General features: G+C 37.6%; 8 protein-coding genes, 9 long non-coding RNA genes and 2 pseudogenes across 18 annotated transcripts; 10 read left to right on the top strand and 9 right to left on the bottom strand.

Moving 5' to 3' along the window:
* The first annotated feature begins 4,270 nt into the window (after nt 1-4,270).
* LOC131017095 (uncharacterized) lies at nt 4,271-6,027 on the top strand. The gene is made up of 2 exons (XR_009099413.1): nt 4,271-5,163; nt 5,796-6,027. It is a non-coding gene; the product is annotated as an uncharacterized LOC131017095 (long non-coding RNA).
* A 1,961-nt stretch (nt 6,028-7,988) lies between these two features.
* LOC131018168 (F-box/kelch-repeat protein At3g23880-like) lies at nt 7,989-8,762 on the top strand. Its single transcript, XM_057946886.1, has one exon. It carries the CDS (start codon nt 7,989-7,991, stop codon nt 8,760-8,762), a length of 774 nt encoding a protein of 257 aa, XP_057802869.1.
* A 5,917-nt stretch (nt 8,763-14,679) lies between these two features.
* On the top strand, nt 14,680-16,526 carry LOC131017064 (uncharacterized). Its single transcript, XR_009099380.1, has 2 exons — nt 14,680-15,717; nt 16,214-16,526. It is a non-coding gene; the product is annotated as an uncharacterized LOC131017064 (long non-coding RNA).
* Nucleotides 16,527-19,538: 3,012 nt separating this feature from the next.
* Nucleotides 19,539-21,056, top strand: LOC131016893 (F-box/kelch-repeat protein At3g23880-like). The gene is made up of 2 exons (XM_057945680.1): nt 19,539-19,707; nt 19,792-21,056. Exon 2 carries the CDS (start codon nt 19,792-19,794, stop codon nt 21,019-21,021), a length of 1,230 nt encoding a protein of 409 aa, XP_057801663.1. The 5' UTR covers nt 19,539-19,707; the 3' UTR covers nt 21,022-21,056.
* A 1,632-nt stretch (nt 21,057-22,688) lies between these two features.
* Nucleotides 22,689-23,539, top strand: LOC131018167 (F-box/kelch-repeat protein At3g23880-like). Its single transcript, XM_057946885.1, has 2 exons — nt 22,689-22,708; nt 22,897-23,539. Exons 1-2 carry the CDS (start codon nt 22,689-22,691, stop codon nt 23,537-23,539), a joined length of 663 nt encoding a protein of 220 aa, XP_057802868.1.
* Nucleotides 23,540-28,537: 4,998 nt separating this feature from the next.
* On the top strand, nt 28,538-30,246 carry LOC131016994 (uncharacterized). Of its 2 annotated transcripts, XR_009099295.1 has the most exons (4): nt 28,538-28,753; nt 28,936-29,040; nt 29,635-29,697; nt 29,930-30,246. It is a non-coding gene; the product is annotated as an uncharacterized LOC131016994 (long non-coding RNA). The 2 variants fall into 2 exon arrangements; XR_009099296.1 differs by lacking the exon at nt 29,635-29,697.
* Nucleotides 30,247-33,916: 3,670 nt separating this feature from the next.
* Nucleotides 33,917-36,469, bottom strand: LOC131018166 (replication protein A 70 kDa DNA-binding subunit D-like). Its single transcript, XM_057946884.1, has 7 exons — nt 36,433-36,469; nt 36,012-36,191; nt 35,803-35,911; nt 35,581-35,705; nt 35,386-35,467; nt 35,158-35,275; nt 33,917-34,995 (listed from the first exon to the last, which is right to left on the bottom strand). Exons 1-6 carry the CDS (start codon nt 36,467-36,469, stop codon nt 35,236-35,238), a joined length of 573 nt encoding a protein of 190 aa, XP_057802867.1. The 3' UTR covers nt 33,917-34,995; nt 35,158-35,235.
* A 4,643-nt stretch (nt 36,470-41,112) lies between these two features.
* On the bottom strand, nt 41,113-42,051 carry LOC131017004 (uncharacterized). The gene is made up of 2 exons (XR_009099312.1): nt 41,695-42,051; nt 41,113-41,410 (listed from the first exon to the last, which is right to left on the bottom strand). It is a non-coding gene; the product is annotated as an uncharacterized LOC131017004 (long non-coding RNA).
* A 7,106-nt stretch (nt 42,052-49,157) lies between these two features.
* Nucleotides 49,158-50,595, bottom strand: LOC131016888 (uncharacterized mitochondrial protein AtMg00810-like; annotated as a pseudogene).
* Nucleotides 50,596-54,861: 4,266 nt separating this feature from the next.
* On the bottom strand, nt 54,862-60,908 carry LOC131016903 (uncharacterized). Its single transcript, XM_057945704.1, has 7 exons — nt 60,884-60,908; nt 60,739-60,796; nt 56,131-56,365; nt 55,927-56,056; nt 55,522-55,845; nt 55,307-55,414; nt 54,862-55,218 (listed from the first exon to the last, which is right to left on the bottom strand). Exons 3-7 carry the CDS (start codon nt 56,358-56,360, stop codon nt 54,877-54,879), a joined length of 1,134 nt encoding a protein of 377 aa, XP_057801687.1. The 5' UTR covers nt 56,361-56,365; nt 60,739-60,796; nt 60,884-60,908; the 3' UTR covers nt 54,862-54,876.
* Nucleotides 60,909-63,231: 2,323 nt separating this feature from the next.
* Nucleotides 63,232-65,515, bottom strand: LOC131016859 (laccase-15-like). Its single transcript, XM_057945638.1, has 6 exons — nt 65,418-65,515; nt 65,177-65,328; nt 64,847-65,091; nt 64,644-64,772; nt 63,622-64,563; nt 63,232-63,541 (listed from the first exon to the last, which is right to left on the bottom strand). Exons 1-6 carry the CDS (start codon nt 65,499-65,501, stop codon nt 63,378-63,380), a joined length of 1,716 nt encoding a protein of 571 aa, XP_057801621.1. The 5' UTR covers nt 65,502-65,515; the 3' UTR covers nt 63,232-63,377.
* Nucleotides 65,516-78,754: 13,239 nt separating this feature from the next.
* On the top strand, nt 78,755-79,339 carry LOC131018165 (putative disease resistance RPP13-like protein 3). The gene has a single exon (XM_057946882.1). It carries the CDS (start codon nt 78,755-78,757, stop codon nt 79,337-79,339), a length of 585 nt encoding a protein of 194 aa, XP_057802865.1.
* A 329-nt stretch (nt 79,340-79,668) lies between these two features.
* On the top strand, nt 79,669-81,354 carry LOC131017067 (uncharacterized). Its single transcript, XR_009099383.1, has 3 exons — nt 79,669-80,117; nt 80,565-80,694; nt 81,134-81,354. It is a non-coding gene; the product is annotated as an uncharacterized LOC131017067 (long non-coding RNA).
* A 2,225-nt stretch (nt 81,355-83,579) lies between these two features.
* LOC131017119 (uncharacterized) lies at nt 83,580-90,797 on the top strand. The gene is made up of 2 exons (XR_009099436.1): nt 83,580-84,113; nt 90,484-90,797. It is a non-coding gene; the product is annotated as an uncharacterized LOC131017119 (long non-coding RNA).
* Nucleotides 84,118-85,297, bottom strand: LOC131017008 (uncharacterized). The gene is made up of 2 exons (XR_009099316.1): nt 84,734-85,297; nt 84,118-84,337 (listed from the first exon to the last, which is right to left on the bottom strand). It is a non-coding gene; the product is annotated as an uncharacterized LOC131017008 (long non-coding RNA).
* A 3,508-nt stretch (nt 90,798-94,305) lies between the features above and the next one.
* On the bottom strand, nt 94,306-95,316 carry LOC131017037 (uncharacterized). Its single transcript, XR_009099354.1, has 2 exons — nt 94,713-95,316; nt 94,306-94,637 (listed from the first exon to the last, which is right to left on the bottom strand). It is a non-coding gene; the product is annotated as an uncharacterized LOC131017037 (long non-coding RNA).
* A 4,334-nt stretch (nt 95,317-99,650) lies between these two features.
* Nucleotides 99,651-101,265, top strand: LOC131017035 (uncharacterized). The gene is made up of 2 exons (XR_009099352.1): nt 99,651-100,142; nt 101,051-101,265. It is a non-coding gene; the product is annotated as an uncharacterized LOC131017035 (long non-coding RNA).
* Nucleotides 101,266-102,026: 761 nt separating this feature from the next.
* On the bottom strand, nt 102,027-105,666 carry LOC131016862 (laccase-14-like; annotated as a pseudogene).
* A 10,199-nt stretch (nt 105,667-115,865) lies between these two features.
* On the bottom strand, nt 115,866-117,915 carry LOC131018164 (uncharacterized). Its single transcript, XM_057946881.1, has 4 exons — nt 117,731-117,915; nt 117,451-117,607; nt 116,810-117,278; nt 115,866-116,458 (listed from the first exon to the last, which is right to left on the bottom strand). The coding sequence occupies exons 1-4, from the start codon at nt 117,913-117,915 to the stop codon at nt 115,866-115,868; spliced, it is 1,404 nt and encodes a 467-aa protein (XP_057802864.1).
* Between the last annotated feature and the right edge of the window lie 11,056 nt (nt 117,916-128,971).

Raw genomic sequence — 128,971 nt, 5'->3', positions numbered from 1 at the left:
TCACACTCAACGAAGCAGAATGGTAAGCTATTCCAAGTTTTGAGTTAATGTTTACAAAAAGTGAGAATTATCGTAATAGCAAAGTGAGTAACTGTTAATAGCTATGTTATGTTGTTATTGAATGAAATGATTTACGCAAGCGCGATTAAGTATGCCTATGGAATGAATCTCTATGAACATAGAGCTATTAAGATATGAGATCACCACTACTACAGAACATAGAAGAAAACATAGAAGAAATTAGATTGTATCTTTTGGTGGCTATAGTGAAGGCAGCAAGATAAGTGATACGTATAGAATAATTCTTAAGCTCATGATTTTATAGCCGCTATAAATCTCCATGACTTATGCTTAAGTATCCAATTTAGATAATGAGATATTATATGCTTAAGAATTGATATGACTCATGGATATGAGATGCTAAGAACCCTTAGAGCTTACTACATCAATGTTGTCATTGGAGTTATGACTTGTTTACAAGTTAGAATAAGTTGACCTTTACAAGAATTCTTTAGAGGTTTGTATTAGATTATACTAGAGTGTACTAATTGACACATCCCTGCTATCAGAATGCCGCCTAAGAGAGGACGCCATGCGAGAAACAATAACAATCGCAGAAACCATAACGTTGTACCAGAAGAACCACAAGATGATCAAGGACATAACCTACCCCCTCCGCCCCCAACTAGGAGAGTCGAAGAACTCTTTTTAAGGCAAAACCCACCTACGTTTGACGGAACGAGTGAACTGGATGAAGCTGAGATTTGGGTGCGTGCAATGGAATGCATTTTCAACTTTCTACGTTGTACTGATGAGGAGCACCTATCTTGCGCCTCATTCCAGCTAACAGGATCAGCGGATTTCTGGTGGGAAGCACGTCGAAAAATTCTGACACCTGAACAATGGGCAAGTTATACTTGGGAAGATTTTAAGACAGGATTATATGATAAATATATTCCGAAAAGCTATAGGAAGAAGAAAGAAGCTGAGTTCTACGAGTTGAAGCAAGGAAAGAAATCTGTGGTGGAATACGACAAGGAATTCTGCAACCTATCGAGGTTTGCTCCACAACAAGTGGACACAGAGGAGAAGATGGCAGAGAAATTTTGTGCCGGTCTACGGTACGAAATTAGGATGGCTCTAGCAAGCCACGGAGGACTCTCATACACGGAGTCTCTGAACAGGGCACTTGACGTTGAAGCTGCAATGCCGTCAGACAAGTCAGCCCCACCATTTATCTCAACGCCAAATGATCCACCAACAGTCTCACATACCCTCAAAGGGAAGCGCAAGTGGGATAACAACGAAGACAATATCAATCAGACTAGTAAGAAAGTGTGGCAAGAAAAGGAACGAGCCGAACAGTTTATTCAACCAAGGTACGAGGCACAAACTAACCTCGAGCCAACTGGAGGTAACCAAGGTCAGAGAGGAATTTCACCTTGCACAAATTGCGGTAAGATGCATAGGAGTGTTTGTCGAGCTGGGACTAACGGTTGTTACAATTGTGGTCAAAAGGGTCACTACTCCACGCAATGCCCCAACAGATAACGAGGTTCAGCAATTGAGAACACCCGCACCCTCTTGCCAGCAATACGTGGACACTTGCGAAATCAGCCTCAATCACATCAGTGAAAATCTTATGGAGACACCGCAGACAAGAGAAGCTACGTGGAAATTTGAATACAAGATGAAGGAAAAATACCCCGAACTGTTTTAGCAGAGATATGCAAATTTCGGGACGAAATTTTTGTTAAGAGGGGTAGTATGTAATGACCCGCATTTTTATTTTTATTTAATATGGTATCGCGATAATTAATATCGCATCTTTCAGTAAATGAAACCCAGCTGCCAGTTATATAATAAATCCAGTTTATGGTCCTGATTTTTTTTTATCAGAAACGGAGTTATTATTTTAGCTTATACTTTTATAACGTATGAGAAAAACGCTACGAGGATTATTGAGCCATTCAATAATTATTATTTCCAAGTTATAACTGACTTAGCAAAGTCATGTTATTTATTAATCGAAAAACAGAAGCATTTATATTTTATTAGTGCTACTAGAAGTCGAGGAATTATTCCGACTGCAACGCAGATTAAATCTACGGATTTAATTTAAGTTATATTACAGTTTATCAAGTTAGCAGGCAAGGAAAAAGATATCAAGCAAGATACAGAAATGCGATGATTAAAAATCGAAGCCAGTATTTATTTACAGTTCACAGATTACAAGCTAGTTCCCAGCTTGGGGAAAATCGTCTAGTATATTACAAAAGCTGTAGACTCTACGTGGCCTACTCAGCCACCAACTCCACTCAACATATATCTATGAGACCTACGCACTAGCCAAGTGCGCCACCATCTTTTGCTTTCCTCCCTCAGCCAACCACCACCACTATCTCCAATCTTTTAAACTTTACAGCCAACCACCACCTTCATGGCTTTTAAATTCAGCCAACAAAACTAATCATTCATTTCCTTAGACACCAGATTTAGATTTCAGAGGGAGTAAGTTGATTCCTGCTGCCAAGCTTCAATAGGTAAGCTTCGACTTATGTTTTCTCCATTTCATTCTTGTTTCTCCTACATTTGTAAAGAAAAACATTTGCAATTTCAGCTATCTTTCTCATTGAATACAATAGCAACAGGCAGCCAAACACCAAACTTCACGAGGTAATTCACAATCTCAAATATCCATTCCAGTACGCATTCATACCAAGCATGATCATGAGTAGTTTCACAAGGATAGGCAATCTCATAAGCATCTTGAACTTAGTAAGCACGCCAACTACGCTTTCATGAACAAGTAGCAGTTAATATGTAGTCTAAACAAGCACATGAGTTTATGCAAAGCAAATAGAGATTTCACCAGCTAGATCTCATGTGAATGACAGTAGGTATGAGCACTCAATAGTGCTTAAAACAACTCTTATGCAAGGCAAGAACAGGCTGCACTTTTGCACCCTAAGAATATAAGATTGTAGAGGATGAATTCCTAGACTACCTCTATTTGAGTGACTAAGACAAATCAGTGAAATCCCAAACTTCAAACCACACGCCATTTTCATAGTAAAGAAAAGACTACGATAAGGATGAAGGTAGAAGAAGGAGAGCTTAGCTTTATACAGGAGTGGGCGACTGCCCTGCTCTGACTCGGAAGACGAAGCGACGACGGAGCCTCTGTCGACGTCGGGACGAGGGAATCGTCGGAGGCAGCAAGCTTCTCCCCACCACTCGCCGGTTTTGAAAAAGCAACGGCAGGGACCAGCTGATTTCCAGAACAGGATAGTTAAGGCTTCTCTCTCGGCCATGACGAAAGGCGAGACAAGACGGAAAGAAAGAGGAGGCCGACCGACTCTAGGCCGGAGCAACGCCGCTCCCAGACGGCGACCGGCCGCCCAATTTCGATAGGGCGCGACAACGATGATATTTCAGATCCATGGCTCGATAAAGAGGACAGCGCCGCTCCCAGACGACAGCAACCCGTCGGATTTCAGACGGGGAGAGAGAGACGGCCACGACCGGCGCCGACCGCTCGCCGGATTCCAGACGGAGGTGCGACAGCGGCGACTTACCAGATGAGACTAAGGCTCGATTTTGGGTCTGCGATGAAGAGAGAGAACAACGCCGGTGGTTGATGCGTCGCCGATCGAAACTGATCGGAGCAGATAACGGCGGCGACAGCAGATCGAAGCACAGGAGAGATTAGGGCTTTCGATCCCCTTCACGATAGGGACGAAGAGAGAGAGGGAGATGAACGGCGCCGCTCCCAGACGCCGACTGAGTCGTCGGATTCCAGACAGAGGTGCGGCCACGACGAGAATTTCCGATGTTAGGGCTTGATCTTGAACTCTGCGTGTAGATTGAGGGATAGAAGGCTGACGCCGGTGATAGCAGACGACGGCGGGACGGCCGGAGAAGGTGGAACCGAACAGATTTTGGAGAGCGCCGAGCGAACAGACCGGAGACGATGGTGGCTGAACGGCTGAGGAAGAGGAGAGTGAGACGGCAAGGTGTGCCGCCCTCGGCCAGGCACGGCCGCGCCGGCAGCGGCGGCGGCGCCCGCCTCGGCTGGAGACGGATCGAGAGAGAGAGAGAACTGAAGCGTGCGTCTGATTTGAGAGATTAGAGAGAGAGAGGCCGATTGCCTTGAGAGAGAAAAGAGAGATGACCGACAGTTTTTGAGAAGAGAGAGAGAGTGGGCTTGATCTATTTTTAATCTTTGGGCTTGATTTATTTTAATTGAGTTTGGGCTTGTCCACTTTTAATTTGTGTGGGCCGAATTATTTAAGAAAAGTTTGGGCTCGATTTAATTAAGGAGTTTGGCTAATGCATATTTTATGATGGGCTATTATTCTAGTCCCATTTATATTTCGTTGGGCCAGTTTAATTCATCAATTGGGCCGATTAAATTGCCTTTTTGGGCTAAGATTAATTCTTTTCAGTCCACATTAATTATTATTTGGACCCCTATTTTAATTGTTTTGGGTCGAAGACTTTTTAAGTTGGGCTTTAATTCTTTTAAAGCTTGAGCTGAAGTTACTCCTTTGAGCTAAGCCTAGCAGTATCAATTTATGATGGAGCCCAATTATTTATCAGTGGGTGAGCCGATTCGTATTCAGTAAATGAGCCGCCCAGTTTATTAATTATTGTTTTGGACTTCAGACTTTAAAGCAAGCTATCATGGTTTATTTCATTAAAGCCACTGGTTTATTTAATTAATTGGCTACTCTCTTTTGAGCCTATTAATTATTTGAGATTACGTTAGTAATTATGTTTCTATCGAAAAGCCCGACAATTTTCAACGAGGTCACACCTCGATTAAAGCCGAGTTAGTCCTTTATTTCAATCGAGTACAAAGGCGAGATTTATTTTACAATTAGAATTTTCCGATGAGAAATGAAGAATCAAAGTTTTATTCGACCGCGCTAGACGAGAATTAGCTAAATCTATTAACGAGGATTAATAATAGAATTCCCGATTATCGCTCAGAAGATTAGTTCATGCATACCAGATTCATGCATAGTTAATTACGCTTTCTCATTAATTGAGAATTTTTCTCGAGGCAATGTCTTATTTTATATTCTCGTGATTAAGGTCAAGCGCGAGAATAAGAACTACACAAGGAGTTAGAGTACCTTAGCAAAACTTTGCTATCAGGTGGGCAATTTCTTACGCGTAAATAAAATGCTATGCATGTGTTATGCTTTAAAATGAAAATTGGATCTTCAAGTGTGGTATGCTTTATTATGCTTTACGCTAAATGATTTACGCTTGATTACGCTTATTTACGCTTGAATGCTTTACGCTGATAAGTTTATGCCTGTGATTGATGATTGCGTCTGTTGGGGGAGGCCTCCCTCAACAGTACGATGCCGTGTCCGCTGAGGAGGGCCTTCCTCACGGCGCGATGCCCGTGTCCGCTGAGAGAGGCCTCTCTCGCGGCGCGATGCCAGTATGCCAGTATGCCAGTGTTACAGCGTCTATTGGGGGAGGCCTTCCTCAATAGTACGATGCCGTGACCGCTGAGGGAGGCTCCCCCTCACGGCGCAATGCCCGTGCTCGTTGGGGAAGGCCTTCTCCACGACACGATATTTGTTAATGAAGATTGATGATGAAGAATGCCCTTATGCTATTTAAGAATTTGGAAATGTTTAATGAGCAAAGGATATGAAAGAAACTCATGCCTCTTATGCGATATTGTGAAATTGTTAATGATGTTATGTTATATGCTTGGCAACTGCCCACTAAGTACTCCTGTACTTAGCCCTTCGATGTTTATGTTTGTGCAGGTTGAGCTGTGATGGGCGATGAAGTGTTGTTGCTGAGTGGAGTTTTTGTTGAACTTAAAGTAGGCTCAGAAAGGATACATGTCTTCATACATGTATCTCAGTTATGCATTTCGCTGTAAACACTGATTATTTCAGTTACGCCTTCCGCTGCAAACTCTGATAATGTTTTAGCCAAGCCCCTAACGATGCCTTTTTCCTTTTAAGGAATATAACGCGTATACAAGTTCTTTTAGTACCCTTTTTATGCGAACTATGCCTTTTTCCTTTTTAAGGAATATTTCACGCGTATTCAAGCTCTTTGAGTATTCTTTTATGCGCCCCTTTCTCAACCCGCTTCTTAATTTCCCTTCCCCAGTCATGATTTCCCGGCTTAATTATCCTTAATTAAGGCCGGTCGTGACAAAAGTAGACTTAAACTACAAAGCACAGCGCTGATGAGTATTTCAATCCTCATCAACATTGTTTGCTTCAAAAATCAAAGCCTTTTATAAATTAACAATGGTCCATTATTTACTATCCATATCTTTTAGATTATGTTCACACTTGTATATTGATGCACGTAACAATATTACGAATATTGAGAGTGTATCCATCATAAATTTTCATATACTATTTGAGATTTAGGGGGTTGTATTCGTTCAGGAATTCTCTAGATTTTTAAAATCTTTGGATTTTCATGTACTATTTAAAATCTTTGGATTTTAAAAATCTACAGATTACACACAGATTCTTCATGTATTTTGGAATTCTAAACATGAATCTGCACAGATTTTGGACAGATTTTAACAAGAATTTGACGTGATTTTTACGGATTTGAAACCAAAAATTTCAGCGCTCGTTGGCTTTAAGTGAGCGCTGGACCCAGCGCCCAGCGATCGCTGGTGCCAGCGACCGCTGGCTTCATAAGATTTAATATCCAGCGAGGTTAACTGCTGTCAACTATAGCCTCTTTCGCTGAAGTCGGAAACAAGAATTGTTTATAAACATATTCGTTTACATAAAAAAGAATTTTCGGCAACGATAAACAAGACACAATCAATTAAAGCATAATTTCTCAACTCTAGAATGATCATCACAAGTTCTAATAAATCTAAAAACTAAAACCATTTTACTGCCAAATGTCTCAAATTCACAACGAATGTCGCAGACTTATTAAATGAGCAACATGTTTTCAATATAAAACTGCGAATATTCCAAGTCAAAGTGATACAAATATTCATCAAAATTATCAAGTACAAAAGGTGATGTCTGTGTACTTGACAACAATTTCCAATTTACGAAAACGAACAGGTCGTATTGCAATAAATTATTGGTAAATTAGATTAGGAAATTAATTTAGGGGCCTTGACATCTCGTAGTGGACTTTAATTAGCAGAATTAGGGATCAAACCATAAATACTTCCAGATTTTAAAAATCTGCATAAATCTATTAAAATCCTGAACGAATACACCCTCTTAATATGTACTAGTCTTTTATTAAATTTATTATTATTTTAAAACATAAAGTATAGTATCAATAATGTTATGGGGCGAAAGAGTCGTGGGAACTTCACCGCAGTTTATGAATTTTAGGGTTTATTTTGGTTCCATGCCTTTGAATCTCATGCGTAACCCTTTCTTTAAGAGAGACTTAACCGCACTGCCTCTTCTCCATAGTGACGCCGTCGAATGCCACCACACCCATACCATCATCTTCCTTGATTTTCTAAGGTAACCACCAGCTAATAGTTTATTTGCTATTCTTCGATTCTTCGTTATTTTGATTTCATTATTGTCATGGAAACTTTAACATAGATGAAGAATGAGAAGAAAGTTCAACAATTTCTTTCAAGAAGTGCTCGAATAGGCAGAAGAAGAAGAAGAATAAGAAGAAGACGAAGAAGAGGAAGAAGAGGACGAAGAAGAAGAAGAAATCAGCAATCTCTCCATCTTCCAGAAGAAATCATCGAAGAAATACTGTCAATATTGCCGGTGAAATCACTGTTGAGATTTAGGTGCGTTTCGAAAGCATGGCTGTCTTTAATAGGCAGCAAACGCTTCATCCAAGCCCATCATCAAAATTCATTACAAAATCCATCTTTCCCCCATCAAAGGCTCATTACAGTGACGACTAAGTGTGATAGGCTTGAGGAATGTTCTCTGCAGTCGTTGCTGAGTGAACCACCTATCAGTCGATATTCACTTGATGATGCGATGGCGACATTGCTACCATATCAAATTTTGGGATGCTGTAATGGGCTGTTCTGCGTTCTCAAGAAGTCAAGAAAACGTGCAGAAATTTTTCAAGAAATTTACTTGTGGAACCCATCGACTCGGACCTCCAAGAAACTGCCAGAAATTTCCAGTCCCGGCTATGTTCGTAATTACGGGTTCGGTTGGGTTGAATCGAGTGATGAGTACAAGGTGTTTGTGCTTTTGTTTCATTGTGATTATTACCGAGGGATTGATAACTGGGTTGGTAAAGTTTATAGTTCAAAGACAAAATCATGGAAAACAATTGAGCTATCCGGTTATTTACGTGTAAGTTGGGCAAGAGGGGTGTTTGCAGGTGGGAAGCTTTACTGGAAGAATTACGGAGATAAAGAAGGTATTACTTTCTGGGACTTGAAGAGTGAGGTGTTTGGAAGGATTGAGCTTCCCTTTGATCAAGAGGTGTATGGCATTGTGGGTGTGCTTGGTGGTTTCCTTTGTGTGCTATGTTTTAATGATCAAATTACAGGCATTCGAGGCGTTCCAGTTTGGGTTATGAAGGAGTCTTGGGAGAAAGTGGTTACACTTTCTCATCTTCTTGAGCTTCTTCAACCACCATTGGTGAAAGGTCTAAATGGAGACATTTTGGTAAATTGTGGATCCACTGTGGTGGTCTACGATTGCCGGGATAATGTGTTCTGCAACCTTGAGTATCGTTCCTTTTCTTTGTCATGTCATGTCTGTGTTGAAAGTTTAGTCTCGCCAAAGGATTTATGAAACAACGTCTTAGAACATGATAGTGAGTGGTTTCATAGCTTTTTTGATGATATGTGTTTTATATATATACTAGTATTTTACCCGTGCGTATGCACGAGTACGAAATTCACAAATACATGAAATACAATTATAAACATAAGAAAAAATATCATATTAAATAAAGCAAAATATATATAACAAACAATAAAATATCTTATACAAATCAATTCTATAGAGTTCCATATAAACAATATTATTAAGAATAAAAAAATTTCAAGTTTCAAATATTAATAATTAGTAACCATTAATATATGAACATAAAATGAATCCAACCTATGAAATAATCAATGTGCAAGTTAAAATCAATCCAACCTATGAAATAATAAATAATCAGTAACCCATAGAATAAAAAGAATGTTTATTACGTAAAAAGTTAAACCTAAGACATATCCAATTACACGATTATATTTGTGCGAAATAATCCATCAAACTTATGGTCCCTACACAATATAACATTCTACCTTGAGAGAAATCAGGTTCATTTAATTACACAAAAGTATGGAATAATATTTTTCCTAAAAGCATAATATTTGTGCAAGCTAAAAAAATGACATTCTAAAATAAAAATCATAAATTTATATCTTATAATAACGATGACAACGTCAAATACACAAATTATATAAAACTCTATGATCGTGAAATACACAAATTTAAGTGTATTATTTCAAAAGGTAGGTAAATTACAAAAATATAAAGTTTTGTAAATTAATATCAATATTTTAAATATAACAATATACACTGATTTAACTTTAAATAAATATGCTATTAATTTAATCATATAACTGACCAATGAGGTCTTGCTCTAGTGGCAAAGTTGAGACACTCAAATATTTTTTTTTGTTAGAGGTCTTGGGTTCAATTCCGCCTGCCGGTGATGTTTTCCCACTTTATGTGGTGATGTATTGTTATTGTATTATATTGTTTGGTGCTGAGGTCCCACATGCAGGGCGTTCTCGCCTACGTGCAGTGTTTTTTCCCCACCGTTGAGTGGTGTTGAGGTCCCGCCTACGTGCAGGTTGCATAATTGATTATATTCATATACTTCTAGTAACTTAAAAAAATCATATAACTAAATATGTTTACCATCTAAAATGTAAATTTTAAATATCAAATATATTTTATTATCTATTTTATATTTTTCGTTTAGTATTTTACATAAATAGTGAAAATATTATTTCACAATTTGATACATTAAATGATTGTGATTAATCCTCAATTTAAATAAATAAGTTATATACAAATATATATTATTTTACAATTGCCATTAACATTGACGAATATTTATTTGTAAATATTATATTTAAGTTTATATACAACAGTTTCCAAAATATTGAAAATAATTATATATAAATAATAATATAAGAATAACTTATACCACATCGTCTCCATATATAAGAATTTTCAGACCTAACGATGAGTAATCCATTTTTTTATATATAATATTTATAATTTATATTTACTTTTATAATAATATAAAACATAAATATAAATATTGAAAATCAATAAACAATACCGATACTTTAAAAATCAATATACAATACTATTACTTTACACAATATAAATATTAAACATAAATATAAATATATAAAACATAAATAAATATTAAAAATCAATACAATAGTGGATCCGTAGACCCACGGATGTAACGGATATGGATATGGATCATAAATTTTCAAACCCGTTGGAACTGGGGCGAATCTAGATCTATGAAAATAAAACGAATCTGGATCTGGTATTAAAAGAAGCACATGAAATTATATTTTTCAATGCACATGATTTCCACATCGAATTTTACTAAGGGGGGTGTATTCGTTCAGGATTTTAATAGATTTCTGCAGACTTTTAAAATGTGGGTGTATTCGTTCAAGACTTTTAAAAGTCTATGAAAATCTAGAGGTATTCGCTCAAGACTTTTAAAATTCTATAAAAATCCAGAGGTATTCGTTTAAGACTTTTAAAAATCTATGAAGATCTAGAGATATTTAAAAATCTATGGATTTTAAAATTGGACTGATTTTCATTGATTTCATTAAAAAAATACACATGAACAAATCCGACCTCAAATCACGAGATTTCTGAAATCTTCAAATTCAACGCCGGCTGGGTTCCAGCGACCGCGGCTCGAGGAAGCTAGCGATCGCTGGCAGCCAACGGTCGCTGGGCTTGGTATTACAATTCTAGCTTTGCACACGGTTTTGTGTGTAATACCCCGTTTTCCTCGAGCTAAGTTTAGAATAATTTTGAACTTAGGTTTAAGATGATTCACGCCGGATTGAGAAAAAGAATTTATTTTAATTCCAACAAAAATGATTTACAAAAGCAATTGTAAATTTAGTTATTAAATTTTTATGCATTGCATATTTATTTAATTAAGCATTCAAGCCTTTATGTGTGTTGAGATTTAATTTCTCAATTTGGGCCTTATGTTTTAATTACATTGAGTAATAAAAATGAAAGCCCAACCCATCTTCACATCAAGCCCAACGCATCTTCACCAAGATATTTTTCCACCACAACCACCTCACTATTTCTGCCTCTTCAAATATCTATCTCCTTCGCTGCTTCACGAAAATCATCTCCTCTCTCATTCACTCACTTCATCTCTCTCGTTTCCTCCTGGACTGAGCTTCAAACGCCGAGCTTCAAGAACAGTAGCCCAGGGATTCAAACAGCTGGCCATCGAAATTGATCAAACTCTCAAGGTTTCACCTTTAACTCCCTTGCTTCTTCACTTCACTTTTCAATTTAGAAACCCAAATTCATGTTCATGTTTTTGTGCGTTTATATGTATTTTTGCTGCATAATTTTTGAAAGAATAGATGAAGGTAGAGTCTTGTTTTCATGCTTGCATACTTTGGGTGTCTGTGTTAAGAGAATGAAGAAAGGTAGAATTTTTGTGGAGTTTTGGGTGGTTCAGTCGAGTTTTGGATGAGAGTTGAGGATAGCGGCCGTGGCTCGCTGCGGTCGCCAGAAACAGAGGGAGGTGACGGCGCTTCGCCGTTGCCAAGGAGGTGATCGGCGTGAACTGACTTGGTGGGCAGAGAAAGAAAAAGTCGTGAGCTGTACTGAATTTGGGAGAGCAGAGCAAGGAGATGAGTGCAGAGCAGAGCAGACGAGATAGAGTGCAGAGCAGAGTAGCTGAAGTGCAGAGCTAACCGGCAGAGCTGAAGTGCAGAGTTGACCGGCAGAGCTGAAGTGCAGAGTTGACCGGAAGAGCTGAAGTGCAGAGCTGACCGGCAGAGCTGAAGTGCAGAGCTAACTGGCAGAGCTAACCGGCAGAGCTGACTAGCAGAGCTAGAATGCAGAGCAGAGCTAGATCGCAGAGCAGAGCTAGATAGCAGAGCAGAACGGAGTAGAGCACTTGTGCATTTTAAGTATGAAATGAGTCATGCATTGCATCATGATTTAATTGGTTTTTATAATTCCAATTACAAAAGAAAGATGAGTAAGAATATTGTTGGTGTTCTTAACTCAAGAGATTTGTTTTCAATTATTTATTCTTTAAATTTTGAAAACCCGGCTAAGTGAATCATAGAATGTTAAGCACTTTACCGTGACTTGAGTTTAGATTAATAGACCTATTAAGAATAGATTTCTTGTAGGCTTTGAACGTCAGGAGGATTAGCACTGCTATTTCGATTCAGATAATAAGATTAAACGACAGGCTTTGCCTAAATAGGTGGGCTTACTTTCCAAATGTATAAAGTATGATTGAGTTATTAAGCTCTAAATATTTCAATGAAATGCAAATTATTTATTCAATGAAATGCAAACTGTTTATCCAATAAAATGTTTATGTGCACTCTGCTCTGTTTAAGGCTCACCACAACGAATCAATTGAGGTTCTCTTATGGCCTAACACGGTATTTGAGAATTGTGTACACTCGTTAGCTGACTCGGTGGGTTGATCTCCATCGGGCACTAACTAAGAGGCGCTATAAGGGATGTAACACCCGGTATTTTCACTACAGTATATGTTATTAATATTATTTTCAATTTTCTATTATTTAAAAGAAGAAAGAGAAGTAGAATCACTGAGATGAGATGAGATATTATTAGTCGACTTATTGCTCGACTAATTGAAGTGACGAATGTTATTTAATTATTTATCTATGAGTTTTCTTATTTTAATATTATATAGTGAAGGGATATTTACAAGGTTAGCTTATGAAGGAAGATTTTCTCCTCCTTTTCTTCCAACAAAGTCGTCCCCTTTCCTCTGCCAAACCCTTAGTTTGTTTTTTTTAATTTCTTTGATTTCAAGAGGCACTCCAATTATACAAGAGGTTATCCAATAACGCCACTGCTCGGAGCTTGCTCGACGTGCCGCGACGTCTCATCTCTCCCGACGAAGCGGAAGCTGCCGTTGCTCTGGTTCGATGACGCTGCGTCTTTCTTGGCCGGGAATCGACGCGCCACCGTTGCTCCCTCCTCGGTTCTCTCTCTTTACAACTCAAGGGAGGGTGGGGTCTTCTTCTAGGCTGAGCCCTAGCTGCACTTCCTCGTTAATCGCCATCGCCGTGTTCTGGATTCTAGCAGCGAAAGTTACGCCGCTGCTGTTCCTGGCAATTCCCATCTTCTCGTCGCTCGGCGTCGATCCACGGCTGACCTAATGGTAAAAATAGGACCGTAACTTTCAGGATTTTTAGAAAAAGGACTATAAGTTACGGATTTTGAAAATAAGGACTATAATTTTTTTTTTAACATTTACACTCTTGTTTCGGGCCCAAATTTAATTGTTCGGGCTTTTGATGCCACGTAGAGCCCGTTGCTGACGTGGACTGCCATATTGTCAACTTTTTTGCAAAAAAAAAAAATTTTGTTTCTTTTTTGTATTCTCGTTTTAACAATTAACAGTTATATTTTTTTTAAGGAAAATTAACAATTATATTTGTTTTATCTTAATTAATTTAATATCCTAAAAGAAAGCTACATATATACGTTCATTATAATGTCAAAAGACATGTATTATTTCTTTTTTACATTTAATTAGAAGAATAAATTATAAAAAATATGCCATCAGGTTTTCTTCACAAAAAAAATGTCTTTAAATATCTTTAGATATTCCTGCTTACTCAATTCTTCCTTGCTTGCAAATCTGCCATACTGCAAAATCTCTTCTCTCTATTCAAAATTGATGGCATATTTTTTTTATAATTTATTCTTCTAATTAAATGTAAAAAAAATAATACATGTCTTTTAACATTATAATGAACGTATATATGTAGCTTTCTTTTAGGATATTAGATTAATTAAGATAAAACAAATATAATTGTTAATTTTCCTAAAAATATAACTGTTAATTGTTAAAACGAGAATACAAAAAAGAAACAATTTTTTTTTTTTGCAAAAAAGTTGACAATATGGCAGTCCACATCAGCAACGGGCTCTACGTGGCATCAAAAGCCCGAACAATTAATTTTGGGCCCGAAACAGGAGTGTAAATGTTAAAAAAAAAATTATAGTCCTTATTTTCAAAATCCGTAACTTATAGTCCTTTTTCTAAAAATCCTGAAAGTTACGGTCCTATTTTTACCATTAGGTCATCCACGGCTCACCCCCATGGAACAGGGACCGCTGCCTTCCCTGAATCACCTAAAGCTAAGCCCTTCTTCCTCTTTATGTTCTATGGGGTAAATTCAAATGATGTTGTTGTGTACTAGTTAACCCTAGTGGAGTTGTGGCTCTCCTTGCTTGTTCATAAGTGAATTTGGGCATTCTTGAGGTAAGATAGCTAAATATTTGATGCTTATGTAATTGAACTCTTGGGAGCGTGGAATGTGATTATGTGATAAAAATTGGGGGATATTGGGCATGTTACTATGTGTTGAGCCAATTTTGATTTATGAATAAAGGAAGAACTACTTCTAGTATTGATTGGAGAAGTTGTGGTGATCAATTGTGTTATAACTTGCTTGCTTTGTGTTGATGAGTTAAACATGAGTTAAATTTCAAGCTAAAGCATGCTAATGTGTAGTAAGATGATGTAATTGAGTTCCTATGGTTTGTATTTGACAAACATATGAATTATATGTTAAGTTGAAACAAAGGGGCTTTGCTGTCAGTTTTCGGCTTAACAGGGCAGTATGTTTCGAGGTGCTTCTGATGGTGTTCTCGTAGTCTAAATAACTTGAAATTTTTACTGTAATAACTTCATCATGTGTAGTCGTTCTCTGCAAAATTTCAGCTAAATCCGAGACCAATAGACATGTCAAACTATTTTCTGAAATGTACTGCACGGAGCAGCAGAGTTCAGTGGCAGATTCTGTCTTTGGTCATATAACTTCTTATCCACTTGAGATATTGTGTTTTTGTAAATTTCTGAGAAATATAGACGTTAATAGCTTTCTAAAGAAGTGAGGTTTATATTTTTCTTTGAAGTGGTTGATTTTATATAATTTTTCAAAGTTAGGATTCAAATGGGTATGTTTCTTAAACTTGTGATTGGTAGTTAATTGAGATCCTAAACTACTAAACTCAAATTAAGGTTTTATTGTTCTAATTACCTATTGAGGATTATTGATTACTAAGCTTGTTAATATGATAGTTGATGATGGACATAATTATGTTTATATGATTAATTACTTTGGGATTTTGTGTTTTACATGTTGGTTAGTTGTAAACTGATCTCCATGGAATGGATTTGTTTACTTCTAAACTTTCTCTAGTAGAGGAATTCCTATAAGATAGGAATATTAGTTTATACTTTCTTAAAGTTCATAAGAGTTAGTATATTCGTTAGTTTAGTTGATTCAACCCTAGCTTTGCAAAAGATTAAAAGTTTATTGGGATGTTATTTATAGCTAATTCTTCTTATCTAGTTATCCAATCTTATTTTAGAATCTTGCTATTATGAAGGTGACAGTAGCAATGATAGATAAGTGAGCAAGAGTTCCTACACCGTTAATCGTATCAGGTAGGCTTTCTAAACTCAGAATTTGAAGTGCGCACTATTTAATTATGTTATTATATGAATGAAGTTATATTAAAGTTATTGACTTGCCAAATTATTTTATGAGCTTGTATGTTACCATCTACGAGAGATAGACGATATCGGCCCTATGCTGAAGCGAGATGTCAGTAAGGGTTTGTGCACATAGTTGTGACCGTGAGCCATCGAGCGGGTTGGCCGGTCACTGTGTTTGAGAAGGAGGCCTACTTCTCAACACAAGGTTACATGATGCGTAGTTATGGTACATACATGTTAATTGTCTGCAGACGTATATGATGTTATGATGATTACAGAGAGGTTTTACAGTTTTGCATGCACAGGTTATTTAAATAAAACTCCTGTGTGATGCTTGAGATGGCAAGTTCAATATATAGCTCTAAGAGCAAGCTTTTAAGTTATTTCGGCATGACCACTGAGTGCTTTTTGGTACTCAGCCCTGCGTATGTTTTTAAATATGCAGGTTAAGCTGTGTGATGCAGATGGTAGCAAGCAGAGCAAAGCCTTCGGTGTATATATGTATAATTTAGGCTCGGGATTTCATGTCCTCATACATGTAATCCACTTGAGTTATTTCCGCTGCAACACTTAATGTACTTTACTTTATTGATGTGTTGTAGAAATTTTAAACCAATAGCTTCGAGAATTATATCACTTAGACAACTTGTCGTTGTGTTATTGTAAGTTGTCTACTCGTGAGTTTAAAAGTGAGTGTACATGATTACCAGACATTATGGTAAAGTATTGCTTAAGCAGGATAATTATTTTTATTGAAACCTCTTTTATTTTCCATTTTCTTTTTCCCTTTCCCCAGTCACATTTTCCCCGGCTTGACTGTTGTTAGCTTAGGTCGGGCTGTGACAAGGGTGCTTGCTGGATGTGTTCCGAAGCATGTAATGTAAGGGCCTGCTTGGGTAGCGTCCCGAGGTCAATTCAACTTGTCTGAGTTACGTCCTCGGGACAAGTGCAATGGGAGAAATGGATCTGTCGGTGGCTAAAAGGTCCGGGATCACAGCGAGTAACAGAAAGGGAGTGTGACATGTGCGCACAAATGAAAATTATTTTATTAGAAGTTCTTTCAATTTAAAACCTTGTAAGTTATGTCAAGTATGATTGGATAAACTGTCTTTACGAAATGAATGAAATGTTTCAGAAAATGCATGCCCACTGAGTACTTTAGTACTTAGCCCAAAAATACTTTCAAATATTTTTCAGGTTGGTTGGCCGGTGCTGACGGGACGGAGCTGAGGCTAGGATTCAATATTCTATTAAGACTTCCGCTGCAACGCTAGCTTTCAACTGTCTTTTGTTTTATCAACTTAAGACCTTCATGTTCAATATTAAATAAAATCCCTGATCGAGTTTAGACTCTTAACTCCTAGATTTATGCTAATGAATGTCGGTTGTCAGAAGCATGAAACTAAACTTGTGATCCAAAGGGGACTAGCCCGACTTGTCATCTTATTCGGGTTTTAACAAGGTTGTTCCTTGTTTATTTCTATGAATTAATTGCAACTCGATTATATTTATTCATTCAAGAATTGGGGTGTGACATTGTGCTTTGTGTTTTTATGATATTGATATTCTTTTTATATGTTTTTATTATGTAAAGGGCCCTCTTTTCTCATTTTGCCTAGGGCCCCTGAAATGTCAGGAACGAGGGCTGAGTGAGAATCATCAAGTGCATCTGAAACCAAACCAGTCCTACTTTTAGTGGAAAAGTTAAATCAATCAATCTTGTTTGGTGCTTTTGTTGATTTTGGCGCTTTTAGTGATGAGCTTGTTCATGTTTCTCAGTTGAGTGATAGCTATGTGAAGGATGTTGCTAACATAGTTTCTGTTGGGCAAGTACTAATAACTTTCTCCGTAGCCTCTAATAAATTGAAGACTTGAAGTAAACTCTTATTTACTAGTATGAACAAAACTCTTGTTTAATTCTTACAAAAAGTCATTTGTTATTAATATTTTAACTCTTATGAAAAAAATTATTTACTATGACAAAAGTCTGATTTGCTATCAGAAAAGGTTTTATTTTATTTCATATACCAATAAGATTAAGTAATATTGCGCTCTTGCTCTATGACAAGTCTTATTTGATATGAACAAAAAATTTATTTAGTATGCACAAAAGTCATACTCTCTCCGTCCACAATTTAATGACCTACTTGCTTTTAAAAATATGTGATCTATTATGCTTTTTGCTTTTTGTACCCTTTTACTCTTCTTATTTTCCTATATTTACTATCATTTGCCACTAATGGACTCACCTTAAAACATCTTTATCATTTTTATATTCTATATTTATCACTTTAGTCAACTATCTTTATCACTTTAGTCAACTACTCTTATATTTCATCCACATCACCTTTTTACAGTTTTCTTAGTCTCCGTGCCCACACCCAAATAGGGCATTAAATCATGGACGAAGGGAGTATTTATTATTAATATTTCACTTTTTGGTCCATTCACAAAAAATTAATTTGCTACAATTTCCTTTTTGATTTGTTCACAAAAAAACCTTCAATACGACGATTTTTTTTTTTAAATATCTGAGGGCGTTCAATACGACAATTGAATAGATCTAAAGTGTTGGTATTTCTCCAATTTCTGAAGGGAACCCTTCAATGACTGCATCAATAAGAGATCAAGCTGCTCGAGGCGCTGCAAGCAGGTTCCTTTCTTCGGTGCTACCTTTTTTTTTCCTTTGCGTGCCACAGAAAGCTTTCTTTCTTCTTCTACTCTGAGTTGTATGATTGGTAAAGGATCAATGGCCTCTAGCCAAAAGGGCGGAGGCTTCAATCCCCCTTTGTCATTTATGTGGACAAAACAAGAAATTGCTAGACGCATGAATAATCGGTAGTAATGACTCAAAATAAATGAGGAAGCAGAAAAACAACGACTTCCCCTTAATGTATGCAACTTCCCCTCGATCAAAGCAACGAGCAGCGGAACATAATGTCATCATAAGAACAAACCAAAGTTCGGGAGTTCATAAAAAACAATAGCACCAAGCAACAACGAGCTAAGCTAAAGAGAATTAACCAACGACTAACAAAAGCAAAAGATCTAAGCGATCGAAAAGATCTAACTATCAACGCACTTCTCTCCCTTGTCAAAATAAATGCTGAAGGGGTTCAAGTGCAGCTCGACGCTTAATGCGACGAGCCATGGTGGCTGTAACAAACTCCAACTGGCGCTCCAATTCATTCGCCATACGTGAAGATTAAACATTGATGAGCGATCAACATCTAATGGCTTAGTGTGACCAAGTCTTTGGTGCCAGGTCTTGCTTAGGTTGGTTTGCACATTGAGACATATATTCTTAGGAGTAATAACATAGCAATTATCATTCAAACGCTTTGCTGTAATGAATTTTTTTTCTCCATCTTTCACAAAGCATTAATTATTGTCGAATTGCACATCTATCTTGTTGTCACAGAGTTGACTGATACTGATGAGATTTGCTTTGAGACCATCAACAAGCATAACGCGCGTTTTCAAGTTTGAGATAGATACTTATATTACCCTAATCTACTGTTTCCTTCAAAAATCAAAGCCTTTTATAAATTAATAATGGTCCATTATTTACTATCCATATCTTTTAGATTCTGTACGTATCACACTTGAATATTGATGCACGTAACAATATTACGAATATTGAGAGTGTATCCATCATAAATTTCCATATACTATTTGAGATTTAATATGTACTAGTCTTTTATTAAATTTATTATTATTTTAAAACATAAAGTGTAGTATCAATAGTGTTATGGGGCGAAAGAGTCGTGGGAACTTCACCGCAGTTTGTCAATTTTAGGGTTTATTTTGGTTCCATGCCTTTGAATCTCATGCGTAACCCTTTCTTTAAGAGAGAGACTTAACCGCACTGCCGCTTCTCCATAGTGACGCCGTCGAATGCCACCACACCCATACCATCATCTTCCTTGATTTTCTAAGGTAACCACCAGCTAATAGTTGATTTGCTATTCTTCGATTCTTCGTTATTTTGATTTCATTATTGTCATGGAAACTTTAACATAGATGAAGAATGAGAAGAAAGTTCAACAATTTCTTTCAAGAAGTGCTAGAATAGGCAGAAGAAGAAGAAGAATAAGAAGAAGAAGAAGAAGAAGAAGAAGAAGAAGAAGAAGAAGAAGAGGAAGAAGAGGACAAAGAAGAAGAAACCAGCCATCTCTCCATCTTCCCGAAGAAATCATCGAAGAAATACTGTCAATATTGCCGGTGAAATCACTGTTGAGATTTAGGTGCGTTTCGAAAACATGGCGGTCTTTAATAGGCAGCAAACGCTTCATCAAAGCCCATCATCAAAATTCAATGAAAAATCCATGTTTCCCCCATCAAAGGCTCATTATACGGGAGAAGTTAAATGATAGGCTTGAGGAATGTTCTCTGCAGTCGTTGCTGAGTGAAGCACCTATCAGTCGATATTCACTTGATGATGCGATGGCAACATTGCTGCCATATCAAACTTCGGGATGCTGTAATGGGCTGTTCTGCGTTCTCAAGAACTCAAGAAAACGTGCAGAAATTCTTCAAGAAATTTACTTGTGGAACCCATCGACTCGGACCTCCAAGAAACTGCCAGTAATTTCTAGTCCCGGCATTGTTTGTAATTACGGATTCGGTTGGGTTGAATCGAGTGATGAGTACAAGGTGTTTGTGAGTGTTAGTTATTACCTGCAGGAGGAGATTAAATGGGTTGGTAAAGTTTATAGTTCAAGGAAAAAATCATGGAAAACAATTGAGCACTCCGTGGATTTAGTTTCATGTGGTGTACCGGGGATATTTGGAGGCAGGAAGATTTACTGGAAGAATTACGGAGATAAAGAGATAGATATTATTTTCTTGGACTTGAAGAGTGAGGCGTTTGGAAGGATTGAGCTTCCCTTTGATCAAGAGACGTATGGCAAGGTGGGTGTGCTTGGTGGTTTCCTTTGTGTGCTATGTTTTAATTATCAAATTAGAGGCTTTCGAGTTTGGGTTATGAAGGAGTCTTGGGAGAAAGTGGTGACTCTTTCTCATCTTATTGAGCTTCTTCAACCACCACCATTGGTGAAAGGTATAAATGGAGAGATTTTGGTAAATTGTGGATCCGCTTTGTTGGTTTACGATTGTCGGGATAATGTGTTCCGCAACCTCAGGTTTTATTCCTGTTGTGAGGGTACTAGGTTCAGCAGTTACAAGAATTACGGTTGTTTCATTTCATATAATCTCTATGTTGAAAGTTTAGTCTCGCCCGAAGATTTATGAAACGTCTTAGAACATGATTGTGAGTGGTTTCATACCTTTTTTGATGATATGTGTTTTATTTCTTAAGAATTGAAGCTTTATATATATTTTTGAGATCTTCTAGATCTTCGTATTTATGTATAATGTTAAACACAAATAATCCAAACATGAGGAAATTAAATTTCCTTATCAGCCATAGTTGTGGAAAGTCATGATATACTATCACGTGAGAATAGATAAACCACATGAGGTTATAGAAGTCACATTATCAACTTGAAATATAATTTTCAATTTGATCATGTTGTCGCTGTTTTAAAGTTTAGAAACTAAAAGTTTATGGATTTCATTGTATCGTATATACTTATTTTACATTTGTATTATATAGCAAAGGAGTGAATATATTTGTGTTAAGGTTATATATGTAAGAATGTGACAGGGATACACCATATAGAACTAGAAATGAAATCTATAACTTAGAAGATCTTCTCCGCAATTTATATTTTTTTCTTTTAGTAGACCAATTACAGTTTTTGATAGGTTATAATATAATACAATTTGAACAGGAGTGGTATTATGTGTTAAATATCATTTTACTAACATTTATGGATACCTTCCACTATATATAAAATTAATGATATGATGTAGCTACCTTTTCTCTCCGTTGATTACGAAAAACATAGTAGGCAGAACAATATCCTCTTTTCTTATAATTTTATCTTTCTTGTGTAAGTATATAAAGAACCTTAGACTCTTGTATTTTATAATATATATGTAGTGAAATTTGTGCATGAAAACGAAAGAATTTTGAATTGTAATATAAACTGACTGTTGGATATTTTGTCTTCTTTTGAACTCTAGCCTTTTTTCTTTTAATTCCTAATTTAGTGTTTTTCTCTTCTTATGTTTGTACTGCGTGAAAACTTTTTTGCCTCCCCAAATTCGACGGGGCGTTTAGTTTTTTTTTTCTTTTCTTTTTACTGTTTCATTATGTTGTGATATCTCATCTTCATAGTGAAAGAGGCATTCAAGTTCGAGTTTGGGTTATGAATGAAAGAGGCGTTTAAGTCTCACATAAGTGTTTGGCCGAGCTCTATTCGTTGGTCAAGTTTTCTTGGCAGCAAACGCTTCATCAAAAGCCAGCATCAAAATTCAATAAAAAAACCAAACAAAGGGTCTTTTCTGTTCATTTATAATTTCTATTGGAAATTGTCTTCTTGTGAACTCTAGTCTTTTTTCTTGGATTCGGTTGAATCGAGTGATGATTACAAACGGGTTGGAAAAGTTTATAGTTCAAAGACAATAGAGCACTGCGTGGATTTAGTTTTATGTTGGAAAAAAGGGTGTGTTTGCACGTGCAAAGCTTTACTGGAAGAAGAAGAAGGGAGACAACAAAGATCTTATTTTCTTGGACTTGAAGAGTGAGGTGTTAGGAAGGATTGAGCTTCCCTTTGATGTGTGCTTTTACACATTGGTGTATGTGCTTGGTGGTTGCCTTTGCGTGCAATATTATAATCTTGATTATCATGAAAAACGAGTTCGAATTTTGATTACGAAGGAATCTTGGGAGAAAGTGGCCACTCTTCCTCATCTTCTTGAGCTTCTGAAAGAAACATCATTGGTGAAAGGTCTAAATGGAGAGATTTTGGTAAATTGTGGATCCGCTTTGTTGGTTTATGATCGTGGGGATAATGTGTTCCGCCCTCTTCAGGTTCGTTGCCCTTACTTTTCACTTCATGTCTATGTTGAAAGTTTAGTCGCGCCAGAAGATATGTGATGAGAGATTTCATAGTATGTTTTTTTTTCTTAGAATTCAAGCTTTCTTTTATAGGGTTGGATTTGTGTACAAGTAAAACTATAACAAGATTCGTATAGGGTTGGATTTGTGTACGATTTCAGTTGTGGAACCCATCCACTAGAATCTCCAAAAAAACTGCCAGAAATATCTAATGCCAACTTTTTTGATAATTTCGGATTCGGTTGGGTTGAATCGATTGATGAGTACAAGGTGTTTGTGAGTCTGGATGATTATAACTCCAACGTTGGTAAAGTTTATAGTTCAAACACAAAATCATGGAAAACAATTGAGCTCTGCAATGATTTTGTTCTCTGTTGGCAAGGAGGGGCGTTTGCAAGTGGGAAGCTTTACTGGAAGAACGCACATGATGAAAAAGTTATTATTTTCTTAGACTTGAAGAATGAGGTGTTTGGAAGGATTGAGCTTCCCTTTGATCCAGAGGTGTATGGAGAGATTGGTGTGCTTGGTGGTTTCCTATGTGTGCTATGTTTTAATGATGAAAGAGGCTTTCGAGTATGGGTTATGAAGGAGTCTTGGGAGAAAGTGGTGACTCTTTCTCATCTTCTTGAGCTTCTTCAACCACCATTGGTGAAAGGTCTAAATGGAGATATTTTGGTAAATTATGGGTCCACAGTGGTGGTCTATGATTGTCAGGATAATGTGTTCCGCAACCTCGAGTATTGTTCCTGTTGTGAGGATACTGGGTTCAGCAGCTACGAGGATTGTGTCGATTTTTTGTCATAAGTTCCCAAGGTCTTAACTATAAGGAGTGATTCAGTTGATTTTCATTATGTGACTTTATTGGCCTAAGCAATGTTCTCCGCAGTCGTTGTTGAGTGAACCACCTATCCTTACATCTCCTTTAGATGATCCAACAAATACTACATTCATGCGATTTAGAAATTGTGGCGTGCTATAATCGGCTGCTCTGCATTTTCAATCAATCAAGAGGAATCCACTTGTGGAACCCATCTCGAATTTGCAAGAAACTTCTAGAAATCATGGGAGTTTATAGTTCAAAGACAAAAATCATGGAAAACAATTGAGCTCTGCGATGATTTAGTTTACTGTTGCCCAAGAGGGGTTTTTGTAGGTGGGAAGCTTTACTGGACGAATTATAAAGGATATAAAGAAGATATTATTTTCTTGGACTTGAAGAGTGAGGTGTTTGGAAGGATTGAGCTTCCCTTTCATCAAGAGATGTATGGCATTGTGGGTGTGATAGATTCTTGTAGTTCCATTTTGAATATAGAATTTCACTATTCCAACTTTTATTAGCTTCCCAAAGTTTTAAGTTTGAATGCAGGAAAAGAGAGGCTTCGTTCTTCTAATACTCTTGCTTGCTTATGACTGTTAATTGCTATTGATATGTGTGTGTATGTGATTGAATCTGTGCTGGAAATTCATTTGTTTACTGGTTTTTAATCAAGGTCTTTACTCTAATTTTGGTGTACCAGATGGTGAAATTGGAGAACAAAAAAGAGCAACATCTTATCCAGATGTAGCATCTTTGCGGAACGTTAACAAACATACATTGCCAGTGCAGAGACATACACTACCTTTCTCAACATCGATCAGATTGTTTCCCGAATTTCATATTGGGTGTGTTCTTAAGCCCAAGCAGAGAACTCTTGCGGCATATGTTTTCCGGTACAGATGTTGCAGTGGAGGAGGCAGATTTGTCTTCAGCAGATAGTGAAGCTTTTGGTGCTTTTGTTGATTTTTGGTGCTTTTAGCTGATTTGGTGCTTTTGTTGATTTTGGTGCTTTTACTGATGAGCTTGTTCTTGTTTCTCAGTTGAGAGAGAGCTATGTGAAGGATGTAGCTAACGTAGTTTCTGTTGGGCAACTACTAATAATAACATTCTCTATAGCCTCTAATAAATTGAAGTAAAACTCTTATTTACTATGAACAAAAGTCTTATTTACCAATTCTTGACCTATTTACAAATTATCCAACTCCTGCGTTGGTAGAGTTTATAGTTCAAAGACAAAATCATGGAAAACAATTGAGCTCTGCAATGATTTTGTTCTCTGTTGGCAAGGAGGGGCATTTGCAGGTGGGAAGCTTTACTGGAAGAACGCACATGATGAAAAAGTTATTATTTTCTTGGACTTGAAGAGTGAGGTGTTTGGAAGGATTAAGCTTCCCTTTGATGAAGAGGTGAATGGCATTGTGGGTGTTCTTGGTGGTTTCCTATGTGTGCTATGTTTTAATTATAAAATTAGAGGCTATCGAGTTTGGGTTATGAAGGAGTCGTTGAACGATGGCCTCGTCGACTCCGGAGAGGCAGCAATGTCGAACCCACGCGCGACGACCCTCACCGAATCGAGAGCAACAGCCGCGGCGGCAGCTTTCGCAGAGGGGGGAAATAGGCGGCGGCTTCGTATTTGCTTCCAGAAAGAGAGGGACGGCGCCGAACGCCGCCTTCACTGAGTTTCTGGCGCCAGAGGTGGCGCGGCGAGTTTCACGAATTTTGAAAAGAAGGGAATGGACTTTTTTTTTTTTTCTTTTCGTCTGGGCATATCAGCCAGAGATCTAGAGGAACAGAGACACGACCATGGTGAGGAACTGAGAGCATGTCCAGTTAAGAAGAGAAATAGAGGAGAGTGGCTAAGGCAGGGCGACGCCGGCATAGATGGTGGCGGTCACGCCGGCCTCGCCGTTAACGAAGGTGGAGCAAGAGATGAGCGTGCGCGTGTGTTTCTGAATAAGAGGCAGCCGTGAGTTTTGAGGATGAGAGATTGGGCCAAGTATTTGGGCTCAACACTTTTTTTAATGGGCCGAATTTATGTGGTTATTTGGGCTGTAGTTATTTAGAGTTGGGCTATTTTCATTTTTGGGCCCATTTCCCTTATAATTCAGATGGGCTGAATAATATGGATCCATATTAATGTTTGGGTTGTCATTCTTATTATTTAGACCGACCAAAGACTAGTCCTAGATTAATTGGACTTGGAAGTTTTGATTATGGATTAATTTAGAAAGAAACTTGTTTAATTAGTAAGCGGGTCAAAAGACCCTAAGATGAGTGGATTAATTAAGATTATTAATCTGATCTCATAAGACGAGTTTATTTTATTATTTAATCCTATAATTTGGGTTATTAATAGAAATTCTTGGATTATTATTTTAGAATAATAATTCTTGAATAAGAGAGTCATGCATAGTTAAATTACGCATTTTCATTAATTAAGAATTTTACTCGAGCAATGTCTTATTTTATATTCTCGCAATTAAGGTCAAGCGCGAGAGTGAAAGCTACTCAAGGAATCACAACACTTTAACAAGCTTTGCTATCAGGTGGGCTTTTCTAACGCATAAAATAAAATGCTAATGAAGAACTATGAAAGTTTTTACGCTTCAAATGCGAGTTAGATTTTCAAGTGAATAGGCTATGCTATTTACGTTTATTTATGCCTAAATATTTTACGCTTATTTATTTACGCTTTGTTATGCCCAAGTGATCTATGCTTTATGACGCTTAACCGATTACGCCTTGTTACGCTTCATTGTTTACGCAATGATAACGCTTAAATGATTTATGTTATGCTACTTACATTTTGTTACGTTTAAGTGATTTATGCTTTGTTACGCCTATGTGATTTACGCTTTGTTGCGCTTGAATACTTTGCGCATATTATTAATGCCTATGTGATTATGCTAACGAGTTTGAATTCTGAGAAGATAGCTATCCTGTCAGGATTTGTATACACAAAGCGACCGTGAGTCAATGAGAGGGTTGACCGGTCAAATGTCCGTTGAGGAGGCCTCCTTCAACGGTACGATGCTAGCATCTATTGAGGGAGGCCTCCCTCAACAGTACGATATGCCGTGTCCACTGAGGGAGGCCTCCCTGACGGCGTGATGCCTTTGTTCGATGAGGAAGCCCTTCCTCACGACACAATGCTTACTTATATGACTATTAATGATGAAACGCATGCACGCTATCTATGATTATGAAAATGCTTAGTAGGCACAGGATTTGAAAGAAGGCTCCCGTGTCTTGCAGATGCTATAGTTTGTCAATAAAATGTTAATTAACTTAAATTTTAGTTTTTGGGAACTCCCACTAAGTACTTTTGTACTTAGCCCCATTATATATTTAATTGTGCAGGTTGAGCTGTGATGGATGATGAAGAGTTGCTGAGCGGAGCTTTTGTCTAACTTAGAATAAGCTCAAAGAGGATACATGTCTTCATACATGTATCCCGGTTATCTCGGTTATCCCGGTTTACTTGGGTTCATCGAGTATCCTTTTTAATTATATGCGTCGATTCATTAATGTCTTTATTTTCATTTCAGTAATTAATGCTAGTTACCCATGTCAATTATCGAGTAATAAACAAGTCAAACACGCCCCCCTTTCTAACCCCGCTCCTTAATTCTCTTTCCTAGTCACGATTTCCCAAATTAGCTATCTTTAGCTAAGTCCGGTCGTGACAAAACACTTCTTAACATATAAAAGTTTAGCTATTTATCTCTCCACTAGGACCACTACACACAAATTCAACATTTTCTTATATCCTCCAAATTAAATCCTATCATATAGTTATTTATTTCCAACAGTGGAGTTAGACTTTTAATTTAGGGAGATCCAATTTTTTTCAATAAAAATTAAAAATTAAATTAAAAATAAATAATACCCGCTCCGTCCCAACGAAAGCGGTGTGCTTCTTTTCGGCACGGAATTTAAGGAAAATAAGATTGTAGTGTAAAAATGTGTAAAGGCGTGTGGTGCCACATTGTTTGTAGTGTAAAATTATTACCAAAAAAGAAAATGCACCACTTTCGTTGGGACGGCTCAAAAAGAAATACGCACCGCTTGATGGAAGGAGTAATTATTAAAATAATTATAATATTATTTAAATTACATAAAAATTAAAACAAAATACTCTCTTATTTTTTTTATTTTGAAACCTCTGCATCGTAACATTTATAAAGTACATCATTTTCGATGTAAGGTGTTAAACAATCATTCAAAAGATTGTCTCTCATACGATTGTGAATAACACTTTTGATCGATGATCATATAGCTGAAAAACTTCTTTCAACTGTAACTGTGACAACTGATAAAGTCAATGACAACTTAACTAACAAATACACCAATGAGAAAATATCATGTTTTCTTGCAAGACGAAGTAACTTTTTTATATCATTTCAAAAAATAAAACTCTAGGATCCAAACACGACATACATAAAATTAATTATGTTTTGACTTCATTAAAATGTTGATTTGATTCTAAAGCTTGAATGTCAAACACAATGTAAAATAGCTCAACTTAATTGATATATACTCCCTCCGTCCCATTAGTAGTGTCCCACTTTCCTTTTTGGGTTGTCCCATTAGTAGTGTCTCATTCCCTTTATGGCAATATTCTCTCTCTATACCTAATATTTAAATAATTTTCACTAACCCACTTTATCTACTTTCTACACACTCCTTAATCTCCGTGCCCAAAAGAAATGGGACACTACTAATGGGATGGAGGGAGTAATAGTTAAGATTTTTCATTTTCTCCGCTCTCACTACAAGAAATAGTAGTATTTGTGACAAACTTTTGTGACAAAATCAGATTTTGTTATATTTGTACATTTTATGTGAGGAAATTTAATATCATCACATAAAATTCTTATATTTCAAAACAAAAATAAAAAATGGGGTCATTTTTATATTTATCTTAAAGTTAAAGTCCTCATACGCAAAAAGTAAAAACTAGAATTTATTCTCTTCAATCTTCATTTTCGATCGGCTGACTCTGACTTCAAAAAAAAAAACAAAAAACAAACAAACAAACGATTTCATATCTTCTCAATCTTCTCTCAATCTTAAACAAATTTTCTGCATCGATTTACCTAAAACCAGATTTTCCTATTCCAATCACTGCAACGAAAATGAGAAGAGACCTGCAATTAATCTGATTCATGGAATAGTATCGAAACTTGCAGCGTCTTCAGGTAATCTCTCCCCACTCTCTCTTCGAGATCATGCAGCGATAGTTGCTCGCCACTCCTTTGGCTTGAATTCTGGTAATAGAGTCGATCTATTATCTATAGATCGTTGTCTCTAATTTCAAGTCCATTGCCTCTAATTTCATTTTTTCCTCCTAAATTTCTCCTAATTTTATTTTTATTTTTAGATTATGCAGTGATACATACAATCTAGAATACATATTTTTTTTTCGGATCTGAGGCTCCTTATTCTGGTATATTGTGGCGCTTTGAGTGTGGAAACAGATTTTGGGGTAAGTTTTTTTGGTGCATTTTTGTTGTAGTTTGTGATTAACAATTATAGAAATGGCTGTTAATAAAAATTAAATTTATTTGAAGTAGTGTTGCACTATGAATTAGTGATGTTCTGTGCTGTTGAAGTTTCAACCTTAGTGATTCGAATCCTTTAATTATTATCAAAGTATGTTTCATTTTTCATAGCATCTATTTTTTTAGGCGTTTTTTATTGCATCTGTGTGTGAATGACATGAGGCAATCTTGAGATTGATATATACTGAAGGGTGGGATTGATAGTTAATATGTGTTAACTAATGGTGTAAAGCATTGTGTATGGAAAGTTCTAATATGCCTAATTGAATAATTGTAGAAAACGAAAAAGATTACCAAGAAAATCATTTCCACGTTTCCAATCTCTTTCAACAGAGCGGCATAATTGTGAAGATTTATAGGTAGCAGAGGATACATGTAGCTCTTAAATATTGAGTGTTTTGTGTAATCTTTTTAAAATTTGCGACTTAGCTAGTGGTGGGATGATCATTTTTATGATCTTTATTTCTGCTATAGTTGTTGTGTATTTTGCTGTTACATTTGCATGCATCCTTTTGCAGGAACAATATCTCTTCTGCTATGAAGCGATTCTCGAAGAGCTAAAACGCTTCATACTGCTAATGGTATATTCCACTCAAACCATCATTTTTTTAGATTGCCAAGTATCTTTTAGTATCATGGTAACTTTAGCTTTGTTTAGGTATTAGGAGCTTTGTAGTATTATTATTTTTGGATTTCTTCCTCCTTGAATAGATTTTGGATTACTCGAGGTAGCATCAGTAAAAATGTCAATCTATTTCAACTATCAACTTCTTTTTACCTTATTTGTTGATGGTCATTACTCTTGGTGTGCAGCACTCAAGGAGTTAGTCTACCCAATAGCCCTTTTCACCTTAGAAGTGATAAAGGTTGCAGCAGGAGATACAGTAGTGAAATAGGTTGCAGCTGGAGAAACAGAGGAACAACCAAATTTGTTTGAGGCAGAGAGAATGGCAAGCAGAGAGAACTTGTTTTGGCAATGCAAAGAACCAACCACCATATTTGATTTGTATATAAAACTGAGCTCTAAAAGTAGGATCATTAGTGAAGTAGGTTTCTCATTCGGATTGGATTTGTAAGAGTCTTGTATATATATATATATACATTGTTAAATTGAGGCATTTGTTACAAAATTTCAAGCAGGTATAAATTTTAAAATTAATGGTATATGTTTTATAATTAGGAATGTGATGAAAATTAAAACTATTTGTGAGAAATTTTTACCTTATAATTAGAGGTTTTTGTGATAAAAAAATAAGACTATTTGTGAGGATATTTTTCCTCACATAAGCATGAGACTCTAATGTGAGGAAATCAAGTTTTCCTCACATAATACTATATGTGAGGACCCTATCGTGACGACTTTGTGACGAATTATTTTTCCTCACATATAGTTTTTTGTGATGAAAATATACCCTTTTGTGACAAAAAAATTCATTGCAAAAACTCAATTTTTTTGTAGTGTCTACTGTCTTCCTCATCCTCAAGGAGCATATTCATCTTTCAAAAATAACATTTTTATCCCACTCTATTAACATCATCTCCATATATAGGTGATTCTAGCATGCATGTAAACCGCCGAGCAAAGGTACCGGATAATTATTTATTGCATTCTTAAATTGATATTTTATGTGTAACCCTATTTTTCACCTTGAATGGGTCCTCAAACGAAAATCTGATGTCGGTATATGTTTTGAAGGTCTAAAGTTTAAACGTGAATGTCTCTAAATATAGATTGTTTATTTGAACTGTACGGAGTTTGACCAGTGTTAGTAAATGATTCATAGCCACTTGATGCACACTATAATTAATCATACACATTTAAAAATATCATATCGACGGCTGCATAGTAGAAATATCGGACCGAAAAATCTCAAAACAGATCGGCAGCGATTTCTATACGCTTAATTAAAGTCAGAGAAATACAAGAGAGATGAGAGTTTTCAGTGACCATGGCTGGATTCGGGTGGCAGCGTCAAGAAGAACACGACCTTTCTCTAACGTGATGGTGGCTGAGATTATGGTTGTCTTTTATGAAATCACACTAAACACTAGCATCATCAATTGGAACCCATTGAGATTTACACCGATTCCATGTTAGCGGCGCAGCGAGGGTGGTGGTCAACACGGAAGATAATACTCATTTCGTCCCATTATAAGTGGCTTAAAATTTTTCAACGCGAGAATTAAAGAATATGTAAATTGGTAAAAAATGATAGTGCCTACACTTTTTAAGTTATATATTGCATATTCTTCCCTGCGGTCGCTGCTGCTGACGGCGACTGGAGTGGACGCCAGTGATGACTGGACGGCCGGCGATGATTGGACGCCGACGACTGGGCGGCTGGCGCGACGGCATGTACAAGTTACAGACGTGAAGTCTTGATTTTTTTTTTTTGAAACAGTAAAGACGTGACGTAGTCTAATTTGATGGGGGTGAATAGTTGATTTTTAATTGTTTGTTTTGTTTTATTTACATATAAAATTTAAATAAAAATAAAATATAAAATATGAAATAAAAGTATTAAAAAGTCAAAGTGCACTTTAATTGTTTAAGTTAAAAATAATTGTGTAACTTATGTATTATAAAGTGGGACTATATAACTTGTGTTTTTATGAAAAATGGTTATGTGATATTTCCCACCATTTCCACGTCCATCCCACATGAGTCATGCGTATTTTAAGAACTTCATAACGTGCGCAGTTGAATGTACTTATTATAATTATTATTCATATTAATTAAATATTAGTGGCAATCTAAAGCCACATGATTTCCGGTTTTCATAAAAAAAAGGCCACATGATTTCCAATGTTCCTTTAACTTAATGCCACATGATTTTTAAAGTGGACTTAAAAAATGACTATAAAACTTAAAAGTTGTCCATTAATTTTTTAGTTGTAAATTCGATATTTTGAGTTAGAATTCACAACCAAGTCTATTTTTAATTGTGAAAATTCTAGTTTAAAACTTGAATTCATAACTAAGATAATTTTAGTTGTGAATTGTAGCTTTAAAACTCGAATCTATAACAAAACTAGATTTTCGAGTTCTGAATTTTAGTTTTAAAACTCGAATTCACAACCAAGACTATTCCTAATTGTGAATTGTAGTTTTAAGACTTCAATTCACAATTAATCAAGTGATAGAATTCTAGTTTGAAAATCTAAATTTACAAACCAACATAACTAGTTGTGAATTCGAGCTTTAAAACTCGAATTAACAACCACACTAGCAATTCAGTTGTGAATTCATCAAAATGATTGTGAATTTAAGAATATTATTAACACAAACTCACCTAGGGATGGCAACGGGCCGGATTTGGACCCGATCTCATCAATACCAGATCCAGATTTGTTTCATTTTACTAGATCCAGATCCAGATCCAGATCCGCAGATCTGAAAATTTAGGATCCAGATCTAGATCCGTGGGTCCGCGGGTCTAGATCCATGGATGTATTGTTTTTAAATTAAATTAAAAAAATTACAAAATTAACAACATCTAGTTTTCTTCATAAAAAATATTGCACAAAACAAAGTATTTTAATTTGTAATTCTAATTTGTTTATTATGTTTAATGTTTAATATATTTAATATTATTAATAAAATAAATATAATAAATAAATAATATATATTAAATAAAACAGATCCACGGGTCGCATCTGGATCAGATCCGGATCTCAGATTTCAAGATCCAGATCCAAATCCGTTTTAAAAATTGAGATCAAGATCCGCGGGTCCACAAAATTAAGATCCAGACCTTGAAAAACGGATCTGGACCGGGTCCTATGACCCAAAATAGCCCGATTTGACTCAAATATGGCTCATGAACGCTGAAATTTAAAATAATTAGCTTGTTTTTGCAAGTTCGAAACAATTAAAGTTGGCCTATTTTTGCAAACCGCCCTAAAATAGTGGCTTAAAAAAAATTAAACTCTCTTGCGCTCTCAAAGTTCGACGGTGCAGATCGAATAAAAATTAGCCGTACGTAGCCGCCACACTGGAAACAACCATCATAGTGAAAAAATGGTAAGCTTTTGATATTTTGGTTTGATATTTTGGTTTTCGTATTGTATACTAATGCAGCTCTTTAAGAATTATTCCATCTCCTATTTCAGTGTTGTTAGTTTGCTCCAAGCTGTTGGCTTAAGGTTAAGGGGATGTTTAATGAATATGATTTTTGTTTACGAAAGAGTGTTGTTTAAGTTATATACTTTTGCATATTCTTCTAGATCTCATGTTTGAATCGTTGATGATGATATGGATGATTTTATCTACATAAATGACAAATGAGAGATTGTTAGTGTACCTTGATTAGTTTGTCATTAATCAAAGTTGGATTTGCAATGAAATTTATGCGAAAGACACCAAATTAACTATCCTCTCAACCAAAAAAAGAAAGAAAGAAGAAGCTAAAACTAACCATATCATCTTAATTTGGATCTACAACATTGGCTGGCTTTAATTAGAGAAATCTAATGCTTGCCAGTCGGTGGTTGTTTGTTTTCTTATGATTATTTTCGTTTAATATACGTTGATTGTTCAGATGTCACATTAATGCATAAGGCATGGTGAGTAGTTAATTACATAAATATTAGCTCTATTGTATCTTAATAAAACTAGTAGAGGAAACGTGTGTTGCACGTGTTATGCTTGATAGTATAATATAATATTATGCAAAAAGTTAACATCATATTTAATGCATGCAATTCAAAATATCATTATAAAAATGATTGTGAATAAAATTTGATATACCTATTTAATTTTAAAAAGTCAAATATTGCTTTTATGTAAAAAATTAAAAAGTAAAAGCAAATACATCAACTACTAATTAGTCTAAACTATTAAATGTGAATCTATATTCACATCAAATCTTCTCTACTTTGACTTTGATGGGTGGAGAAAATTTCTTTCTCTTATTTTTGTTTTCAGAGATAATCTTTTTCAATGTGCAATCATCATCATCTTCATCTTCATCGCTTGTAATGTCAATATAATCATCAAGAACTTTTTTTTGTGATTTTTCGTTTTCCCCTTCCTTGCACTTCATGAGGCTGCACTTGTAACTCCACCGCTCCAGTTTGCTTGGTCTTTTTAGTTGTTGTTTTGATTTCTCCCACTTCATTTGACATGGCCTTCTTGCCTATTTTTTTCTTTCCCTTTTTTTGTTTTGTCTTGGGTGCCTTCTTAACTATTTCTTCCCTTTCTTCTTCATGATCTTTTGTTTCTTCAATTGAAGTTACCATCGACTTCATTACAGCATTCATCGGGTCACATTCTATCTTCTGGATTGCACTTGCTATAAGATTTAGCTTTCCCCTATCATCAAGTTTTGCATGCTTTATAGTAGTCATAAACCGTATTTCTGTTGAATTTGGAGCGGCCAAACCTCTATAGTACGCAGAATCGTTTTCATCCTGGGAAATTAGATATTTAAATTATCATCATGAGTAAATTTCTTAAAAATTGATAGTACTTGTTATTTTGACAAACGACTATTGACGAAAAAAATTAAAACTTACGTGACTGATTGATGAAATATACTCATCCACCGAGCATCCTACATATACTGCTGCAACCTCATCGAACATTGTAATATTTGCATCATAATCTCCTTGTATGACATTTAAGGTTATTCTAAACGTGGAATTGTACGTTAAAAATATTAATATTAATGACATGTATTTTTGTATAAAATTTTTATGTGTTTGTACTATTGTCTTTACCTCGGTGTTGTCTCAACAACCTCCTCATTGCATTTTTTGCATATTGTAGTTTCAGCATTCTTTGGGCATGATGTTGAGCACGTTTTACAGGAATTATACCATATTGATGCTTTATTTTCGACCTCTTAAACTATTCCCATAAAACAATAGTAAGATTCCTGAAAGATCAAAATAGAAAATTGTGATAAATAAAAAAATAAATCTCAATTAATATATAAGTATAGATAAACGAAAAAGAAAAGAAATAAGCAACTAATCATTTGCAAAGATTATTCTGCGAAGGAGAATAGGGAATGCATGTTCAATTTGTTATGTAGTACCTTCACCAGCATATGCTGATTTTCTTTAAGGTCTTTCAACGTCACTTCCTTTGCATTTGTCATTTTTTGAATCATTTTTTATGCTGTTATCCTTAATGGATCATAAGTTTCATAGGATCTGCATTCACGACATAAGAATAAGACAAGTTAAATGATTGATTGGATTACTATATTAATAAAATATAAAATAAATAATTAAAAGAACAGTTTCCATTATTTATTCCATACCTTTGCTTCATATGTTTAATCTCTGGACATTCTGGTGAAGTTTGTAATACGGATCTCACTGTACTTTGCAATTGCAAAGCACCTGACATGTAATGTATTTTGTTATTTATGGTGCTAATATATATATAAATTAAATGTATTTTGTTATTAATGGTGGTAATATATAAATTAAAATTTTAGTTGTGCATGATTTACCTAAAAACTTTTTTGCAGCGACATTTGTGATGACAATAATTGGATTTTGCTCTAAAACTTTTTGTAGCTTATCTCCTTCATTTATGGCCATATCTTCCCAAAGACTGATTTCCATAAATTGATTCCTGTATCATTAAAAATAATTAAAAGTGATTAAATAATTATGAATTTTATTTAAAAAATGAACAAATAATGACATCATATAAAAAACAAATTACTTACTCTTTGTTTACGATAGTTATGTCTCTCACTGTTTTTGAATGTGCACCCGATGTGGTTTTCATTGGTACCATTTTACTATTTTCAACTCGTACCAAAGTTCCAAAGACATCTGCTCAGTATATATACAAACGTAAATGATATACATGAAATATATGTTCTAATTAGTAATAATAAAATTGAAATATAGATGTTGAAATATATGCTCTTACCGAAATCTTCTTTTTTGTCAAACTTTGATTCTATATCCTTGAACTCAACAAAATTGTATTGTATCTTCATATCAATACTATCAAATGTTTCGGTCACAACAGTGTACTTTTTGAGAATCAATTCTTTTTCAGGATGTATGCTAGGATATCGCCCATCAACTTGTCTAACCTCTCCATTAGCTAGAGATTAAATAGGTTTTATCCACCTCAAATTTTCGGACAAAATTATTTATATCTCCATTGAACATTAATATTGCTCCAATTTGGACACCCTGCAAAGTTCATAAATGTAAACATTCATTTGAAATATATTTGTAAGTTTAAATTTTTGTATAAGACTCACCTCGTTGTCCATAAGTATCAATTTCGAAAATAACTTTAACATGAGAATTATATATAAAACTTAGCAAAATATAAATACCTTGTTCTTCTCTGGAGATGATATCATCTGCACTCATACTTGTTGATAGTGATGAAGTAGTATTGAGATTATTGTTACGAACGAAAGGTGTTGTTGGAATTATCTTTTTGATGTTTTGATGCCAACCTATTTCGCCTCTTGGAAAAAGGAGTGGATATTGCAATGGATCATAACATCCATAATAATGTTTTATTCTATGTCTCTCACCCGAATAAGCATGAACCACAATATCTCGCTCAAATGGTATATTGCAATGGATAGCTGCAACTTGATCTGCATGTGGAGAATTATATACTCGTTGATCTAAATTCACATCTTTTGAAATATGTAGTTGAACATTATCCATTGAAGGATAATCTTTCAATCTTCGAAAAACTTTTGCATATGGATTGACTTCCAAAATTTTTATGATCTTCTTCACTACTGTTTCTGAGATATTTTGATTTTGCATTATGTTCATTCTGTTCTCTACCTCACTTCCTGTTTCATAAAAATATAATTGAAAAAAGCCAGGGGTTGAATCTTGTGGTGTCAATCCCGGAAGATCATGATAAACCATTCCTTGTGCTCGGAAAGAATAAATTCCTCGTCTTGAAGATGCAAGCTCTTTATCCAATTTCACTCCAAATGAAGTAAATGAGAATATAGAATTGTATGAGCTGATATTTCTTCGGAAATCCATAGCTTCTTGTGATTCAAATGTAAACAATTCATATAATTCTTCGGGAATTTCAGAAAATGGAAGTATAACCTTTCCATTATCACAACAAAAAGTAGGAGGCTCGTATTGAAATTTTGTAGCTCCGCAATAAGTGCAATCAGACACCTTTTTTAATTCATTTAGTATAGAACCTGAATGCATAAACAAAAAAAATAAATTTAATAAAAAAATATTTTTCTATAAATAAATGCTATTCTGAAAACATTGTATTACTTACTATTGATATCACATGAATTCTGTTGTTTTAATTTCGAACGTTTCCTTTTCATTTGTGAAAGTCTTCTTTGTCGATATACCTCTGTAGCTATAATATAAAATCATAAGAAAAATAAGCCAAAAAAAAAAAAACCAACTCATGAAATTAAGATGCAGGTTAAGGACACATGTTTGAGATTGATCATGCTATATTGACATTATATATTTAATTTTATTTTTTTTTTACCTGGAAGGGAGTTTGATGTGGATGAAAAATTCCGAGCACTCATACTTAATTCGGCACAAAGAAATAAAAAATAAAAAACCTGTAATATTGAGGTTTGAATTAGATATATATATATAAATATAGGGGGCCACTCCAATGAGACCCCCTAATTTTAGTGAGATCTAGGGCACGAATGAGTGCGTTTATTTTATCAATCATATGGCTGATATTGTATCTGGAGGGTGATTTTTTTTCGCAGGGTTCGAATCCTGGAGGGAGCAGAATATTTTAAATTTTGTTATTCATCAGTATATACTGCGTTGTTCATCAGTATATACGGCCATGTTCATCAGTATATATGTCTTATTCATTACGAATTTTTTAAATTTTATTTTTCATCAGTATATACATCTTGTTCATTAGATATATGTCTTGTTCATTAGTATTATATGTCTTATTCATTGTACTCATGTTACACGAAAAATAGGGGGTCTCACTGGAGCACGCCCCTATATATATATATATATATATATATAATAATAATAATTTGCCCCGGGTTCGAATCCTGCTGGTGGCGAGTTTTTCTCTTTTTTTACTAAATACGTCTGTTCGTTAGTTATGTTGATCTGTTCGTTAAACAGAGAATTATTATATATTTCATTTTGAACAAGTCTATACATTTTACGAACAGATCAACATAACTAACAAACAGACGTATTTAGTAAAAAAAGAGAAAAACTCGCCACCAGCAGGATTCGAACCCGGGGCAAATTGCTGTTCATGCGGTACATTGATTTGTTCGTAAAAATTGTAGATCTGTTCGCTTTTATTTCACGAATTCTCTATTCTCTAAATATTTAGCATTCTCTGTTTAACTTTCCTCTATATATATATAGAGAGAGAGAGAAGAGTTCAACAGAGAAGCTAAATATTGTGGAGAATAGAGAATTCGTAAAATAAAAACGAATAGATCTATAATTTTACTGAACAGATCAATGTACCGCATGAACAACAATTTGCCCCGGGTTCCAATCCTGCTGGTGGCGAGTTTTTCTATATTTTTACTAAATACGTCTGTTCATTAGTTATGTTGATCTGTTCGTAAACTATATAGATTTGTTCATGATGAATAAAAAGATAATTCTCTGTTGAACTCAACCCTATATATATATATATATATAGGGATGGGATCAAGTGAGAATTACATCTTTTTGTGAGAATGGGGAACGACATGAACAACGATTGTTCAACATTAAGTCATGAACATCGCTGTTCATGCGTCACATGAACAACGATTGTTCAACATTAAGCCATGAACATCGTTGTTCATGCGTCACATGAACAACGATGTTCATGACTTACTGTCATGAACATCGCTGTTCATGTGCTTATGTTCATGTATTTTATGGATTTGTTCATGGTTCTCCATGAACATCGTTGTTCATGCGTTTTTGTTCATGTATTTTATGTATTTGTTCATGGTTCGCACATGAACATCGTTGTTCATCAGTTCGCATATGATCCTCTCCCTATATATATATATATATATATATATATATAAATAACCTGGCTGAATTGGAAAGTGAAGGTGGTCTTGCTAAATCTGCATCTACAAAATCACCCAGTCCATCACTTAAGAATAACATAATAAGGTCGGTTATCTACTTGAACAAACATATAATTAGATCTGTTATTTTTTTTTAATATTTTTATAATTTGAATGATTCATTCAGTCTTACCATCTGTGTGTTATGTATCTACAAAATCATCCAGTCCATCACTTAAGAATAACATAATAAGGTCGGTTATCTACTTGAACAAACATATAATTAGATCTGTTATTTTTTTTAATATTTTTATAATTTGAATGATTCATTCAGTCTTACCATCTGTGTGTTATGTAGCACCTTTTACGTATGTATACATTATAGAACCATTTAAATATAATGAATTGTTGCATCTATATATCTTGTATACTCATGAAACTTACATTCAACTATTCATGGCTTCAAGCGAAAGTGCAACCTATCTATAACAACGGTAAATCTCTCCTAAATTTTTCTCCGGCAAACACGAGCAAAATATGCGTACTATTGTTGGAGGGGCTCTCGGTCGGAGGATTCCGGCAGGGGCTTGCGGCTGAGGATGGTAAAGATGCGTTCTTCGGTGGTCTTGGATGGTGAGAGAAACAATTAATGTGGAATTTTTCTTGAGTGTAGGGAGTCAGAGGATTTTTTAGGACGGTAACTTAGGTTGATTTGAAAATTAGGACAATAACTTTCGAACTTGTAAAAATAGGACACTAACTAATAAGCGTTGCACCCGCAGGACATTTCTCGGTCAATTATCGAACTTTCGAACTTTCCCGCATGGACCAAGCACATGGCATCCTATCTTGAGCCGTAAAAATGACGTGCTTGCCACATAATCAACCCCTCCGTATGGGTTGTCATGTGCTTAGTCCATGCAGAAAAGTCCAAAAAATCAATAATTGGCTCAGAAATGTCATGCGGGTGCAACGCTTATTAATTAGTGTCCTATTTTTACAAGTCCGAAAGTTATTGTCCTAATTTTCAAATCAACATAAGTTACGTACTGTCCTAAAAAACCTCCTGACTCTGAGTGTAGGCATGCGAAGAGAAACAAATAGGATTAGGAAAAAAGAGTGATCCAATCATATTTAGAGTTCAATTAGTATACAATATGTATTATAATAATAATATATATCGCTTGATTAATGTAGGATTCTTCTTCTTCTAATACAAAGAATTGTGACTAATATATATCGCTTAAGAATACAATTAAAGAATAATACAAAGAATTGTGACTAATATATATTGCTTAAGAATAGAATTAAAGAATTATGATTAGTGTAGGAATAATAAGAAAACAAAGAATTGTCACTAATATATTGTAACACCCAGCATTTTCACCACAGTATATATATTATTAATATTGTTTTCTATGATTTTAAAGAAGAAAGAGAAGTCTCAATTTTTATGCAAAACCTGAACTTAGTTATTTAACGAGCAGATTATATCGAGATTTTTAAAATCATAGAAGCCCGAGTATTTCATGATTTTAAGGTTGATAGAATTTTATGCAAAAAGCCCAACAAGTATGGATAAATGGGCCAAAAGTTGTGTAAGAGTAGAAAGCCCGATAGTTATTTTGGGCTGGAGTAGTCGAGCCCAAGTTATTATATATGAATTCAATATTAGATTAGCCCAATAACTGTTATGGGCCCAGTGCGTAATGAAAAGCCCAAATCCATATATTATTTCAATTTGTCCAAATACTTGAATGTTCAGCTTACAATCAGATTAAATTAGCTATACTTATTTTGTGAAGAAACACGTATCATGTGATTCAACACGTAGCTCTTCACTTTTAACGCAGCTGTGTGTAATAAACCGACTCTGATATTATAAGTCTCTTCTCTCTCGTTAAACCATTTTCCTCACTCTGCAAATCTAACCCAGCCAAGCAGTTGTCCTCCAATACATAAATCATGCTCAACAGTTGTCACAACAAGCAATTCAACCCAAGCAGGTAGTACTCTTTTATACAGTTCAGTAATTCATTCGTAAACAACAGTCGAGAATAACAGAATTAGACAATAGTTACATCTAGTTCTAATTTAAGATACCAAGCAATAAAACTCGACTTTCTTTAGCATCTAGATTATGCTTCCTGTTTTGAAGAGTTTATGGACTGAATAAATACAAAAAGAAAAAAAGAACAGATGAAATTCGAATAGCCACAGTGAAACCAAGGCTGTCTTGTCGAGCCGGTGACGCCTTCCGCCGGCGATGTTCATCGAAGAGCATCGATTTCTGAAATCAAGAGTTTTAAGTCAGAAAAACAAATAGAATAGAAAGAGAAAAAAAGGGGATAGAACAGGGGGTGGGGAACAGCAGCAGCCGCGAGCCACCGCGGCGGAGGCGCAACTGACGGCAGCGACCGCCGGCGCTGCCCATGCCACGGCGTTCCGCGGTGGCCACCACAACAGAGAGAGTTTGAGCGAGAGAGCGAGAGAGATAGAGAGTAAGATAGAAACTGAGACACGGACAGAGAAATAGATGAGAGAAGGATTGAGAGGGAGAAAGAAGGGACATACCTGGGAGGCAGAGGCCGGTGGTGCGTCGGAGACGGCGGCGGTGCGGCAGGGATTACCGGAGGGACGAATCTCAGAGGGGAAAAGAGAGACAGAAACCCTATATATATAAGTTAGGAATTTTAGAGATTTGAGAGAAATTAGGAAAGAAAGAGGAAGAAGAGGGGGAGGAAGGAGAGGAGCCGGCCTCGCCGCGCCGGAGGCGGCGAGGACCGGCGGCGTCGCCGGGTGAAAAGGAGAGGGAGAGTGAGAGACGCAGCTGAGAGAACTGAGAAAGAGAGAGAGAACGCGTGTGAGCACTGAGCAGAGGAAGAGAGATCTGATTTCTTTTAGAAGACTCTAGATTTTAACTCTATTTAATTTCTTATAAAATGGTTAATTATGATTAGACTTAATAATGTTTGGGCCTATTAAATCTCTGATGGGTTTAAACAGTAAACTTGGTGATTGGGCCTTAGTAGTAAATGAGAAGATGGACTTAATCAAATAGGCTTATTATTTAGTTTTAAGCCTATGAATATGTATAAAGGATTATTAGCTATTTGCTAATAATTGGCTTGATTTATTAAATGGCCTTGACATGTAGAATTATTTTAATTAGAGCGAGTGGAGTTATGATTAACGCCAAAATTACGATTATCGTAGTTTAAGTTTTGGTTTAGACAATATGTTGGTATTTATTGACAAGTTCATCAGGTAGCAACCAGTCATAACTATCACCTTAAAACCAACATAAGTATTCTCTAAATAAATTTCATATCATGTTATCATTATTTATTAGTCAGTATTTATATTGAAGGTCAAATACAAGGGAAAAGAAGTAAAGCATTAGTTCAGAGTTACTTGTGTCGTCAGACCACGATCAGGTGGGCTTTCTAAACTCAAAATCTGAAGTGCACACTATTTCATGATGTTTACATGAATGAAGTTATATTAAAGTTATTGACTTGCCAAATTATTTTATGAGCTTGTATGATACCTATCTGGCACCAGAAGTTAATCGAATTCGGATCTTGTTCTATCCAGATGTTAGACAGGATTAGTGTACACAAGGGACCGTGAGCCGATCTAGCATATCGGCCAGCCTAGGACCGTGAGCCGGTTTAACGTATCGGCCGGTCTAGGTCTGTGAGCTGGTTTAGCGTATCGGCCGGTCTAGGACCGTGAGCCGGTTTAGCGTATCGGCCGGTCAGTGACCGTAGAAGGTGGCCACCTTCTCGGCACACAGCTATGGTTGCAGATATGGTAGAGTACAAAGAAGTATGTCTGCAGACGCATATGAAGTTTATGATTATTATAAAGAAGATTTACAGTTTTGGCGTGCACAGGTTATTTAAATAAAACTCTTGTGTGATGCTTGAGATGGCAAGGTCAATATATAGCTCTAAGAGCAAGCTTTAAAGTTATTTCGGCATGTGACCATTGAGTACCTTTTTAGTACTCAGCCCTGCATATGTTTTCTAAATGTGCAGGTTAAGCCGTGATGCAGATGGATGCCGGCAGAGCGAAGCTGTGAAACATAAGTACTAAATTAGGCTCAGGATTCCATGTCTTCATACATGTAATCCACTTAAGCTATTCCGCTGCAACGCTTAGTTCATTTTACTTTATTGATGTGTTGCGAAGATTTCAAACTAATAGCTTACAAAATTATGTCACTTGATACTTAGACAACTTGTCGTTATGTATTGTGAGTTGTCTGCTTTTGAGTTTTAGAAAAGATTGTTTATGATTACCAAATATTTTGGTAAATTATTGTTTAAGCAGGTTAGTGATTTTTATTGAGATCTATTTTCTTTTTCATTTTCTTATTTTATTTTCAGTCACACTTTTTCCCGACTTAACTATTCACTAGCTTAGGTCGGGCTGTGACATATATATCGCTTAAGAATACAATTACAGAATTGTGAACCTTAAAGAATTCCGAGAAAAGCACAAACTAGAAGCGCACATAATTTCTTATATGACGGCACATTCATATGTAACCCCTCGACAAACATTCGAGTTTGATCACCAAAAATCATGCGAAATATTCGGAAACCATGCACATCGTTTTCTACGACTTGCCGTCGGACTCTTGCATAATCGCCATGCTTATTTTCAACACTACAAAGAATCGGACATACCAATAATTGCCGGCAACAGAGAATGGAGGGCAGGCACGACTCGATACACTCATAGATTCAATTATCACCGGCAACGGAGGATGACAAACATCATAACGCGGCGAGGATAGAGCCATCCGTAGCTATTTTATTTATAAACACTCTTTATATATATTTATTAGTATCGCTTAAGAATACAAAGAATTGTGATTAGTGTGGGTTCTTCTATAATAATAATAATAATAATAATAATAATAATAATAATAATAATAATAATAATAACAATAATCATAATAAAATGATATTACATTATTGCCCTTAAAATAAATTAAAAAATAGGGACATAATAGGCAAATCAAATTTTGTAAAACAAGGCTCTTTTATAGGTACTAGCAGTGAGAACGTGCGATGCACGTTAAACACGTGTGTTTTTGTACTATGTAAATACAATTGATAGACATTATTATATAATTTTGAATATTTGTATTTTTTTATTAATTTGATTTTTACTATGTAAATAAAATTCATAGATATTTTTATATAGTTTTGAATATTTGTATGAATTCATTTGACTATAATTGTAATTTAAAAAAGGAATCAATGCAACAATTAATGAATAAATTTACATGCAATAAAGTAGTATTCATAATATACCTCTAAATAAAAATGGAAAAAATTCTACAATAAACATCCTAACTTATCTAAATATGGAGCAAGACGAATTTTAGATCTTCTCTTGTTTGATTTTGATGATTGGGGATGTCTTCTTCTTATTTTTGGTTTGCAACCGAATGTTGTTCAACGGCAAATCGTCGTCACTTGTAATCTCAATGTAATCATCAAACTTTTTTTTGGCTACTCTTCTTTTTTTCTTTGGCGGTTCTGTGGGCTGCAACTCCATCGTAGTTTTTTTCTTTCTAGACGGGTTTATCTTTTTTGATTTCTCGGGTGAATGTTTCTTGTCTTCCTCTTGAGTGGGCTCTTCTTCAATATCATTGATGCTTTACATCGGTTGCGTCTTTTAGATTGCATTTGCTACAATATTGAGATTTCCCCGTTGATCGAATTTTATAGACCATGAGCATCATCATGAAGCGTATTTCTGTGTACACTTGTGTGCTTAATCCTCTATAGTATGTGGAGGTTGTTTCACCCTGTAAAAATGTTTAATTGTTATACTAATTATGTAATATCGAATTTTGTAATATGAATTATTTAAATTATAGTAAGTGTTTAAGTAAGAAATCTTAATTTACCTCTTTGATTGAAGAAAGATCGATATTCATCCACAGAGCATCCTACATATACCTCTGCCGCTTGATCGAACAGTTTAACACGAGCATTGCAGTCGCATTGTATAACATTTATTGTGATTCTGTATCTAGAAATATATGAAATGATAAGAATTATTATATGTTTGTTATTGTGTCATTAACTAATTTTAATTGGTAGTAGGTTTAAATTTGATAATTACCTGGGCGACGTCTCAAGAACTTCTTCATTGCATTGTTTGCATATTGCACTGTCATCAATTTTGGAGAAAGATGTGTTGTAATTTTTACAAGAATCATACAATATTGTTGCTTTATTTTCAACTTTGTCAATAATTCCCGTAAAGCAATACGAAACACCCTAATATATGACAAAAAATAATATATTATAGAAATAGTCGATTATGTACTTTTGAAATGCATCATTAATTTTTTTATATATCGTACCTCCAATAATAAATGTTGATTGTCTCTGAGATCTTTAAGAGTGACTTCCTTTGTTTGTTTTATTTTTTGTGTCATTGCTAATTTAGCAATTGCTAATGCATCATCATCAACATCAGAACACCTGTATATAATATTAAATGATATGTTATATATTTTTTTTAAAATATACTCCCTCCGTCCGCCAAGATTATGGCAATTTGCTTGGGCACGAGATTTAATAAAATTGGTGATGATTTTGATGTAGTGGAGAAAGGGTCCCACCACTTTATGAGATGAGTGGTTGAGATTGAATTTTGAGTGTTATTTTTGTAAATAAAGAGTGTTAGTAAGGATAAAATATTAAAGAGGATGGTGGGACCATTGCCATAAAAGGAAAGTGACATAATCTTGGCGGACACCCGATATAGTAATTGTGACATAATCTTGGCGGACGGAGGGAGTATAATTTATTTATTTTTTTGATACGTACGATTGCATCGGCTGAATCTCTATGCATGTTGGTGTAATTTGCAAGACGGATCTCATCGTATTTTGCAAGAGTATACCACCTATATACACATAAAATAAATTATTAAGTATGTAGTATTTTTTTTTGAAGGGAAGTATGTAGTATTTTACAAGTAAAAAGAAGTAAGTATTATTTTAAGAAAATATATATAATATGTTTGTTACCAAATTTTCTTTTTGTTACGACATAGGGAATTTGCAACAGTTGGCTTCTGTGCAATTATTTGTTCAAGGTCATCTCCTTCATTTTTCGCCATATCTTTCCATAAAGATATTTCTACAATTTCAAATCTGCGAAATTATAAACATTATAAAAATTCAAACTTATAAACATTATAAAAATTAGTAAAAAGTTATAAAATCAAAAGTTTAATACTACAATTCAAATTAGTAAAATCAATTATAAACACTATAAAAATTTAAAATATGATAATTAACTAATTTAATCATCAATCAATTTATAAAAAGTTAATAGAGACACCTTATTCTTCATTGGAGATAATATCGCCTGCAGTTATGGTTCTTGCTAATGAAGTAGAAGTAGAAACCGAATTTGTGTTACGAACCAAAGATATTGGATCAATCTTTCTAATATTTTGATGCCAACCTGTTTCGCCCATTGGAAAAAGAAATGGATATTGCAATGGATCATAACACCCATAATAATGCTTTATTCTATGTCTGTTTCCGGAATGAGCATGAAATTGAAGGATAATCTTTCAATCTTCGAAAGAATTTTGCATACGAGTTGATCTCTAAAATTTTCATGAGCATCTGTACAACTGCTTCTGACAAAACTTGATTTTGCATTACGTTAATTATGTTCTCAACCTCACTTTGTGTGTCATGAAAGTATAGCTGAAAAAATATTGGAGACATATATTGTGGGATCAATCCATGAAGATCATGATAAACCATGCCTTGTGCTCGAAAAGAATAAACTTCTCGTCTTGCAGATGCCAATTCTTTGTCCAATTTTACACCGAACGAAGTAAATGAGAATATATTATTATAAGCACGAATATTCCTTCTGAAATTAATAGCTTCTTCTGACTGGGCTGTAAATAATTCATCCAACTCCGGAGGAACTTCAGAAAATGCAAGTTTTACTTTTCCATTATCACAACAAAAAGTAGGAGGTTCATATTCAAATCTTCTTGCACCACAATGAATGCAATCGGACACATTTTTCAATTCATGTAGCAATGAACCTAAATAGATAAATAATATAATTAAAAAAATATTAATAGTTTATCATAATGTATTAAATGTATTTTAATCTTAAAAGAATGTAATACTTACAATTCAAATCACTTGCATTTCGTTTACGTTTCTTTTGCCTTTGTAGATTTGTTCTTTCTCTATATACCTCATTAGCTGCAATATATACATATAAATATATTAATTAAAAAAATATTTTGATTTGTGTTCATGTTGTGTGATATGTGGTGATTATAACATAGACAATTAATATATATGTATATATATAGATAGGGGGCCGCTTCTTTCCGGCCATGTACCCGTCTTCTTCTTTTCTTTTATGTTGTTTTGTTCCTTTTCTGTGCTTTTGGGAGCCGGGATTTTTAAGGGGCGATGGTTCGGCCGGAGCTTCTGAAAATTTTCCAACTAAGCTTCTTAGGCACCTTTTCTTAAACGAGTACTCATTTTCCTCTTGCTGAGGTTTTAATGAGGCTCGGCCCTTAGTTTGCTCCACTCTGTACTCTCAAGGGTTTTGGTTCTGCCGTCTTTTTTCTCTTTTCCTCTTTAATAAAAATTTTATTTAAAAAAATATAGATAGGGGGCCGCTCCAATGAGACCCCCTAATTTTAGTGAGATCTAAGACACCATCTGGTGCGTTTATTTTATCAATCCTATGGCTGATATTGTTTCTGGAGGGAGATTTTTTTTCGCAGGGTTCGAATCCTAGAGGGAGCAGAATATTTTAAATTTTGTTATTCATCAGTATATATTGCATTGTTCATTAGTATATATATATATATATATATATATATATATATATATATATATAGGGGCGCGCTCCAGTGAGACCCCATATTTTTCGTGTAACATGAGTACAATGAATAAGACATATAATACTAATGAACAAAACGTATATCTAATGAACAAGATGTATATACTGATGAAAAATAAAACTTAAAAAATCCGTAATGAATAAGACATATATATTGATGAACAGGGCCGTATATACAGATGAACAATGCAGTATATACTAATGAATAACAAAATTTAAAATATTTTGCTCCCTCCAGGATTCGAACCCTGCGAAAAAAAATCACCCTCCAGATACAATATCAGCCATAGGATTGATAAAATAAACGCGACTGATTGTGCCCTAGATCTCACTAAAATTAGAGGGTCTCATTGGAGCGGCCCCCTATATATATATATATCCCTTGATATAAATACTTAGAAGCTTTTGCGCTCATGCTATAGAAAATACCTGAAAATGAGATTGTTTTGCGCAATGTAACTTCTATGCTCATAATTAGTGTATATAAATTTTAAAATCCTGTAAATAAATATTTATTTTATAACACGACAATAATAAATAAATAACAATAAAAATGAATGTTAATAATAATTATAAGTATAACTCTAATCAAATAAATATAAACGTATTGATATGGCAGCAAAACAATTATACCATTATATTTTATCAAGTAATATGTTTGATGTATTAATTTATTCTAGAATATGTTAATAATGGAGATTCACAGATGTTATGTTAATAATGTAGATTCACAGATGGCACTTATGCTCGAAAAGTAAATCTACCTTCAATTGAGGCAGAATTTTGTGAATTAAACCACATGAAGGTGCTAAAGCAGGAAGCTGTAATGCCTTCTTTGCATGCTTAGACAAAGGACATCTCAGATGCACCTTTTTATCACTGGAAACACAGAAACATGCTTTCTCATGATTTGTTAGATTCTGAGGAATTTATTCACCACTACATTTAATGGATCCAATTCTTTCTTCCCCTCTACATAACTGATACAAAAGAAGATTAGATGCTGGGACAGTCACCTTTAGAAATCATTCAGCTGCCATTTTACTTTATGTGAAATCGTTCTTATCCCTTTTGTCTGAAAGCTTGCGATTTTAGAGAGAGAAATTAGATCTAATGACAATCAATAATAATACATACAAAGTCTGATCCCTACATTAAGTATAATACATATAATGAAATGACTAATAAGCCCCTAATGACTAACTAATAAAAATAACATTCTAACACCCTCCCTCAAACTCAAGATGTCGCTGCGACGAGCATTGAGAGTTTGCCAACCAGAGCACGAAAGCGCGGAAGTGGAAGAGACTTGGTGAGCAAATCTGCAATCTGTGAAGAAGAAGCAATAAAAGGTAACTCAAGTGTCCCCTGCTGCAAATGATGGCGAGTGAAGTGACAGTCGATCTCAATGTGTTTAGTACGCTCATGGAAGACAGAGTTGTGAGCAATTTGAATAGCACTCTTATTGTCACAATACATTGGAGTTGGTTTAGAGATGGAGACACCCATTTCAGAGAGTAACCACCTTAGCTAGATAATCTCAGTAGTAGTGGAGGCCATGGCTCGGTACTCAGCTTCTGTAGATGATCGAGAAACAACCTTTTGTTTCTTACTCTTCCAAGAGATAAGAGAATCACCGAAAAATACACACATCCCAGTAGTAGATTTTCGATCAATAGGATCACTGGCCCAATCAGCATCAGAAAAGGCACGAAGCTCAAGTGATGAAGTGGTAGAGTACAAGAGACTGTGGAACATCGTACCTCGAAGATAGCGAAGAATGCGAAGAACAGCAGACCAATGAACTGTGGTAGGAGAAGAGACAAACTGACTGACAATGTGGACAGCATAAGCAATATCCGGACGAGAGATAGTTAGGTAGACCAAACTCCCAACAATGGTGCGATACAAGGTAGGATCCTCCAAAGGTAAACCATCAGATGTGGAGTACTGAACATTTGCTTCCATAGGAGTGTCAATAGTGCGAGTGTCAGTAAGATGAGCACGATCAAGAATGTCAACAATATATTTGGACTGAGATAAGAGATACCCCCTGGGGGATTTACAAACCTCAATACCAAGAAAATATCTAAGAGGACCTAAATCCTTCATTTCAAAGCGAGATGCTAAATCTGATTTCAATGAAGAAATTCCAGTTGTGTCACTCCCAGTTATGATCATATCATCAACATATAGAGAAACGAGGATAATACCAGAATCCGAGGTCTTGACAAAAAGTGCATGATCACATTCGCTCATACGAAAACCAAGAGAAATAAGAGCAATGGAGAATGTGTCATACCAAGAGCGAGAGGCTTGTTTTAGACCATACAAAGATTTCTTTAGCCGACAAACGTATCCAGCTTTGTGGGAGACTCCTGGAGGAGGAGTCATGTAGACTTCATCAATAAGATCTCCATGTAAGAAGGCATTCTTGACATCCATCTGAGAGAGATCCCATTGACGGGCAGCAGCAACAGCAATAAGAGTACGAACCGTGGTCATTTTGGCAACAGGAGCAAATGTTTCTTCATAATCTAGACCATATTGTTGTGAAAACCCCTTAGCAACCAACCTTGCTTTATACCTCTCAATAGATCCATCTGCCTTTGTTTTGATCTTATATACCCATCGGGAACCAATGGCATGCTTTCCTTGTGGAAGGGGTACCAACTCCCAAGTACCAGTCTTGTGTAGAGCTTGAAGTTCATCATCCATAGCCCGTTGCCACAAAGGATTAAGAGAAGCTTCCTTATAGGAGGTGGGTTCAACTCCCAAGAACTTTGATGTATAGTACCATCATTAGCAAGCAACTCTCTGAAGCTATTGGAAGTATATTCCCCACCCAAGTCACACCTAAAACACTTAATAACAGAAGAGAATTGAGTTTTGACAAGAGCACGAAAAGCTTGATAAATTCCTAGAAAATCAGAACGATGTTTCATAAGATAAACCCAACAATATCGAGTATGATCATCAATAAATGAGACATAATATCTTGACCCCCCTTTTGTAGCAATGGGGGAGGGTCCCCAAACATCAGAATGAATCAAGTCAAAAGGAGAATGAGAAACAGAATCACTGTGATGAAAAGGTAAGGCAGAAAATTTTGCAAGTTTACAACCACTACAAGAAGATATGTCATGACTCTTGATGGATCCTAAGGATCCATTATTAGCCATATAGTTTAAACGAGAAGAAGAAACATGTCCAAGACGAGAATGCCATAAATAAAAACTAGAAGATGACGAATTCAAATGAAAATTGGACAAGTCAATACTAGAGGCAGCAACTCCTGGGGGTCGAAGATGATCCAAAATGTATAGTCCGCCCTGCCTATGGCCTGTCCCAATCTCCCTCCGAGAATGTAGATCCTGAATATGACAAGAATCAGGAAGAAATGTGACAGCAGCAGAATATTTATCACAAATTTTACTAACAGAGGCTAAATTCAAGGCAAGTTTAGGAATATGATAAACATGTGGAAGAGAAATATTATGTGAGATGACATGACCAATTCCAGAAGATGATATATGAGTTCCATCAGCTGTGGCAACAGATATGGAATGTGATGGACTAATGGAAGCAAAAGTATCTGCATTGGGAGACATATGGTTGGTAGCTCCAGAATCTAAAACCCAAGCAGAAGAAGAAGATGTACCTGTGGAACCTGAGGTTGACAAACCTGCTGCAGCAGTCATAGCATGAGGTTGAGAGTTGATGAACTTTTGAAACTTCTCAAAGAGATCATTTGATGTGGAAGTAGAGATTCCAGAATCTATCTGTGTAGATTCAGGTGTGGCAGCAGCAGTGTGAGGAGGTTTGGGATGTCTATAAGATTGATTCTGGCCAAAAGTAGGAGGAGGACGACCAGCTGTAGTGTGTGACTTGTTTGTCAATTCAGGGCACTGAGCCTTCCAATGACCAGGTTGCTTGCAGTAGTTGCAAATGCTCGTATCAGAGATTGGATTCTTATTCTGATAATAGCTCGGAGGTCTTCCATGGCTTCTTTGTTGAGGACGAGAGTGAGCAGCCAATACAGATTGAGTGAGTGCTGGATTGGTGCCTTTAACTGTTCCTGACTTATGTCGAATTTCCTCAGCAAGAAGTTCACTAACAACAGAATCCACAGAGGGCAGGGGATTGCGATGTAGAATGTTGCCACGCAAGCCCTCAAAATCATCACGAAGAGCCATCAAAAATTGAACCAAGCGTTGTTCTTCTCTCCGAGCAATGTAGGGAGCAAAAGCCTTAAGTTGTATGGATTCAGTGAGAGCCAACTGATCCCACAAATCTGTCATGGAAGTATAGAATTCCTGAATACTCATGTCCCTCTGATTGAGAGAACGAATATCCATTTCCAATTGATATTGTCTTGCAAAATTAGACTGAGTGTAAAGTTTTCCCAAGTGTTCCCAAACTTCTTTTGCAGTATCATACTTAGCCAGTTGCATGCCAATGGAGTTTTCAACAGAGTTATTTATCCAAGTAATAATCTTCGAATTACAAACTTCCCAAGAGTCAAGCTCCTCAACATATTTATCATTATTCTCCTCAATCGGTTTACAATGTGTGCCAGACACATAACCCCATAATTTTTTACCTCTCAAAAAATTCTTCATGACATAACTCCAATAAGAATAATTTTTCCCATTCAAAACATTAATAGACTAAAGCGAGTCGTCTCTTTCGAAAGTCATAATGATGAAACAAGTAGCAAATGATACCCCCAAACAAGTTTCAAAACCAAATAAGAACAGACAATCCCAAAACCAACAAATCTTCAACAAAACACCAAGCAAGATCACCAACAACAATACCAATCACCAACCAACAAAATCAAATATCGAAGCAATTTTCAAGAAAATACCAAATATTCTGTCGGATCCGGAATTCCACAAACAGGTACATAAATCGAAGGAGAAGGACGAGACGAGTCGAACGGCGTCGACCGGAGCTCCGTCCGGTGCCGGACGCGCCCTCACGCGCCGGCGGAAGGGGACGCCGCGCCGGAGCTCGGTGGCGCGTGTGGGCCACACGCGCGGCTTCTGCCGCCGATTCTTCGGCCGTCGGGTCGTCGGACGGCGGCGATTCTCACTGCGTCGGAGGTGAGATCCAATTCAAGCTGGAAATTTCCGGCTCTGATGCCATGAAAGCTTGCGATTTTAGAGAGAGAAATTAGATCTAATGACAATCAATAATTATGCATACAAAGTCTGATGAATACATTAAGTATAATACATATAATGAAATGACTAATAAGCCCCTAATGACTAACTAATAAAAATAACATTCTAACATTGTCAACTGAAGAAAACCCATTATGTGGTTCTTGCTGAGCAACATGAAGCTCTGTTAAAGTTAAAGGCTTCATTCTTTAACTATTCTAGGAGATGCTTTTCAAATTTCAAAGAAACTTCATAAATCAGGCTAAATAGTACCAAGAATGCATCGGGTTTCGGAATATACTCACGGGAATATAATGGAAGATGTAGAGAGAGAGGCAACCTCGGAGAAGGTGTGCAGTGCTAAGAAATTAGAAAACTCCAAACATGATGATAGGAGGTCTCTTAGGAGATCGAAGGGGTTAAGCAAATTACATAATATTCACTACAAAAAAAAAAGTGATTACCGGCGGCATTTCCCGTCGGTAAAAAAGGGACGGCCGCCGGCGATTCAATTACCGGCGGCATTACCGGCGGCAAGTTGCCGCCGGTATATATCTCGTCGGAGATGTGAATCCCGGCGGCGAAGCTCAGCCGCCGGAGATTGGCGGCGGCCCTACCGCCGGTGGAGTTTCTCGGGAAGCTCAGGTGATTTCCCGAATGTTTACCGGCGGTCATTGCCGCCGGTAATCAGCGGCGGCTATATGCAGCCGGTAATCAGCGGCGGTACCATTGCCGCCGGTGATCACCACCACTGCACCGATGGTCGTCGATGTTTGGGGATTACCGGCGGCCCTTTGCCGCCGCCAATTACCGGCGGGATATTGCCGCCGGTAATTAATTAATTATTTAAATTATTTATTTATTTAAAGTATTTATTTTATTTATTTTATTTATTTTATTTATTTTATTTATTTTATTTTCGTATTTATACAATATTTCAAACCTTAGGCGAACTTCCCAGTGGGTCACCCATCTTAGTTGTGCTCTAAGTCAAGCACGCTTAACCTTGAAGTTCCTTTTGAATTGTCCCCAGTAGAGAACACTCGTATAATTGATATATCTATTGCCTATTAAATCATTTAAAGGCTATTTCAATATACAATATATATCATATATTCATAACATTTGAATATGAGGAGATTATATCCAAGTAATGTTAATTACGGACCAGTCTCGTGCCGCCCGTATTTTTATGACAAATAAATATTTATTTTTTAATTTATTTTTTAATTTTTTTTAATTTTTTTTAAATTTTTTTTAAAATTTTTTTTAAATTATTTTTATCAATATAGTTTATTAATCATAAGTATTTTAATTTGATAGTTTTAATGTATTTTTGAATTCATTTGCATATATGTCTTTATTTTTATGTCGAAACAATATATCTATTTATTAATCAATATGTTATTAATTTTTTTTTATCAATCTACGTTATAGAATATAAGTATTTTCATTTTGTAATTATAATATATTTTGAATTCATTTGCATACCTTGAATTCACTCACAATAAATAGAACGATTTGAAAACATAAAACAATTAAATTGTTCAACAAAACACAAATGTTAAACAAAGTTAAAGTGTAATTGTGTTTATTCAGAAACATAACATAAAAAAAAAGTTCAACATGATATAGATACATAGAAGTGATCATGCTCAAGGTAGCTGACCCGACCGCCTCAGTATCTCCTCTAACTGACTCATCCGCTGCTCAAGGGCCTCACGTGCTGCTTGTTCGGCCTCACGTGCTGCTTCCTGGGCCGCCCTATCCTCCTCAGCATTTTGGAGACGCTCCTCCAGTGTGGAGATCCGAGTCTCATACATCCGCTGAGACATCTGGGAAGAGCATGTACTGTTGGTAGACCCCCTACTGAACTGGCTCACACCAGCACTTCCAGTGCCGTACAGTCGTGACCTACCGGGACGTACGAGCTCCAAGTAGACCTCATCGAGTCGGTCCTCTCGTCCTGTCTCAGCAGCAACACGATGAATCTCCGCCTAATTCATACATAACAATACACAATTATTATAAAATAAATACATTTTACTATGTATTACTAATATTTGTTCAAACTTAAACATTTACATCAAGGTTGGCATCCTTTTCTGACACAAAAGTTCCATCTGCGTACATGTGTAGGCGGAGGAAAGTGCTGTAGTTAGATGCAGTTGGGGGGACTTCACCATCCACGAGCTGTTCATGCATTTATATAAGAAAAATAAGGTAATATATATATATATATATATATATATATATATATTTATATTTATTAGATAAATACTTAATCGATAATTACTAACCAGACTCTGCTGCAGAATACGACTCGACTGAGACCCTCCAACGTGCCGACTGATCCCTGTACCAACTCCATCTGGCTCAGAGTATCGGTTCTCACGTGCGCGCCTAGAAACGGCCTTAACCTCATCTTGATCCCAGTATGCCTTGATTCCCGTCCAAAAGGTGTCGGACATGCCCAGCGGTGTCTCCATCATCTCCCCTGCCTCGGTCTTCTGCTTGAGCAGTCTCTTATACTCGCTCATGTTGTCACTGTACCTTTTGCGGGCCTTTTCTAACCACATGTCTTTCACATCAGCCTCATCCTCAGGGTCCCAAGTAAACTCTTTCTGTTGAATATATTGGTGAAATTAATATAACATTTTAACAATATATAATGCTAAATTTATATATAGTAGAAATTCATTTACCTTGAATTCCTCAAAATACAACTCCTGCACCGTTGGCGGAGTTAACTTCCACGTGTACCCGCCTGGGTTCGGAATCCTCTTAAACGAGTTCGTGCAGCAGGTGGAGATCCCCGGGGGCTCGATCAACTTACTGTACCAATATATCAAAATAATTTAAAGAATTACTTGATATAGACAAATAATGATTTAAATAAAAATACTCACCCAACAGTATTCCTCTGAAAGAGGATCCTCCCATCGCGCCTAACACACTCAGCCCTAATCTGCGCCACTGATTTGCCTTTGGGCCTTCTAGACCCAGATGCAGCAGCGCTCTGTGGAGGGGAACCAGACTCTGGAGTAGCGGAAATATACGGCCCAGAGCCTGAGGAGGACTGTGCCTCAGGCCTAGAAGACCGACTACCAAACCCCAACAATCCTCTACGATGAGACATGGTACCTATTTCAAATAGATTCAAATAAGTATAGACACAACCTGTATACAGTGATCAAAATAACACTCATGTCACAGAAATTGATTAAGATAAGTATAGACAGTCTGTAAATTGCAGGAAGTTTCTAATCACACATGAATAACAAGTATAAACAAATACATTGCCAAATAACCTCAACTACTGTCATCATCATTACTGGCGTCGTCATCATTACTGGCGTCATCAGATGTCAACGATTGGTCGTCGTCTTCTGGGTCATCGTCATCTTCAATGTCAACGATTCCACCGAGGGGATGAACAAGAATTGGTGGGTCAATGTCCACAGTACTGTTGGTAGATGTAATAGTAACAACCTCTTCTTGAAACGGTTGATCTAATGTTGAGTTAGATGCGGCAGTGGAGACTTCAACCTTTGATCTTGCGTTGACTTTGCATGCTGACAACCAGTTTTTCTTTGCTTGGTTCGTACTGGGATAGGGACAGTAAAACACTTGAACCGCCTGACTCGCTAAAACAAATGGATCATACTTCTGATATTTTCTTGTCTGGTTCACTGATACCAACTTGAAGTATGTATCAATAGAAGTTCCCCGAGCAGACAAGTCAAACCATTCACATTTGAACAAGACTGTCTTCTTAATTGGATACCCCCCATACTCCAGCACACACACCTCTTGTAGACGCCCATAAAAGTCTTGCACATCTCTACCATAGACCGAGCCTTTTATGCACACGCCACTGTTCACAGTTGCGCGCTCTCCATCAAGATCAGTCGTGTGAAATCTATAGCCATTCACAAAATACCCGGAGTATGTCTCAATCTCAGTTAAAGGCCCGGCTGCAAGCGACTTGATATACGGGTTCAAATCATTGTTAGAAGGGCGAATCACCTGTTCCATACAATCTTTTAGGTTTGCAACCCCATTTTTAGTCAAGTAAATGTATATTGAACATAAATTTATCACATCTTACATAATGGCCAAACCACAACATAAAATCCTTGTCGAAAGCACTCTCTAACTCGGCTTCGGTTAGTGAAGGATTTACGTAGCGCATTTCGTCCTCGAAGATCCTAAGATATAACGAAAAAAGTTATAAGTTACGTACGTCGAGAATTGATATACATAAATTGAGGCAACAATACTCACTTGATATATGTGTTTGCAACCTCCGCACAATTGCTCAAAATATACATATGCGCAGCCATGTATTCTTTAGGATCCATGTATCTCTTTGTCATTCGCCCAATCGGACGTCCAACTGGTTTGAAGATTAAGAGTTGATTAGGATCATCACTGTCTTCAACAGACTCTTCAATATTGCGAGGCAAATTTCTCCACTTTGTAGTCACATGATCCTCAAAGTAATATGAAGAGAAGGTGGACATTTCCTCTAGTATATATGCATTGCTGATGGATGCTTCAACCTGGGCTTTGTTTCTGATATGATTTTTCAATGTCCTCAAATATCGTTCAAAAGGATACATCCACCGATACTGCACTGGACCAGCCAATCGTGCTTCATCTGCCAAATGAACTGGTAGGTGCTCCATTGAATCAAAGAAACTCGGGGGGAAGATACGCTCAAGTTTGCATAGAGTAACTGATATCTTCTCATTGAGTATTCCCATATCATGTATTGAGATATTGCGGGCTGTTAATTCTCTAAAGAAACAACTTAACTCTGTAATTGCCTCCCAAACATTCTTAGGAAGAAGTTCTTTAAAGGCTACAGGTAGTAGTAATTGCATGAACACGTGACAGTCGTGGCTTTTCATGTTATGCATCTTCAGAGCGTTCAAATCAACGCATCTGCTAATATTTGACATGTACCCATCGGGAAACTTAAGACTCTTGATCCATTGAAGTAAGATTTTCTTTTCATCCCTTTCAAGCGTATAACATGCTTTTGGATACAGTCGGGATCCATCCACTTTCTTCAATTCAGGCCGTCGACAGAAGATGTTCAATTCTTCTCTCGACTTTTCGGTATCTTTTGTCTTCCCCTTCACATTGAGGACGGTATTAAACACATTATCAAACACATTTTTTTCAATGTGCATGACATCCAGATTATGTCGAATCAAAAGGTCCTTCCAATAGGGAAGATCCCAAAATATGCTTTTCTTCTTCCACCCAACATGTTCATATTTTGCAAGTTGAGCGTTCTTGTTATCGAAGTCTTCGGTAACCTTCACGAAGCCCAACCCCTCAATTTGATTCAAGATTTCTATTCCGGATCTGTGTTCTGGTGGACCCACATTGCATGTCTTATTCTTCAAGAATGAAGTCTTATTTCTCCTAAACACATGGTCACGAGGTAAGAACTTCCGATGATTGTCAAACCACGATTGTTTACCACTCTTCGTTAGTGTAAATGCGTCTGTATTCTCCATACAGTGTGGACATGCCAATTTCCCAGCTGTACCCCACCCAGACAACATAGCGTACGCTGGAAAATCACTAATAGTCCATATTAGAGCTGCCCGCATCTGAAAATTTTGCTGCAACGATATGTCATAAGTGTTCACACCAACCTCCCACAAATATTTCAACTCATGTATCAGTGGCTGTAAGAAAACATCCAACTTCATCTTTGGGTTAGATGGCCCAGGCACGAGGACAGTGAGGAACATGAATTGTTCTTTCATGCACAACCACGGAGGCAAGTTATACGGTGTGACAATGACCGGCCAAGAAGAATATTGACGCCCTGATTGTGCAAATGGGGCAAAACCATCTGTAGAAAGGCCTAATCTCACATTTCTTATCTCCTCGGTGAATCCAGGATATACTGAATTCAAGTGTTTCCATGCCGGAGAGTCTGCTGGGTGGCGCATGATCCCATCTTCTATTGAAGTCGCATGCCATCGCATATTTTCGGCTGTTGCCGCAGATGCAAACAACCTTTGCAGTCGGGGCGTCAAAGGAAAATAGTGCATCTGTTTGGCGGCCACACGTTTCTTTCGGCGGCTTCCAGATGCACGCAAGTTCTCCTTATATCGTGATGCACCACAAAAATTACAACTCTCTAGCTCACTGTCGTCCCCCCAATACAACATGCAGTTATTAACGCAACAATCAATCTTCTCTACTGGCAAACCCAACCCGCGCAGATTTCTCTTCGTACTGTAAAAGCTGTCAGGGCAGTTGTTATCCTTCGGTAAAGCCTTTTGAACCATCTCAGATATCTGATTAAAACATCTCTCTGACATGTGATTTTCAACCTTTATGCTCATCATCTGTGTCATCCAGGATAACTGTGAGTAAGTATCACAGTCTGGGTATAGAGGACTATCGGCTGCGTTCAACATGTCATAAATTTGTTGAGCGTCAGGATTAGGCGGCTCCTCAAGATTTGGAGGATCTTGATAATTACTAGGTCCAGCATGATCATGCACCATCCTTTGGTAATTACTGTATGACCCATCATCCTCATCCATTATAGTATGTTCTGCTGGCATATACACTGGTGCTTCCCCTTGATAACACCAGTTCGTGTAATTGTGGACAAATCCACGCCTAGTAACATGTTCTCTGACTGTAGGTACAGATGCAAAGACTTTATTCTTACACTTCCTACACGGGCACCTAATGTTACCAATTCCATCTGTATACGCTGTTTGATTTATCGCAAACTCGAGGAAACTCTCAAGTCCCGTTTCAAATGCAGCACGATCATTGTATCTCGCGTACATCCACGATCGATTATCACTCATTCTTGCAAATTCTAATTGAGAATAAAAATAAATCAAATACAATAAATTACTTGAATCTAAGAAAATTTCGACAGCATAACCCCACTATCCTAACTACCAAGTGCTCGACTCTACCAGCAACTATAGTGACCATAGTGGTCCTAATTTACTAAACCTATACTAGGTCTACCCGGCCCCCCAATGTCGAAACAATAATAAAATAACATATAAAACAATAAAAAAAATAAAGTAATAAAAGCAAACACAATCATTTGTTGGGAGAAGATCCTTAAGAAATAATCAATTTCTATCCCAAAGGGAGAAGATCCTTAAGAAATTGATTAAATCTATCCCACAATATATAATAACATATCATTTCATCCAAAACAGAAAATCAATTTAAAATTAATCTAATTAACAAATTAATTTCAATTAATCATACTTTAAACATCCTATAAAGTAACTACAGTTAAATCAATTCATAATTAATCTAATTACCAAATTAATTTCAATTAATCATACTTTAAACATCCTATAAAGTATCTAATTACCAAATTAATTTCAATTTATCATACTTTAAACATCCTATAAAGTAATTAGAATTATGTTAATTTTAATCAAACAAATAAATAATAAATAAATAAACAAATAAATAAAAGTCTATTAAAAATGAAAGTGTACCGTAGGAGTTGACGGCGGAACCGTGCGGTGGCAGGAGCGGTGAGACGGCAGGATTGGCCTGCAATTAGGAGGAGAAAGATGAAGAGAGGATGAGAGGGTGAGAGAGAGAGAGAGACAGAGAGAGAGAAGGAAAGGAGGGGCTTACCTTGACGGAGGCGACGGCGACCGGCGACGGCGACAGGCGGCGGCAGCAGGGCAGGGCAGCGGCAGGGCAGGGTGGGGGGGGGGGCAGGGGGGCTGGAGGCGCGAGAGGGGGGAGGGATCTGTTCTGGAGGAGAGAGGGTTAGGGCACGATTTTGGGCTTTAAAATTAGCGGCGGCCCATTACCGCCGCTAAAGCCCGACCCGCACTATTTTTACCGGCGGCAAATTACCGCCGCTAATCACCGGCGGCAGCTGCCGCCGCTATCTGCTAAATATAATAAAAAAAAATTAAAAAATAAAATTCCCGGCGGCCTTAATATTTACCGGCCGCGTTGCCGCCGGTGATCACCGGCGGTGACTTTGCCGCCGGTATCATCGCCATATATTCAAAAAATACGGGTCGGCAGCACCGCCGTCGGAAAGCCGCCGGTGATCGCCGGCGGCGAGCCTGCCGCCGGTAAATCCTGCCGGTAAATCGGCGCTTTTTTGTAGTGATTGAAGCATTTGTTATATTTGTGAATGATGTTTCCCAAATATATATTGATATAAAAACCCCTTATACACCTGGAAGCATGGAGTGGAATGCACTCAAAGAAATCAACGTGCCCATGTCTCATATAAAGAAATAACAGTTTGTAGTTTGAGGGCTTACCTACCTGACTGGAGAGCGACATATAGAGCCCTAGACGGTTGAGGGCGAGACAGCACATGGGAACGGCAGCAATTCGTTAGCCGGCCGGAGGTGCGAACGGCGTCGACGTGAGCAGGTGCGCGCTGATTGATCAATATGTAGTTTCGCCAGAATTAGATTATAAACCAAAATCACAAACTTGAAGCTTGGTTGGCGGCGAGAGGGCGAGATAGCGGATGGGAACGGCAGCGATTCGTTGGCCGGCCGGAGGTGCGAACGGCATCCACGTGAGCCGGTGCGCGCTGATTGATCAATATGTAGTTTCGCCAGAATTATTAGAATTCTAAACTAATGCTAATCTATTTGATGTATCCGATAACTAATGCAATAAGCTATTAAAGCTTTAGAGCGAGAGAGAGAGAATTCTAATGCAATTAGAATTCTAAACTATTGCTAATCTATTTGATGTATCCGATAACTAATGCAATAAGCTATTAAATTTATTTTATAAATATTATAATATAAAATATATGATAGGGGTAAAATAGGCAATCCACAAGTTGTCCCATAAAATGTTTAGGCTCTTTTTCTATTAGTATAGATAGGTATAGATTTGTCGGACCGGTGACTTTTCTGTTTGGCTCAAGGAAATTGTAACAGAGGATTTGGCTTATTAATAAATTAATTTCCGTTTCAAAAAAAACATAAAATGAAATTGAAACACTCGTCTTAAAGAAGAAAAAAATAAATCAATAGACCAACAATGCTTTCAAATGCCGCCTCGGCAGCAAGAATTAAAAATGAAAAGCAATTTTACAATTTGGATAAGGAAAAAAAAACAGTTAAGCAAATTTATTCTAAACAAATAAGACTTGAAATTTTTCAAAGCAGATTTTGCTTCGGTCGTAACTTTATTTCATTGGAGGTGAGCGATTTGGAAGATTTTTAGGACCACAAACGTTACATTCAAAAGATAACCAAAATTCAACAAAATTCTCTACACGCTTAAAGTCAGAAAATTAAAATACAAGAGCGTCTTGTAGTGAAGAGGACATGTCTTTAATTTTAGGGAAAATTGTATCTAAATACACAAACTTTGCCAAAAATTCATATTTGACGCGAAGTTAGGATTTTACATTTTAATACACCAACTTTCGTCGTTGTCCAAATTTGACACGACTTAATTCTTAAAAATTCAAAAAACAACCCCTTTTTGTAAATAATTATACAAAGACCCACTTATGTTATAATTTGGGACATTTAAACCAAAACAAGATATTTCCTTATGATGTTTTCTTTTAAACTATTTTAGGCGCGGATCAAAGATTAAAAGAAAACATCATAAGGAAATATCTTGTTTTGGTTTAAATGTCCCAAATAATAACATAAGTGGGTCTTTGTATAATTATTTACAAAAAAGAGTTGTTTTTTGAATTTTTAAGAATTAAGTCGTGTCAAATTTGGACAACAACGAAAGTTGGTGTATTAAAATGTAAAATCCTAACTTCGCGTCAAATATGGATTTTTGGCAAAGTTTGTGTATTTTATCGCAATTATCCCTTAATTTTATCAATGGCCTCAATAATTTCGAAATACCAGCCAAAACAATCCAACAATTAACAAATAATAATCTCGATTTTCAACACATCAAATTCACGTGTAAACTCATTGTGGGGAACCGTTTTGGAGTCGTCGTCATATTTGGATTATATATTTATATAATGATGATCCATCTACATACCAAGGTATTAATTTATAGGTGATGGATACATGAAGAGGAATACATAAAGGTACATGCACAAATAGGTAGAGATAGCAGGAGACAGTCCATAAACTTAAGGGACATTCATGTATAGTAACAATAATTAAATCCTAAATAATAATTGCTGAGGGGGCGGTTGACAGCGGGGCATATCAGGGGGCGGAGGCAACATCTTCTCATTGGGGGCTTCCCCATCCTTAACGATGAACACCATCTTCATTCCCCAAGTCTGATGACGATCGAAATGGCAGTGCATGTACCACACTCCTGCAAACGATATTAATGGCAACTTTCAATTACTTAACTCTACAAAGGCTAGGAGATGGAAAGAGAAAATAAAAAAAAACCTGGATTGTTAGCCTTAAATCTGATAGCGCTCCATCCATTTCTTGGAACGGTAACAGTGTTCATCAAGAGCGGGTCGATGAGATTAAAGTTTTGCGGATCCCTGTTTGGGTCGAAGTCCCCGTATCCAGCTCCGACAACGTAGAAGCTGTATCCATGTAAATGCATGGGATGATCGCTTCCCTCGCCAAAGTTGGTGCCTTGAAACACGATCTCCACTTCCGAGTTATAGTCCAACATATACACAGCCGTTCCGAATTCGGTGCGCCCCTCATACAATGACTTATGACCTTGCGTGAAGTTGAATATTCTTGCTGGCTTCGCCGGGAAATCGGTCGTGAAAACTCCTCCGATCCCTTTGTAATAGGCCTCAAGAATATTTAGGGTTTGCGGGGACAGCATGGAGATGTTGTTCATGCTGGCCAGCACCCTGTTGTTCCTCGCGCAAGAATTTGTCTCACAGGGCCACATATTGATGGTGAGAGTGAAGAAGAGGTTGTGGGTGATGTTCATAGGAACTTTGATGGGGTGCTTGTCGTTGGCCAGGCTTCTGAGCTTGCTGCTGAAATGGATGGACTCGGCCCAGCCATAGCCATCGAATTCAGGGTAATATGGAAACTCCAGTGATGAGGGGGGCGTGTAGTTACCAACGTACTCGAGGATTCCGGTGGTGGGGACGTAAGTATGCCACCAGGGGCTGGCGTATACTTTGGTGGCCATGTAATAACGGCTGGGCGGCTGGTTGGCTTCCAGAAGGAAATCTATGGTCTGGCCGGGGGCAATCGCAATGTGATCGGTGTTCAGCGGCTTCGTGTAGGCGCCGTCCATGCCCACCACCGTCACATTGTGGTCCTTGATTTTGAAGTACATAATGTAGCTCAACATTGCGTTGATCATTCTGATCAGGTAAGTCTTGCCCGGCTCCACACTCAACTTGAATGTATCTGCATCAAACAAATTAATTACTAAGTATATATATATAAAACTCTTATTAAATTGTTTGGATTTTATCTGGAGAGCCTACCTTGTTTTGAGCAGGGGTACATGTCGCCAGGTTGACCATTCATGAGGAAAGCATCAGAAAAATTGGCATCGATTCCTTGCGCTATTGCATCCTCGTAAACTTGTTGCACATCAGCATTCCACCACTCTCCTGCATGCAACATTTATTAATTATTCCGAATTTAATTATACAAACTCACAATTAAGAATTTTAATTATATATACCTAGTAAGATGGGCACTTGAGCATGAGGCTTAGGGAAAGGATAAGTGTGTGTCTTAGGCGGTAGAATGATGATGGCGCCATACACAGTAGCTCGAGACCAATCGCTGTGGGCGTGCCAAAATAAAGTGCCTTCTTCGTTGGAGAGCAACATCCGTTGTCTAAACCTCTTGCCGGGACTAATAGGACACTGCGTCACATGGCTCGCGCCATCTGTCCATGGATATCTCGGCATTTTTACTCCATGCCTGAAATCACAATGCTACGTACATTACTACTAAATTAATTAATAATAGTATATCACTTTCAAATATATGCTTTAATTTTACGTACCAATGGATACTTATATTTGCGTGGGCGCGATTAATAACATCGATTACCACCAATTCCCCCCTTCTAGCATATATAGTTGGCCCTGGGAACTGCCCGTTTATCGTTAGGATGCTTTTGGTGGTGCATAGCCTGGTGTGTGAAGATCTTCTCACCTGCAAACTTACACTTCCAATTAGCTACCTTTTCTATAAATAAAAAACAAAATCAATTAATTAATATTATTACTGCATGCCCAACATACTTCAAACTTATGATGAACTAAAGCATCGACTGGAGCCATAATAATACACAGGATGAAAACCTTGAGCTTCCTATAACAAGACATTTTTTTTGAGTGGTGTGTACTATGAATTAATTTCCTTTTCAAGCTTACATCTCCTCTCATTTATTTCTACATTAACGTGAGTATTTAATTATTTCACGTGAATCATTACTTTCGCTTTCTATTTTATATTGGACTTGATAATTATTAATTTGAAAATACTTGATCCAACTACTAGAAAAGATATGGTTAACGATTTGATCAAGTGCATGCAGAAGAGCTAGACAGCTCATTACAAGACTCTTCTAGTTGTAATTATAAATGTTACTCCCTCCTCTCTCCATCCACGAAGAAGAGCTAGACAGCTCATTACAAGACTCTTCTAGTTGTAATTATAAATGTTACTCCCTCCTCTCTCTATCCACGAAAAAATTTTCGCTTCTATTTATAAATGTTTCACACGATTCTACTCACATTTAAACTAGAATCTTACTCATTTACTAATTTCATTCACATTTTATTAAAACACATCTCATTCACAATGTCACAGGGTATATAATTATTTTTTATCATTTAATTTCACTTTTATTAGCAAATAATAGGTTGATAAATTCAAAGTCATGATACATACTTTTTTAAAAAAATAATTTTTTGAAATAAAAATTAAATACTCCTTCCGTCCATGAAAGAACTTCCTAGGAGGGAGTGGCACGGGTTTTAAGAAAAAAGGTTATTGAGTGTAGATAAAAAATTGTTGAGTGTATTGAGAGTGGTGAAAATATGTTATAATTAATATTGAGAGGTGTGAAAAAGTGAAAAGTAAGTAATTATAAGTGGGGGCTAATTGCCTGTAAATCCCTAACGTTTACACGGAATTGGTTTTTGCACCTATTTTTATTTTTCTACTTTTAAATACCTAATCTTTTGTTTTTGTCTCAAATTTATCCAGCGATCGGTTTTTTCTTACGCCGGCGCCGAAAATGCCACTGTGGCAGCCGGAATTGACGAGCTGGCAGCCGGAATTGACACCTAAACATATTTTTTACATGTGGCAAAAAAAAAATTCAAATCATTATCATCTTCCTCAAACCCTTATCCCCCTCCCCCAACCCGCCGCCGCCTCACCCTGCCAACACCACCGGCGCCGCCCCCTCCCTCCCCCAATCCGCCGCCGCCTCCCCCCTGTCACCACCACCACCACCATTCGCAGAATTCCACCACCATCAAATCAATCCAACAACCACCACAATCCCCTCTTCCTTCACATCCACCAAGATCCTCAACAACCAACCGCCGCCGTCAAATTCGAACAGAATAACCAAATCGAATTCCCCACCGACGGCGCGGTGGTTGAGAGATAGAGATGACCTCGCCGAAGGTCAAACCAGCACGACCTTCTGTCGTCCCTCCGCCGTAGATCACTGGGGAAAACCTTCCTTTCACCGGCCTGCTCGGAACCACTAGGGTTGACGCGCAGGGACCAGGTGGAATATTCGGTTGTCTTCTAGGTAAGGGAGTCGGGAAATGGGGTTGTGCTGGGGTGCAGCAGAGGGTGGGGAAAAGGGAGAGAGCGGCGGTGGGTGGGGGAATTGTCACACCCCAATTCTTGAAGGAATAAATATGATCGAGGTGTGAATAATTCATAGAAATAAACAAGGAACAACCTTGTTAAAACCCGAAATAAGATTTGAAATTCGGGCTATGCCCTTTTGGATCACAAGTTTTGTTTCATGCTTTTGACAACCGACATTCATTAGCATAAATTCAGTAGTGAAGAGTCTAAGCTCGGTCAAGTATATCGTTTGAAATTTTTCATGAAGATCTTAAGTTGGGATAACAAAAGACGGATATGAGTGATTGCTACAGCGGAAGTCTAAAATAGGAATTTAACCCTAGCCTCAGCTCCGTCCCGTCAGCACCAGCCAGCCAACCTGAAAACATTTGAAAGTAATTTTGGGCTAAGTACTAATGTACTTAGTGGGCATGCATTTTCTGAAACATTTTATATTTTCGTAAAGACAGTTTATCCAATCATACTTGACATGACTTAGAAGGTTTTAAATTTAAAGAACTTCTAAGCATGTTAAAATAATTTCTTTCATTTGTGCGCACATGTCACACTCCCTTTCTGTTACTCGCTGTGATCCCGGACCTTTTAGCCACCGACGGATCCGTTTCTCCTATTTACTTGAACTGAGGGCGTAACCCAGACAAGTTTACTTTGACCCCGGGACGCTACCCAGGCAGGCCCTTACATTACATGCTTCGGAACACATCCAGCAAGCACCCTTATAACGCCTCTTAGTTAGTGCCCGAATGGAGATCAACCCACCGAGTCAGCTAACGGTGTACACAATTCTCAAATAAATATTTTATTGGATAAACAGTTTGCATTTCATTGAATAAATAATTTGCATTTCATTGAAACATTTAGAGCTTAATAACTCAATCATACTTTATACATTTGAAAAGTAAGCCCACCTGATTAGGCAAAGCCCGTCGTTTATTCTTATCTCAGAATCGGAATAGCAATGCTAATCCTCCTGAATCTCAAAGCCTACAAGAAAACTATTCTCAATAGGTCTCCTTGAATCTAATCTTAAGTCATGGTGTAGTGCTTAATATTCTATGATTCACTTAGCCGGGTTTTCAAACTTTAATGAATAAATAATTGAAAACATTTCTCTTGTGTTAAGAACACCAACAATATTCTTACTCATCTTTATTTAATAATTGGAATTATAAATAAAACCAATTAAATCATAAATACTTTTATTGCAAAAAAAAAAAAAAATGCAATTTCATGTCATGCTTAGCATATAAAAAGTAATTACTTAAAATATGCACATAATAATAATATGATATTATTATTAAAACTAGTCTTTGAAAATAATTAATCAAACTAATTAATAGTTCAATTAATTAAAATAGGGCAGCCCAACTGACTTCAGCCCTAGCCCAACACCCAACCTTTTCCTCCTTCTTTTAAAAACAAATCATGCTTGTAAAATTATATACGAACAGAGTGTATGCACTTGCAAAAACTTATACTGGTATGTTGGTTTACTGGAATGACACCATTGATATGCTTGAATTTACAGTTGAGTAAATGAGATAAGGGCTCAAGAGGGAACCTTAAGAGGTGTCGGTTGAGATTCATTCTTGTTGTTGCTTGAATGAGGAGTTGATGGTTTAACTTCTTTTCGAAGGGATAATGAATGTGCCGAGAAGGGTGGAGTTATCTCATCAATGGTGTTGGGTGATGACAGTCGAGAGAGGAGAGAGAGAAGAGAGAGGAAAATGACGTCTGTTATGAGGGATGAAAGAGAAGGGTGTTGTTTTATTTAACCCCATTTACTTAGCCATCAAGTATTGGATAAATAACACATGCTTAATTATCCACTTGCATAAAATATCTTATCCGTTAACTATGTTTATCCACTTGCTTTAACTCCTCTCTCTCTAAAGTTAGTTCCGCACCAGAGCAGAGGAATGGTGATACCAGGGGAATCACTCTCGCCAGAGGAATCACTCGGCAGATAAAACACTCGCCAGAGGAATCATTCGGCAGAGGAATCACTCAGCAGAGGAATCACTCGCCAGAGGAATCACTCGGCAGAGGAATCACTCGCTAGAGGAATCAATCGGCAGAGGAATCACTCGCCAGAGGAATCAATCGGCAGAGGAATCACTCGCCAGAGGAATCACTCGGCAGAGGAATCACTCGCCAGAGGAATCACTCGGCAGAGGAATCACTCGGCAGAGGAATCACTCGTATTTAAATTAATATGCAAAGCACAAAATAAAATTTAAATAACTTGAAAATTTACAAATGCTTTCGTAAATCATTTTTGTTGGAATTAAATAAATTCTTTTTTTTTCTCAATCCGGCGTGAATCATCTTAAATCTAAGTTCAAAATCATTCTAAATTTAGCTCGGGGAAACGGGGTATTACATCCCTCCCACCTTATAAAAATTCCGTCCTCGGAATTGCATATGTGGTATTCTAGCTGTGATACTAGTCGTTCGTTTCATTCAACTCTTTTGTGGTCTTTTCCATCCTGTGATGGTTCCACTACATGACGAGAACAATATCATTATCTCATAAAACTTGAACCTTGTGATCAAGTATCTGGACTGATTTCTCTTCATAACTTATGTCCTGGCTAGGACTCCTTCAACTTGCTTAATCACATGCTTTGGATTAAACACACGCTTTCTTAATTGCGAGACGCAATACGTATTGTACACATCCACAATGCTTGGTGGCAGAGCCAACTTATAGGCTACGAAGGCCTAACTTAACTAGGATCTCAAAGGTCCTATATAGCGGTGTTGTTACTTGCCCCTCTTTCCAAAACGTATAACTCCCTTTGAGGGAGAAACTTTGAGGAAAACTCGATCCCCAACATTGAATTCTAACTCCGATCGGCGTTTATCGGCGTAAGACTTTTGTCTATCTTGAGCTTCTTTGATTCTTTGCTTGATGTGGTCGACTTTCTCAACCATCTGTTGGACCAGTTCAGGACCTAACAACTTTCTCTCGCCCACTTCATCCCAGTAAAGTGGTGAACGATATTTTTGGCCATATAAAGCCTCATATGGAGCCATTCCAATTGTTGCTTGATAACTGTTGTTATAAGCAAATTCCACAAGAGGTAACAAATCCTCCCAATTTCCACCTTTGTCTGCGACAATCGTTCGCAGCATATCTTCTAGAATCTGAATAGTTCTTTCTGACTGCCCATCAGTCTGAGGGTGGTACGCTGTGCTGAAATTCAGCTGAGTGCCCATTGCTTCTTGTAAACCTTTCCAGAAACGCGATGTGAATCTGGTGTCACGATCTGACGTGATAGATACAGGTACACCGTGAAGGCGTACTATCTCTTTGACATATAACTTTGCAAGTTTCCCCAATCCAAAAGTCATTTGAATTGGCAGAAAGTGCGCTGACTTTGATAATCGGTCCACTATGACCCAAATTGCAGTGTTTCCACGTGCCGACTTCGGTAGGCTCACTATGAAGTCCATGTTGATGTGCTCCCACTTCCACTCGGGGATTGGTAGTGGTTGCAGCATTTCATACGGCCTCTGATGCACGGCCTTCACTTGTTGACAAGCGAGACATCGCTGCACTAACAAGGCTACATCTCTTTTCATTCCCTTCCACCAGAAAATTTTCTTTAAATCCTGGTACATCTTTGTGCTGCCTGGATGTGCAGTGTAAGGAGTATCATGAGCCTCGCTCATAATCTCGTTCTTTAACTCTTCCTTATGTGGCACACACAATCTTTCACCAACCATAAGTGCGTTATCCTTTGCTTCTGTGAATCCTTTCGTTTCACTCGTTCTTGCAGCAAGACGCATCTTCTCTAAGAATCAGTCTTCTCTTTGTGCTTGCACAATTCTTTCTCTCAAATCTGTTTTAGCTGTCAGCGCAGCTACACAACCCGATACTGCGTTCGGAGGATGAATAATCTCTAAACTGAGTGAGGCGAAGTCACGAATCAGTTCCTTCTGCTGGGTGATGAAATATTCTAGCTTAGCCTTCGTCTTTTGACTCCGAGCATCAGCTACTACGTTCACTTTTTTTGGATGGTAACTAACGGTGTTATCATAATCCTTTACTAATTCGAGCCATCTTCGTTGTCTCATGTTCAAATCCTTTTGCTCGAAGGAGTACTTTAAACTCTTATGATCTGTAAAGATCTCACACTTAACTCCATAGAGGTAGTGTCTCCAAATCTTCAGCGCGTGCACAACGGCTGCTAGTTCTAAAACATGAGTTAGGTAGTTCAGCTCATGGGGCTTCATTTGACGAGACGCGTATGCTATCACTTTCTGATTTTGCATCAACACGCAACCCAATCCTAGTTTCGAGGCGTCAGTGTACACCACGAATTCTTCATTCTCTTTTGGTATTGCTAACACTGGCGCAGTAGTCAGCCTAGTCTTGAGCTCCTTAAAACTTTGTTCGCACACTTCAGACCAAACGTATTTAGTCCCTTTTCTCAAAAGCTGAGTCATTGGCCTGGCCAATTTCGAGAATCCTTCAATGAATCTTCTGTAGTAGCCTGCTAGACCGAGGAAACTTCTGATTTTATTGACATTTGATGGTGCCTTCCATTCCTTGACTGCTTCGACCTTGGCGGGGTCTACTTAGATTCCTTCAATCGACAGTATGTGACCGAGAAATATAACTTCCTTTAACCAAAATTCACACTTGTTGAATTTGGTAAACCATTTCTCATTGCGCAAGGTTTTGAGTACGATGCGTAAGTGCTCTTCATGTTGTTCTTCGGTCTTAGAGTATACGAGGATGTCGTCGATAAATACTAAGACAAAACTATCGAGATACTGATGGGAAAACTCTGTTCATTAGGTCCATGAAAACTGCTGGGGCATTCGTTAAATCGAAGGGCATCACTGTGAACTTGTAAAGTCCATAATGCGTTCGAAACGCTGTCTTTGGAATGTCTTCTCTTTTCATCTTGAGTTGGTGGTAACCAGATCTTAGGTCAATCTTGGAAAACACACCGGTTCCTCTCAACTGATTTAACAGGTCGTCTATCCTCGGAAGAGGATATCTATTCTTATGAGCTTGCTTCAACTTCTTATAATCAATACACATCCTTAGTGTATCATCTTTTCTTTGACATCTTGAATCAGTGCTCCCCATAGTGACATACTATGTTGCATGAAACTAGGTCTGGTGAAAATTTGGTAATTCATTGGGAAAAATATCTTTGTACTCTCAAATCTATTGAACTTCCTTAATTGTTACCTTCGTCCTAAGTCACCTTCTCAGATGACTAGGGAATTCTAACATCAAACTTTTCTCATCGTCTTCGTAACTTTCACTTCGAGGATTAATGGCACTCCTTCTGCCATGTAAGCTCATTTTCCCATTTCCAAATGGTTATTTAATGGGGGTTTCTAAGTTTCCATTGTGGTGGCGTTCCAACTTTATTCTTGCTGTAGTTTCTGGCACTTTAGCCAAAGCATTCACTCTCTTAGCTTGAGCCTACTAGCCTTGGGGTTAGGTTATACCTTAAGTTTAGTTCTAGTGCTTTCCTTCCATTTAAGGGTTTCCTCTATTTCTTTCATTCCATTTCCTTTTTCTTTACCTCCATCTTGAGGTGGTGTACATATCTTGTTTGTACGTGAACTTTTTCCTTCTCCAATTATTGTAGTGACTCGGTGGTGAGAGTCTTGTTCATTGCTTGTTCCTTCATAATATCTCCCTAGTTTACTAGGGGAATTGAAAATCTCATGCCGCGATTCATTTACGAACTCCTTTACGCATTTCTCATTATTGTCCACCATGTGGACCACATATTGACAGCTGGTTGAAAACTAATGACAAACTGAGTAATTCTAATCGCTACTATACTTATCATGATAAAAATGATATTCTATTGTGACAACTATATAGTGCGAGTCTATATATTGGGATGATGCTCTACCTTGTGATCAAAAATCTTAATTGACAATCACCGAGATCTTAGTCATGTGGGCTGGCCAGACCCAACAAAACGAATCACTCAGTCAAATGGGAGCTTCGGCCCCAATCATGTCAACTTCTTATTCATGTAAGTCTCTGGTCAAACTTCTAACTTTAAAACACTTACTAACAAGTACTTCATCATCAGTTACTGATACCATGAAAGTCCATTCTAGGCCGTTTTAGCAAAGCTATCATGACTAACATCATAATCATAAGCAACATAAGTTCTTATGTGAAAAACTTAATCTCACCGCTATTGAAATAGCTCAAGTGAATCCTTAGTCTTAAGGCATTGCCTCTATGTTGTAACATATCTATGTTAAACATTTCTATCTTACCAGTCCTTACTTAAATCGATCAAGCGGTGCTATCACGATTAACATTCTCAAAGCATTCTTGGGTGGTACTCAAACGGTTTGTAAGAGGACCCAACATTCTGATCGTATAGGCATTGAACCTAAAACGATAACATAAACTTCATTCATTCATACTTCTGTTTCTTTTGAAACCTTAACATATATGGACATTTAAAGTCCTTTTCATGAAAACTTTGCTTGTGCCGGAAAGATTCAAGGAATCTAACTCGACCATACATACATTGATTCGTTAAGGGCTCGGGTAGTCCCAAACACGAAATAACATTCAATGAGTCGTTATGGATTCGGGTAGTCCCAAACACGACACTATCGTTAAGGGTTCGGGTAGTCCCTAACACGATACTTAGCTGGTTATATGGGTCGGAGACCCATAATAACAATATGAAAGCGATTAGCAATTCATAACTTATAGCATATGGAAAGCGGTAAGCAATTCACATAGCATCATTAATTGAAAGCGCACACTTTTTCTTGGAGGCATTCATAACATCTGAAATACATATATGTATATTTTGAAACTATTATCGTACCTTGGTTGCGGCAGTGTGACGGTGAGCTGAGGGCTACTGACATTCTTGGAAGTCTAGAGATACTATTCTAGACTCAACATCAAAAAGCTTATGGTTATCAGAAACATGAAAGGAAACTCATGCTCTGATACCTGTCACACCCCAATTCTTGAAGGAATAAATATGATCGAGGTGTGAATAATTCATAGAAATAAACAAGGAACAACCTTGTTAAAACCCGAAATAAGATTTGAAATTCGGGCTATGCCCTTTTGGATCACAAGTTTTGTTTCATGCTTTTGACAACCGACATTCATTAGCATAAATTCAGTAGTGAAGAGTCTAAGCTCGGTCAAGTATATCGTTTGAAATTTTTCATGAAGATCTTAAGTTGGGATAACAAAAGACGGATATGAGTGATTGCTACAGCGGAAGTCTAAAATAGGAATTTAACCCTAGCCTCAGCTCCGTCCCGTCAGCACCAGCCAGCCAACCTGAAAACATTTGAAAGTAATTTTGGGCTAAGTACTAATGTACTTAGTGGGCATGCATTTTCTGAAACATTTCATATTTTCGTAAAGACAGTTTATCCAATCATACTTGACATGACTTAGAAGGTTTTAAATTTAAAGAACTTCTAAGCATGTTAAAATAATTTCTTTCATTTGTGCGCACATGTCACACTCCCTTTCTGTTACTCGCTGTGATCCCGGACCTTTTAGCCACCGACGGATCCGTTTCTCCCATTTACTTGAACTGAGGGCGTAACCCAGACAAGTTTACTTTGACCCCGGGACGCTACCCAGGAGGCCCTTACATTACATGCTTCGGAACACATCCAGCAAGCACCCTTATAACGCCTCTTAGTTAGTGTCCGAATGGAGATCAACCCACCGAGTCAGCTAACAGTGTACACAATTCTCAAATAACGTGTTAGGCTATAAGAGAACCTCAATTGCTTCGTTGTGGCGAGCCTTAAACAGAGCAGAGTGCACATAAATATTTTATTGGATAAACAGTTTGCATTTCATTGAATAAATAATTTGCATTTCATTGAAACATTTAGAGCTTAATAACTCAATCATACTTTATACATTTGAAAAGTAAGCCCACCTGATTAGGCAAAGCCCGTCGTTTATTCTTATCTCAGAATCGGAATAGCAGTGCTAATCCTCCTGAATCTCAAAGCCTACAAGAAAACTATTCTCAATAGGTCTCCTTGAATCTAATCTTAAGTCATGGTGTAGTGCTTAATATTCTATGATTCACTTAGCCGGGTTTTCAAAATTTAATGAATAAATAATTGAAAACATTTCTCTTGAGTTAAGAACACCAACAATATTCTTACTCATCTTTTTTTAATAATTGGAATTATAAATAAAACCAATTAAATCATAAATACTTTTATTGCAAAAAAAAAAATGCATTCTTGTCATGCTTAGCATATAAAAAGTAATTACTTAAAATATGCACATAATAATAATATGATATTATTATTAAAACTAGTCTTTGAAAATAATTAATCAAACTAATTAATAGTTCATTTAATTAAAATAGGGCAGCCCAACTGACTTCAGCCCTAGCCCAACACCCAACCTTTTCCTCCTTCTTTTAAAAACAAATCATGCTTGTAAAATTATATACGAACAGAGTGTATGCACTTGCAAAAACTTATACTGGTATGTTGGTTTACTGGAATGACACCATTGATATGCTTGAATTTACAGTTGAGTAAATGAGATAACGGCTCCAGAGGGAACCTTAAGAGGTTTCGATTGAGATTCGTTCTTGTTGTTGCTTGAATGAGGAGTTGATGGTTTAACTTCTTACCGAAGGGATAATGAATGTGCCGAGAAGGGTGGAGTAATCTCATCAATGGTGTTGGGTGATGACAGTCGAGAGAGGAGAGAGAGAAGAGAGAGGAAAAAGACGTCTGTTATGAGGGATGAAAGAGAAGGGTGTTGTTTTATTTAACCCCATTTACTTAGCCATCAAGTATTGGATAAATAACACATGCTTAATTATCCACTTGCATAAAATATCTTATCCGTTAACTATGTTTATCCACTTGCTTTAACTCCTCTCTCTCTAAAGTTAGTTCCGCACCAGAGCAGAGGAATGGTGATACCAGGGGAATCACTCTCGCCAGAGGAATCACTCGGCAGAGAAAACACTCGCCAGAGGAATCACTCGGCAGAGGAATCACTCGCCAGAGGAATCACTCGGCAGAAGAATCACTCGCCAGAGGAATCACTCGGCAGAGGAATCACTCGCCAGAGGAATCACTCGTATTTAAATTAATATGCAAAGCACAAAATAAAATTTAAATAACTTGAAAATTTACAAATGCTTTCGTAAATAATTTTTGTTGGAATTAAATAAATTCTTTTTTTTTCTCAATCCGGCATGAATCATCTTAAATCTAAGTTCAAAATCATTCTAAACTTAGCTCGGGGAAATGGGGTATTACAGGAATTATCGAGATCGAGATCGGCTTTGGAGCATAGCTTCTCGATCTGGAGTTCGGTGAGGCAGAGGACGGCGGCGGCAATCGGCTTCCTCTACTGCTCTAGGCGGTGGAGCGTTGGTGGTGGTGGCAGTGGGTGGCGGCGCCGGCGGTGGTGGAGGCGGCAGAGGGCGACGCTGGGTGGGGGGAGGGAGAGTTAGGGTTTGGAAAGGGGGAAAGGACGATGGGGGGGGAGGAATTTTTTTTTTTTAATTTTTTTTCCACATGAATTTTTTATTTCAATTTTTTTTCAGATTTTTTTGCCACATGTCAAAAATGAGCCAAGTGGAGAATTTCAGCTGCCAACTCGTCGATTCCGGCTGCCACAGTGGCATTTCCGGCGCCGGCGTAAGAAAAAACCGGTCGCTGGATAAATTTGAGACAAAAACAAAAGGTTAGGTATTTAAAAGTAGAAAAATAAAAATAAGTGCAAAAACCAATTCTGTGTAAACGTTAGGGATTTACAGGCAATTAGCCCTATAAGTGGTGGGGTATGGTCCAAAAATAAGTAGGAAGTTTTTTTGTGGACGTCCCAAAAAGAAAAGATAAGAAGTTCTTTCATGGACGGAGGGAGTATAATTCATGTATTATAATAAATTTTATTTTTATAAAAAAATATTTTTAAAATATTAAGTATAAAGACGAGACATAGTAACACACATAAAATTGTGGGACACGATCTCATCCCCAACTTCTCATATGTTAGAGCATAGATTAGTAGCTACACCTAGTGGCGGATTCAGGGGGGGCTGAAGCCCCCTCCCAATTTTTGATTTTTTTAAATATAGATATATATTTTATTTTATATATGTATATATATGTATATGTGTATATAAATAAGATATAGAAGAAAAAATATGATACATTATTTATAGTATATCCAACTATCCATATTAATTATTTGACATTGTACATTGATTTGTTATATTTATGTTATTTTTATCCTATTTTTTTTCTTATTTAATTTTTAATGTTGAATTTGAGTTCATTCTAAAGTTAAAAGTAAAATTACTAATTATTAACAATGAAAGTTAGTTTATTTGTTTAGAAAATGAAATACATATTTTTTTAAAAGAATGCATAAAAGTATGTTTTTGTATGCTTTCAATCTACTTAATGTTGAATTAATTGAATTGCAAACAATTATCTATTATATTAAGTGATTGTTAAAAAAATGCATGAAAATGAAGTGTAAGGAATGCTCAAAAAAATTTGCTTCGGGGGCGGGAGCCCCCGAACCCCCGTGTAAATATCTTCAAACGTCGTAGATCAATAAATTCAGCCCCCTAACCTCCAATCCTGGATCCACCCCTGGCTACACCTAATACTCAACTGATAGATATGTAGTTAATTAGTGGGTATACCTAACCTTCAATAAGCATGTAAATGCGCACCAGTTTACAGAGAAACACTAGAGCCCCAATTTCTCGTATGTCTAAAGGAATATTTAAATAAATATTTGTTGCCGCGTTGAATAACTAAATCAAAAGATTCCATTAGAATCAACCCCCATATCTTTAGGAAAATGAACTTCTCGTATGTCTAAAGGAATATTTAAATAAATACTCCCTCCGTCCACGAAATGAGTACCCATTTGTGGACGGCACGAGTTTTAAGAAATGTATTGAGTGTGGTGTGAATAGAATATAGGTCCCACCTTTTTTAGTGTATTAATTAAAGTGTTGTGTGGGGTACACTTGCCAAAAAGGGAAATGGGTACTCATTTCGTGGACGGATGGAGTATTTGTTGCCACGTTGAATAAATAAATCAAAAGATTCCATTAGAATCAACCTACATATCTTTAGGAAAATGATCTACTATGATAATCTACAATGTCGCATTCTCAAATTTCATTATTTCAAAATCCCTCAAATTTCATGCATTTATAATGATTTATCATATATATTTTTCATATTTATTAATTAACTAGAAATTTCACACCGCGTAGGACGCGGTGTTTCTATAATTGCTCCGTGAATTATGGGATTAATAACGATGCTAGTCAAATCGTTTCCAAGTGCAGCCATATTATACTATGACTTGTAGGAGAATTTCTACAAGTCATTAACTCATAAAAATTGCAGCAATCACAAGTACATTTTATATACAAACTGCTTAAATATTTTTATGACATTACGCATCATATATACACAGTGCATTCAATCGGAAGCTACATTGAAGCATATACAATGTACACACAAAAGAAAACCTCAAAATGTTAAAGAAGACATTCCTATTAAATTGGAAGTCATTGGAAAGAAAATTGTTAAAAATTGTGGAGGGTTGCCCCTCTCAATTGTTGTGGTGGCCGGACTTCTATCTAAGATCCATACTCAATACTCATGGGAAGCTTGAAACAATAATCGGTTGAGTTATACCCATTTACCCTATCACTCGAAGCCGTGTCTTTTATATATGGCTGGCTTTCCAGAAGATTATGAGATTCGTGTCTCAGAACTTATTCACCTTTGGATAGCTGAGGGTATTGTAACACTTTCAAATGGATCAAAAAGATTGGAAGAGGAGGCAGAAGATTGTTTCGATGATCTTGTCGAGAGAAGTCTAGTTCTGGTCATCAACAGGAAGTCTAATGGGAAAATAAAGAGTTGCAGCATTCATGATATTGTGCGAGAATTTCTGGTAAGGCAGGCTGCAAAAGAGAAGGTAATTCTTTCGGTTATGGATTACTTACCTACTCCTATCCTGCGAAGTCATTTTGTTCCACATCTCATAAAAGATCATCATAGCATATGTGCTAATTCATATGATCTACATCTCAAAGACTATGTGCATAGTTCAGACATCCACACCATAATATGCATTCCGAAGAAAGGGTATAGATCCGTGGGCTCCGTAGAGAAGTTTAGTTCACTCAAGGTCCTTCATGTTTTACGTAGAAGCAATTATTGGGATTGGGAGCCAGGTCAAGTGTTCGATCTGATTCATTTAACTTACATTGCTTCCAACATTCCCAATAGTATTGTTCCTTCAGCCATATAAAAGCTTCAGAATCTTCAGACTTTAATTATTTACAGATCTGAGGTAAATTTGCCCATGGAGATTTGGAGGTTGCGACAATTAAGACACTTTCGCTGGCAACAGACTTTGTGTGTAGTAAAAGAATGGTGGAAATGATTCCAAACATTAAAAAGCTGGGAATATGTTACTCCAAGGAGAAGTCTGATGCGGATGCTGGCTATCGCCTCAACAATCTTAAGTATCTATGTCGACTTGAGAAATTGAAGTTGGAGATGCCTGAAGGTTCTTTATCCAGAAAACAATATGATGAAATGACATTGGGGATGCGTGGAGGTTTTTCAATCAGACTAGTTGATAAGATACTTGGATGGATTTCATTTAGACAAGCTGATAAGATACTTGGAGGTATAAACTTTCCTCTACAACTGAGAAGGTTAACCTTGAGTGGTTGGAAGCTTCCTTCGAGTGATATGTCAATCGTTGGTTCATTACCTAATCTTCAAGTGCTTAAACTAAGAAATTTCAAAAGGATAGACTGGGTAACATCTAATGGAGAATTTCGTGAGCTCAGACTTCTGCTAACCGATCAATCCGATTTGGTTTTTTGGATAACAAAAGCTAGCCACTTCCTGAGACTCGAGTGCCTAATGCTTCATGGGTGTCTTGGTCTACCTGAGATTCCAAGTAATATTTTATTATCGGCAGAAAAGATACAAAAGAAACAATGGGATTCAGGAAAGTGTACCTTTCTAGTTCGTGTGAAGCGTTCCTGATATATATGCTGCTCTTTCAAATCCAGGTTAGAGATTTAGTTAGAAACTGTTATTTGTAGAAATTATTGGTGATGTATATTTAAGAAGGATTAAGTATTCTTTTTAAAGATTAACTATATAAAATAAATCAACCTGCCAAATATTTTGACATCTACTGATAAAACGATCTACACATAAATCACATGATCCTTAATCATTAATCACACACGTACACTATTAGGCCTCCATATGCTAATTCATAGTTTGATCGCCTCATTATTGATAGTAAATACATTAAGAGCCCTCAAAGAAAAAGTTACAAATTGATGTAAATATATGTAAAGAATATTCCAACAACTACTCAAGGATTCATGCATTAGCATATGACATAGCTCATTAATATCCAGAATCATCTTTTCCCAATAATCTTTGTGTATTATGTACTTTTCGTCACTTGCATCATCGTTTCTGATTATATTTGAACTTATATATAGAGCGGTTTTCAAGTATCTGCAATCGGCATTTACTAAAGAGGCAGAGTGCGGAAGGAATGCTCTCTCGTTGGATAACCTCTTAATTGGCAAATCACGCAAGGGAGCATCGAGGATGTTTTCTGAAACACTGGTATTCTCCTACACTTCGAATTAATCTATTATGATCTTTATATTCTCAAAACTCTTTTGTTATATTTCTGAAAGTAATATTTTTGTGTGTGTAAATGATCATACCACCTATACATTAAATTCATATCTAAGATCAAATAAATCCTATGTCTAGAAAACTTGTTTTTAAGGTCAAGAATATAGTCAGTTTTGAGTTCCGGCCAGTTTGAGTATTTTGTTTTATTTTCGTTGCCCATTAGTTTGCTTGTGTTGCTGTCCCTTGGTATATTTCATCCGTGACTGTGATTGCATTAGGTTGAGACGAACAATCATGTTTTGACAGCACAGATTTTTTAGCAGTCGTTGTTAATAATAGTTTTGTTACAGTTGATGATCTATTGTAATAGCATTTGCTTGGCCCTCTGTCTCCTCTTTTTATCGAACTTCTGTTTGTGTTTCAGGTCCTGAAAACAAGAGACTGCATCCGTGTGGAAGAGCGGATTCCATTTGGCGATATTAACGTAAGACCACGAAAAAGGCTGATGAAATCCGAGTTCTAAACCACATCTGTGCGTGCTGGAAAGTTTCAGAAACATATTCAGGAATGCAGGAGCTCAGCCTCTCGTGCTTTCTCTCTCTCTCTCTCTCCATATGATGCTTTCAGAGATGGTTAGCTGGCTAATTAGGTTGTTGCATGTAACTGTTCAACTCCGTAGATTGTTTTACCCAATCATACTATATCTTGTATCTCATATATTTATATGTATATATTTATATATCTTGTAATCTCAAAGTTTTTGCGGCAATTAAGGTTGCTTTTCGATGGTTCTACCTGTATGAGTTCCTTATTCTTGTAAAAGTTGAATGGAAAACAGAATAAAAGATAAGAAAAAAAAAAAAAAAAAAAAGCATCTTGACTCAGTTATATATACCTTGCTTCTTGTTTCCTAGAATTTTTCTGAACTGTTTAACGCTGACTTTGCTGGAATAGGAAACTAGATAAAATTGAGTTATTTTAGACAATCATTTTTAATATGTCATCCCTCCCCCAACAAACCAATCCAAATTGAGTTATTTTAGAATTAATCAAGCTGGTAAACCTGGTCAAAGAAATGAAAAAATATTCAAAGAAATGGTGATTGCAACAATAATTTGCTTCCTCATGGAAGCAAATTGCTGCAAATGGCGGGCAGCTTGCAACAATAATTTGTTCGAGTTATACTCATTTACCCAATCACTTGAAGCGGTGTCTTTTATATATGGCTGACTTTCTAGAAAATTATGAGATTCGTGCCTCAGAACTTATTAACCTTTGGATAGTTGAAGGTTTTTCTAAACATTCAGATGGATCTAAAAGCTTAGAAGAGGAAGGGGAGGATTGTTTGGAGGATCTCGTCGAGAGAAGTCTAGTTTTGGTCACCAACAGGAAGTTTGATGGGATTGTTTGGAGGATCTCGTCGAGCGAAGTCTAGTTTTGGTCACCAACAGGAAGTTTGATGGGAAAATAAAGAGTTGCAGCCTTTATTGTGCTGGAATTTTGCATAAGGCAAGCTGCAAAAGAAAAGGTAATTATTCCTGTTATGGATTACTTACCTACTCCTATCCTGCGAAAGCATTTTGTTCCATGTCTCATAAAAGATCATCACATCATAAGTGCTAGTTCATATGATCTACATCTCAAAGACTATGTGCATAGCTCACACATCTGTACCATAATATGTATTCCGAAGAAAGGGTATAGATCTGAGGGCGTTGTAGAGAAGTTTAGTTCACTGAGGGCCCTTAATGTTTTACGTAGAAACAATCATTGGGATTGGGAGCCAGGTCAAATCCTCGATCTGGTTCATTTAACTTACCTTGCTTCCAACATTCCCAATAGTATTGTTCCTTCAGCCATTTCAAAGCTTCACAATCTTCAGACTTTAATTATTTATAGATCTGAGGTTCGTTTGCCCATTCAGATTTGGGGGTTGCGACAATTAAGACATCTTATTGCCTTCTCATTTCAACCCTTACCCAACCCTGAAAGGGGAAAAGATCCCCTTGAGAACCTGCTGACACTTTCAGTGGCAACAGACTTGGTGTGCAGTAAAAGAATGGTGGAAATGATTCCAAACATTAAATGTTGGGAATATGTTACTCCAAGGAGAAGTTTGATGCATATGCGGGCTATTGCATCAACAATCTTAAATATCTATGTCGACTTGAGAAATTGAAATTGGAGATGCATGAAGATTTTTCATTTAGAAAACAGGATTGGGAGATGCATGAATGTTTTTCATTTATAGGTCTAAACTTACCTTCACAGTTGAGAAGGTTAACATTGAGTGGTTGGAGGCTTTCTTGGAGTGATATGACCATCATTGGTTCATTACCAAATCTTCAAGTGCTTAAACTAAGAAACTATGCTTGCAGCAGCATGCACTGGGAAACAATTGAGGGAGAATTTCGTGAGCTGAGAGTCTTGCTAATTGACCGATCTGATTTGGTTTATTGGAGAAGTGAAGCTAGCCACTTCCCGAGACTCGAGTGCCTAATGCTTCGTCAGTGTCCTAGTCTAAATGGAATTCCAAGTAATATTGGAGACATTCCAACACTTAAACTGATTGAGGTTGATGACGACGCCAGTTATGGTCTTTTATTATTGGCAAATGTGATAGAAATGAAACAAAGGAAACATGGAAATGATAGCTTTCAAGTTCGTCTGAAGCGTTCCTGATAAGCTGCTCTTTTGACAATACATATACGGTGTCCGCTCATTTTCAGGTTAGGGATTTGCAAATTTTATTTCGAAACTGCTCTTTATATATATAAGGATGGAGTCATGAAGTAATCATTTTCTGTAACACCCAGCATTTTCACTGCAGTATATATATTATTAATATTGTTTTCTATGATTTTAAAGAGAAGTCTCAATATTTATGCAAAACCTGAACTTAGTTATTTAACGAACAGATTATATCGAGATTTTTAAAATCATAGAAGCCCGAGTATTTCATGATTTTAAGGTTGATAGAATTTTATGCAAAAAGCCCAAATTAAATTGTCTCAAATTTTTATTCACAGCCGAGTAGCTATTTATTTGGGCCAAGAGGTTGTTAAGAAAATAGTGAGGAAGCCCAATAAGTATTTATTTGGGCCAGGAATATTGTCATATAAAAAGGGCCCAAGCCCAATTTTATATCTTTTAATTAGAGTTTTAAATTGCTAATTAGATCTATTAAGCCTGATTAGCTCATAGAGGATCACGTTTCTTGTAGCTTTTACGCAGCTACTCCACAACCAACTCCAAACCATATAAAATCTCTCCTCAGGATTAATTTGACCATTTTTCCTCATTCTGCAAGATGTTAAATACACCGGCAAAATACCATCCCAAATCCGACTCAACCACGATCATTTGCAATCCCCAGCAGTTTATAGCAGCATCAAGCAAAGCAGGTAGTTTTCTTGTACGCAATTCAATCAATTCCTTGTGTATAAAAGGAACAATCAAGAGCAGCAGAAAAGACATAGCTACACATAAGCATAGTAATGATACAGTATTGTTTCCTCACCATCAAAATCTCAGTTTTACAATAAGCAATAAAGGAAAATAGGTTTATAACATATAAAATTGGATCTTGAGCAGTAGACGAACTGGAGATCCCTTGAATCATCGATTCCTGAAATGGAAAATAGTTTGAGACTTATTAGTTTGAGGAAGTAAAAATCTAAGAATTAGATGGATAAAAGGGAAAGAAGAACAGGGACGGTAGCAGCGGCAGCCGCGAGCCACCACGGCGGGGCGCAGCTGATGGCGATGACCGCCGGTGCTGCCCGCGCTATGGCGGCCCACGGTGGCTGGCAACAGAGATACAGAGACATAGAGATAGAGGAGAGAGACAAGGGGGGGCAGAGCAAACAAGGAAGAAAAGAGGAGTAAGGGCGGCGCCGGTGCTGCTACGCAGCCACGGCTCACGGCGGCCGCCGCGAACAGGGCAGAGAGAGAGATCGAGAGGGGCAGAGTGAGAGAGACTGAGAGGGGGATATAGAGAGAAGAAGAGAGATAGGGGACTTACCTGAGGCAGGGAGAACGACGGAGGAGCAGAAATCCGACGAGCTGGGGCGGCGGCGACGTTATTCGCCGGGATTCTCCAGAGGAGTAAAATTGATGGGGGAGATTGAAAACCCTAGGCTGAATTGATTTTAGAATTTGGGAATTAAATGTAGGAAGGAGAGGGAAGAAAGCGGAAGGGGAGAAGATGCGTCAGCCTCGCCGCGCCGGAAGCGGCGCGAGCCGGCGACGCTCGCCGGAGAAGGGGGGGAGAGAGAGGCGGCCGAGAGAGGGAGAGATGTCTGCGTGGGGAAGAAAATAGAAAACAGAGAGAGATTAACTTGTTTTATGTTTTAAAGAAGGTTATTAATTTTAATTTATTTAAATCTGAAATTGGTTAATTGGGCTCAAACTAGTAATTGGGTTTAAGCTGGTACTTGGGCCTATTAATCTCAATGGGATTAGTAATAATAAATTGTGTTGGACTTTGGGAGTACATAAGATGATAGAATTAATTTGTTAAGTTGGGCCATTAATTATTTGATTGAACTCAATAGTATTTTAATTTAAGCTTAATAAGCTTAAATGAAGGATTATTAGCCAATAATTAGTTTGATTTATTAAATTGGCTTAGACATGTAGAATTATTTTAATTCATTAAGATTAATTTATACATAAATCATATGTGTTTATGTATAAATTAGACAATATATATATTATTTCCAGTTGATAGCTACTTATTAAATTAGAGCAATTGGAGTTATGATTAACGCCAGAATTACGATTATCGTAGTTTAAGTTTTGGTTTAGATAATATGTTGGTATTTATTGATAAGTTCACCAGGTAACAACCAGTCATCATTTCATAAGTTCCAATAGAACTATCACCTTAAAACCAACATAAGTATTCTCTAAATAAATTTCATATCATGTTCTCATTATTTATTAGTCAGTATTTATACTAAAGGTCAAATACAAGGGAAAAGAAGTAAAGCATTAGTTTAGAGTTACTTGTGTCGTCAGACCACGATCAGGTGGGCTTTCTAAACTCAAAATCTGAAGTACGCATTATTTAATGATGTTTGCACATGAATGAAGTTATATTAAAGTTATTGACTTGCCAAAATTTTATGAGCTTGTATGATACCTATCTGGCACCAGAACTTAATCGAATTCGGATCCTGTTCTATCCAGATGTGTCACGACCGGCCTTAACTAAGGATAGCTAATCCGGGAAATCGTGACTAGGGAAGGGATTTAAGAAGCGGGGTTAGAAAGGGGCACATTTGACTCATTTACAACTCGATTATAGACATTTATATCTAGCATTAATTCTTGAAATAAAATTTAAGACATTGAAAGATTGACGCATATAGTTAAAAAGGATACTCGATGAACCCGAGTAAGCGTTAAATATTTCTTGAAGAGTAATTGACATAATTATAGACTTGACTAAAACATAATCAGTGTTTGCAGCGGAAGGCAAGACTGAGATACATGTATGCAGACACATATCCTTTCTGAGCCTATTCTAAGTTCGACAAAAGCTCCACTCAGCAACACTTCATCGTTCATCACAGCTCAACCTGCACATTCATAAACATATGCAGGGCTAAGTACAAAAGTACTTAGTAGGCAGTTGCCAAAAACTAAATTATAAGCTTAACATTTTATCATCAAACCACAGCATCATATAAGCGACATGAATCTTCTTTTAAGTTCTTTGCATACTATCATTTTCAAATTCATAAATAGCGTAAGTGCATTCCTCATCATCAAAAGTCCTATTAAGAAGCATCGTGTCGTGAGGAAGGCCTTCCTCAACGAGCACAGGCATCGCACCGTGAGGGAGGCCTCCCTCAGCGGACACGGCATCGTACTATTGAGGGAGGCCTCCCCCAACAGGCCTCCCCCAACAGACGCTAGCATCGTACCGTTGAGGGAGGCCTCCCTCAACGGACGTTTGACCGGCCAACCCTCTCATTGACTCACGGTCGCGTTGCATATATATATATATATCCTGGCAAGATAGCTATCCGCTCAGGAATCGATCTTGTTAGCATCAAATAAGCATTAGATAATAAGCATAAAGCATTAAAGCGTAACTCACATAGGCGTTAAATAATAAGCGTAAAGCATTAAAGCGTAACAAAGCGTGAACCACGTAGGCGCGTAACAAAGCGTAATTCACTTAAGCGTAAATCTCTTAAAAGCATAACAAAGCATAAATAATAAATTATAAAAATTTAAGCCGTAATTAAGCGTAAATAGCATAGTGTAAATTATTAAAGCGTGACAAGCGTAGATAATAAAGAGAAATAAGTTTAACTCATTTAAGCATAATAAAGCATAACTCATTTCAAAATCTAATTTTGCATTTTAAAGCATGAAAGTTACATAGTTCTTAAATAGCATTTTTATTTTATGCGTAAGAAATGCCCACCTGATAGCAAAGCTTTTCTAAAGTACTGTGACTCCTTGAGTAGTCCTTACTCTCGCGCTTGACCTTAGTAATGAGAATATAAAATAAGACATTGCTCGAGAAAAATTCTCAATTTAATGAGAATGCGTAATTTAACTATGCATAACTCTCTTATTCAGGAATTATATTTCTAAAATAATAATCCAAGAATTTCTATTAATAACCTGCACTATAGGATCAATTAATAACATAAACTCGGCTTATGAGATCAGATTAATAATCTTAATTAATTCACTCATCTTTGGGTATGCTAACCCACTTACTAATTAATAATCATCATTCTAAATTAATCCGTAATTAGAACTAGCTAAATCCAATTAATAGATTAATCTAGACTAGTCTTTAATTGGGCTAAATAATAAGGCAGCCTAATGATTAATTGGGAGCAATATAAGGCAACCCAATAAAAGAAATTGGACCAAATAAAAAAAAACCATCGCAATTCATTCTTCTTAAAATATGCCTGGGCTCTCATTCAGAAAAGGAATCAGCCTACTCCGATTAACTCTGGTCCAGCTGCTTAGCCTCGTAATAAAATCGGCCCAAGAAATAGCCCAAACTAATTTCCCTTTTTCCTCCAAATCGTGGCTGCGATATCTCTCTCTCTCCTCTCTCAATTATCGGTTTTCTCCCCCTTTTTTTTTATTAAAGCAGAATACTCTCTCTCTCTCTTAATTATCAACCGAGAGCTCCTTCTCCCAGAATCAGTCGAGCTCCTTCTCTGCTCTGACCGGCGTCGGCTGCCACCGTGCCTAGGTCCGGCGTGGCCGCACCTGCCTCTTCCTCCTTATCCTCTTTCTCTCTCTAATCCCTCCTAAATCAGACTCGCCCTTCGGTTCTCTCTCTCTCGATCTGTATCCAGCCGAAGAATCCGCCGCCGCTGCAACTGGATTCCGGCGAGCACCGTCGACTGGGAGCCATCGCCGCCGTCTGGAGCGGCTGCTGCTTCTCCTGGAGTCGCCGCCGACTGCTGCTGTTCCCCGAAGTCGCGGCCTTCTGCTGTCAAAATTCTGCAGTCGTCGCAGCGAGACCGGTGAGCAGCACCATCATCCTCGCGTCCCTCTGACGCCGGCGTAGTTCTGCAATTCAGTAGGAGCTTAGCCGTCGTCCACTAGAGTTCTTCCTCGTTCTGAATTTGCTGAAGGAAACGAAGAGGAGCCCAAATTCTTCTCTCTCGATTTGGGTCTCGATCCGCCGCTGCCTCTACTCCGGTGGGTCACCGTTCGTTCTCCTCCATCTCTAGTCGTCTCTCTCACTCTCGACTTAACAGATCGTGGAGCACCAAGGCAAGCTTCTCGCCTGAAACTGCTGCCGCCGTGGTTCTGTAAATCCGGCGACTTACAGTCGTTGTATGTCACCCCAGCCCCATTTCTGGAATCACCGCCGTCGCGGCCCTTCTCCGGCGCGATGGATCGCCGCCGTCATTTCCTCGGCTCGACTGAACAGGTACATCGGTACATCGATCTAGTCCCACTTCCTTTTCCTTCTACTCAAGTTCACTTCTCAAATTTACGTGAAGTCTTGGTTCTATATACTATATATGCAAGGGATTAATGGCGTTGTGGGGTTGCTACTATGTTAGCATTTAATTTCTAGAGTCCAGTGGGAATCATAAACGCATACGACATTCTACATAACATGGATAAATCTGTATTACTGAAACTTGACTTTGCTAAGTCCATTATGCATATATATCTTAATTCTTTATTCTGACTTTCTAAAACATAAGCATACTTGTTGGTGTGAATCATGTAGCATGAACTAGAGTAAAATGAGATTAGCAATCACCTTGTGTGTTTTGTGCTTGGTTGGCTGCTGTGCTAATGAATTCAGGAGTGAATAAACTGAAACATAATTGTGGATTTTGCTTAATCATTACAGGCTGAACTCAAGAAGAAAATGGAGAAGTTTAAGTTGAGCTTACCTCTTAGGGTCCAGATTGCAGCCGAAATAAACTCTCTATGATTTTTGGTGCATAAAGGAAGGAGGGGGAATCGTAGTTGGTGATTTTCAGGCTACTATGAAGCCCTCAATTTATAGGCAGAGATCAAGAGGTGTGAGCCCGCAAAACTTGAAAAACTATTTACAGCAAAAGTGGAAATTTTGCTGCAACTTTTGACAAAAATGAAAGTGGCTGCCATATTTTTTTGACTAATAGTGGAATTCCATGTGAGACTTTGAAAAGTGGAGTACTCATCATAGGGTGCGTCTGAAAGATCTCCTAGTTGTATCTTAGCATGGCTTCAAATATTAAATTGTGACTTTTGCAGGGAAAAGAGTATGGCCTTAGCAGAGTTAAAGAAAAGGGGCTGCTATGCGTGTACTATCCATATTTTATTTCTTGATTTTGTATACTCTATTGATAGTGTAGGAGCGTAGGGAGTGTGAAAGTTAAAATGAGGATTGTAAGTAAATAGAATTGAGGTGACTAATAAAAATCTCTTGCCTTGATTAAATAATCAAGTATTTGTAAAATTAATATTGGGTTCTACTAAATAACGACGCTTTGTTATAACTCTCTACGAATTAAATATCTAATTTAACTCGTTCTTAAATTCGGAATTAGATCACTGACTTCCAAGTAAATAATAGAAATAATATTTCTATCGCATATAAATTAATAACTTGACTTTGCTAAGTCAGTTATTAAACTGGATGATAAATTATTGAATGCTTCAATAATTCAATTGCGATCATATCACGCAATGGCATCAAATTCAGATTTCTGAGCTGAATTAGTTGATAACTAAACACTGGATTTACCATAACTGAAGATGCAATATAACAATTATTGCAATCACTGATCTTAATAAAAAAAATAAATAAATAAAAGAGCGGGCTACTACAAGATGTTAGACAAGATTAGTGTACACAAGGGACCGTGAGCCGATTTAGCATATCGGCCGGCCTAAGACCGTGAGCCGGTTTAGCGTATCGGCCGGTCTAGGTCCGTGAGCTGGTTTAGCGTATCGGCCGGTCTAGGACCGTAAGCCGGTTTAGCGTATCGGCCGGTCAGTGACCGTAGAAGGTGGCCACCTTCTCGGCACACAGTTATCATTGCAGATATGGTAGAGTACAAAGAAGTATGTCTGCAGACGCATATGAAGTTTATGATATGTATATAGAAATTTTACAGTTTTGGCGTACACAGGTTATTTAATAAAACACCTGTGTGATGTTTGAGATGACAAGTTCAATATATAGCTCTAAGAGCAAGCTTTCAAGTTATTTCGGCATGTGACCATTGAGTGCTTTTGAGTACTCAGCCCTGCATATGTTTTCTAAATGTGCAGGTTAAGCTGTGATGCAGATGGATGTCAGCAGAGCAAAGATTTTGATATATAAGTACTAAATTAGGCTCAGGATTCCATGTCTTCATACATGTAATCCACTTAAGCTATTCCGCTGCAACGCTTAGTGCGTTTTACTTTATTGATGTGTTGCAAAGATTTCAAACTAATAGCTTACAGAATTATGTCACTTGATACTTAGACAACTTGTCGTTATGTATTGCGAGTTGTCTGCTTTTGAGTTTTAGAAAAGATTGTTTATGATTACCAAATATTTTGGTAAATTATTGTTTAAGCATGTTAGTGATTTTTATTGAGATCTATTTTCTTTTTCATTTTCTTATTTTCTTTTCAGTCACACTTTTTCCCGACTTAACTATTCACTAGTTTAGGTCGGGCTGTGACATTTTCAGATTTAGTTTTTCTCCAAAACAATTGGTGAAAATGGCGGGCAGCTAGAAACAATAATTTGTTTGAGCTATAGCCACTTACCTAATCACTTGAAGCCGTATTTTTTATATATGGCTGGCTTTTTAGAAGATCAGGATATTCGTGTTATGGAACTTGTTAATCTTTGGATATCTGAAGGTTTTGTAACACGTTCAAATGGATCTAAAGGCTTGGAAGAGGTGGCAGAAGATTGGTTGGAGGATCTTATCGAGAGAAGTCTAGTTTTGGTCACCAACAGGTTGTTTGATGGGAAAATAAAGAGTTGCAGCCTTCATGATATTGTGCGGGAATTTTGCGTAAGGCAAGCTGCAAAAGAGAAGGTGATTCTTTCCGTTATGGATTACTTACCTACTCCTATCCTGAGAAGGTATTTTGTTCTACATCTAATAAAAGATCATCACACCATAAGTACTACTTCATATGATCTACTATATCTCAAAGACTCTGTGCATAGCTCACACATACGCACCATTATATGCATCCCCGAAAAAGGTTATAGGTCTGTAGGCTGTGTAGAGAAGTTTAGCTCGCTGAGGGTCCTTGTCACGACCGGCCTTAATTAAGGATAATTAATCCGGGAAAACCATGACTGGGAAGGGAAATTAAGAAGCGGGATTAGAAAGGGGTGCATAAAAGAATACTCAAAGAGCTTGAATACGCGTGAAATATTCCTTAAAAAGGAAAAAGGCATCGTTAGGGGCTTGGCTAAAACATTATCAGAGTTTGCAACGGAAGGCGTAACTGAAATAATCAGTGTTTACAGCGGAATGCATAACTGAGATACATGTATGAAGACATGTATCCTTTCTGAGCCTACTTTAAGTTCGACAAAAACTCCACTCAGTAACAACACTTCATCGCCCATCACAGCTCAACCTGCACAAACATAAACATCGAAAGGCTAAGTACAAGAGTACTTAGTGGGCAGTTGCCAAGCATATAACATAACATCATTAACAATTTCACAATATCGCATAAGAGGCATGAGTTTCTTTCATATCCTTTGCTCATTAAACATTTCCAAATTCATAAATAGCATAAGGGCATTCTTCATCATCAATCTTCATTAACAAACATCGTGTCGTGGAGAAGGCCTTCCCCAACGAACACGGGCATCGCACCGTGAAGGGGGCCTCCCTCAGCGGTCACGGCATCGTACTATTGAGGGAGGCCTCCCCCAATAGACGTTGTAATACTGGCATACTGCATACTGGCATCGCGCCGCTAGGGAGGCCTCCCTAAGCGGACACGGGCATCGCGCCGTGAGGAAGGCCCTCCTCAGCGGACACGGCATCGTACTGTTGAGGGAGGCCTCCCCCAACAGACGCAAGCATCAATCACATAAGCATAACTTATCAGCGTAAAGCATTCAAGCGTAAATAAGCGTAATCAAGCGTAAATTACATAGGGCGTAAATAGTATAAACAGCACAGCGTAAATTATTTAACGTGCAGCATAATAAAGCTTAACTCATTTAAGCGTAATAAAGCATACCACACTTGAAGATCCAATTTGCATTTTAAAGCATAACACTTGCATATCATTTTATTTATGCGTAAGAAATTGCCCACCTGATAGCAAAGTTTTGCTAAGGTACTGTGACTTCTTGAATAGTTCTTACTCTCGCGCTTGACCTTAATCATGAGAATGTAAAATAAGACATTGCCTCGAGAAAAATTCTCAATTAATGAGAAAGCGTAATTAACTATGCATGAATCTGGTATGCATGAACTAATCTTTTGAGCGATAATTGGGAATTCTACTATTAATCCTCATTAATAGATTTAACTAACTTCCGTCCAACGCGGTCGAATAGAGCTGTGATTCTTCCTTTCCCATCGGAATATTCAAATTGTAAAATAGATCTCGCATTTGTACTCGATCGAAAATAAAGAACTAACTCGGCTTTAATCGAGGTGTGATCTCGTAAAAATTATCGGGCTTTTCAAAATTTAATAAATAATTGAAAACATTTCTCTTGAGTTAAGAACACCAACAATATTCTTACTCGTCTTTCTTTAATAATTGGATTTATAATTAAAACCAATTAAATACTTTTATTGCAAGTAAAAATGCAATTTCATGTCATGCTTAGCATATAATAAGTAATTTACTTAAAATATGCACATAATAATAATACAATATTATTATTATGTAAATCATCTTTTGAAAAAAAATAATTAATTAAACTAAATAAATAGTCTAATTAATAAGTATCCATTTTTCTTTGAACTGCAGCCCAGTTAAATAATAAGGTAGTCCATTTCTTAAAAAAAACATAAGCCCAATGTTTCAATTTAAATCAGGGCCCAAAATAATTAGTGGAAAGTCCAATAAAAATAAAATCAAGCTCCAAAAGAATTAAAAATCGAAGGCTCAATTGTAGAATAAAATAAATTAGGCCCAACTCAACAAAATAGGAATGACCCAAACTGAATAAAATAAATCGGCCCACCTCAATTAAAAATCGTAGCCCAAGTAAATTAATACAAGGGGCTGCCCAAACTCAAATAATCAGAGGCTCATCTCTCAATTAACAATAACATGGGGCCCAGCCTAAAAAAAAAATAAAAAAAAATAAAAAAATCGGCCCAAGATGACATAACCCAAGTTAAAATAAACAAAAGCCCAAACCTCTACTTCTCCTCCCCCTCTCGGTTATCTCTCTCTCAACTCTCAAACCTCTCGATCCTTCCCTTTTCTCTCTCTCAAATCAGCCGCTCACCCCTTTCTCTCCAGCCTGCTCGCTCGGCCACCCCCCTTCAAAATCGATCGGCCTCTTCTCATCTCTGGTCGGCGTCATCTTCCTCAGCCGTTCAGCCATCACTGCTCCGGTCAGCTTCGACCGGCGACTCATGAAACCCCAGCATCCCAGAGCCCAACATCGAGCCCTGATTCTGGAAATTATCGCCGCTGTCGCACCTCCGTCTGGAATCCGGCGAGCGGTCGCCTCCTGGAAGCAGCGCCGTTCGTCTCCCATCCTCATAAATCCCTCTCTTTCTCGGACTCACGGTCGCTGAGGCTACCTCCGGCGAGGCAGCCGCCGGTCTTGGCCCCCCTCTGCTCCAGCCGACAGTAGCAGTCAGCCGGACCGCCACCATCTCTCCCTCCGACGACCATCGACACAATCAGATCTCGCTTTTCTTTCTCTGGAAGAGCCGCTGCAGAGCAGCCGCTGCTCGGCTCGGTACCGGTCAAGGCAGTCAGCCTTCCCTCCTCGCCCCGACGTCAACAGAGGCCCCATCATCGTGCCGTCTTCCGAGTCAGATCAGGGCAGCAGCCCGCTCCCTTCTAAAGCTAAGTCAAAAATAATCTCGCCCCGTTTTCTATCGGTTCTTAACGTGAAATAGGCAAGGATCAGGGGTAATTTTCTTGTTTTGCTTACATCTCAAATTATGCTCGTTTAAAATTTCATATAAACTGTCACTTATTCATGAAAGCATAGTTGGGGTGTTTACTAAGTTCAAAATGCTTATACGTCGTATCTCCTTGTGAAACTACTCATGATCATGCTTTGATATGAATGCTTTCTGGAATGGGTATCTGAAATAGAATTATACCTTGAGAACGAATGTTGGTTGGCTGTTTGTCGTTGAGCTTAACGAACTGGAATGATTTGGGCTGAACTTAAAGTTTGGCACAGCAGTGAATGAATACTCCCTCTTGCTTCTTCGATTTCTTAAGGTATTAAATGGGTTGGAACTGAACTGAAATAAATTGATGTTGTTGCTCTTTATTGCAGGTGGGTAATGAAAGAAAATAGAGCATTAAAGCAAGTTTACCTTGAGAACTTGGCTGAACGAAGTGGGGGCTTCTCTGCTCTTTGGAGAGACCTCTTGGTGACAGGAAAATGATAGAGAATGTTGTGCTCTCTGCTGGAGTTGAGAGTAAGTGGAGGAGAGTTGGTGGTGCTTTAATAAGTGAAATGCATGGCTTTCGGTGGAAAAGGTGACAGCCCACTTATTTGGTGCCAAACAAATAAATATTTGAGTGGAGTTAGTGAGAAAAAGAGTAGTGGTGCACTTGGCTAGTACGTAGGTCTCATAGATATATGTTGAGTGGAGTTGGTGGCTGAGTAGGCCACGTAGAGTCTACAGCTTTTGTAATATATTAGACGATTTTCCCCAAGCTGGGAACTAGCCTGTAATCTGTGAACTGTAAATAAATACTGGCTTTGATTTTTAATCATCGCATTTCTGTATCTTGCTTGATATCTTTTTCCTTGCCTGCTAACTTGATAAACTGTAATATAACTTAAATTAAATCCGTAGATTTAATCTGCGTTGCAGTCGGAATAATTTCTCGACTTCTAGTAGCACTAATAAAATATAACTGCTTCTGTTTTTCGATTAATAAATAACATGACTTTGCTAAGTCAGTTATAACTTGGAAATAATGATTATTGAATGGCTCAATAATCCTCGTCGTGTTTTTCTCATACGTTATAAAAGTATAAAGCTAAAATAATAACTCCGTTTCTGATAAAAAAAATCAGGACCATAAACTGGATTCATTTATAAAAATTACATTTACTAATTTTAATCATAATTAAAAGAGCGGGCTACTACAGTCCTTCATGTTTTACGTAGAAGCGATTATAGGGATTGGGGGCCAGGTCAAGTGTTTGATCTAGTTCATTTAACTTACCTTGCTTCCAACATTCCCAATAGTATTGTTCCTTCAACCATATCAAAGCTTCAGAATCTTCAGACTTTAATTATTTATAGATTTGAGGTTCGTTTGCCCATGGAGATTTGGAGGTTGCGACAATTAAGACATCTTATTGCCTTCTCATTTCAACCCTTACCCTACCCTGAAGGTGAAAACAATCCCCTTGAGAACCTGAGGAAACTTTCGCTGGCAACCGACTTCTTTTGCAATAAAAGAATGGTGGAAATGATTCCGAACTTTAGAAAGTTGGGAATTTGTTACTCCAAGTAGAAGTTTGATGTGGATGCGCGCTATCGCCTCAACAATCTTAAATATCTATGTAAACTTGAGAAATTGAAATTGGAGATGCGTGGAGATTTTTCATTTAGAAAATCGAAATTGGAGAAGCGTGGAGGTTTTTCACTTAGAGATTTGGAAGAATATGAATTGGAGATAGATGGAGGTTTTTCATTTAAGGTGCGTTCTCTTTGGTTGTAAATTTATCATGGGAAAAGGAAGGATAAACAAAATTTCACCCTTTAAATCCCTCATTTTCTACTTGACCATTATTCATTCCTCATGTACACTACAAATGAGGGATAATATTATCACACAATTTTTGGAGGGATAATATTATTCCTCATTTGTAGTGTAAATGAGGAATGAGTAAGGGTCAAGTAGGAAATGTGGGAAAAAAAGGAAGGATTTAAAGGGTGAAATTTTGTTTATCCCTCATTTTCCCATGATAAATTTACAATCAAAGAGAACGTAGCCTAAGAGGTCTACACTATCATTTCCAGTTGAGAAGATTAACCTTGAGTGGTTGGAGGCTTTCTTGGAGTGATATGACGACCATTGGTTTTAACTGATAAATATAAGAAGACAGTAAATAGGTTAAGTCAGTTTGTATTTAAAGTTTCGTTTTAACTGAGAAAAATAGCCCATAGATGTATTCCCCCCCCCTCATACACCTATTCGAGACCCTCCGGACCTAACAAATTGTCTGAACTAAAATTGTCTATACTTAATTATTCAAGTAATTTTTTTTAAAAAAAAATATAAGATAAATCTATATTTTGTAAATTCTGCATGATTAGGATTTGAAGAAAATGACAGGAGAATTATTTGGAAAAAACATATTTATGAAATTATTTGATAATAAAAAGAAAAGTTATAAACTCGATCAAGCAATCCTTACGCTGTTGGGAATTAGACGCAACTAGCTCCACCAACATTCTAGTGTGATGTACTCCATTTGTCCATCATAAATGTCTCAAAAAATTTCGGCACGAAAATTAAGGAAAATTTATAAATTAGTTAAAAGTGGTGGGGCCTATATTTTTTAAGATTATTATTTTTTATTTATGTAAACAATCCACTTATAATGAAATGATTTAAAATGAAATACATATCATTTTTAGTAAGACGGAGAAAATAATATTTAAAATATTGATATTTTAAACTTGATTTAACCAAACTGTCTACGTTCACAAACCCGCACCTCACTACAGAAGCTCTCTGCAATTGCCCACTTGTTGTGGTGATGTTCATAAAGTGCGCATTCGATTTAAATTAAGAAATAATGGTAGGTGTGTTAGCCATTTTTGACTAACAAATGCAGCCAACATTCATTAGCTGCTGCCATTCTTGACTAACATAAGCATATTTATTTAATTTTATTACCAATTGAGTCGAGTGTAGATTTAATTTATTTGTACTACAATTTTTTTTTTTTTGAAAAGCTAATTTATTTGTACTATAGAAAAAACTTAAGCACTTAATTTGAGGCATTCCCTAGTCATTCAGGAATAATGAAGTCCTTGTGGGCTCTCTTCAAAAAAAAAAAAAAGTCCTTGTGGGCTCCACCCTTGGCAATTTGAGGGTAGCATCCACTATGGTATTACCCAATAGTGGTGCCACATGTGTGCAACATCAACAACTACCTCATTTTTTAACTACCCCATATTTTCTCCACTATAACACTATCTCATTTTTAACTATTCATGGACCCCACTATCATTATTACTACTTTTACCATTATATATATTACCTATGTATTTTAATTTTTGTATTGTATTTTATTTTAATAAAATTAATAGAATTATATAAATAAGTTAATTTATTTAAATGATAAAATATAAATTTAAAATTAATATAATTATACTATAAATTTGAAATTGAAACATGCATATTATTGAATTTACAATTAATAAATTAGAATGGTGCCAAAATAAATAAAAAACGAAAAACAAATTCATCAGATCAAATCACCCAAAACTTACAAAATAAAGGTAAAACAATAAAACTGAAAAAAAACAAACGTAAATGCAATGGATGGGCTCCATCAGATTTTTCAAAAAAAAAAAAAAAAAAAACCGAACTAGACATTAATTTCAAACGGCAAAATATATGGAAATAATTGCAAACTTCCTATATTGCTTCTACATTCTACTATATCAGATTTTTCAGGAAAAAAGAAAACAGAAATTAAATGATAGGAATAGCCGAATAGGAAAAGAAGCAAAATCAGCGCCAACCTAATCCCAGGCGCACAGAGGGCGCGTGCACTGCACGCGCTCCAACTGTGCGCGCTGGGTGTGCTCTTTTGTGCACTCGCGCGTCGCCTGTCCAGGCGTGGGGCCCACCATTCAGCTTGCTACCTGGGTAGCAATCTTGCTACCCGGAGCAAATTTGCTACCTCATTTCTTGGACTCCACTATGGTGCTACCTTTGCCAACTAGACTTCTACCCCAAAATTTTTGCCCATAGTGGATGCTCTTGTCAGCCCATGTGATATCATTTTCTGTTTTCAAAATTTTGCAATGCCCATGTGTCTGAGAAGATGCCTTGTCATTTTCCTCTAAAAAACAAATGAAAAAAAGATTTCTTGTGATTTTCCATTAAGGGTGTATTATCGGTTGTAAATTTATCATCGAAAAATGAAGGATAAACAAAATTTCACCTTTTAAATCTTTTATTTCTTTTCTCACATTTCCTATTTGACTCTTATTCATTCCTCATTTACACTACAAATGATGGATAATATTATCACACCATTTTTGGATGGATAATATTATATCCCTTCTTTGTAGTGTAAATGAGGAATGAGTAAGGGTCAAGTAGGATATGTGGAAAAAGAAAGGAGGGATTTAAAGGGTGAAATATTGTTTATCCTTAATTTTCACATGATAAATTTACAACAAAAAAGAACGCACTCTAAAAGTCAAAGGATCAAAGATGGCTTGAAGTATTGACCAACTAGACTTTTTATTTAGGGGGCCTAAAAAGAATTCTAAAAATAAAATAAAAGTAAAAAGAAATTAAATTACTACATTCGTTCTCCACATAACTTCATAATTTTTTTTCATCTCTCCCAAAAAAAAATCTTTCCTTTTTATTTTACATACTACCCCATACCCCATCACAATTGATTTTTCATTTACCATTACTTTTCACATCTTTATCTTTTTATCTTCAAACTCGTGCCATCTTTATATCACAATGTTTAAAAAATAGTACCCCCTTCGTCCTACTACAAGTCTACATGTGACTCAAAAATTTAATGTGTAAATCGATTGAATGTGGTACAGTCTAATTACACCTTTTTAAAGATTAAATTTTTTATTTATGGAAACATGTCATTTCTAGTGGGATAACTCAAAATGAAATACATATTACTTTTAATGGAATAGAGGGAGTAAAAAGTTAGGCACATATCACATCATAACATTCTTATTCTACTCCCTCCGTCCACGAAATGAGTACCCATATTTCCTTTTTTGTCCGTCCACGAAATGAGTACACATTTCCCTTTTTGGCAAGTGTATCCCACACAACACTTTAATCAATACACTCAAAAAGGTGGGACCCATATTCTATTCACACTACACTCAATACATTTCTTAAAACCCGTGTCATCCACAAATGGGTACTCATTTCGTGGACGGAGGGAGTATTATTCTTAAATTAGAGACTATTGTGAGAAAATTGAAGACATTTTTTAAATTATTAAATTAGGTGGCATATGTTAGCTTTCAGTAAATACTACTCCATATATATATACATATACCCTCCCACTTGATTAACAAAACAAAATCACATGCACTTACTCCATATCTATGGACACCTCTTTCTCATTTCCTTTCACACTTGACCTCTTACTTCTAAGCATCTTCTTCTTCTTCTTCTTCACCCTCATCTCATCACTCGATCTCACCACAGATCAACGAGCTCTACTGGCTTTCAAAAAACGCATAACGTTGGACACAAATAATGTCCTAACCAGCAACTGGCTCACCAACACCTCTGTCTGCGACTGGACCGGCGTCTCGTGCGGCGCCAAACACCACCGCGTCACCGCCCTCAATCTCTCCGGCCTCGCCCTCGGCGGAACCCTTGCCCCGCATCTCGGAAACCTAACGTTCCTCCGGCGAGTTTTTATCGATGCACGGAGCTGGAGGATCTGCGGTTGGCCTACAACCAGTTCAGCGGCGAGATTCCAACTGAGATTGGGAATCTGACCATGCTTACGATGTTATCTACATATGCAAACGATCTCCAAGGTAATTAATTATTTAATTAATTAAGGGTTAATTGTCTATATTATCAAATTTTGATTTTTAACCAACACTATTTCTATTTCTGGCTGAATTGGAATTTTCGCAATATTTTATCCTATGTCGGTGTCGCTCATTCTCTTATTAGACCATCGCTAATGAGGGGATGAGATCCAGTATCCCACAATATTTTTATGTGTGCCACTGTGTCCTGTACTTATATCTATTATTTTAAAATATTTTTTATAAAAATAAAATTTATTATAATACTATGAATTTTATTGAAGTTTTATTTCTAAAAAATAATTTTTTTAAAAAGTATATACCATGAATTTGAATTTATCAACCTATTATTAGCTAATAAAAGTGAAATTAACTGATAAAAAATAATTATATACTCTAAATTGATGGAATAAACCCTAGTTAATAATCACAAAATTAAACTAAAGCATACAAAGTTGAAATTGAAGAAAATATACATAAGAAATTAAATAAAATTTAAAATGGAACACAAAGTGAGACATAAAGTGTGGTACACTGAATCTCATTCCGCTAATGAGGGGATGCGAACATGGGTGGGCAGGGGGTCACTGGAGCCTCTGGATTTAAAAAAATAAAAATAAAATAAGGGTATTTTTATAATTTTATAAATATATTACTCTCTTTCATAACAATTAACAAGTGTTTTGTTTTGGCCCGAGAATTTGGATGAGTGTGATTAAAGAATAAAAAATAAAAAATGATGGTGCCCATTAGGAAATGTTTTCCATATTTTCCAATTTCTGATAGGAAATTGGAAAATATTTCAATTTAAAAAGTGGAAATTCGAAAATTAGAAAATATTATGATATTTAAAAAAGTGGTGGAGTCCATATTAACGATATTAATGAACCATATTTTCCAATTTCTAATAGGAAATATTCCACCTTCTATCTTCAACATTTCTTCGTTGGAACTGATGTATCTCTCCATCAATAATCTGTCTGGAAGCATCCCCACGAATATGGACAATTTACCCAACCTCCAACAGTTGTATCTTAGTGAAAACAACTTAACAGCTATGCGTTCCTTTCATCTTCAAATAAGTGTTATTTTCGAATAAATGTCATATTTACAGTTTCGACAAATTCATTACTGGAGTATGAATTATTCTTGCTATCACATTTATGTAAAATAGTAGGAAATATATTTAAGGGAGATAAATAACTTTAAAACGTGAACATAATATATTGGAGAAGAAAATAAAATATGATGAACTAAATTAAATTTGAGAGCCCAAAGTTTTTTGGGCCTGTAACTTTGGGCGTTTTGCAAATGTAGGACAAATTTTTCTGGGCTTGCAATTGCAGGATAAATTATTTTTTCGGGCTCAATTTGTCCTACTTATGCCGAATTTTTAAAAATTTATCCTGCAATTGCAAATCCGAAAAATTATAATGAATTTTAAAATAAATTTATACTTCTTTTGTTAGGTTAAAAATGACTTATTTTTGTATTTTAATCTATCTCGTTAAAAGTGGATTCTACCATTTTTATTTTAATTATACTTTCTTATTAGTTTTCTAAATGAACCACTTTTAAAGGTACGAATGGATTATACTTCCTCCGTCCACGATCAATATAATGTTCCTCACTTTTCTGGGAGCGAATTTTAAGAAAAGCTAGATGAATGTGCTGTGAGTGGAATTTGGGTCCCATGGAGTAGTGTTTAAAAATATGTGGTGGAAGAGTGGAGTTTGGGTCTTACATTAAAACTTTTATTATGGGATAGTGTTTAAAAATGTGTGGTGGATGACTGAAGTATGAGTCCCACTATAGTAAATTGTGTTATGGGGTAATGTTTAAAAATCAAAGGTAACATTTTGTGTGGACATACTAAAGAAACATTGATGGTGAGAAACCCATGCTGGTTTTCTTATGAATCATGGTGAGCCTTGTGTAAGTAAAGACTCAATTATTTTACAATACGTGCGGATTGATATAATTAATTAATCCTAAATTGTTGAGGCTGCAGGGGGCGCTTCACAGCGGGGCATATCTGGGGGCGGAGGCAACATCTTCTCATTGGGGCCTTCCCCGTCCTTAACGATGAACGCCATCTTCATTCCCCAACTGTGATGACGCTCGAAATGGCAGTGCATCAACCACACTCCTGCGCGCGATAATATTAATGCAACTTTAATTACTTAATAAACTATGAGACTCTTGCTTAACTTTAATTTATAAAGGAAAAGGAGATGGGAACCTGGATTGTTAGCCTTAAATCTGATAGCGCTCCATCCACTTCTTGGAACGGAAACCATGTTCCCCAACGGCGGGTCAATGAGATTAAAGTTTGGCGGATCCGTGTTTGGGTGGAAGTTCCCGTATCCAGTTCCGACAACGTAGAAGCTGTGTCCATGTAAATGCATGGGATGATCGATTCCATCGCCAAAGCCATAGTTGGTGCCTTGAAGCACGACCTCAACTTCCGAGTTATAGTCCAACATATACACAGAAGTTCCGAAATGGGAGGGCGCCACATTCTCTGGCTTATAACCTTGCGTGAAGTCGAATATTATTGGCGTCGTCGCTGGGAAATCGGGCGTGAAAACTCCTCTGATCCCTTTGTAATAGGCCTCAAGAATATTTTGGGTTTTGGGCAACAACATGGTCACGTTGTTCATGCTGGCCAGCATCCTTTCGTCGAACAGGCAAGAATTTGTGAGACAGGGCCACATATTGATGGAGAGAGTGACGAACAGGTTGTGGGTGATGTTGATAGGAACTTTGTTGTCGTTGGCGAGGCTTCTGAGCCTGTTGCTGAAATGGGTGGACCTGGCCACCCCATCGACGATCTCAGGGAAAGATGGAAGCACCGGTGATGACGGCCGGGGCCGGGTGTAGTTACCAACGTACTCCACGATTCCTGTGGTGGGGATGTAAATATGCGACAACGGGGTGGAGTATACTCTGGCGGCCATGTAATAACGGTTGGGCGGCTGGTTGGCTTCCGGAAGGAAATCTATGGTCTGGCCGGGGGTGATCGCGATGTGATCGGTGTTCAGCGGCTTCGTGTAGGCGCCGTCCACGCCCACCACCGTCACGTTGTGGTCCTTGATTTTCAAGTACATAATGAAGTTCATCATTGCGTTAACCATTCTAATCAGGTAAGTCTTGCCCGCCTCCACACTCAACTTCAATGTATCTGCATTAATTGCATCAAACCAAATTAATTAGTATAACTTTTACTCCCTCTGTCCCGGTCAAGACGATACATTTGTTTTTGGGCACAAGATTTAAGAAGTTGTAGATTAATGTGGGGTTAAGTATCAAATAAGCCCTATCATAGTGGCCCTTATCACGTTTAGCTCCTTATAGTCGAAGTTGGGCCAACTAAACCCTCAAAGTGGTAAATTTTTAACAAATGGGCCCTCGCCTCTAACGGTTAGTTGACGTCGTTCGGTTTTTTAATTTTTTTTATTTGAATCGGCTCGCCGCCGCCGGATCCCTCCTCGCCGAGATCTCCGACTCCCCCCACTGGTCCGACCTTCTCCCCATCCTCCTCTCCACCCTCCGCCGCATCGACACCCTATCCGGCTTCGCTTTCTTCGTCAGGGACCTCGAGGAAGGGGCTTTGGGTCCTCTGTTCCGATTCATGAAGCATTCCCGATTAACCGGCGATTTCAACGATTCATCACTCGAATTTCAGCGGAAGATCCTCGAGAGGTCAGGCCTCGACGATGAGACCTACGTGCCGGAGGCGATGCATTCTATTCCACCGCAGCCGTCGATGCAGGTGGCTCGGGAGGAGGCGAAGGAGGTCATGTACGGCGCGCTCGACAAATTGTTCGCCAACACTAGTGTCAAGCCCAAGGAAATTGGGGTTTTGGTTGTTAATTGCAGCCTGTTCAATCCGACGCCATCTCTGTCTGCCATGATTGTGAACAAATACAAATTGAGGGGGAATATCAAGAGCTTCGATCTGGGGGAAATGGGGTGCAGCGCCGGCGTGATTGCCGTCGTGGTCAGCACCGATTCAAAAAAAAAAAAATTAAACCAGACGGCGTTATCTCGTCGTTAGGGCAGAGGGCCCGATTATTCAATTTTAGGTAGTATGAGGGTTTAGTGTGCCCAACTTCGACTATAGGGAGATAAACATGATAAAGGCCACTATGATAGGGGCTTATTTGATACTTAACCCATTAATGTTTTAAGTGTGTAATAATAAAGTGATAAAGTAGGAGGGAGAATGTAATAAAGTGATAAAGTAAACAAGAGAAGATAATAAGGGAATATTTAATTAGTGTTAATTAAGTGTTTAAAATTCCTTATTTTTGCCAAATATAGAAATGTATCATCTTCGTTGGGACGGCCCGAAAAGGAATATGTAACATCTTGGGCGGGAAGGAGGGAGTATTTGACTCCTATTTGTTTGGATTTTACCTTGTTTTGAGCAGGGATACAGGTCGCCTGGTTGACCATTCAAGAGGAAAGCATATGATCAGGCAATTTGGCACCGGCTCCTTGGGCTAGAAAATCCTCGTAAACTTGTTGCACATCATCATTCCACCACTCTCCTGCATGCAACATTAATTTATAGAATTCCAACACAATTAATATTGGTCGAGAATTTTAATACTCCCTCCGTCCACTAATTCAAGACCTAGGAGGCAAAACACAGGTTTTAAGAAAAAAAATATACTTTTATTAGTTGGGTGGAGAAAGGGACCCACAAAGTATATTGTTTATTAGTTGAGTGGAGAAAAAGTGTATTGTTTATTGGGACCCACCAGTTAAAATATGAATAAAAACTTACTAAAAATAGATAAGCCTTGAATTGGTGGACGGACCAAAAAGGAAAATAGGCCTTGAATTAGTGGACGGAGGGAGTACCTAGTAAGATAGGAACTTGAGCATGAGGCTTAGGGAAAGGATAAGTGTGTGTCTTGGGCGGTAGAATGATGATGGCGCCATGCACAGTAGCTCGAGTCCAATCGATGTGGGCGTGCCAAAACAAAGTGCCTTCTTCGTCGGAGAGCAGAATTCGTTGTCGAAAGCTTTTGCCGGGAGTAATAGGACACTGCGTGACAGCGTCGACGCCATCTGTCCATGGATATCTCGGCATTTTTACTCCATGCCTGAAATCGATCGCCATATATATATGCTTATTTATGATCAGTTGATGCAAATGCTTTAATTTGACGTACCAATGGATAGTTATATTTGCATCGGCACGATTAATAACATCGACTACCACCAATTCTCCCCTTCTAGCATATATAGTTGGCCCTGGGAACTGCCCGTTTACGGTTAGCATGCTTTTGGTGGTGCATAGCCTTGTGTGTGAAGATCTTCTCACCTGCAAACTTACACTTCCAATTAGCTACCTTTTCTATAAATAAAAAACAAAATCAATTAATTAATATTATTACTGCATGCCCAACATACTTCAAACTTATGATGAACTAAAGCATCGACTGGAGCCATAATAATACACAGGATGAAAACCTTGAGCTTCCTATAACAATTAACAAGACATGTTTTTTGAGTGGTGTGTACTATGAATTAATTTCCTTTTCTAGCTTACATCTCCTCTCATTTATTTCTAAATTAACGTGAGTATTTAATTATTTCACGTGAATCATGCATGACTTTCGCTTTCTATATTATAATATTGGACTTGACAATTAGTAATTTGAAAATACTTGATCCAACTACAAAAAAAGATATGGTTAAAGATTTGATCAAGTGCATGCAGAAGAGCTAGACAACTCAGAAATTAATTTGAGAGGGGGCTGAACTTACACGGAGATTTTTTTTTTTGAACATTCCGTACATTTAAGGCATTATTTTATTAAAAGACGAGCATAATAGTAATAATAAAGAACAACATTTTCATAGATTATATAATTTAAATATATAACAAATTAGTTTCAATACATTACAAAAAAATTTGGGACATTCTGTATTTTTAAAGCATTTTTTATTAAAAGACGAGCATAATAGTAATTATAAAGAACAACATTTTTATATACTATATAGTTTCCATATATTACAAATTAATTTCAATACATTACAAACTTTTTTTTCTGTCATTTCGTACAGTTTAGGCATTTTTTTAATGAATATACAAGCATAATACCAATAATAACGAATAATATTTTCATAAATTATATATTTTCAATAAATTACAAGCTAGAATCAATAATAATAAAAGACAAGCATAGTAATAATAGCAAACAATTTTTTTTTGGGCATTCCATCCATTTTAGGCATTTTCTAGTAAAAGTCGAGCATAATAGTGATAATAATGTATAGTAATATTTTTATAGATTATATAGTTTTAAATAACACAATTATCCTTAAATTAATTATAGATGGAAGAATATAACAAGGTAATCAACTTTTGTAAAACAAATTTCTTTTATAATATAAACATATATGGTGGACGTCGTATCCCACCAAAATAATTCCTGCAGAATTATCAAAATATATTAGTATCGTGATAAGCAGGGTCGATCCCACAGAGAGCAGATAAAATCATTCAATTCCCTAAATCTATTAAATTTTGGTGATGCCACCACACCTTAAAATTTAGAGGAATTAATTAAACTAAAAACGCAGAATTAAATCAAATAAAATAAGCTTGAAGTAAATCAATAAAAAGGGTAATTCGGCTCAAATAAATCCACTCTAATTCAACTCTGATCCTCGACGCAATAATTAATCAATCCCTATCAACCAACCAATTATAGGATACCGTGAAACGCAACGGACGTACCCCAATTCCTACTTACTGTGTCGATAAACAGCTGGAGACGCCAGACCTGCTTATTTCCCTTATTAAAATATAACCTAGCTGGAGACGCCAGACCTAGATTTAATATTCTAATAGCATTAAGATGAAGGAACCCAGTTTATATCAATTATCCTAGAGACGCTAGTAATAATTAATATACCAATTAATTCCCCCTACGAACACGGTAGTTGTATCACTAATTAGTCCAATTCCAACAATTACGGATTGGCAGGAACTAATTGACTGTAATCCAATTAAACCTAAGTTGGCCAGACTTAAATAAAATCAGAATTATCTTGGAACCTAGGAATTAATCGAAATCAATAGGAATTAATTTTAAACCAATTAGGTCTCACAGATCATCAAATTAGAGTTTCATTATTCTCGCCGAATTAAAAGATTAGCTACTCATGCTTAAAATAAAAACAATCAAATACTCCCTCCGTCCCAATATTCAAGTCCCGTATTCCTTTTTGGGCCGTCCCAATATTCAAGTCCCCTTTCCTTTTTTGGCATTAATTAGCATACAATTAATACATTTAATTATCTCTCTCTCCTCACTTCTCTCCTCTCTCTCAAGTCGTCATCTCCCCCCTCTCTCCTCCAGAAATTCTTTCACCGCCTCGCCGCCTCCACCTTCCACCGCCTCGCCGCCTCCACCGCCTCTCAGCAGGAATAAGGGCGGCGACTCGCCGGCCCCTCAGCAGCGGCGAGGGTCTCCACCCAACCCCCAATTTCACCGCCTTCCTCCTTTCCCGTCTCTCTCTCTCCTCGCCTTTTCTCTCTGAAACAAGGCTCGCCGCCGGCCTTCCTTCCCTCACGCCACCGGCCTTCCTTCCCCTACGACCGCCGCCCGTTTTCCTTCCCCAATTCCAGAAACCTTTAAATTCGACCAGATGGAGCGACGAAGGTGGAGCTCCTGCTACCTCGCCGGAAATCGAGCACAGCAGCGGCGGTTCGCGGAGAGAGATGTTGTTGTGTTGGCTTGTTGTGTTGGCTTGTGCAGTTGGTGTTGATGTGTGAGCGTCAGTCGGGGGAGAGAGGTGAATCGTAGCTTGAGGGGCGGAGGAGCGTGAATTGAAGCTTGAGGATCGTGAATCGAAGCTTCGGGAGAGAGGTGAATCGAAGCTTGAGGAGCGTCAGTGCGGATCCCGGAAATCGAAGCTTGAGGGGCAGATGTAGAGATCTAGAGTTTCAGTGTGATTTAGAGAGATGAAGGTTAGGAGAAAGGGGGAGGCGATTGGCGGCTTTGCTAACCGCTGCGGCTGCCGGAAATCGAAGCTTGTTGTGTTGGCCTTGCTAACCGCTGCGGCTGCCGGATTTCAGAGGGAGGCTGGCGGCGGAGTTGCCGGAGGAGGCGGCTCTCTCCTTAGCGATTTAGGGATTGAGTGTTTTGTGTGAGTGTTAATTAAGAAATAAAATAATACTAATTAAAACACTAATTATGTGGTCCCTACTGTTTTTACATCTACTTTAACTATCCTAAATACCCGTGCCCAAAATAAAGGGGACTTCATTATTGGGACGGAGGGAGTAAATAAAAATAAACATAATTAAAATATGCGAATAAAGCTGAGAAAATAAATTGCAAGAAATAAATCAAACTTGAATTAAATTGTCCAGATGTCGTCTGCCCTCTGCGAATTCCAATCCAGCCGCAAATTGATGAACAAAAATAAACAAGAATTGAACTAACTAAAGCGAGGAAATCAAGAAGCTAGTACTTGAGAATCGAATTGCATGAAGAATAAAGAAATTGCATGCATGGAAAATTGAAAGAAAAAGACGTCTGCATTAAAACAAAAGTGTATCCCCAAACTAAACTAAAGTCAAACCTCATATCAAAGTCTAATGTTGCGGCTGAATGTAAAAGTGTGCATGTATGTTCTAAAGTTAACCTAAAACTAATATATATATGAGGCCATGCGGCCCCTTAACAAAAAAATAAGGAAATAAATCCTTCTAGAACCGCATAAACCGAGACATGGGCTTCGGCCCTTTTTTTTACCTAATTAATACTCAAAATAAAATAAAACTAAGAGTTTTGGGCTTTATAAAAATATAACAAGTAAATTAAAAGCTCAATCTCTACTTCTTCCATCTTCACGTCAAATCTCCATCGACAGCTCGGCTTTCTCCAATTTCTTCCAATTATCAACTCCATCTCTACTTCTTCAAATTCCTGCGCCAAAACATAGCAAAACATGTAATATCACATGAAACCACGGCAATACGCACACTAAACTAGGTAGCTAAAATACACACATCAAATCCCCTCACACTTAGATCATACTTGTCCTCAAGTATGAAATAAGGGAAGAATTAATGGTGAAATTCAGCCCCTAGAAACAACTCCTTTCCTTGACACGAAGACTCTAGAGACGAAAGAACTGAAAAACAGACACAACGACACACGTAAAGAAAGGGAAAGTAAAAAGAAACGAGACAAGACACGACAAACCAAACAACTAAACACACTAGCCAAGCAATATCAAAGCAATAGAAATCGCAACAAACTGTCAGACCGTATCGTGCAATTCAAAATCACTTCTCAACTCTTGAATTAAGAACATGAATCTCCACAATGTGTTGTCATTATCAATCAAGTCCAAATCGGGCAACAGTGATAGTAACTCTCATAGCTCACTCACTCCATAAATGAGGTACTTCACACACAAAAAACATTCCCAATCAGTCATGATATTGAGTGGTCACAACATAGCTCAAAAAGGTCTTTCTCATTTGGTTATAATGGGGCTTAAGGACTTTTCATAAATGTGGCAAGATCCTAGGGGTCCTAAGCTCAACAATTTATATCACATCATGCATGCTCTAATCAAATCACAACCAAGAATTCTAAGCATATGAGATCCAACGGCAAACTCCACATCTGGCAGGCAACAATCTCAAAACACATTGCATGCGTATTAATTCAAAACTGGTGCAACTCTCTTCTCTTTTTCTGATTTTTCCTTTTTTTTTTTTTTTTTTTTTTCCGTGCACCACTTCCTTAAAACATTACAATCATGCAAAGATTCTTCAAAAGTTTCAACCAATCTGCCTATCTACCCTATCTGTTTGGCCAAACAGACCATCCATCGTATAGTTCAGAATCCTATTCAGTTCAGGATCCGTTTGGGCAAACAAACATCCTTATGCCAACTCCATTAAACGTTTCTAGGATGTGACTCAAGTTCAAGCATGCATAATAGGGCCAAAGAGAAAGTTAAAAACGGCCTTGGCTAATTATATAGTGACTAGAATGAACAAGAATGGTCAAGGCTCAAAAGTGGCTAACTAGGGTTAATGTAGGGTAGGAAATCAAGAGCAAGCCAAGTGGTTACCCTAGTGCCTCTTATCATTCGCCATAAATGACACACACAATATCACAACGTCATGGGCATCAAGATCTCTCAAAACAAAATTTAGTAGAAAGTGTTCTACTCTATTCAGCTCAAATTCTCACTTATGTGTGGTTTGTGTTCACTTATTGCCCTTCAATTCGTCATTCCCAATATCTTTTAACAACAACACACCATTTTGATTACAAATTCTCAATTTTCAAGTTTCAAACTTCAATTTTATCACACTCAATCAATCGTGAAAGCATGCTTGACAACTAACTTCTCAATGTCTTGGCTAGAAACTTACAAAACTCAACATAAACTGACTTAACAGGCAAAGACTCAACAACGCCCCCCTCACACTTAAATTTTGCTTGCCCTCAAGCAAAACAAAATAAAGCATAAGTAAAGGGCAACGAAAAACACAGAACAACACTCAAAACATAAAAACTAACACAAGAACAAACAAAACGAAAAGGAAAAAGGAAAGGAATCACCGTGTGCGCTGCCGCCGCAGCTCCTGTCTGATCGTGGTGCTCAGGTTGGCTATGCTCTCCTGCAATGCTGCGACGTGCCCTTCCATCCTCGCAAATTGCTGCGTCACCTCTGCTCGGAACTGCCCAAACTCATCCCGCAAACTCTGAAGATCCAAACTCAAAGCTTCTAGTGAAACTGGATCTGCAGGAACACCCATGCTCGAGGGGTTCTCCCCCGGCTCATAAAAGCGAGGCTCGCCATCCGAGTTAAAGTAGAACACTCGGGCGGCGGCCAAGACGTCAATATCAAAGCGGGTGGGTGCCTGTGAGGAAATTCTTCCGTCGACGTATGTTGATTGCCTTGCAGAGTGCCTCGTCGGGGAAGTTCAGTAATTCCTCTATTTCAGCGGGGTCCGAGAACTCGACCGGGAACTTGTAGGCAGCGGCATCATCTCCTATTTGGGCGGAGGAAGCATCTGAATCGGTCGCCGATTCAGAGGCGGAATCGGAACCCTCCTCCCTCTCGTAATCATCATCGGGGGAACCGGAGTCATTGGAGTCGGCGGCGGTGCTTGGACCAGCGGCGGTGGCTGCCGAGCGCGCCCTGGTGCTGCGACGCGGCGGTGGTGGTCGAGCTAGGGCTTCTGTCGGGTTCTGTGGTGGCTGGGCTTCGGCGGTTGGCGGCGAGGTTGGCACTGGCGGCAGGACAGCCGCATTTGCGGTGGCTCGCTCGGCGGCAGTTGGAAGAGGTGGCTGGCGGTTTTTTGCAGGTCCTCTCTTCCGTTTTGGTGCCATTCCGTCGATGGTGGTGGTCGAAAATGGGAGTGGCTGTGCAGTGGTGCGGTGGTGGCCGGCCTCGTTAGGGAAGGTGGTGGTGCGGTTGGGACGGCGGATGTGGTGGTTGGCGGTGGAAATGCAGCGGGAATGTGAGGCGTCGAGAGAGAGGAATTCGAAAGGTGGGGGAAGAAACTTGTGGGGAAAGAATTGACTTGGGTCAAAATAACCCTAATATTGAAAATTGCAATTCAACCCCCATTTCTCCTTATCTGCAGAAAAGACCCCATGTCAGTTTTTCTATAATTGCGAAATGACCCCTGCTGGAAATTAAAGAAAAGACTTCTACACTTAGAAAAATTTTGCACAAATTAACCTCAGAAAAATCGAGCCTCTCTCATTTTTTTTATTTTTATTTTTATTTTATTTTTTTTATTTTTTATTTTTAAAGAAAATTAAAAAAAACGAAACTTAAAAACTAATTAAGGAAGACTAAGAACTGAAAAGAAAACTAAACTAAAACGAGAATTAAAGAAAGGAAAGAACAAAACGGGAAATTAAAAAGGGAAAGAAAGTCGGGTTGCCTCCCGATAAGCGCCATTTTTTTAACGTCGTCGGCTCGACTTCCAACTTTGCTCACGAAACCTTCAGAGGTAGGAGTGAAATTTCTTCCACGTCTGCCACGGGTGATGTATCATAATACGGCTTCAATCGATGACCATTGACGGTAAACGTCTTCGCCGTATCCAAACTGCGAATCTCAAATGCTCCGTTTGGGCAAACAGATTGTATAACGAAGGGGCCAATCCACTTCGTCTTCAATTTCCCGGGCATCAATCGCAGCTTTGATTGGAACAACAGCACTCTTTGGCCGACTTCAAATGTCTTTCCTCGCAGATTCTTGTCGTGCCACATCTTGGTGCGATCCTTGTACCACGCCGCTGCGTCATAAGCTTCAAGACGAAGCTCTTCCAACTCTTGAAGTTGAAATCGCCTCTCCTCCTCACACTTGGGCGATTGCATGTTCACCTTCTTGATTGCCCAATATGCTCTATGCTCCAATCCAACAGGTAGGTGACACATCTTCCCAAAAATCAAGCGATACGGTGACATGCCAATGGGAGTTTTGTAGGCCGTTCGATAAGCCCACAATGCATCGTCTAGCCTTGAACTCCAATCTTTCCTTGATGGATTCACCGTCTTCTCTAAGATTTGCTTTATCTCCCGATTAGAAACTTCGGCTTGCCCGTTTGTTTGAGGATGGTAAGGAGTAGCCAATCTATGTTGAACTCCATACTTCCGCATCAAAGCTTCAATCGTGTGGTTGCAAAAATGAGTCCCTTGATCGCTTATCACTGCTCGCGGCACTCCATACCTTGTGAAAATATGAGACTTCAAGAATGCAGCGACCACCTTGGAGTCATTCGTTCTGGTGGCTTTCGCTTCTACCCATTTCGAGACATAGTCGACGGCGAGCAATATGTAGAGATTCCCGAATGAACTCGGAAACGGCCCCATAAAATCCATCCCCCACACATCGAATACCTCACAAAAAATCAGCGGAACTTGAGGCATCTCATCTCGTTTGGAAATACTCCCGGTCAGTTGACATCTCCCACAACTTTTGCAAAACAAGTAAGCACTTCTATTCAATGTGGGCCAGAAGAATCCTGAATCGAGCACCTTCCGAGCTGTCCTCTTGGGGCCAAAGTGTCCTCCACAAGCGAGAGAATGGCAGTGCAAGAGAATTTCCTGTTGTTCCGCTTCGGGAATGCATCGGCGTATAACTTGATCGGCTCCAACTTTCCACAAGTAAGGCTCATCCCAGAAATAATACTTACACTCACTCCTTAGTTTCATCCGCTGCGCCTTTGTGAACAGAGGTGGAAATTGTCCAGACGTCAAGTAATTGACGATATCGGCAAACCAAGGCTCGGGATTACTCTTGACGACGACTGAATGTGCTGCTGGCTCGGATAGAAGGCTCTGTTTGGGCAAACAGACAGCCGAACAGGTCTGGATAGCATAAAGATGCTTTTCTGGGAAAGCTTCGTTGATAGGGCTCTCATCTTCCTCTTGCTGGACTAAACGACTTAAATGGTCAGCCACATGATTCTCCGCTCCCTTCTTATCCCGAATCTCCCAATCAAACTCCTGCAACAAAAGAATCCATCTAATCAAACGTGGTTTAGACTCCTTCTTTGATAGTAGAAACTTCAATGCGGCATGGTCCGTGTAGACAATTATTTTCGCCCCCAAAAGATATGAACGGAACTTTTCAAAGGCAAAAATAATCGCCAACATCTCATTTTCTGTTGTTGCATAGTTGCATTGGGCGGGATTCAACGTCTTTGAAGCGTAATAAATTACATGGCTTTCCTTCCCCATCTTTTGTCCAAGCACCGCACCCACAGCATGGTCACTAGCGTCGCACATGAGCTCAAAAGGAAGGTTCCAGTCAGGTGGTTGCATAATCGGAGCCGTGGTCAACTTGGTTTTCAACAAGTCAAACGCTTGCTTGCAGTCGTCTGTTAGGGCAAACGGAACATCATTCTGCAGCAGATGTGTCAATGGTTGCGCGATCTTTGCGAAATCCTTGATGAATCGCCTGTAGAATCCAGCGTGACCAAGAAAACCTCGAATCTCCTTTACATTTGTAGGGTACGGCAGCTTCGCTATCAAATCCACCTTTGCCTTGTCCACTTGAATCCCCCTTTCTGAAAAAACATGGCCCAAAACGATGCCCTCCTTGACCATAAAATGACACTTTTCGAAATTCAAGATCAGATTCTTCTCCACACAACGTGTCAACACCTTCTCCAAATTGTCAAGGCAGCCCTCAAACGATGCTCCATAAACTGTAAAATCGTCCATAAAGATCTCGATGCTCTTCTCGATCAAATCAGAAAAAATACTCATCATACATCTTTGGAAAGTGCCGGGTGCATTGCACAATCCAAACGGCATCCTCTTGCAAGCATATGTTCCAAACGGGCAGGTGAAGGTAGTCTTCTCTTGATCTTCTTGGTTGACATGAATTTGAAAATAGCCACTATACCCATCCAAGAAGCAAAAGAATGATTGTCCAGCCAAGCGCTCCAACATCTGATCAATGAATGGTAGAGGAAAATGGTCCTTGCGAGTGGCTGCATTTAACTTCCGGTAATCGATGCACATCCGCCATCCAGTCACAAGACGCATCGGCACCAACTCATTCTTCTCGTTCTCAACCACTTGCAACCCCGACTTCTTTGGAACCATGTGAATCGGGCTCACCCACTTGCTGTCAGAGATAGGATAAATGATTCCCAAAGCGAGAAGCTTTAGAATCTCCTTAAGCACGATCTCCCTCATGTTCGGATTCAACTTCATCTGCGGGTCTCTAACAGGCTTAGCATCTGGCTCCATCAAGATGTAATGTTGACATACGTCAGGGCTTATACCAGTGATGTCCGCCAATGTCCACCCAATAGCCTTCTTGTGCCTCTTAAGCACGGTGATCAACTGTTGCTCCTGGCTTGCGGTCAGATCGCTGCTAATGATGACTGGAAGAGTATCGGCATCCCCCAAGTAGACATACTTCAGATTCTGAGGTAGAGGCTTGAGCTCCAGTTCAGGTGGCTTCTCATCGGATCTCAGTGGTCTGTCGTATGGTGTCTGTTTGGGCAAACAGAACTGGCTTCCCGAACTGACCACCTCCGGTTGTGCATAAAGAGACATGATGGCCTCCTTGACCTCTGCATCGTTCATCCCTTGAGCATCAAAATTTGTCCAACTCTTGATCATAGTGAGCTCCAACTTATCATGCATGAATTCGGTCTCAAGAAATTCTTGGACGAGAGGGTCAATCACATCAATAGAATAAGCATTTTCAGCATCATTCGGAGTTTTCATGGCATCATCCATACTAAAAGTGTATTTCTCCCCATGATAATCCAGACAAATCGTGCCATTACTAACATCTATGATTGACTTTGCAGTTCTTAGGAACGGACGACCTAAAAGGACTCCCGTTGAACCCTTAGATTGCACTCCACTCATCCTCACCACATAGAAATCGGCAGGATAAACAAAATTATTCACACTCACAAGAACATTCTCAAGCAAACCCTCGGGATAAACACAAGACCTATCGGCTAACTGAATGACTACTCTAGTATCTACCAATTCTACACCCGACAATCTATTGTAAACAGTGAGAGGCATAACATTGATAGACGCTCCTAAGTCACACATAGCATGCTCGATCCTAGTATCACCAATGTAAATGGGAAGAGAAAACATACCAGGATCTTTGCACTTGGCGGGTAACTCCTTCTTGAGTACAGCTGAGACGTTCTCGCCCATCACAATCTTACCAGTTGCCTTGGACTTTCCAGCTATGAAGTCCTTCACAAATTTCCCAAAAGGAAGGAATTTTCAGTGCTTGCAAGAATGGAAGATTCACTTCAAGTTTGCCGAAGATCTTCACAAAATCTATGAGCTCCTCTTCCGGCTTCTTCCTCGCCAACCTTCCTGGAAAGGGGACTGATGTTGCAGCCTTGGGATCATGTAAGCTCAACGGTTTAGAGACCTTGGTCTGCTCCTCTTCGTTGGATTCAAGTGCTGCTCCTTTCCCCTTCTGCTCAGCTGTCGGCCCCTTGCTCTGTTTGGCCAAACGGGGCTGTTCTGCATGCTGAATGACCGAATCCTTTGCGCCAACAGAACGCTCGAATTCCTCCACACGAAATTCGACTCCAGAATCTACATGCGGTCCATCTTGAGAGTTCTGGGGTGTCGGTCCGTCCAACTCTGTACCGCTCCTCAGGGTGATCTTGTTGACATTCTCCTTGGGATTCACATGAACTTGAGATGGCAAAGCTCCATTATTCCCCTTAAGCTGATTCATGGATGTGGCGAGCTGAGACATCTGACGAGATAGTCCCTCGATTTGCACCTTCTGCTCGGCTTGAGATTGTTGAAGTTGTTGCACATTATTTTGCAGAAATTGCTGGTTGCCAATCAAATCCGCCATCATCTCCTCAAGTGACTTGCCTTGCTTCTCGGGAGGATGTTGCTGAGCTTGTGGAGCTTGATACCCCGTCCTTTGATGTGGAGGACGGTAGTTTTGCTGCTGTGGCTGCTGCATCGTTGGTGGTTGCTTCGGCTCGGGATCTCTCCATCGGAAATTGGGATGGTTTCTCCATGGAGCATTGTGATTGTTCGCGTACTGGTCCCGTTTGGGCAAATGGGGCAGTGGCGCGTCACAGCTGTAAAAATTATGGGAAGAATTGGCATGGGCTTGATACTCTTCCTCACCCCTTGTGCACTGCAAGCTCGTATGGCCAAAGTTTCCACACGCTCCACATGGTTTTTCCGTCGGTTGTCCAGCGCTCGCTACTTTCTCCACCACAGTGCTTAGCATTCTCTCCATCCTTCCCAATCTCTCTTCTAACTTGTCATCCAAATTTGAGGAGCTTGCTTGCACAGCTTTCTTGAGCATTTGAATGCGTGGCTCATCATATTCCCTCGTAGCTTCCACCAAGTGTTGAATTAATCTTTTGGCTTCACTCACCGTGTTTTGGGAAAATCCCCCTCCACTTGCTGAGTTCACCAAATTCTTAGTGTCAACGGTCATCCCTTGGTAGAAATACTGCAACAAGTCACCCTCAGAAAACTTGTGGTTTGGGCAACTATCCACCAATCTTCTAAATCTGGTCCAGTAGGCGCTTAACGATTCATCATACTCCTGCTTTGCACCACTGATCTCCTTCTTTAGCGCGTTCGTCTTGGTGGGAGGGAAAAAAGTGCTCCAGGAATAGCTTTTTCATCTCCGCCCATGTAGTGATAGAATGAGGTGGGAGACTCGCGAACCAAGAGTTCGCCTCTGCTGTCATGGTGAAGGGAAAAGCAGCTAATCTGAAGTGTTCCTCCGTTACTCCAGTAGGGCGCTTCTGTACCTTGCAGATCTTGATAAATTCGCTTAGGAAATTATATGGATCTTCTCTTTTTTTCCCGTAGTACTTAGGAAGAACATTAAGCAACCCAAGCTTAATTTCGATAGCAGTAGCAGCCGCCGGCATCCGGATCGGAGTTGGAGGGTCATCAGCTTCGTGGCTGGAGAGATCGCACAGTTTCGGATCGTCAGCCATGTCACTCTCAGTACTTGCAACCGAAATTGAGTCGGTTTCTTCTTCAAAGTCTGATTCTGTCTCTGAGTTGTGGTCTGTTTGGGCAAACGGAACCTCTTCAGCAGCGACAGAACCGGGTTTCTCCTCGACAAACTGCTCCGGTCGAACGGGAAGGTCAGCCTGCGAATCCAGCAGATCCAGTAGCTTCCTTGCCTTCGCCTCCTTTCTTAGCTTCTTCGCGGTCTTCTCAATTTCACTATCAAAGAGGAGGTTTGGCTTGGACGATCTGCTCATAAACAAAGAAAATAAAAAAAAGAAAAATAGACAAAGGGAAAAGAATTAATTAACACCGCTCCCCGGCAACGGCGCCAATTTGGTGGACGTCGTATCCCACCAAAATAATTCCTGCAGAATTATCAAAATATATTAGTATCGTGATAAGCAGGGTCGATCCCACAGAGAGCAGATAAAATCATTCAATTCCCTAAATCTATTAAATTTTGGTGATGCCACCACGCCTTAAAATTTAGAGGAATTAATTAAACTAAAAACGCAGAATTAAATCAAATAAAATAAGCTTGAAGTAAATCAATAAAAAGGGTAATTCGGCTCAAATAAATCCACTCTAATTCAACTCTGATCCTCGACGCAATAATTAATCAATCTCTATCAACCAACCAGTTATAGGATACCGTGAAACGCAACGGACGTACCCCAATTCCTACTTACTGTGTCGATAAACAGCTGGAGACGCCAGACCTGCTTATTTCCCTTATTAAAATATAACCTAGCTGGAGACGCTAGACCTAGATTTAATATTCTAATAGCATTAAGATGAAGGAACCCAGTTTATATCAATTATCCTAGAGACGCTAGTAATAATTAATATACCAATTAATTCCCCCTACGAACACGGTAGTTGTATCACTAATTAGTCCAATTCCAACAATTACGGATTGGCAGGAACTAATTGACTGTAATCCAATTAAACCTAAGTTGGCCAGACTTAAATAAAATCAGAATTATCTTGGAACCTAGGAATTAATCGAAATCAATAGGAATTAATTTTAAACCAATTAGGTCTCACAGATCATCAAATTAGAGTTTCATTATTCTCGCCGAATTAAAAGATTAGCTACTCATGCTTAAAATAAAAACAATCAAATAAATAAAAATAAACATAATTAAAATATGCGAATAAAGCTGAGAAAATAAATTGCAAGAAATAAATCAAACTTGAATTAAATTGTCCAGATGTCGTCTGCCCTCTGCGAATTCCAATCCAGCCGCAAATTGATGAACAAAAATAAACAAGAATTGAACTAACTAAAGCGAGGAAATCAAGAAGCTAGTACTTGAGAATCGAATTGCATGAAGAATAAAGAAATTGCATGCATGGAAAATTGAAAGAAAAAGACGTCTGCATTAAAACAAAAGTGTATCCCCAAACTAAACTAAAGTCAAACCTCATATCAAAGTCTAATGTTGCGGCTGAATGTAAAAGTGTGCATGTATGTTCTAAAGTTAACCTAAAACTAATATATATATGAGGCCATGCGGCCCCTTAACAAAAAAATAAGGAAATAAATCCTTCTAGAACCGCATAAACCGAGACATGGGCTTCGGCCCTTTTTTTTACCTAATTAATACTCAAAATAAAATAAAACTAAGAGTTTTGGGCTTTATAAAAATATAACAAGTAAATTAAAAGCCCAATCTCTACTTCTTCCATCTTCACGTCAAATCTCCATCGACAGCTCGGCTTTCTCCAATTTCTTCCAATTATCAACTCCATCTCTACTTCTTTAAATTCCTGCGCCAAAACATAGCAAAACATGTAATATCACATGAAACCACGACAAAACGCACACTAAACTAGGTAGCTAAAATACACACATCAATATATCTATATATATTATAAAAATAAAAAACTCAAAATTTGAGAGGGGGCTTCAGCCCCCCGGCTACGCCCCTGCTTCTAGTTGTAATTATAAAAGTTACTCCCTCCTCTCTCCATCCACGAAAAAATTGTCGCTTCTATTTATAAATGTTTCACATGATTCTACTCACATTTAAACTAAAATCTTACTCATTTACTAATTTCATTCACATTTTATTAAAACACGTCTCATTCACAATGTCACAGGGTATATAATTATTTTTTATCATTTAATTTCACTTTTATTAGCTAATAATAGGTTGATAAATTCAAAGTCATAATATATATACTTTTAAAAAAAATTAATGTTTTGAAATAAAAATTAAATACTATATAATTCATGTATTATAATAAATTTTATTTTTATAATTTTTTTTAAATATTAAATATAAAGACGAGACATAATAACACACATAAAATTGTGGGACACGATCTCATCCCCAACTTCTCATATGTTAGAGCATAGATTAGTAGCTACACCTAATACTTAACTGATAGATTGTAGCTAGTGGGTATACCCAACCTTCAATAAGCATGTAAATGCGCACCAGTTTACAGAAACAACGTTGTTGCAACGTTGAATAAATAAATCAACGTTGTTACAGAAACAACGTTGTTACACAGCCCCAACTTCTCGTATGTCTAAAGGAATATTTAAATAAATATTTGTTGCAACGTTGAATAAATAAATCAAAAGATCCCCCATATCTTTAGGAAAATGAACTTCTCGTATGTCTAAAGGAATATTTAAATAAATATTTGTTGTTGAATAAATAAATCAAAAGATTCCTTAGAATCAACCCCCATATCTTTAGGAAAATGATCTACTATGATAATATACAATGTCGCATTCTCAAATTTCATTATTTCAAAATCCCTCAAATTTCATGCATTTATAATGATTTATCATATATATTAATTAATTATCATATATATTCTCCATTATTTATTAATTAATTAACTATTATATTCCATATGAAAATTCATTAATCTTAATAAATATAATTAATAGTATATATATATATATATATATATATATATATATATAATATTAACTTTACACATAATCTAAATAAATAAATTTTATTATTTATTTTATCTCGATAAAAATTAGATTTACATATCTAACAAAAAAAATTAGGGATAATTACCTGTAAATCCATAACGTTTACACGAAATTGGTTTTTACTCCTATTTTAAAAAATATGCCTCTAAATACATAACCTTTCATTTTTGTCTTGTTTTTGTTCGGTGACCGGTTTTTTCTTACGCCGGCACCGAAAATGACATGGTGGCAGTCGGAATTATCACAGTGGCAGCCAGAATTGACACGGTGGCACATTTAGGACATGTGAAAAAAAAAAAAAAAAACCTTCCACATCATCATCTTCCCCAATCTCCCCCACTCCCAAACCCTAACTTCTCAATGGCAAAAGTTTGGAAACTATTGCCATAGAATTCTTAAAGGACTTGGTTGATAGAAATCTCATTCTAGTTGGTGAAGTGGGGTCTACATGAAACATAAAATTTGTCAAAATTCATGATTTGTTGAGGGATTTATGCTTGAACCAGAGCAAGAAAGATGGGTTCTATCATGTGATAGGGCAATCTAGTCCTCGAGGTATGAGTAGTCAACGCTGCGTTGTTATACCCAGGAACACGCCAAAGACGAAAGTCCTTGACGACTTGCAGTCTATGCCACGTGCTCGTTCCATTATCAGTGAATATGGGAGCGTCCCGCGTATTAAGAATTCTGGGTTGCTTAGAACATTACATGCATACAAGTTTCGTTATGTTGTATATGAAAGCTTGATTAAGTCTCTTGCGTCTCAGTATGTTAACTTGCGCCACCTTGCTGTTAGAGTTGGTAGCATGTCCTCGATCTTTACCTCGTTTACTCGCCTCTGGAATCTGCACATATTGATTGTTTCTTGTGCGGGGGTGTTCAATGCACCTGCTCAGATTTGGAGAATGCCACAACTTAGGCATATTGAAATGACTGGAGGAAGATTTTATCTTCCAGAACCTTCGAGTGATGATGTCCTCGTCATGGAGAATCTACTGGTGCTTGAGCGAATAGCAAATTTCAAGTGCAGTGAAGAGGTGGTTAAAAGAATTCCCAATATCAAAAAATTGAGGATAGAGTATTCTGGGAGAGGGAAAATCAAGCAAGATGATTATTATTGTCTGAACAATATCAAACGTCTGTGTAAATTGGAATCCCTCTTCGTATTGTGTTGGAGTAGTTTTATAGCTTCTTTGTATGTGCTCACATTTCCCCAAAGCCTCAAGAAGTTGACTCTTAACATGAAAAATGACTTTGAATGGGACAAAATGTTGGAAAAGATAGGTGCATTGCCCCTTCTCGAGAAGTTCAAGTTGTGGAATGGATGCTTTGGAACGGGCAAGTGGGAAATGGTTGAAGGCCAATTCCCTTCCCTCAAATACTTGGGATTGCATTGGTGTCCCAGTTTGAAGCATTGGACTGCGGAATCGAACTCCATCTTTCCACGCCTTGAGAAGCTTCGTCTTGTTCAGATGGAAGAGTTGAAGGAGATCCCGACTAAAATTGGAGACATACCGACGCTGCAAAAGATATGGATGGAGTATTGTGGCGAATCTGTTGTAATGTGCGCAAAGGAGATCGTAGAGGAACAAGTGGAATTACAAGGGGAAGATCTTCCATTTCATGTTGGGGTTTGGCTTTGGCGTGAGAACGAAGCAGTGCAGAGCTTGGCAGGCCCCAACTTTCATGTATCACATTTTTTACCTAGCTAGGTTTTACCACCATTATCTCTCTTGTTTTTGTGTGTTTGCTTATTTTTCTTCAATCTTTTTCCCTCTCACCTCTTATCACCTCCCTACAAAGAGAGAGAGAGAGAGAGAGAGAGAGAGGGAGAGAGATGGTTCTCAATAAGGGGCAATGTACTTATCTTTCCCAACATGTCATCCAACGCCAACTCGTCGTTCATTTCAAATATCAACTTCTTAAGAGAGTGTGGGAAGGTAATCTTAGGCAGAGAAGCAGAATAAAATAAAACAAAGCTAACAAACACTACAAGAATACTTCACATTACTATAATGTGCAGCGACTAACTAGTGTCGCCCGAGAAGGAGGGTTGGGCTCACTTTTCTCATTCTTAGACTTGGGCTTTTTCTTTTATTGTTTTTATTGGGCTTTAGCCCACTAAGGCAAGACTGCTATTTTACTCCTCATCCCTTGTGATTGTAAAAAAATGTAAAGAGGTGTTTGATTTGAATGATAATATATGATTGATAAAATAATTCAATTTAATTGAATAATTGGTTGTATGTTTTGACCGATGATGAATAGCTTTTGCTATAAAGTAATAAGTTAGTTCTATACGATGAGTGAATTTATGGTAGAAAGTATTCAATATCACTTAAGATCCACTGTACCAAATTTTATGTCCCATGATTCCCAATCTTTTTTATTTTCTTTCATCATTTTTTTTCTGCAAATTATTATTAATTAGTGTTTATTCCACTCGATTAAGGTAGATAATTATTTTTTATCATTTAATTTAATTTTTATTAGTTAAAACATTGGATCTCATCTATTCAACATAAAAACATGCTTCGCTTGAAAAAAAATCAAGATGCATAAAAACTAACCATTCGCATTAGATGTCAAATACAATAAGGGAAGAAGTAGTATTGATTATCAGAATATATGTTTCATTTTCAAATAAATTTCTACTTCGATGAATCAATACATGCATTCGTGCAAGAGCCATTTTTTTATTCTTCAATGTAATTTGAAGAGGCAGTTTTACTTGACAAAAAAAAAAAATGCTTATAATACTCAACTCTGATAAACTCTGCAAGTGTGACTTTAAACTTGCGATAATATTAAAATAAATTGAATATATTAATTTATTTATAATTATGTCTGTTTATAGTTTATATATTTGGGCCTTAAATGGGCCTGAAACATCTTATTTGGGCTTTCCTTATCAAAAAGGGAATCCCTAGCTGATTTCATCATCATCCGTATCAATCCAATCCTCCAATCCTCATAAGTCATAACAATATAGAGAACTTTGAACTCAAAATTGATTGATGTAGTTTGAAGACCATGATATATGTTACTCCTATTTTCAATTATTATTGTCGAATGTATGTTTCTCCGTTCCAAAAAAATTCTTATTCAATTATTTTGTTACCGAATGTTCTAAGCTAAAATTGAAAATGTGATCAGACAAATACAGAACATGAGCTTCAAGAGCCTTTATAAATTTTGAGTTAAAAAAATCCTCAATATTAACTTGAGAATAAAATAGATAAATTTTAAAAGTTGGAATAGACATAAAAAAGTAGAATGAAAGGTTGAGATAGAATGTGATATTAACCCAATTGCAATAATATAAAAATATGTTATTGTGAGAACTGTAAGAAATTATTATTGATTTTCTTTGAAAACAAAAAAAAATTAACTTATAAATTAATTGCGCTGGACCTATAAAATAGTTGTACTGAATTCTATGCTTAATAAGTACCTTGAATTACTTATAAAATCACGTACAATTAATTTATAGTTTCAGTGTAACCAATTTATAGATCGAGTGAAAGAATTCTCAGTGTCTAACAATAAGAATTCTCCACTAAAAATTCTATCTTTCATAAGAATGAGAATTAATTGATATGAATAAGTCAATTAAATCTACGAATAAGACTTTTATAATGCAAAATAATCATTTAAACTTGGGTTTGAGTCTTAGAGAGGTCGAAAATTTCATCAATTAACTGAGTTACGGCTATTCGTATTTTTCAAGAAACTTATTCATGGATTTATTCCTACTTATTGGTTATTATCATTTCTCACGAAAAATAATATTCACTTTATTTCAACAACATATATTTGAAATGTGAGATTTGAGTTCATTGAGCTAGCTAGGTAGTGTGTGATTGGACTGGGTGACACGGTTTTCAACCGACGGAATTGCTTTGAAATTAGAACATGAAAAAGAAAAATTGAACATCTCACATCTCACAACCAGTAATTCAGTAAACAATAATTTTGAGAAATTTGTTATGTAAAATCGAGATGGCTCTTGATAACCTGCAACAAACCTTAGATCAAATCCTAGAATACCGTGACGATCTCGTCACTCATTCTGTAAGACAAGAAATTTTATCCATCCGCGTTCAAGCTGCTGTCTTGCAGTTGAATCTCAAACTTTATCCAAACAAAGAAAAACTCAGAGAGGCAGCGAATACAGCATATGAGATTATCGAATATTTCTTTTTTGGAGAATAATATCTTTCAGATTGCGGATCGACAGAGCCAACGGTCATACTTGCAAACAAGCTGAGGGAACTAGCAGAGAGACTGGAGTCAACCGTTGGAGATGTGGTGGATTACATCAAGGGAAACGACCCAATCAGCAGTGTAACTGATTCATCATCAAGATCAGCAATCATGAGGACTGAGGTTTTCAAATATTTCCGAGTCAGAAAGGCTTTGATAACTCAAGGCACAAGCAGCAAAAATGATGTTGTTGTAAAGATAGTTCATCATCAAGATCAGCAATCACAAGCAGCAAAGATGACGACGTGGTTGGTTTTAAAGAAGATGTGAAAGTGATGAAGGATCGGCTTTGCAAGGGATCATCCAGACTACAAGTCTTCTCAATTGTTGGAACAGGAGACATTGGTAAGACCACGCTTGCTAAAATTGTTTACGATGATGCATCAGTTATGGAACATTTTATTAAGTGTGCTTGGGTCACAATATCACAAGATCATAGTGTAGAACGTATTGCTCAAAATCTGCTAGCTTCCATGAAAGAAATTCCAGCAGTAAGAGATGTTGAGAGCGACATTCCTATGGAGTGCTTAATTCGCAAACAGTTAGTGCTCGTTTGGTTCAAGTAGAGGAATGGAAAGAGAATGGAATCAAATAAAGGAGTGGAATGGTAACAATTAACCATTACTTTTATTGAGTGTTTGGTTTAACAATGGAATGAATCATTAGTAAGGGATTCTCTTTCTTTTGTTTCCCCTCTATTTTGAGGGGGGGTAACAAATTGGGTGATTGAGTTACCCTTAAGTAAGGGTAATGGTTAACTCATCACTCAAACTAAACAACAAGTAATGGATTCAATTGATTGAATCCATTTCCAACCTCTAAAAATACCCAACCAAACGTGGGCTTAGAGTTTGGGAGGAATTTTATTGTAATGGACGACATGTGGAGTAAGAAAGCTTGGGATGATGTAAAGAGTTTGTTTCCTGATGTTGGTAATGGCAGTAGGATCATAGTAACCACAAGGCTGCATGATGTAGCTGCTTATGTTGACTCTTCTAGTTCCATTCATACTATGAGTCTGTTGGACGCACATCATAGTTGGAATTTGCTAAAGCAAAAGGTGTTTGCCAATAAAGACTTTCCTATTGAAGTTAGAAGACATTGGGAAGAAAATTGTTGAAAATTGTGCAGGGTTGCCCCTTTCAATTGTGGTGGTGGCCGCACTTCTATCTAAGATTCATACTCGATACTCATGGAAGCAAATTGCTGAAAATGGCGGGCATCTTGAAACAATAATTTGTTTGAGCTATAGCCACTTACCTAATCACTTGAAACCATGTTTTTTTATATATAGCTGGCTTTTTAGAAGATCAGGAGATTTGTGTTACGGAACTTGTTAATCTTTGGATATCTGAAGGTTTTGTAACACGTTCAAATGGATTTAAAAGCTTGGAAGAGGAGGCAAAAGATTGGTTGGAGGAACTTATCGAGAGAAGTCTAGTTTTGGTCACCAACAGGTTGTTTGATGGGAAAATTAAGAGTTGCAGCCTTCATGATATTGCGCGGGAATTTTGCGTAAGGCAAGCTGCAAAAGAGAAGGTGATTCTTTCCGTTATGGATTACTTACGTACTCCTATCCTGCAAAGGCATTTTTTTCCACGTCTAATAAAAGATCCTCACAACATAAGTACCATTATATGCATCCCCAAAGACTCTGTGCATAGCTCACACATACGCACCATTATATGCATCCCCAAGAAAGGGTATATGTTTATGGGCTCTGAAGAGAAGTTTAGTTCTGTTGCGCAAGAAACACACGAATGCACGAAAACTGTTTGACAAAATTACTCACTCAAAACAGGAATAAAAGAACTCAACAATTACGTGGTTCGATCAAAGATTTGATCTACATCCACGGGCCAAAAGATAATGCTTTTATTGAACTCTCGATCGAACTTCGAATACAATTCTGCAGTAATCTAGCGCTCAAGAAAGTAAGCGAAAGAAAACCCCTTTTTCTCCAGCTGAGACCTAACAGGAAGAAGAAGATGAGCTAAACCAGAGCTAAAAACGTTATAACTAACTCTCTCCAAGACTCAATCTCAACCGTAGAAAAACAACGGCTGAGATCATCTTCAAGTTAAAATAACCGAAATTGCTCATAAGCCCCTCCGCAAACCAGACTTTGATATGCAGTCCATCATCTTAAACCCAAACCACGAACAAGTATGAAGCAAAAATATTACAAATCTCCACCTTGCTTCTTACATGTTCATGCATCAATACAAAAGCAAAAACCTTTCTCCGACAAACCACACCACTGTCATCCAGCCATAGAGCTCATTCAGATCCGAGACACAACACCAATCAACTTCAAACAGTGATCAAATTTGACAACCGGCAAAGCCTTTGTGGGCATATCTGCTGCGTTTTCTTCAGTTGCAACCTTCTCCATATGCACATCACCTCTTTCAATAACATCCCTGACAAAATGCAATCGAATATCTATGTGCTTTGAACGCTCATGGAAAGTTTGATGCTTAACCAAGTAAAGAGCACTTTGATTGTCGCATCTAATTTCCACTGATGGTTGGCTAATACCAAAATCAGAAATGATACCTTTCAACCATATGGCCTCTTTCACCGCCTCCGTGACTGCCATATATTCCGCTTCTGTGGTAGAAAGGGCTACCACATGTTGTAGAGAGGATTTCCAGCTGACTGCGGAGCCAAATAATGTGAATACATATCCGGACCGTGACCTCCTGTTGTCGGTGTTGGCAGCATAATCCGAGTCTGTGTATCCAATTAATGGTAATCCATTATACTTATCAACCCTTTTGAAAAGTATTCCCCTTTCTGAACTTCCTCTCAAGTATCTCAGAATTTTCTTCAAAATTTCCCAATGCTCCTTTCCTGGATCAGACATATACCTGCTAGTAACACTAATAGCGTGAGATATGTCTGGTCTCATACACACCATAGTGTACATTAAGCTTCCCACCAGGTTTGAGTAAGGTACATTCTGCATTTCTTTCTTATCTGCGGCATTCTTTGGCTTCTGATCGTTGGAGATTCTGGTATGCACAACAAGAGGAACAGAGAGTGACTTTGCTTGGTGCATGTTGAATCTCTTAAGAACCTTTTGAACATAGTCATGTTGACTAAGCCATAATTCCCCAGCAGCTCTATCTCTGTGAATGTCCATGCCCAAAATTCTCTTGGCCTCTCCAAGATCCTTCATGTCAAAAGACATTCTCAAGTCTGCCTTTATCCTTTTAATCTCCCCTTTATCCTTGCTCGCAATGAGCATATCATCTACGTACAGTAAAAGATATGCCACTGTAGTTTCTCCCTTTCTCTTGAGGTATACACAGTTGTCATAGCAGGATTTCTTAAAACCGATAACAGCCATGTGTTCATCGAACTTCCTATACCATTGTCTCGAACTTTGTTTTAGCCCATATAAAGATTTTTTAAGAAGGCACACCTTATCTTTAGAACTAGGATGAATGAAGCCTTCGGGTTGGGTCATGTGAATGCTCTCTTCCAAGTCACCATGGAGAAAAGCCGTCTTCACATCCATTTGTTCCAACTCTAAATCATATTGAGCAACAATAGCCAACATGATTCGAATTGAAGTGTGCTTAACAACCGGGGAGAAAACCTCGTTATAATCAATACCTTCCTTTTGAGTGAACCCCCTTGCCACCAATCTTGCCTTGTACCTTACTTGCTCCTTTCCTATTACTTCAATTTTCCTCTTGTAAATCCATTTACAATATACTAGTTTTATGTTGATTGGTTTGGATATCAGCACCCATGTTCCATTCCTTTCTAAAGACTCCATCTCTTCTCTCATAGCCAAGAGCCATTGCTCTCTTTCTGGGCTTCTCATTGCCTCTTTATAATCTCTGGGCTCTTGATATTCTAACTCCTCAGCAATACTTAATGCATAATAAACCATATCGGCATGAGCATATCTTTGAGGTGGTGTTATATTTCTTCTTTCTCTGTCTCGAGCTAGCTTGTAGTCTCTTAGTGAATCCATTCTGTCTTGATTCTCATGGGTATGATCAGCCTCTTCTTCTCTGGAGTCATCGTCATCTTCTTCCAAACTTGATTGAAATTCTGGAAAC

This window comes from Salvia miltiorrhiza, chromosome 3 (genome assembly GCF_028751815.1).
Source record: "Salvia miltiorrhiza cultivar Shanhuang (shh) chromosome 3, IMPLAD_Smil_shh, whole genome shotgun sequence".
Lineage (NCBI taxonomy): Eukaryota > Viridiplantae > Streptophyta > Magnoliopsida > Lamiales > Lamiaceae > Salvia > Salvia miltiorrhiza.
Note: the sequence above shows the minus strand (reverse complement) of the source record. Positions and strands in the feature narration are given on the sequence as shown.

Bases quoted from the DNA above. Each gene is read 5' to 3' on its own strand.
- LOC131016859 (XM_057945638.1), bottom strand. From the start codon at position 65,501: ATGTCTTGTTATAGGAAGCTCAAGGTTTTCATCCTGTGTATTATTATG. The intron at 65,329-65,417 runs GTATGTTGGGCA...GTAAGTTTGCAG, and splicing joins TAGTTCATCATAAGTTTGAA to GTGAGAAGATCTTCACACAC. The intron at 64,564-64,643 runs GTAGGCTCTCCA...TGTTTGATGCAG, and splicing joins GTACCCCTGCTCAAAACAAG to ATACATTCAAGTTGAGTGTG.
- LOC131018167 (XM_057946885.1), top strand. From the start codon at position 22,689: ATGTGTTCCGCCCTCTTCAG. The intron at 22,709-22,896 runs GTTCGTTGCCCT...GTACGATTTCAG, and splicing joins ATGTGTTCCGCCCTCTTCAG to TTGTGGAACCCATCCACTAG.
- LOC131018165 (XM_057946882.1), top strand. From the start codon at position 78,755: ATGGCTGGCTTTCCAGAAGATTATGAGATTCGTGTCTCAGAACTTATT.
- LOC131018168 (XM_057946886.1), top strand. From the start codon at position 7,989: ATGGCGACATTGCTACCATATCAAATTTTGGGATGCTGTAATGGGCTG.
- LOC131016893 (XM_057945680.1), top strand. From the start codon at position 19,792: ATGAAGAATGAGAAGAAAGTTCAACAATTTCTTTCAAGAAGTGCTAGA.
- LOC131018164 (XM_057946881.1), bottom strand. From the start codon at position 117,915: ATGAGCAGATCGTCCAAGCCAAACCTCCTCTTTGATAGTGAAATTGAG. The intron at 117,279-117,450 runs GTACAGAAGCGC...CCTCCCACCAAG, and splicing joins AATTTATCAAGATCTGCAAG to ACGAACGCGCTAAAGAAGGA. The intron at 116,459-116,809 runs GTGAGGAAGAGT...AACAATCTCAAG, and splicing joins GAGCTTGCAGTGCACAAGGG to CCGAGCAGAAGGTGCAAATC.
- LOC131018166 (XM_057946884.1), bottom strand. From the start codon at position 36,469: ATGAGTGCAGATGATATCATCTCCAGAGAAGAACAAG. The intron at 35,912-36,011 runs GTAAGAGCATAT...TATACTGAGCAG, and splicing joins TGACAAAAAAGAAGATTTCG to ATGTCTTTGGAACTTTGGTA. The intron at 35,468-35,580 runs GTAAATCATGCA...ATTACATGTCAG, and splicing joins CGCTGCAAAAAAGTTTTTAG to GTGCTTTGCAATTGCAAAGT.
- LOC131016903 (XM_057945704.1), bottom strand. From the start codon at position 56,360: ATGTCTCATCGTAGAGGATTGTTGGGGTTTGGTAGTCGGTCTTCTAGG. The intron at 56,057-56,130 runs GTGAGTATTTTT...ATATTGGTACAG, and splicing joins TTTCAGAGGAATACTGTTGG to TAAGTTGATCGAGCCCCCGG. The intron at 55,415-55,521 runs GTTAGTAATTAT...ATGCATGAACAG, and splicing joins GTATTCTGCAGCAGAGTCTG to CTCGTGGATGGTGAAGTCCC.